This window comes from Sipha flava, unplaced genomic scaffold (assembly GCF_003268045.1).
Source record: "Sipha flava isolate LNK unplaced genomic scaffold, YSA_version1 248_pilon_pilon, whole genome shotgun sequence".
In the NCBI taxonomy this organism is placed as follows: Eukaryota; Metazoa; Arthropoda; class Insecta; order Hemiptera; family Aphididae; genus Sipha; species Sipha flava.
In genome coordinates, this window is record NW_020272897.1 from 172959 (window position 1) to 317137 (window position 144179).

Sequence of the window (144179 nt, forward strand, 5' to 3'; positions counted from 1 at the left end):
AACAATGGGCGGGTGCGATAAAGCAGACTAGCATAGAACGTTGATAAAAAATAATGCACTGCCGGTTTATCATTTTTACGAGGCCGCAAAAACTTCGATGGCAAACTTATCGTTTTCGTGGGTGGTATAATAATAGCCGCAAACTCACGTAACAAATCAGCTAAGCAAATGGTAGTATTTTGAATAATGCAATACAAGTCAAACTACCTACTAAAGTTCTCGAACAAGCAATGAATAAATTAAGTACAACGTGTGTTCAACTATACTTACTGCGTTTTAATATTCATATTTTAGATGCTGTATTAAGTTAAGAAAAACAAAGCTTTCATTCTTATACCGTATTTTAGGGATTACGATGCGTATCGCTAAAGGTGTTCTTGGAAAGTATGTTCGTAACGCTTCGTACACACCTAAAGGAACGTTAAACAACATACATAATAAATTAAATACAAGCAAAATTTTAGTTTTGCAATGTAACTATCTAAAACATTTTCATTGATTTTCGCTCAAGTTTAAACGAACCGTTTATTTTTTGTATTAAGGATCGAAAACAGTCGAATGATTAAAGCGAATAAACTAAAAAATATTATGATATCAACGAAAAATGTATTTATTATGTATTTATTTATTAATTTTCATATACATTATATTGTATACGCGTATACAGCTCTACGGTATTTATTTTCGTTTTACGGTTAATAAATATAGTAATAAAATTAAAAACAATACAAAGGTAACTTAGAATATTTTTTTAAATCAACGAGATCCTATATGTAAAGTAAAATTAATAATAATAATAATAATAATAATAATAATAATAATAATAATAAAAATAATAATAATAATAATAATAATAATAATAATAATACATACATACATACACTTACAAGTACTTAACACTAAACTAATATTTAAAAATGTAAGTAGGATTTGGTAAAAATGCTTTGTAAAAAAAAAACTGTCTAATGTTTAGACAAAAAGGAATTTTAAATTGTATATATACCTTTATACATATTTTTAAAAATTAGATCCAATATTGTAAATGTATAATAAGGCTAAAATTTTATTGGCATGGCTCGTTCGAAAACTCGCCGATGCGTGAGTATCGTTTAAAATGGCGTTGGTTTTATTTCTCACGTCTTAACTAATGAAAAAATAAATAAATAAACAAAAAAATGTTGCGTTTATAAAAAGTAATATTCTTAAAACGTAATGACTAGCTGAACAGCGCATCCTGTCAGTAACAAATGGGATTGATTGGAAATAGTGTTTAGCCACCGAGAATGTACTTCTGGATAACTAATAACAAATAATAATTCTAAAATCGAATTTAAAAAGAGCAATACTAAGAGAAATTGTAGGTGTTTTTGCGTCATCACTTTACGTCGTACAATTGAAGTTGAGGCTGATCGCCATTTGTGGTGGCGCCTGAACCACCGAACTGGTGCCCGTTACTGGTGGGTGCTCCGTGATGATGTCCATGATGATGATTTCCGTGGTGATGGGAGTCGGTTGGTGTGGTACGACGGTCACCGGTCCCATTACTTCCCGCTGTCATAGGTAAGTCCGCTCTGCCTCCTGCACCGATCTGTACAAAATGATAACCATTGTTGCAAAAATCATCCAAACGATATCGATAGAATATTAATTTGACATCGTGAACAATAATAAATGATTGTAAATAAATCACAAGCATTTAATTATCATAAAATATACATGGTACTATTAGGTGTTAGATATGAGAATGCACAGACAACATCGAATTTTAACAAAAATCTTAATTATTATAATTTTAAACAAATAACTCAAAAAGTCTTAGTAAACATAATGTACAGCCGACAATCGAATGTTGCACAGTCGATGCATACATATTAAAAACGTTTACGTGAGGTAAACCATTTATTGTTGTGAACTTGTTTATTTTTTACTTGATTTTAATTCCTTTATTTAAAAATTCGGAAATCAAATAATATTTCTAATAAATAAGTGTTTATGATAAATTATCGCATATACCCGACAAAAATGTTTAATTTTTAATCAGACCCAAATTTTCATATCCGTTTATAAAATACCTTTAATAAAATATTAGGAAATGTTACATGTAAAGGTAAATTTTTACTTTTAAAAATTAAAATATAGGCATTATTTTATAGTTAATGTAGTGGTGTAGTATACATACCGCTGGCGGTATATGTGTGGCATGCCGTTTTAACTGAGCCAAAGTTGCTGGATTGTAAGCCATGTTTGCGAATACCATTCTCTCTTCAAAATCATATTCACATAGTATTTTGTTTTCGCACAGATAAAAGCGGTCCCCGACACAAAATCTGAAAATCAAATTATATTGATGTAATAATAAACACTGCTGTATTATAGCAATTACATTCTATATGTAAAATTTGATTATTTATTTGAGTATTGTTAAATTGTGTCAATATAAGGATTCATAGGGTACACACGAAACCTTATAACCGTAATATAATAGGACTCAAAGGCACCATCGAGAAATTAATCTTGAAATGTAATATATATGTATATCAATAATCCGTTTATTTAATGTACACACAATATGTACTAATTAGTAAAGGAATACCGGGCTTCGAATTAATTTGAAATTTATTGGTCTAAAAGGATTATTACTAGACAATATGCTGAATTCGATTTGTGTACTATATATATTATGATTGCAGTTTGTGAAAATACCATCCACTATTATGTTATTATGTTCAGATAATAATATTATAAGTGTTTAAATCTAATTAAAACCATTTTAACACTTTTAAAACACTTAAATAATTGACAGAGGAAAAAAATTGATACGTTCTTAATAATAATGACAGTTAATAGTTCTACATAGAAATGTCCTATAGACGAATGTAGAGTATACACCCCAATAATAAAAGTTTCATTTTTAAATTAATGTGTTGCAAGTAAATAAAATCGAGTCTAATAGAAGGATTAAAAGAGGGTGAATAGGAAAAATAATATTTTTTTAATAAATCTTGTTTGGGGAGTTCGTCTTCGAACATCCTTTATATATATCATCACTATAAGGGTGTACATTTCCGGCGGATTGTTTATTTGAAGTTATTTGTTTTACTAGCTTTTGAAAATCTTTAAATCAAGTTTATGAGAAAACAGTTTATGAGTGCAGCTCGATCGGATTTATAAGTCATTTAAAGGTCGTAGCCCAGGGCTGTTATGTCACGGTCTGAGGGCGCTCCGGATTATGTCTTTATTGTGTCGATAAATTAGAAACTTTGGCTCCCACTTTTTGTGACTTAATGGCATTGTTTTCGATGGAAAAAGTGTCCCAAGATTAATAACTGATTTATAAAAGTTTTAAAAGATTATTATTACTAACGCCCAGACATTTGTCTCCCGTCGTTTTTGCTGAGTCAGCAAGGATAATATAGAATCTATTATATTTTAAAATTGTGATAAGACCGATACAGATGATAATACTCGCAGAAAATTGTTGTATATTGTATGATTATTTTTCAATTTCTCCGGAGGGTTGTGAAAATGGAAATAAATCCGAATAAGTACAGTTAACTGTTGATGAATACCATTTTCATTTTTTTATCATAAATTCTAATAAGTTCACTGTCCAATAAGAATATCAAAATCCCATTTAGAAATGTTTTTTTTTTTTTTTATGGAACGATATTAAAGACTTGTGATATTCAACAATCACATTTTAATGTTTACTAACATATCCATACTGTTTGAATTATAAACTCTAATCAATTAAAATTTAACCATTCTCTACTGTTCCCGCAGTCTCCTAGGTAGAAGCAAGCTTCCCCTCTTTGAATTCGACTTCTCTCACATGGAAATCCTTTCACATGGATGGCAACGATTTAAAAACAAAAACCTCTCTTCCAGTTTCTCGACTTGATACGTCTGTACTCGTCAAATAATTAATCAGTACGCATTTTCCCACTCTCCACAGTGTCTACTATTACAACCTCCCACCGTCGAAAATCAAGTTTCATTCGCATTTAAAGTTGCATGAATAACTTTTAACACATTCATCCCCCTCCCGATACCGCTTGCCGTCTACACAACTCTTCCCTCTTCATGCTTAATATTAGTGCCCGTGCACTGGAGCTGATGTTACTATATACGCGTCTCGGGCACTTTACGGTGAATAATCATTAGGTAACAACAGATGACGTTTCAGCTAAACGAAGAATACATTATCCCGAGATGTGTTTTAACGAATTCTCAATAACGTCGAAAGGGGTAACTCTTCAGCATCAAAATTCAACATGTGTTGATAGTGGGTTTCTGCTTAATTTCGCCTTTCAAGACACTTGGTGATTTCATTTAAATAAATTAGTTCACAAGTTATAGGCATTAAGCGTTTTAATGAACTTAGAAATTAATTTGTGTATTTATATAACCTAACCTAACATACACATTCACACTCTTTTGTATATATATAAAGCATAGTTTAAATGAAATAGTTTTGACAGTTAATTAGATGATTTTATGGTTTTAGTTACATTAGACAAAACATATAGCAACATAATATATCTCACAAATGTTCTAAAACCGATCAATTGTTGAGAGATTGATTAAAACAGATGTAAACATTATTTTAATATATTTATTTTTCTAATCGGACCTCTTAAACTATAATATTTTATAATAAAATCGTATAGTACAATATAAGGAATAGAGCTACGAATTAAATATTAAAATAAGTTATTTCCAAATATTTAAAATACAGGGAAAAAGTTAGACTCTGCAGAGTATATTAAATAATGCGTTGTTGTTTAAGTAACTTAAAATAGAATCACAAAGTATGTTCAAAAATAATTTGAGGTATATTTATGCTTTGGCAATAAATACAAACACGTCTACGTCCTTTAATTAACTCATTTTCAGGGTTTAATTATACTGGTAAGGTACAAACGGTTCACAGAAAAGATTGTATACATGGAAGTATAGAAAAAAGTTACTATAAGAATTGGTAAAATTCCCTTGTATCAGAGTGAGTTTGAGTAATGTTTCCTTGAAGGATTTGAGTAAAAATAACATAATATTCATGCTAGAGGTTAGACTTATAGTGTATCATTAGTTTTTAATAAATCACGAAATACAGAGCAATTACGATAAAAATTAATTATTTAAATTTTAGATTTTTTAATTTTTATTTTAATAAATTAACTATATCAAAGTATTATGATTTTCGCGAATAGTGCGCAATATATTAGATTAAAAAATAAATTACCCATCGATGAGAATAGTTCAAGAATCGAATATTATTGATTCAATCTCAGATAACTGAGAATATTTTAAATTCAATACTTTTTTACTGTACAATTTGAAATTCGAAGAAAAAAAGATAAAATAACATTCCCGGAGGAAATAATTTTCGGATTAATATCTTTTTTTATGTCAAAATAAAAAAACCACCATTAATCGATCATGATGAAGTAGTGTTTGTGGTTCATCAGCGTACTAAAGAAGTATATTATACGGGGAAGTGTCCGACCCCTACAGTGATAAAACCAAACGACGAACATCATAGAGGAGGGAAAATAAAAAGAGAAATGTTATCAGTTAAAGGCTATTTTTTTTCGAATACTTTTTATGGGTCTCTTGCGTGTTCCGTCTTCTCCATCATGCACAAGAATTATTACCCTTATCTGAACATGCTGTTGTCATTAGTGGGTGCCATTTCCGAATTTCATCTCGGTCATGTAGTTTTTTCGATTCTTTCACAAATCGAAAACAATTCTTAAACCACGCCTTTTCGATGTAGTAAAAAAATAAGAGTAAAAATGCACACGCAAGCGAAAAAAAAAATACATCGCCAATAACAATAATAACCTCCAATATGAGTAGTCATTCTATGATTGATTTGTATAATATTATTACATTGTAATATAATCTACAACAACGAGATACTTTTTGAAGTGTTCGTTGTTAATCCACGCGAAACGCGTATCTTCATAATTGTTCCCATATTATTGGATTTTTCTTTCCATGAAGCTTTTTTATGATACAAATAATACAAATTAAAAGAAATAAAATAAAATAGCCGCTATTTTGTTTTTCATAAAATATTTATCTTAAAGCCGTAGCGAATCAAATTAAAATCGTATCAGTTCTTATATCATCATTGTACCGACAATATTTCGAGGGAAAGATTCAAAATGGCACAACGCATTAGTATGCGCATATTTTTGTATTCTTAAGCCATAAAATGTTTTATCAATTGTTGAAGAGATCAACAGCCACCAACTGCGCGAAAAGCCGAATTATTCGAAGAAGGTAAAAATGGCATTAGCCACGTACACAAAGACTGCGCTTATCGAGTGTTGTTCAGTAATCGCTTTACACCGAATCCTCGTCGGTTGTCGTCTCCACCTGCGCCCGCTGCCATCGCCACCGTTTGGATTACGCGTCTCACCCATGGGCTGGTGGGAGGCGGGCGATAAGCCAAGTAGACATCGAATTAAGAAAACGACACGTGATAAAGTACACAGATTTAGAAGAGACGAAGAATTAGAACCTTTATTATATGCTGGCGGAGTTTGTAATTTAAGTCTTTAATCCTTCACGCATATATATGTATATATCTATTTATAGGACGTGTATATCGGCTGCGAAGGAAGAGGGAGAGGGTAGGAGAGACTATAAGACCCTTCCGGATTATGACGGCAGTTTTGTCGACGAATTTGCTCACTCTCTGTCCTTATGCCTTGTAAGGTCCCCGAGCGTTTATTTTAAGTTACTCAGATAAAAACTACTTAAATTATTCCCTCCTCTTTTTTATATTTTTTAACTCATTCGGCGACACGCATATTAATTAAATATTTTTGTGAAATTGAAAATTACATGCGTAGTATATTTCTTTGGAAAAATACATTTTCAGCGCAAAATAATAATGTTTCCTTTATGCGCATTTACTTGAATTACTCAAACTAAAATATTATAACTAAAATAAATATTTAAAACGTTTAATTTATTAAAATTCTTGACTGCTACGCTTCTTATGATCTCGAGCATTTACAATATTAATCGCAATAATTCAGACATTTATAGAGGTATTAAAAATCGGTTTTCTTTAATAAACCGTACTTCCAGGTGATGTTAATATAATTTTTTTTTTAACAAGTAATATTATTTATATTAATTTTAAAATGTCTGAAAATGTATGCATTTTAAAAAATTAATTATAGTGTTATTCAAAATAGTCATATTTTATTAATTTATTAGTAATTGTTTTTTGTAAGTTTTATATGTTTGTGTATTTATCATAAACTGACCGTAAATTTATTTATTACCTACGTTATTAGAATTTTTACTGCCTCATACTTTTAATAACTGAACACCCTTTTTCTAGTATATATATATTAATGTTTTTGTTATTATATTTCCATATATCGTTACCTTCAATTTTAAACGTCCATATAAAATGTCAACGTATACATTTTCAAATCCAACTGTTGGTATACTAGATTATTATTGTTGAAAAACGAATCGACTGCTATTGTATATTAATTTTACGTTACTTTTTTTCGCCAAAAAACGTTATTCTCGATAGAAAACATACGCGGTTACGGGTATACATACACCAACAATGACGTAGCAGCTTATTTTGGTCGAACGGTTTTAATGTACTACTTTTCAGAAATGAAGAATCTATACATGAATTTTCCCCTTTATGTGTGTTTATCTCATCCCTATTTAGTCGCCCGTTTGTAGAGCTACGTGCTTATACATATAGACAAGGTTATATCCTTCTTCCCCACCATTGATAGTATAGCTTTCCATGTAAGATATTCATGCGTCTCTTTTATTGTGAAAAGTAACAAAATATGGTTTTACATAAAGCTAATTTTTTTATTTTTTATTTTGGCTATGTGCCATTATCACGTATATACAAGATGTGCCTAGGGGATTCACCCCTCCCCCCGATATTTTAACGAATTACAATACTGTTATTGAAGTATGAAACAAAATTGGTATTATGACATTTTTCTGTTAATCGTTTTAAAGAAATTTATATTAAAATAATTTATGCATTTGAAGATCTCCAAAAATCAATTAATATTGAAACTTCCAATAAAGCTCATCAAGTCCTTTTAATAATATTAAATGGCAAATTTTTTATTACATTAAACATAATAAGAAGAGTATTTACTTATACATTATCATTAATGTAATCGCTTACAGACTGTAAATTCGGTTTTAATTGCTGTGTGTGATCACGTTCAAAATAATATTCTTAATGAAATATAGTGATTTCCTATATTTTGTGAAATTATATTCCTATTTCATACCAATGCGGGACATTTGAAAAAAAAAAAATGTGAAGCATTACTATTTAATAATTTATTATTGATTAAATAATCATAAATATAAATGAGCATAAAATTGCGATCCCATACATTAGTAATTTCGAATTTTATTGGAATTGTTGTAGTTGTTTACATTTTTTTTTTTTTTTAATTAATTACCGTTGTAGTAGTACACATGTTATGCAATGAATATAAACGTGCGCATAATACCTACCCCGGTGCAATGTATATACACATGTAATACTATACACAAAAAGCATGATTAAATTCGTTTCGTGAAAAACTGCATTATTACAATTTTTATCAAGTTATTTCGTTCCCAATTGTTTTCAAATCGTACGTAGAATATGTTATTATTATTTATGAGCGTTATTAATTTCGTTCGTGCACATATTGTTGTTTTTTACTACATCATGTTACAATGCGTACGCATTCAACGATTACCTGCTGTTATTCTCGTGGTGATTTTTTTCCAACACTGGTCGCGTATCGTTTTTAATCGAGATTGTCTGCGCGTATCGGTGGTGTACGCTAAAATGCACTCGAACGCTACTACCGCTGCATATCGAATCGAATGATAATTATTAAACTGTACGTTGTGTTCGTCATGAAAACAATCGTTTTCGGCTTGGCCGAAATGTCGCGTCGACGGCTGCTGTACGCGACGTACAAAGAATACCGTGAGAGAACGATGGTTTTCAAATGTTAAATGTGACGGACGGGGTGAGCAGGCTCATGTTCTATAGATTCGTGTTAGGGGTAGTGGTAGAGGGGAAAAAAGAAACAAAGTCGTGCAGAAAACGAGTAGACACATCGTTACATTTACATACTCGTCGGGTTGCTGCGTACGAAGTGCCCGGGGTGCAGGGTGTTTTATATAATAACATAATAATCGAAATAATAAACCGAGAGAGAGAGAAAGACAGACATACAGACAGACAGATAGACAGACGGAGACAAAGATAGAGAGTCTGCGGAGAACTGCGAAAACCCTGGGTCACGACAGTGGTACGAGGGGGTGGGTTTTGTACCCGTAGTTGCGGGAAACGGTTACTATTTGCGTTTTGCCCGATTTCACGATCGTCGTATATCGGCGACAGGAACGGTGGGGAGACGATGCGAAATTAGTCTCCCCGAGTTGCCGGTGACAATTCAATTACACCCTTCACCGCCGCCGCCGCCGCCGCCACTCGATTATCACTGTCGTCAGCCGACTTGTTTTTTATTATTTTTTTATTTTCCACCTGTCTGAACCGATTGCAGCACATGCACACGCCGCGTGCCATACGACTGCGATGACGGCGGCGACCGTTTGCCCACGCTTCGGCGGGTCCTTTCTGCCGGGACTCGGCCCCAACCGCACCAACCGTCGCCCACAGCTCATACCGTTATCCGACCGCAACATCTCTCTACGACCGTCGCGCTGTAGCAGATATGATATTATATCGCGTCACATCACGATTGTTATTACCAGCGTTCGGATTCTACAGCGTTTGCTAATTGTTATGCGAACATTGATGAAAATAGAAAAGTGACATATAAATTTGTTTCGCTCACCAGAGACTTAAAAAACGAACATTTTTTTTTTTGCGTATTTAAAAAATTTTAGATGTTTAGAAGTTTTTGTGCCATTTTTGCTAATACACATTGATAACATAAGTTTTTATTTTGTATTTTATCATAAATATTGTTTGTATCGAATGGAAAATAGTAATAATTAAGGTATGATAAGAAAAATTGACTGTTTTTTGTTTTAAGTATTTTTAATTGTTAACAGAAGAAGAGGTAATTTTTGCTTTTTTTTATGAACGTATTAATTCATAAGATTATATTATACAAATTAATTCAAAAGATAAAATAAACTGTCAGTAAAAAAGGATAAATTAAATTACATTTCGATTTAATTTTTTTTATGCTATTTTCGATGTCTTTATAACATATTATAGTGCATATTTCAGTAGTTTTCAATGATTTAAAATCTGAACATTGGTTCTTACTTTATAATATAATATATATTCAATTTTTTAATAAATCGGAATCCAACTTCGATGATTCATTGTTATGCACAAGTACAACAATATATATTATTATATGTAATTATTATTATATTTAAACGCTTCAACCAAGTTTCTATTTCAGAAGCAATAGCGCATAAAAATTAATAAATCTCGATGATTACACTTTTATTGTGATCGTCAATCACGATAATCGTTCACTATCGTTTCCACACATCTCCACCATTCTTCACGAGTTTCTATATCGATGTTCAAACCGATATTTCAGCATTCTGACGTCATGAACATCACACTCATACACATACACACACACAAACACACACACATGGAGTAGAAAAACAACCGTTCGTTCGCAATATAACCGGCTTCGTTTTATTGAATATTATGTTACGAGTAATTTGGATTTTACAGTTTTCACAGATTCAGTCGGGTCTTATAAACATTTTCATTTCCATCTCTTATTTTTATTTTCTTAGTTATTTTCTCGCTATACAGTTATAAAATATACATATGTATATGTATATAGTGAATGTTAATAGTAATTTAAAAGTGAATGAATATGAAAATAATATTCAGTTAAGTGTAATATTATAATAATTATATTCAAAATGTTAATTATATAAGGTTTTTATAGTTTTATCAAATAAAACGTAAAAAAAAATAAAAGAATGTGTAAGTATATTACATACTTTTTCTATTATTATTTAAACATTTTTTTTTTTTTTTTGCAAAAAAAATCCCATTTCCACAGAATGAATCATAATAATGACGTTATCGTCAAAATAGAAGGGAGAGTTGAAAACGGTAAAATGATAACTATGTGTGCTTAAGTATATAAGGGAAGAAAGAGATAAGTTCTTGATTAATGACTCCGCCATGAAACTGGAACTTATTTTTTTTTTTTGTTAAAATGAGCGTATTTTAGAATTAATTAATAGTATTTAAAAACATATATATATATATATATATATATATATATATATATATATAAAGGCCCTATAAAACAACTGCAAAGTAAGATGGATTTTAATCGACTATAATAATACGAGTAATATACGTAACAATTTAATATTTCTACACCGTTATAATTAAAAACTTTTGCTGAACTAATATTTATATATATATAACCAAAATATACTGATTTACGTTTTTTCTGAAAAATAATAACTTAAGGTTCGTTAAAAAAGAACCTTGAATTTTTCAAACATAGCCATCCTTATGAGTATCTGGTATTTAATCTGATATTTGTTGTATTTCGATAATTTTTAATTTATGATATAAAAAGTAAAAATATTTTGCCAAAAAAAAAAAAAAAGATAAATTAAGTAATGTAACATATTGGGCTGATTAAACGAACAGCAGTCCTATTTAGTATCTGAATTATACTAAAAATAATCGATTTTAAAAATATTTTTCATCATATCGTGTGAAATACTTAACCGAAATTAACTACGCAATATGTTTATTATATTTGTATAAGTAATCGTATTAAAATGTTCGTGCTAGATTATTTACTATGATTTACGATTACTATTGCTGCACTACGTTGGATGATTGACGGAGAGTATTTTGTGTGTGTTTGAATTGTTGATATTTAATATAAGAACAAAATGAAAGCCCTAGAGAAGTATTGTTCAATTTTTATATCGTTGCGTTTTAATATGATACTACAGCGTACACGGTTGCGATACTTTAGACTCCCTTAAGTATCTTCTTCGTATATTAAGGCAATAAAAAGTTGGGTAATTATAGAAGTTTCTAATTTTTGTTATGGTGTTTTGTACTATAGGTGTTATTTATGATAACAGTTGGGCTAAAGTTAGTAAACATTAGAAAATTGAATGCACCGTCCGCCGAACGGATTGGCGATCGAAAATTAAAATTGCTGACCGATTCGCGATATTGTCCAACGGCGCTGGTTTCAAAAACAATTTAGGTTCGAAAACCCCCAGAGATGGTATGTGCCTCAGCTGATTGCGCGATACGCGTATACACGATTACGGTGATTCATAGCGTTATTAATATATTTGACACGATTCAATGGTGGTCCCACGGCCAGTACTCACCGGACGGGGGTCGTCGTTTATTTCCCGTGTTTGTCGCAGTGGATTTTTACTGCTACCGGATGGGGCCGTTAGCTTGGGGGGTAGGTGTGCCGAACCGATGTCGATGACGCGGTAGACGAGGTGGGCAGCGCACTGTCGTTTTGAAATATAATATCCACCACGGTGACGAGTTTCGGACGGGAGACGAGGAGAACGCGTAACGCGGCGGCGACGGGGGTTTGGTCGCGTCAGACCGTACGGAGTGTCAGCCCGCGCATCGCCGCGGTAGTGGAATGCCCGTGCGGCGGCGGAATAAAAGGAATCGTTTGCACAGGGTTTACTGGATCTGGGGATGAAATTTAATTAATCCGCGGGCAGTAGCTGCAGTGGTAACCGAGAGCATCCCCGCGCATGCATCCGGCGCGTATGCGTGTGTATTAATTAATCGGAGTGAAAGGGAATAAAGAGCCGTGACAATGCTGGGCAACGCGAATTACAATATTACCCCTTCAGGCGTTGCGCGGGCCGGAATATTGTTGCGGGACAGATATGAGTTATTGTTTTCTCGTAATTGCCACCGCTGCCGCGCGTATACGTTCTGTACGTTATTACTACACGGCGTGTAAATATACAACACGCGGCGGGTACGCATGTGCGCGTGCGCGTATTGGACGTATTATAATGATAATACGTCACATGTCAATTAGCCGCGCACATGTTGTCACATATCGATAAGCGACGTACATATTGTACGTTGTACGCGCTCGTCCACGTGTATGAACGTACCCGGGAATAAAGTCGCTAATTCCGATAGCCGCGCACTTTCGGACACCGGTGGCGGACGGATGCTCACTTCTCGCGGTGCACGTACGTTCGGCGTGTCACGTCCTGGTTTAATATTTCGCATCGAGGCCATTGTACGATGCACTATATGCTCCGTAGTGTTTGCCGTATGCAAAACGGTGTTGAAATGATACCGATTTTTGGAACATGATTTCTTTCCCTCGCCCCCGTTTTCTTTTTTCCGCCCGTGAATCGTTCGTCATTCCGTGCAAACGGTCGGTGCCACCGGTCGAAATTAAATCGAAATTCGTTTTAAAAAAACGGTATCGCAGCGTTTCCCATCGATGCACGTTCCTTTTCGAACGCTCGCCAATGTCGGAACCAAACGATGTCGTCCAAAACGAGCGAATTTGAGAAACAATAATCGACTCTTTACACGCTCGGGCTTTTGTGTCGGACTCCGTCAAACGCACGTCGGCGATGCGATGCCGTCGATTATCCGCGTGCGACATCATTCAATACGAATTCGAAATTCTAATTCGGACACTCGAACGTGCGATTCACACGCTGATATCATCGTGCACGTAGTTATCCCGGCGACCCTTTGACCACGAAGTCGAGTTAGCGGGATCGCGAGCGTCCTTCTGCAGTAACCATCGGGGCACGCGAGTAATGGATATAACAAACGACAAGATACCTTACCTGTGGTTACATTGCTGGCACGCGAAGCACTCCAAGTGGTACACGTTGCTGCGGGCCCGCATGACCATCTCAAACGCGGGTATGTCTTTGAAGCACGCGGCGCACATGCCCTTGTTGCCGAACATCCTGTAAAACCTGTCATTCAGTAATAGCATCGTACGGTTTGCCGTGCCGCGCCGTGCCCGCGCCGTTAAATACCTGAAGTAGTCCTTTTTACACAGGATCATGTTCGCCTTGGTGTACAGTGTGGACCCAACCTCACCCAACCGACAGCCGCAGCATCCGCACATTAGACAGTCTTCGTGCCAGAACAGGTCGAGTGCCTTCAGCAAGAACCTGCAATGGAACAAACACATAATATAAATAAATAAATATATATATATAGATTTTAACTAGAATAAGTTGAATAGGTGTTCAATAGATTAGTTGTTATATAGTGAAAATTATTTAGGTTTTATACAAAATAATGTGATACTCTGATTATAATTTTATAACCCTAAATTTGGATTCTAAAGTCTAAATATAATTTGGATTTCAAAATTCTAAAATCCGAAAATCTGAAATCTGGAATTTCATGATTTTCGGATAATATGAATTAATTTCTAATACCTATACGTTTTTCGTGTTTACCTATCCGTTATGTGTTTGCCACATCCAGCGCATTCCTGGCCTCCCGTTGCAGCGGAAGCACCGACATTCCCACTCGATTTGGTAGCTGTGCTTGCCGCTACTTGACTAGCTTTGACGTCCATTGTCATAATTTCTAAAAATCAAAGAAAATTGTTACACTTTTTTTTTAAACTTTTTTATTTATAAACTAATTCTAAAAGTTCGGATATGTCTCATTTTTCAACGCAGTATTACGATATAATTTGGTATATTATATATAATTTGGTATATTATACTAATCTATTAAAATATATTAGGCAATGTGATCGGATTGATCATAATAAATTTCCAGAATTTTTTTTCTCACATCGGATTACGTTATATTCAACAACGTTAAGGGATCGCGTACGGATCACTTAGTTTATGAGTTTTCGGGGTTTAAAATGCAGTTACGAAATAATATTATAGCTGTGGTTGCCATAAAGTTTACCCAGACACGTCATAGCTTTTTCTTTTTTACCATAGACGCAAAGAGTTTTTTTTCCGCTTTTTATAGTCTTGTATATTGTCTGGCCCGGAGTTTTTTCTTCTTCTTTTACGATCGAATCAGAAAACTACGGCGTTCTTTTTTATTTTATTTATTTTTTTTTTTTTTTTTACTTAAAGACCAAAAGACATTTGGTATGCCGAGTTTGACGTGAAACATTAAGAACAATATCAAATAACGTTTTCTTTTCTATGGGGAAGGAAACAAAAATATGGAATTTCTTTCCAAAGACAACTTTAATGCGTTTAAGTGTCCTTATTTAGTATTCAGCCGGAAGACCTGTTGTTGCCGGGCAAGATAAAAGCCCTGTTCGGAATATCAAAACACAAATATAGTAAGGGGATGTAAAAAAAAAAAAAAACTTTGTCGTAATGGAGAAGGGAAATTATATTTTTCTTATTATGAAAAATACGATGTGCGATAACTGTGACAAATTAGGTGACTGTACTCTGGTGTATTTTTATTTTTTTAATAGATGCGATTTGCGCCAAGACATCTTTCAAATGTTAAATTTGCATTGACATTTACAAATGCAAAAGTTTTTCTCAAAATATTGTTTACACATGTAAAACAGATTTGAGTTTTGAGTTAAAAATCAAAAATCCCCTAAATGTGATTTATGAAATAATCGAATCACATTGGTAAACAAATTACAGCGCGAGTCTGCTTCGTTACATGTTGACAAAACCATTCTAAACGTTTATTTTAAAAATGAAAATAATTTTATTTGTCGACAAGTATTATTTAATCTAGCAAATAATAATTTCCGGTAGAGAACATATTTTTAATTTGCTTGGTCTCGCAGTAGTTAAATAAAAAATAATGCTGAAACTCGTAAGCGATTTATTGTGTTTACCGCACGTGGAAGAATAAAAACTATTATGCACACACTTACCATGAGTTGATTAAATTTTAAAACATCCCCGTTAAATGAATCCTGGATACACCACTACACAGTCATTAACCAAAACGATAGCTAATACGTAATCAGTTTGAAGCTTCCTAATCGTAGACTTGGTCATTTCGAAATCAAACGAATCGAATACACGATTCATCACGTTCGAAAACCATCAATAAATGAACCGAAAAAACGCGTGTGTGCAGCACGTCACTCATAATCATATTGTATTAAATTTATATCGGTTCCAATTCTATTGTTATTAAAAAAGATTTTCTCGTATACATATCAATCGCAAACGGTGTAGTGCATAATTTTACTCGTATTTTTTTTTTATTGCCTTCGATGTTTTCGTCGTACGTAATCGTTTCTCATCTAGTTTTTTTCGACCTTTACTGCAAGAATAACAAACGTGATGCACAGGTGTACCACGACTGTCCCTTCCCTCATCTCCATACCCGGTTTACAATGTGACTCGTCCACGTCGCATGTTGATGATTTATGCACAGCAGACGGTTGCCATGATGTGGTTAAATACGGTGGTCATTTTTCACTTGACCCGCAATGCGTGTTATTGAGTGAACTTTTTTTTTTTTCCATAAATCCACACACGGTCTGTCCGACATTTCCGGCAGAATCAATCAAAAGCCGACAGTGTTGTCTGCGCGTTATATCGCGTTGCATTATTATTATTATCGCACGTTTTGATAAATCATTTTATGTTAAACGATATGTGTGTGTGTGTATGCTTATATTATAATATATCGTGTAACGGAATGCGACGAAAACCGACAAGTACGGAACGAGCGAGCGAATAAATAGAATAGTCACGTAATAATAAATAATAATAATGTATTATTGTTATCGAATTCACGTTTTTTTTTTTTTTTTTGTTTTTCAGTCATGCGTTGACGGACCAATTTATCAAGTCGATAACTACAATATTATTATTATAGATGTGGTACGGATGAGAGGTGTTGGACGGGCGTGACTGCCCGTCACTGTCAACATATATCATATGAGAAGGAACGTTGTCAATCGACGGTCGTAAAGATGATGCCAGTCATTATGTTCGCTCCGCGAAGACATTTTTAATTTGCTTAAAATAATCATACGTACTCGTAATTTGTTTAATCAATCTATTTATTATTCACGAGTAGGTTTTACGCGTAATAATGCTTTGCTAGATTTATATATATATATATAGCGTATATTGCAGTAATTTAAGCTCGTAGTACGATTTGAAAAATCTATCGTAAAACTGGAAATAATGATTAACACAATTATTACAGCGAAACTACTCAACGATCAAAATTTTCAATCGTTGAAATTAAATGTATCTACGATCATTCATCTAAATTCTGTATAGATTGGAAGACTACGATTGGTTTTTTATGTAGGATACAAACTGAATTATAGTACAAACGAAATATTTTAAAAGCTTGTCAATAATTATATTCGGTAGAAAAACTTTTTTTTAAGTTCTTATTTAAAAATAAAAATTAATATTTTATTTTATGGCAATAATAATAATAATAATAATAATAAGATCGTTACAATTCATAAAAGCTATATTCGGTGTTCGCAGCAATGATCAAACGATGGAAGAAAACACTCTCACGGTATATTTACCGTTAAATCTATTATTTTTTGAAGTAACGATCGTTAAATTAGGGTGGTTTTAAGTTGACCTAACCACAGACCCAGTGAAAATAAATGATAAGTTATGGCGACTACAAAACATTCACCTAAGTACATAAATGCGGTGTATTTCAAGTGGTCGATAGAATATATAATATTAATCAGGTAGTCGAGTTATGGGAAATCGGGTATTGCCGTGCGTTATATTATAATATTTTGTGAAAATTTATATAAATGTAAAATATTATTTGTGTGTTCTAACTTTTACATCCTCATATTCCCGTGACGGTAATTTCGTATAACATGGCAGTACGATGATTTTCAAAAGATTGCGCGCGGTGAAGTGAACAAACATTTATAGATGAGTTGATCCGCCACTCATGGTTGATTGTCGCGAGAAGGACGGGCGTGTGAGTGTACATCTTATTGGTATGTACAAGAGCGAGCGAACGACACTTGAGCGGCGGCGTTCCGGTTCGTTCGTAATATATCGTTCATGATTTCACGACGAGGTCGAATTTCTCTCAGGTTCAACTACGAAAATTAAATCACGCCCACTGTTTTGGAACGATATCTAAACACCACTCACTGCACTCATATCTCTCTTATCCTCTCTTTTATATTAATATTATTATTATTATGTACAGTGATAATATACCGGCGAATTTGCACAGTTTATATGCACACACGCGTAAATCTACACGTACCGGCTCATCCGGTCGTTAGCGTGATTAATTAAAACTATATTATTATAATACGCTCGCGCATGAGTAGGTAGGTAGGTACCTATGTGTACATACACACGCGCGCACTCGCGCACACCGACCGTACGTTCGGATAAAATGTTTTCGAAAGTGATGGAACTTTACGACGACTTGGAGGGATTTGGCGCGACGAGGAGCCGGCGGTGGCGGGGTACCGTGGATTATTAGTTTATTAGATAAAGCCGAGTTAAGTTTTCGCCGCGGTGGAAAATAATAACAAAACGTGCGCGCGCTCGCGTGTGTGTATGTTTTACTTACCAGTCTCTCGCACACTGCAAGCACGGTGTGCTTGTATAGGTAAAGAGGATGAGGTAAGTGCGCCCAGTGTTTATACGTATAAAATATATATATATATATACATACGTATTACAGGTATATGTATGCGATTATAAGCACAAAGGAAATATATGCACCGCCGCCGGTGTGTTGTTAAAGGTTCAAAAATGTTTTAATTAGCGTTGTAAACGGAGACGACCCACCTCCGTTCTGTCGAGCGAACGGCGAGAGCGAGTGTAAAACAGAGAGAAATTTGTGTACATGTGTGTGTGTGTGTGTGTGTATGCAAGTTTATGTGTATGGTGTGTATGTATGGATGGATGTGTGTGTGTGTGTGGGCGCGCGTGCCCATTTAACTCTTCGAACAAATCTTGATGATTATCGTTTCTCCCTGACATCTTTTCGGCTATTGTCACGTTATTTTTCTTTTTCAACACGAATGTATCTCATATGTTGTAACTAAACAAAAAACCCATCACCAGTAGGAGAGTATTTTTCTGCTGATTATTAGTATATTATATGTTTCACGGCGAGCACACAAGGTACGCACTTTGCAGTTATACTCGCTTCACGTGTTGATAGGTTTTTCGAAAACCTTTCTCCGACCGACAATAAATGATTATAATATTGTACAACATACATTCTATATACACGACACAATCGTCACTTAACACTCACCCTTTCGTTCACCAGACACCAAGTGTCGTTTAATATTGATGGCGATTGATGAAATTATCAACGTTCAATCGACTGTCCTATGCTCTTTTTGTAAATCAATTTTAATGTCCCTCTTTCGCTTACAGGGAACACTCCCCCCTCTCTTCTTTATTCATTTTTTCTCCATTCAACTGTGTTTTAAGCTACCCGGTTTATCATCTTATGCGTCTTGTAAATGAAGATCCCACCGTTAACTATCCTTAAAAACTTTCATAAATGAGTTTTTTTTATTTTTTCTTATTATTATTGTTCGGTATCTCCCTCATAAATCTTTTATATTTTATTGTTATTTGTGTATGTATATGTAAATATCGGACCATTGTAGTATTTATGGAAAATAAACAAATAATATCGATGTTTTATTTATTTATTTCGTATGGCTGGTACACAAATCAACACAGTTAAGGCCACAATATAAATCACAAATCACAAATCATAACATGGATGTAAAATAAAATAAAATAACTACAATTAAAAATATATAAATATAAAATGTAAATAATTAAATAAATAATAAAGTAAAAAAATAAAAGTAAGGGTATATGGTTATTGTTAACAGATAAAATTCATAGTCATAAGGCAATGTCTAGTTCTTGAATCGAGATATATATCGAGATAGTAAACGATTACTGAAATGAGCGCCTATATACTTCACCTTAATATTATATAAGAATCGAAATTCTATACAAAATATTCCGTTTATTTTTCATAAGTGCTTAATAATATTCTGGTAACCTCTCTTCTTCCTTGACTGGACTAGTAAACACAATTCAAAAAAGTTTTCACTTTGAATTTTCAGACACTTAACGCAAGAGTATTAGTAACACATTATATATACTTATATAGTATATACTATATATACATATATAGTAACACATTCTTCATTCTTCTTATGTTCAAACTTTTATACGGAACTATATCGTGAGCTTCTCGGACTAGTTCAATTTCATGTATAATTATAATAGGTTAAATAAAATCCGTTTCGTGTGACGTTTACCGCCGATTCCGACACATACGCACTGTATGTGTGTGTGAGTGTGTGTATACGCGTACATAATAGTATATGGTCTGTTTTCCGAACGAAACGATAACGTTGTAACGCGAACGGAATAATATATGCAACGCCGAACATCACGTGTAGTGCAAAGAAAGTTGACCGATAACCGATAACGTTATACGGCCGTTGGTTTTTTTTTTTATCTTGTTCGGAGAGGGTTGCGCAGACGAGACGAAGACCCGTCGCACGAATATATCTATCCGTCGTTGTTCGCATTACATTATACATTTACACAATATTGCGGCCGATTCCGAGCGGCTCACCCCGCACGTTGGACAACGGTGCACTGCAATATTTACCATAACTTCGATCGTTCGGCACCGCTTTTCCGACCGTCTTGAGAGGGCCGTACAGGGCACACTCGGTAAGATGCGTTGGCACCGCTTGTTTGCATGCAGTAGATCTGAGGAAATCAATCTGACCGGTTGCGACGATGACACATGCCCCTAAATCCCTCGCAACCGGCCCCGGGCGGTTTGGTACGTACATCTGAAGACGCTTCTCTGTTGTCGTGGCTAATATTATAACAATCCTTGGCGGCATGTTTATGTCGGTTCAATTTTGCGTGTGCGTGCGCATGAAGTTTGCCGCTACTACCACCGTGTTCCCCGGGGTTTCTCCCGCGGAGAGATTGCTAAACAACAAAGTTATGTGTGCCCGGGATTTACTTGACCGTGTTCAAAAGCGTTATTAATGTCGGAGAGTAAATTCCGAAATTCATCGTTCACAATCCGGCAGCCCTTCACAGCGCTCCCGTCCTCTAATCGAGTGCCACTGCCGCGCCACGCACCCGTGTGTCTCCGTGGCATGAGGGCGCGGTGGCGAGCGAGTGACAGCCGACCTCGACTGCCGAGGAGGCGAAATCACGGTGTGGAGCAGTTTGTACACACTGAATTCTTGGCATTATACGGCGTAAAATGTCAATAATCCCTTTGCCCGTTACACTTGTACACTGTTCGCGTGTATCACATTAGAATACATAATATAGTACACTAAACAAATTTATACTCTACATGAAGTACGTGATCGTCAATTACTAAATGTTTGACGAACGAAAACAAAAATATTCTTAGATCTTAGTTCAAAAATATCTTCATAAATAGTTTCAAAAGGCACAAAAATAATTCAATTCATCAGAACTTTTTTAAACAGTAGAATATAAATGCAATTTACAAGAAAATGAAATGCGCGATACATACCATTCAGAAAGTTAAAAAAATATAACAAGTAAAAAGTGTGTCGAGAAAATATTCCTAATTTAACTTCAGTGTAGAGTGGTTATTATTAAGCCTGAAAAATTAATTAAAAAAAGTTGTTCGTTTAATTTTTACAATCTGTTGTTAAAACAATATAAAAAAAATTTCGTTTTATTCGTAAAATATACATGTATAAACGTACTTGTTTTTCAGTAATAATGCTCTTTTCCAAGTTATTACGTAATTATTTGGTAAAATAAATAAAAAATGAAAAAACGCCGTTGTTTACTCGTTAAAAAAAAAAAATACAAAATAATAATATAATCAACGAAACGACCAAAGGAGGGGAAAAACAACATAGACCGGAACTTTAACAGGTAATTAGATTTCTTTGGTGAATTAACTCGACGAGTCGAGATTGCGAGAAAACGACCAGAAAAAATAAAAAATAAAATAAAAAAAATAAAACAAGGAAGACTGTGGGTGGACGACGAGAGGGATGACGATGAGGGTGAAAAAACGGTCGTTTGTCTTGAACGACTGGTTACGTCGCTATATAAGTAAACACTTGGGGAAAAGTAAAAAAGCGCCGAAAGAAATAAGTAAAACGAAACCTTTTGTTGCGGTGATACTTGATTACTTACACACACACACATACACCCATAATATATTATATGATGTAAACAAAGTGTGCGCGGAGAAAATATTTTTCAATGTCGTTTTTTTCGGCCTGGCCGCTGTACCTACCCCGCGAACACACGTACGACTGATAACATCGCTAATCGAGCATAAGAGAACTATTATTTACCCGCGCAAAGTTTAACGGGCGATGGTATATGCGATTTGCACCAGCGAGTTGTAACGTTTATGCCCGGGCGTCACCAAAGGGACGCGGAACCCGATTGTTTCACGCGGAGGTAATAGTGAAATTTAATTTAAAATTTAAATTTTTAAACTTTTAAAAAACCGTGCGCCACGTCACTCAATACCTTCAGGGGCTGTTTGACGCCACGTATGCGCATCGTCACCGTCGTAATAGTATTGTACGCGGCTTCTTTCGTTATTAGCTGGGTGGAACGCGATGTTTTCACCACAAACACGACCGATGACGACGACGCCCGGTAAACGCGCCCCGGGGAACGATTGAGAACCACCACGACCATCATCCCTCCGACAGTCGTAAAATGATAAACTTCTGCGTCGTAACGATCGACAGACCGTCTTACTCTCCTATACTGTATATATACATTATTGTTACCTTAGGATACGTATCCAAACGAAATACGTCACTACGATGGCTCGCTACTGGTGTTTAAACAAAAATGCGAAAAAGTCTTCCGACGAAACGATGACTACCGATAACTCGATATTGGATTCCGGACAGTTTGAATGCTAAACGTCGCAGACTATATCACCGTCACGATATAAGTTCAGTTGGTGAAATCGAAAACGTAAAATTACGCTTGATTATTCTTATATTTTACGTTTCCGCACGAGTTTATTTTTATTTCCATACTTCCACCAAAACCAATATAAACCGATTTCGTGAACACTTCGATGGGATACTGTCGATTGATACGTTGATGCACATACTGTAGTCGTACGGAATAATATTTCATAATATTATAGAAAAGCGAGTTTACGGATCCACGAGTACTAGAAATCTTTTATAATAATGTTTGCTCTCGATAATTATTATTATTTTACGTAATATAGTAGTTTGACAAAACATGTATCAGACGAATCGTGTAAATGTTTCATTACATTAATGATTATATATTATATTATATGTTGTGTATAATAGTTGAAACTGCGTTAAGCACCACTGGCGCTCGGGGGCAACAGTAGATTTCACCCCGTACAAAAATAATTACGTATATATAATCATATATTTTACATTATTTTATTTTATTTTCAGATAATTTTTGCATTCTGCAAAGAATTCGAGGATTGTGTAATGGCCGATATCGGTGAGCTTTTTTATTTTTTAGTAAAAACTTTCCGAATTGTCATTTTATCGACGTCAAAACTCTCAACCCCGTATCTTATAAGATCGGAAATCGAATTCAGATGGTACTTGAGAAAATATTTAAAATTTCGATTTTTTTCGTCGTTATTCTCTGTAATAATGAAAACTGTTCAAAAATGTATACAATTTGTCCAGTTAAAGTTTACGTATTTTTTTTTGATGAAATAAGTCAATTTTTTTTTATTTATAATTTGAAAATTGTACGCGATGACATGGCTTAGCTAATGAGGAGTTTTTTTATTTCACTTTTAAGTATATGAGTTATGGTACAGTTGGATATAATTTCACTAATGTTGACGACTATGAACAATGAAATTTAATTTCTACCAATGTCGTAACTATAAGATAAATCCCAGGAGCACTAAAAATCTAGGTTCCCTATCTAATAGTATATTTAAATGAAAATATAAATTATACATGTAATATTATTCGGTCTAATTTGAATATTTACTATGAAATCATAAATAAATAACAATAAGATAGTTGTTGATAAATATAAAAAATTAAAAGAAAATCCTGTTTATTACTATAGAAACTATAATTATCAGATTTTATTATTAATGTTATTAATTATTCTATTTAAAATATTAGTTTTATTATAAATTACGTATCAAGTTTATAGTATTTTATGTGCTTTAAAATTATAATTAACAAATTGTATTATTTATAATATATATAAAATTATTTATTAAGTAGTTTCAGAATTGTTCAAGGATCCCAAGGCCTCGAGGTACTGTCTCACTTTGCATTACGATAGCTACACCATTGATTTCTGTAGTATTACAGTATAATGTAGTACATTAATATACTGTAATATGATTAATAAATAAATTCAAATTGAAATTTTAAAATTTTAATACTTATATATACCTCAAAATTGCATGTTTATATATTATTATCTTTGAAATAATAAAAATAAATGTAATGAATATCCACGTTGCTGTACGTTGAGTAACTTATGTTAAATTTTCTCCCTATTCATCACAAAATGTTAAGTAGATATTAACTTATTCGTAGAGCCGTTTATAGTTTTTTCAGTTTATTATTATTATTATTATTATTATTATTATTATTATTATTATTACTCTAAATATAATTAAAACATTTGGAGAGCTTTGGTAATCATTTATTAAACCGTATTATTATACTGTAGCGTCGATTTAATTTTTGTACAATACTAATAATTAATTTTTGAACTGTCGGTTGCATTGACATATCATACAATATTATTTTGTACATCAACGGTTGGTTATGACACATCCGATTAATTAAAGTCTATAACAACAATTATATTTTTTGTTTTATTCGGTCTATTCATTTGGAAAAAAAAGTATAATTAAATTATTTCAAAAAGGATTTAAAATTACATTTTATAAAAAACAAGAAATCAAAATATCAATTCTAAAATAGCTAGTTTTTTTTTTTACTTAAAAAAATAAATAAAAAAAAGGCAGTTGAAAACATAAATTAATAAAAATATACCTAGTACATGAAGTATTGTTAAATTGTATATTTTTCCACACACACGTACACGCGCGCCCACGCACACACATATCTTACATTGCGATGTACATATTTATTTTACTCATATATATTATTCTAATTAACGTAATTAACCATTTTTAATGTTTTGAAAAAAAAAAATGTGTATTCATTCGTTAACTAATGGAAAAATGAAAACACTTTTTTTTTAAATATAATAAGCCGAAAACTATTAAATCGCACATCGAACCACACAAATTCCGCATGGCACAAAGTATCTGCTCGGAAAGATAACAAAATATATACCAGCATTTCAGCGAACCCCACACTACGATATCCCAGTGCTGGACGCAAAATGTTAAACAACATTGTAACCGTAGGAAACGGTGTTGGTCGGACGGAACGATAATCACGGCTGAATGTACCTGATAATATATGCGCACGTACTTAGTTGTCGACTAGTACCGCCAACATCCCTCCACCGCCCACCGACGTTGATGCTACCTGCCGCCCCGGGTGGACGGACACGGGTCGGTCATGTCCGAAAGTCATCCGTGTCGGTGTGGCACACGCGGGGCGAAACAGTCAGCTGCGGTGCGCGGGCGATATAATTGAGTTAACGCGGCCGCGGGATGAGTTAGTGAACTGTCCGGCGCAAACGGCCATCGTCCGTTCTTGGAACGTACCACAACAACCGATTAAGCGAGAGCCCGCACGCGATTCATTACGTCGCCAACGTGAATAATTAAAACGTTACTTCGAATCTCGGAACCGAGGGACGAGACGACGACGTAGGGACAGGACGAAGGATCACCGTCCGACCGTGTGTAAATTCAAGCGCGACGGTGTACCGCGTGTTATCACCGCGGCTGTGCGTTGTAATACGTAAGTGATCGTGGAGTCGAAGATCGGAACCGGGTAATCACTTGAGTCCAACGTTCTCGTACGAGAATTCCGATTTTTTTCAACCAATACCTACAATTAGGGCGAAACTTCGCGCTGACACACTTAGTACGCGAGGGCAAAAAATATATAGTTCATACGAACAAACGTTATCACGTGTTATGTTTTTTGAGAGAAAGCAGCTCGCGAAATAAAATTTTACCTCAACACTTCAAGTTGATATTTTTTCTGATGATTTCGTTCATTCGAATTCGATAGAAAAACTACAGGCCAAATTTCATGAAACAAATTTCGTTTACATGGTCGTGATTGATAGTTGTACAGATAGTGCAGGTGGTGTCGTACTGCCCCTTCTAGTATTTGTTTTAGTAATTTATTGATGGACGAGGTACGAATATTGTGTCACTGCATATTGTTAAAAACAACGTAAAAAAAACCCACGATTTTTGTTATTATTATCAGTACGAAGAACTGGAACGGTTAATCTTAGCTATATAAAAATAACAATAAACTGAGCATATCTGTGAAACAGCAATAATAACTGTTTTAAAATAAGTTAGGTGATACCGACAATGACATGGCTAGAAGAATTCGTAACTCGGTTTTCTGTTGCAGATCTGACCGGAATATAAACGCGCAAGACTATTGTATTAAACAATATCAATAACAATAAACTAATGTCACTGAAAGCATAAAGCACATTAAAAAAAAAAAAAAAAAAAAAACTGTATACTAATGTCCCAATAGAAAATAGATTAATACAATATTTTAAAATTTAAGAAAAAAAATTATACAATAATTATATTAAAAATACTGTCAACTAGCACTTGAGCAATAAATATGTTTTATTAGATTATATTATTTTATTATTAGGTTATATGAAGCGAATTGATAAAATTCAGAAGACGCGTGATTAAAAGGTCTTCTGCGATGGTTGTGTGATTCGACCACTACGGAAAAAATATGCATTATTTCAAGTGTTACCTTAACTCAAGTTGTATGATAATGTAATACGATTTTATCGGTGTATGCGACATTCTATACTATCCGGTAAGATTGAATATCCTACGGCAAGAACTTACAAGTGAAAACAACGGAAATAATATAACTCGGTTGTAATAACGATCGTTCAATAACGGCTGACATATAGTTTAGCATACGTGAACAATTCTGCTGACCACCAACGAATCAAACCGAATCGTAAAATAAAATTATTACTATTAACAAGAAGTATTTAATATGGTAAAATATTGTACGAACTTTCTGATAGTATTTTTTTTCTGAATTCACTTCGGTCATCGAATCATTTTAATTGCAATGTATTTTTCGGCTAGGATTATTTTTAAAAATAAAAAATGTTTATTTAAAAACAATTTTTTCCGCGAATTTAATTTTTAATTTTCATACAGTAGAGACACTTCGCTTAAAGTAAACTGAAATATTATATTCAATCCCGAAAATATCTTAAATAGTTTCCAAACGAATATTTGATTTTATGTTTACTGCGAAGTTATCTCTTTTAAATCTGTAAGCAATGGGTTAAGGAAATTAACAACATTACAAAAGATATTCCATCAACAATTATTACGGTTATTATGCGCACGGCTTTCGTGTCTGTTGCAGATCGATTTAAACACAGACCGATAAGATATATGCATTCGACTAATGATTAAAACGAAGAACGTTTGATAATTGAAACGGAGCGATCCGAATCGACCCCACGTTGTCATAAAATAAACAATCAAAGTTTCTTTAGGTAATATATTGTTTGTATTTTGATATTTATATATTTATATACGTAACACGTTGACCACTTAATATGATATCGTATCAAACCACTACAGCCCGTTATCAAAACTCAAAATTGCAATCAATTGTCAAGTATAAAAATATGTATGATTATTTTTTATACCGAATCAAGTGATTATTTTACAATATCATCGCATACCTTAATTTAATAATCAAATTAATTTTAAACATACTTTAGCAAAGTCGGTTAGCACCTAAATGAACACCGGCTTTTTTCCGGTTACGGAAACTTTTTATTTGGATAGCAATATCAACAAGTGTACGCATCTTAAACTCTTTTGGCTTGCTAAGAATTCTTACACCCTTTTTCGTACTACGTAATGTTCATGGAAGATTAAGTTGAAATAAAGTCTATGTTGACAACTTTTTTTTGTTAGAAATAATAGTTAATTGATTGTCTAGTATAATATAGTAACCACGCTAAAAATAAGTTATATGAATGGAAAACAAAATTCGACTATCGTGTAATATGTTTTATGATTATCTCTAACGTATTCGTTTTGTTTTTTATTATGATTTTGTACTATACGTGAAAATTATACTCCACTTATAACTATTTTTAATTTCGTGCGTTTGTTATAAACATAAGGTAATCCGAAACATATAAAGTTATAAAAATTGCGAAAAACATTACGTGTTAACTATATTAAATCTACTTAACGAACGGGGGAAACAAAAATATTATACTTTTATTTTTGCATGCCATGCTGTTGTTTGGTGAGGTCATGAACATTTTTTTTTTTTTTATCAAATTATGAAATCCGATTCATTGGATGAATTTCATCCGGGAACCCCTCTATCCGTACATGGTGATATGATAATACGCACGCACATTGTTCCGTATCGGCGTACATAAAAGCTAATCTGATTGACTTAACGGATCGCGGTAACAATGTTATTGAATAAACCGCGGTTAAATTCAACTGTACATCATATATTATAATGATACGAATTTTACGCGCACGTGTATGTACATATAATGAAGGGTACATTATTATGGTACTACAACGATAATGATATTGTACAAACGGCGTACGACTACGGTCGTTATCTACAATGACGTCTTTTTGGACGTTAAGCGCTCGTGCCGCGGTTTCCCTCTCGTACAATCTCTCTCGTAAACAGAAACCAACAAAATACAAAATAAAAACAAAAATAATAACAAAAAAAAAAAAAAATGTGAAGCGAAATTATAATAATAATAACAACAGCGTTGTGTGTATAGACCACGAAAATCCGCCGAGCGATAATTATTGCGGAGGCTCCACCGTGGTAATTATTAAAATTTATTACGGCGTTTTTGTATAATATCTATTTATACACATAAACATGTATATATTATACGGGAGAGAGCGGCATGTTTAACTCGAGGGGCTTTTAATTAAATATCTTTTATGTGTGTGTTTGTGTGTGTGTGTGTGTGTATGGGTGTAGGTTTGTATGTGTGTGTTTGTGTGTGTAAAAGGGTAATCGAGTCGAATTTTTCATTTATGTCACTAGACCCGAGAAGGATAAAGACGACGGCGACGGCGTACCGCAACGAGGGGATGATTTGACGTATATACGCTCGCTCACGTTGTGCCCAATGTAGCGGAATGCGTTTAGATAAGCTAGCGAAAACGCACTTTGTCGTCATTGTACCGCCGGTATACGTATAAAACCGTTATTGTTCATACACGCGTCTTTCGTACATAATACGTATATAAACAGATATATTTTATATGCGTCGAAGAAGATGAGATGCGAGTTACTGTCGTTGTCGTCGTGTTTATCCTTAAATACTGTATGCGTATACTATGTGCACGATGTCGTGTCGGAGATATTAATCGTCTCACTTGACGGCTTATGATTATGCGGTTTTTCGCGACAGGGGACGGCATGGCACGACGGGAAGAGGAAGTCAACCGTCGTCGTTATTTGCCTCGAATCTCCGGTTACTTCCGATTCCGTTTGTTTTGCGGTGCACGTGTACGCTTACGCACGTCCGTCATAAAAGTGTCCCTGGGTCGGAGAGCGAAGAAGCACGCCGGACGTGTATTTTAATAGAAAATAACGGCTGTTCGACGACTAGCACGAATGGCGGGCGTCCGTTTGAAATTTGAAGCCTAGAAACGCATTTAATTGCGAAATGTGTGTTATGACACATTTTCAAAGTGTGTCGTGAAATGTCGTTCGCTGAGGTGTCTCGCAATCAATTATTCGCACGAACAACAATAATCGGTTTATACTAATCATAGAAAAAATTACATCAATTATATTATGGTATATGGAAATCGATTTTCAGATGATTAGACTTTAATTGCGGATTACATTGCTAATATTAATTCAAAATTTACCGCGTAGTACAAAAAATGCAAATTCTAAGTACTGCATTGAACATTATTTTAGTTACCGGTAGCAAGTATTATTCGTTTAACGCGTCGAAAAAGATAAAACGGGCGAGGAAAACGGAGAAGGCACTTATATTCATTATGACAAACCCTCCTGCCTCCCGGAACAAACATCCTTGTACACGTGTGCGATAATATCATTATGTTAAGAACATGCAAGAAGAAGCACATCATCGTCGTATATGTATTTTGGACGGAACGAAAACTAGATTTACGGACCGGTAAATAATTATTACGGTTCGTTTATAGGACGCATGTCAGCGCGATTCATTCAGAATGTTTAAAAATTGTATTTTATATTCCCTTTTTGTAAGTGACTGCTGAGCAATTAACTCTAGTTAATTAAAACGCACTACGGTCTGAATAACGTAGAATAAGCTAATTACGTTTTATTTGAAAACAATGTTTTCGACAAATGAAAATTATTTCGTTAAAAGTTATTTTATATTGCTTGTGGAGGGCAACCGCTATGGAATTAATAAAGAATCGGTTTTAAATATTTTCGCGTTAAGTGAGCAACTGTTCGAGTATTATGAACAAATATAATTTAATTATTTATTTTTTAAATACTAATAGGAATATAGTAATAATGATGATAATTTTTTTTTTTTTAACTGAGTGGGAATTTATTATCCTTACACTTATATATCATGTAAATAAGTGATAAATTGTCAGTTTAAGTTTTTCTGTTTGTAAAAACGTATAAATATCACTTCTGAGAAACGGAGCGGCGTGATACTATTACATCAAATGCATCCGTAATATTAAGTTAGACACATCATTATTCTTTCAGATCTATAGCACGACGGTCATCTATTATAATAATATTATATACATAGAACTACACATAGCTGATATTTTTTTTTAGGGTGGAGAGTGATCTAGATAATGTGGCAACAATATCAAATGACCGTTCCTGAAGCTTGGCAGTGGTGGGTTCATTCATATGGATCGACTGCACGCGGTCATAATATGGTGGGGCGCATTATTACGGTGGAAGATGGGCAGGGGTGGTTCCGGGAGTTTAACTCGATTATGATAATAGAAAAACCGATCGGTGCTACAGCGGCGTCGGCGGTCACGAACAAAACAAACTTCGAGTGATTTATTGACACTCCTCGCTCGCTCATCCCGCACATTTCAGTTCATCCCATATGTGACTATTTTTTTCTCATCTCTGCTCTTTACCTCCCGCCATCACCATCATCTACCCCTCCTCAGTTCACGATAGTTTTTCTATTTTTTTTTTCTCTTTCCTCCTTACCCCGGTAAAGACGTCCTCTTAACGTTTATCTCGTATACATGTAATAACCATTTAGAACACGAAAGAAAAACTCTTTTATGTTTTCGGCATTTCCATAATGCGTTTTCTTTCGAAAAGTCACGTTATATTCCCTATGCGTTCGATTTGGATCTAGGGGTGGAAAACGTGGTCGGTTACAATATTTCGTATACAGTACGCGCTGCAGTGTTTCATATGTATAGGGTATAATGGCAGAGCATGAATCACCGTGAGATAATATACATATAATATATATATATTTGTATCACGTATATATAACGTACAGTTATAAAATAAGAAAATGTAGAAAGTCATAAATTTTAAAGCGGAATACCGCCGTAGTAGTATAATATAAGTACAATAATTTGGTTACTTTTATCATTCTATCATGAAACGATCGCTACACGAAGACTAATCAAATATAATACGTGTTTCATGTAATATAATAAATAGTTTGTTGCGCATCTAATATGTTCCCATATTGATATCGATGTATGTGTTGAAAAATTTTTTCGCAAATATCATGTAATGTTGGGTGAGTAATTTATATTATATTGCATTGGTTGATGTATGGAAAAACGATTGGTAAAATTTAAAACTCATTTATCGCGTATAAACCGCGAAAAATCACAAAGTATTTAATATATGAATTGTGATCACTTTTACTATATATTTGAAAATCGATCACTATCACTGATACAACAGCGATTGAATAATAAATCATTTCTAACTAATTGTAATAATATATATAATACTTAAATCGTTATCATTGTATGTATGAGCGACTACTAAATCACTGCTCTTCAAACAGCGTTAGAATCAAATAAATCATTTTTGACTATCTATAATGTCACCTATATAAACATTTTTGATAATTATCATGTTTGCAATAATGAAATACTCGTATGCACTAATGTATAGTAAACTGTGAAATAATTTGATTTAGAATTTATTTATTTATTTGTTATTGACATGTTTGATTACGGCGAAACAAAATGAGTGAAATATATTCATGTTTCATATTTTTGTTTACAATTTGACAGTTTGGAGTAGATGCAATGAGAACATCAATGTATTGAATATCATTCAAATATGTTTTAGGTTTTCTATTTTTTTTTATTTTTTTTTTTTTTTTTTTACTCGCGCTTTGTACTGATCGATTAAATAGTACCGGTAAGTTTACGATGTGCTCTATTCTACCGTATACACGTCTATAAGACATAATGAATAATTTAAATCGGATTTCCAAAGTACCTAAATAAAATATAGCATAACAATATAGTTCTGTATTATGAAATGGTTTATGAGTATATGTAAAGTGTGTTTCACGTGAACGTTTTACCAATGTTTCAAAACGCCAAAAACAATATTTTCTTACACGACGTCTGTTGAATAGTTTACGAACCTCATAATACTCGGGGTGGGTTTACAATAGCCTATATGTTTGTCACATGTCGGTGTAGTGTCAACGTCACGTGAATAGACTCGTTTGTTGTGGTGTGGCTTCCGTTTTAATCGGGTCGTCATTCATGTTCCGAATTTATGTAAAGACGTAACGTATTTTTCGAAAAGTACACAATAAGATTACCTACGCGGAAACCACAGGTGCAAAGTACTCGCGGTATGTTCGCTTAACTTGGCACAATTAGTTTGGCTGGGTTGTGTACTACATTTATGAGAATATAAAAGTAACGGGGTACTTAACTCGTCGTCTTATAAACGCTTCCGAGCGAGATTCGGTGTACGCTGAAATCTAGTGTTTGTGTTGAAAGTTTTTCGTAATTATTCCAAAGTATGCCAAAAAGTTGTCAATATATTTTGAGCATCAAAATAGATAGAATAAATTACGTAGTTAATGTGGTTCTTAAACTCAAAGATTATTTGGTTTGTAAAATATATATTGCTAAAAAACGGTGTTTGAGATTTTAGTAAGAAAGTTACAACATGCTACTAGTAAATTTTTCTGGACTTTGAAAAATATTGAAAGAAATACAAAAAAAAAAATGTTTTTCGAAAGAAACATAAGTAACGGGTTTTCTATATTGTATAGAATGAGCAGCAAAAGAAGTTTAGAAGCAATGATTTTTTTTCGTATTCAATTTTGTTATCATTAAGGACCGGATTTATGTGCAAATGCATATATGTATTGGAATAAGCTTTTTGAAATCTGATGAGCATTGTCCCCGATTTAGATCTTTCTTATTAAAATAACACTAATTTTATTTTGCATGTTTTGCATATTTCAACGTTTTTACCTATTAAATGCATATTCAATACATATTTGTAGTTTTATAGTGCATATTATTATTAATAGCACATATATTCGTTTTCGTCGTATTTTCACGTTCAAAACCACATAATATCGATAAAATTGCGATCGGTCGTTATTTCCAAAGATAAGATTACATACTCATATCTCATATTATAGTCATATATATATATATAATATATATATATATAGATAATAATATAGAATTCAAGTGTCGACTTGACGATAAAATATTTTAAAAGCTTTTTTATACTTTTTTTAATACCGTATTAATTAATACTTATTTTTACATTTATAATACATTTTACATATTGGTACATAATTTAAAAAAAAAAAATTTAAGTGAATATTTAAAAATAAATACATATTTTATAGCATATTACAGTATTTTTAGAAGCATATTTTGAAGATTTTTTATGCATATAAATCCGGTCCCTAGTTATCACATGCCTATGATTTAAAATGTGTATCGTTTTCTTTGCAAGTTAATTTCTATTAAAAAAAAAAAAAAAAAAATACAATTAAAGCGTAATACCATACATTGTAGGTACTAATTATGGGCAAATGTTATTGTTTTCCATGTTATTATGCTCCATAATCATACGTGGTTAACATTGCTGTGCCATTGTTTGGAGTATTGTCGCTTTTAACGTAGCATTCAGTGTCCTATAATTTATGGTTTTATCCCGTGTAGTTGTGTCTCGTCAAATAAGCGTACACGCCGTTGAAAATATTAATCTCTAGATCGGTAATAATAATCGAAAACCGAATTGGACATATATTCAGTAGACGAAGTTGAATGATATTAAACGAAAAACATAATAATAATAATAGTTACGTACATGAATGAAACAACATGTTTTATTGTATCTGATATGCGAAAAAGTGAAAATCCATATTAGCTCCGATTTTAATGTTATTTTAATAGATTTTTATACTTTTTTTCCATTTAAAAGTATGTACAATATTGTTTATTTTTTAATTTAGGAACACACATATCTATTATAAACGTTCAGATTATTGGAAATAAATACATCTATTCAATTATTATCTCATATATGTCAATGTTCCTTGACATTATTAGTATGATTATGGATTCCTGAAATATAATTTATGTTGCAATATAATTTATAGTGTATTACTTGTTTTCTTACGGTCATTTTTTATAATGGATTTGTTTTCGACGGCGGAAAGAAACAAAATAAAAATGAATATAGACGCAATGACAATTTTATTTGTCTATGAATTCAATCCTCCCATTATTTACACACCCGATTTACTGTTGTTTTACAAGTTGCCATATTTTCTCTTGGAGACAATTTAACGCACGTACGGATAATGAAAAATAATAACATGGATTGTCCGATGGTCACCACACTGCTATCATTCTTGGTTAGAATCTTGATCCTTTGGACGTAAATCCGTTTCCCTAAATCCCTAAATGTATCCCGTACAGAAAATCCTACGTCGTTTGTCTGAACATTGCATTTTTTTCAAAATGTCAAAATTCAGAACTAATACACCAACTTTTCAGCTGTATATTGTAAGTACTTACGTATAATAATATTTTTAATACATATAAGATTACGCAACGGCCAATATAAAATACACGTTTTAAATGTCTGCAAGACAACAGGTGAAATAGTCTTTCATTTTCCACACGAAAACATATAAATTGCTACAACAATTTTCAAAAGCAACATTATAAAAGATAAATAAAATATTATTGTCTCGGAAATATAAAAAAAAAAAAATTAAAATTGATGTATAAAAAATTACTAATTTAAGTTTTTTATACTTTATTTATTTTATTCTGAATCAAAAAAATAATTCAGTTTATTATCCAAACAAATAATATAATATTGTTTGTTTTATACAAAAAATTAATTCATTATATTCTATAATAATCTTATTCAAAATAGAATATTTTCATTTTTTAACTCAGAAATATTATTATTATTACTCTTTTTTTTTTTTTTTTTTTTTTTTGTTAACCATTCAGTTAATTTTTTTTTCTTGTTTACTTTAACGTATATTTAAAATATTTTTATTTGTGAAGCTCTTATTATTATTTAATTAAATATTTCTTGACAAGAATCAATACATAACGGACAGATTGAACGAAACGCAAATTTGATTTACAAAATAGATGCTATACAAAGCTTAAAATGATGTATATATATTTTTCAGTTTGTAAGCACTTAATTAAGTAACGGATTAGTGAGTATTAGTAACTTTGAAGGAATTAAGGAAATAACGTATAAAGTTTTTACACAAAAATATTTAAATGTAATAAAGCTACTCGTTGTTTAACTTTAAACTCTACGGTCTTATACGAGCAGTAGTTATACATATACTCGTATAAATATATAGTTTAATAAATATAACAGTTAAAATTATTTCGTCGAAAATAAGACAAGAACTGTAGGATTAAAAAAAAAAAATAAAACTAAAGAAATATAATTTAATTTCACCGGAAATGAAATTCACAACGAAATGGATTGATTCTTTCGTAATTTTTAATCTACGTTGTTATTGTTATCAAAAGTGTTCTACTAGAAGTTGCCGTGTGCTGATCATCGTGTGCAGCAGTAATAATATTAATATTACGGTGCGTTGAAGGGAAGCGTACATGATTAATTAACTTCCAATGTAAACCGAGACCGGAATTTTGGACCAGCTTTACCCGTATCGGATATCACAGGCCTCACGCGAAATCGCCCCGACCTTTTCCCGTCGTTGGCGGTTATTTGGACCTCGTGTTCCTACAAAGTAATTAAACAAATCCTCGTAAGACCTCATACACTCGACAGGTTTCAAGCGCTGCATTGTTGCAAAAGGTATAGACGAATATTAGTTAGTTAATATTAATCAGGTGGCGAGATTCGTATAAAGGCTGCGGATGTTATATTATTATTATTATAATTATTATTATGACTTAAAAGTATAAGGTATACATACTATACACTGGATATAGAGATCTGTTTGGTTATAGTAATATTACACCACATGCATATAAATGAAAACAGAACGATAAGAAATTTTGAAAATCCATATGCTACAAAATACCAGTATCATAACAATATGTTTCGACCACAGCCACGGTATTCATATACATTTAGTTGGCCTGAGGAGAACTCCATAAATATCATTATCTCGGAGCAACTTAAATATCCATTATTGGTGACGGATTAAATATGTATAAACTGTTGGACTAAAAGTAGATTTTGATTAGTGCATATAATTCGGAAGCTTGCCACGGCGCGGAATATAATTCAAGTGCGATAAATTATTCAACGAGGCCGTTTCTTGTTCCAATTTAAAGTGCATTAGCAACGTAAACACAAATTAATTGTTTTATAATCGTTTCCTTTCCTTAATAAGATCGTCACCGAATTACTGGTAAAACATGAGTATAAAATAAAATACCATGATATTCTCACAGAATTATTCGAAAATAAGTTCAACTCGTACCAACTGCAGTGTGTTTTCATGTTATGTCCCAACAACGGACTATAATTCCGTTAAATGAGTCTCTGCTTTCCGGAGGGCGAATTTTATACTTGTAATTTAAACAAGCAATTAAACAGAGAGTAATTTGTGTCGATCAATCTTGGTGCGGTAAAACCACGCTGAATTATTAAAACGAACGTGTAACACGATTATAATATAATAATGTAATCCGCATGTACACGTGCGTGCACACGCGTTTTGTTTATTTACCTTTGTGAAATAACCGAATTAGCGATGTGCAAAAGAATACGTTTCAAAAACGTTATAACGCGTTATAAAATATAAATCGGGTTTTGACCGTTGAAAAAAATTAAAAATAAAAATATTTAGCAGCCCTAAAAACAAGAAAAAAAAAAATAAAATGCAGATCGGCATTAACCATGTGCCGAGGGTTAATGAAGGTTTAAGCTCTCGCGTAATTTATGTGCCCATCAAAAACTGTGGTTCGATTAAAACGTAAGTCCGAGCGTATATACACCATCACGAATTACTGCTTAGTTGTCTGTATAATTACTGTACGGTTAATCGATAACTTCCCGCACCGTTCTCGCAGTTCGCATTACACCAGACAGTTGAATCGTTGTTCATTTGTAGCACCAAATGTTAAACAGTAAATACCCATCTCCGAGGACTAACGAAATATTCGGGTGTTGGAATATATTGTATTACGATACTTTGCATTGTGTTCGAACAGCTTTGTAAAACACGAAAAGTAAAGACGTATTTGAATTATAGTATTAGAATGATCCACGACTCGAATAATAGTGCGTATGGGATTATGAGTTTTATTTAAGTTAAAAAAAAAAAAAAAAAAATGAAAAATATTTGCGTGGTCAAAGAAAAATATTATAATGGTTGATTTTTTTTTTTTAATGCTTTAAAGTAAATTTATTCTCTATATACATACACGTATTGTAAGCTTATAACTTGGTGTTGAAATAGTACGATATAATATATTACGTGTATGTGATTCGTATTTTTTCCCCAAAATATTTTATTCAATCTTTGGACGATATTTGCAAAGTTACTCTGGATGCTATCAATTTTATTATGTAATATGGTCAGTATAATAAAGGATTTCGTATTATTTTCAAACGCCATCGAAAAAAATATTGAAAATAGAAAAAAAAATGTATAACTTCACAACGAACAATGTTAGTCGTTACTTAGTGTATTTGACACCTTGATTGACAAAAATAAAATGATGAACTATATGTGCACTTCATTGCATATCCTTTAAACAAACTACTCACTTTCAGATACATTAATTCCGTATAACTTAGATGTGTTTGACATACCTTAACTATACATGAATAAGACACACACACACACACACACACACACACACACTCACACGTGCACATATACACGCGCTTGTAAATATGTATATTTGTTTAATGCATATGTTTTTATTTATCGTTATTAAATAATTTTATCCAAAACATAATATACCTATGGATTGTACGATTATAGTATAATAATTAAACTATATATATATCATAATTATTATTATTTTAGGTACGATTTCGTTTGATGCGGTTATGATGCAATGGTTTTATTAAAACTTTTTGTTTTACTCCTCGTAGTTAAATATTTAAAATATTTAATTATATAATGCATTCGGTTATTATTTGGGAATGTGATTAAATTGGTATCTTATTAATTAGCAATTTGTCAAAAGCCAATTCATCGAAATTAGCATAACGTATTTTTTTATTCAAACAAATTTGGTAGATTCGTGATTTTATAAAAATGTTTGTCATTTATGTTGATTATAACAAAATGTATTTTAACTTAAAATCGATAAACTTTTTATAGGACATTATCACGATTATATTAATAATGATAAACATACAATTATATGGTTTTTAAACTTTTTATTTTTAATAAATCATATAGTTAGTGAATTTCTAGATAAAAGTAACTTTTTTTAAATGATGAGACCAAAACATTGAAAACACACCATTAAGTGTATATGTTTAATATTATGATTTTAATGTGCATATTAATATATTTACATACAGAACTTGATAGATTATCTGTTGTGTAATTTCATTCTAAAACTGTCTATTAGCTAAAAACATATTTTTTTTTTTAATTATAGTTTTAATTTCGTTTTTTGTCTACGTTTAATCGTCAAAATTCTCATTAATGGCAATAGTAAAGACCACTTTAATAAAGGGATTTGCTTTCATAAACATAGAACATCAAACAATCTGTATATTAATTTCAAATACTTATTCTAGAGGAAATCTACAAATATTTACATATAAAGTTGAGCGTTTGAACAACATTTAAACTTCAATAAGACAAGTTAAACACGAATGTATAAAGTCAAGGATACTAGATTCGAAGCAATTGAAAATGAGAAATTAAATTAATTAATTATAAATTAGTGTACCTAATAGCTACTTTCATTGTACACGCTATTCCTCTCATTAATTAACAGCTATAATATTTCAACACTTGAAAAATCACGTGTTCACTTCAGGAATTCTGCGACTGTACAAGAATTATTGTGAATATTATTATCACCGTATTGTGCTATTGCATTTAATTTATTTGTTGATTAATTAATTTTTAAATCGTGTGTACACGAACAATGAATACGAGATTGATTCGAGCAATGACCGGTGAAACATAACTCCTCGAGGGAATGAATAAACTGAATACAAAAAAATAAAAAATAAATAAATAAAAAAAATGACGGTAATTCGAAGGGTTAGCGATAACAGACATACCAAAAGTGTCATGAGATAACGACCAAACACTGTACATAAAATATATATAGATACATTATCACGATTTTTTTTTTTTTTTTGTCGACGTATATAGAGGGGTTGTGCTAAAAGTGAAAAATTATAGTATTTTCCGGTTCACGTAGACCGGACGACAGTCGGACATGAACGGTGAACGCAAATGAACCGAACGCCTGGATAGAGACTTTCTGACTACAATCAATGTGCATCTTATCCCTTATCTTCAATGTTTGTATATACGTACATGTGAGATTGTATTTTTTTTCATTTCCCTACGCTCTTTAACCGCGCCGGAAACCTCTTGTTTACGGTGCATTTGTTCGAACCCTGTGAATAACGCGTATAAATGACACGGGATCTGCGTAGTATGTATGTCCGTTTACCGTGAATAACAGAATACTCCTCGGGGGACGAAACTATAACGACATCGATTTTTATCAACCGCAACCGAATGCCTTATCCCGTGCGATCACACATATACACATATATACACATATACACCACACGTACTAATGGTCTCATGAATTTACTCTAAAATCGTATCGTAATCGAATAAAATATAATTATAATATCATTCTTTTCCACAAAAGTGCACGTTAAAAATGTTATTGGTACGTTGAGATTTTCTTCGTTCATCTCGCGTCATTCTCGGGTAAACAGTAAAGATTTCTACGCACAACACTCCACGCGCGATTGTGCATCAAAAATGAAATATACTCAATACGATGCTGGTAATATACAACAAGGATGTATTTGAGTTGAGACCATGGAGGGGGGGCGAAATTAATTTTTCTTCAATACAAACTTAAAAATAATTTACAGTTCATTACCTACAGCTCATATTTCTGTTATAATGATTATATATTATAATGATAGACTAGTAATTTATATTCTTAATTATTTATACATTACATTTTTGAACATTTTTGAAGTAAATCAATGTATTTATTCAACAAAAATACGAGCCATGGGGGGCGAACGCCCCTTCGCTCCCCCCTCAAATACGCCCTTGGTATAAAATCAGTGCAGTGATTACATCCAGATTTCGTGGGGAAAGGGTTGGATTTAAATTCACAAGGGAGTCTTAGGGTATCCTTGTTGAAAATGCAATACCCTATGTAGTGCGATAACATAAAAGTACAGAAAATGAGTAATAATTACCGAGCATACGTACGTATGGTATATTCAATGTTATATAAAATATCGAAATTTTATTAACTAAAGTTTTTACTTATATCTACGTTTATAATTTCACTAGTTCTAGGTACTAATGCATAGCGAGGAAAACCTCTAGGATCCACCACAGAGTATAATTATACAGTAGAAAGTTACGATAATTTCGTAATTGCGTATCGGTACCGAGCACAATCTTAAACTTATTATTATTATACTCACTGTGCAGAAATCAACTCTTGTTCGTGTAAACTGACAGAACACTCACCTAGAATAAAAAAAGAAAAAAATTAATCAAAACCATGAATAAAATACGAATCGGTATAAATACTACAGTATGATCTTGACGTCTAGGTGCGTTCGAATCGCGATAACCGGTGACAAGGGTTTGGCGGGAAACCAGCTAATATACGATCTCTGGTCTCGGCGTACGATTAACATTTCGAATGTGAATCTGATATCGAAACCGGGATCTATACGTGTTTGCATATACGTACAATAGTGTTTATTTTTCACTTTTTCTCGCCTCGAATCGGGTCGTTTCGCTGCAGTTATCGTATCGTAACAATATATCGACGCGTATCAGCGGGTACTATCAAATCGTCGTTAGCCACGTGCGCGTCACATCCAAACGCCATTATTATCTCCAGTAAGTCTCTGTTATCCGTCGAATATAATATAATATATTATAACGGCTGTTGGGATGGAGAGACCATGGTGGTGGCGATCCCGGCGGATCTCTCGCGCGCGCTTTCCAACTTTGAATCTCCGACCGCGGTTAATCATTCTCCCTCGCGCTCGCCCGAAGTGTACGCGCTTACCCCCTCTTATTCCACACCGAAACCCTTACGTTATTAATTATACAGGCGATGGAAATAACGTACACGTACCGCACACGTGTTCCAGTGAGTACAATTTGTGTGTGTGTGTTTGTGTGTGTGTAAATTTTTGTGTCGGTTAAGTTTTGACTTGTGATGGTGGGTTGAGGAGGGATGTGATCGCAGAATGAGGGGAAGACGTGGCCTGTAGCGTATTCGTCGTCGTTATATTCGTATTCACTCCTATGTGTTTATTTATGTGTGTGTGTGTGTATATATAATACACTCGCGTGCATATAATATATCGAGTCCCCGGCACTATTAGTGAACTGTCAGTCGCACTTGAATTATTGCGTAAATTCGTTTAATTAATGTTATATTTAGAGCCCGGGACACGCCGCAACACCGCACTCTGCCACTGTTCAAATCTAAAATCTACAATAACACACGCGCTCGTAAATACGTGATTCGCCGTAACTTTACGGATGCGTTTACACAACACACACACGCACGCACACACACACTTATATAATGTATTATTATATTCGTATCGAAGTCACTAACTCGTGTATTTGGGTGCGTATGTGTGTATGAGTGTGTGTGTTTGAAGAAGACTAATGTACCGTATACATGGAGATTAAATTATTCTGCACGAGCATCCGATGAATCGGTTGGGATTGAGTCGGACACGTGTGGGCTGCAATCGCGTTCGTATATTGAGTTAGCGTCACCATATTTGTCGAGCGGTGACATTTTCGAAACGTTTTCCTCCGCATCTGGTGTCTCTATCGATTATGTTGTGTGTAAATAATAATATTATATTATAATATCACGTATACCGGACTGATTAATTCACAGTAGCCATTTCGTTTGTGAATTAAAATTGCGCAGTGCTCGAAGTTTGTGATTGGTTATGTTTTTTTTCTTAGAACATCTTTGGCATCATTGCATCCCTAGTTAATTTTTTTTTCAGAGCTTGAAACCGATTACCGATTTTTATCGAACATCAGTAATTTCCCGAAATTTTAGGAACCTGAAATCGGTTACCGTTATCTCAATGGGATGCAAATGGCATGGGTAATCAATAAGTTACCACTAACGATACGATTGAATTAAAAGCAGTAATCGGTAACACAAAAAAAAAAAATTCATATGTTAAATTTGATAATGGTTTAAAGCCCAAGTTTTTCTAAAAAAAGTATGCTTTTATGAGTTTCATTGACTTACATTTATTTGTAATCTTATTTTTTTTTTTTTTTAGAACATTTATAAAGTATTTATATTTTTCGGAGGCGGATTCTATTAGTTTAATTATGTCTAATCAGACAAAATTTAATAAGAATATATATTGTATTACGATTCGGAAAAAGTTTTATCGTGGTACATTTAAGGTATTTTGCATTGTCCGTATATAAAGTAAGTTTTTGGTATTTTTAAATAGATTTTATCATTACTTCACCATTTATACATTTTAGTAATGGGTTTTATTTTAATTAATTTTTTTATGTTATTAAGTTGTTATTTTAAAGTTTTTAAATATGATAAATTCGTTATGTATTGTATTTTAATATATCATAATAATACGTCGTAATTAACTATTTAGTTTCGTTTTAAATCAGTGTTGTAAAAAAAAAAATGTAATTAATATTAGTATAAAAAAAAAGTTTAGCCACTCCTCTAATTACTATCTATCGCAAGTGTAGCGGTTTATCATGTACCGTAGATGTACACCATAGATTCAGGCTTACGGTGCTGAATTAATAAATGTAGAATTGGAATTCTTCCAACATACACGGCAGACATATTTAAATCACAAAAGCTGTTGAAAAATTATTTTTGTATAATAAATAACTACTAACGTTTTCACGTAGTTCTTAAATTGAATGCTTCTAAATTCAATAATACATTGATGTGAATGCTGTGGTATCAAGGGCGTATTTAAGTTGAGGCCACGGGAGGGGGGTGAGACTAATTTTTCTTCAGTTCAAACATAAAAATAATTTACATTACTTACAGCTCATGTTCCTGTTATAATGATAACATATTATAATAATAGACTAGTAATTTATATTCTTAATTATTTATACATTATATTTTTTAAATAAATCAATGTATTATAATCAAAAAAAATACGAGTCATGGGAGGATGCCCCCTTTGCCCCCTCAAATACACCATTGTATTGTATACAGTGGTGTATCCAGGTTAGGTTAACGTTTACATTTAACGGGGGTGTTTTAAAATTTATTAGACTTATGTTAAGTAGAGCTTCTGCCCCTTCCCCCGTATTAAATAAATAAATTTCATATATTTATATAAATGAAAATGATTACATTAAGACAGTATATGTAAAACCTACAAGTTGTATACAACGTTTGTTCAAATAATTAAAGTAAGTTTACAATTTGGTGAAATACCATAAAATAAGGTCGATGGGGGGTGTTCTAAGACTCATATCACCCCCCTAAATACGCCCCTGGTTGAGTACGTGCAGAATATAAGTTTTTTCATTTAATTTTAAGTTTACATATTTATTTACGTATAAACTTCGTCACAGAGGGTTCTATCACTGGATAGCCTCCTTCCACGGCCATTGTTTTTTTTTTCATGTAAATGTTTGTAAATATTATCTCATTAGCTTATTGTGCATGTAGCATAGATTGTTAATTTTCTTAATAAAAAAAAAAAAGGTTTACATTGAGACCTACTTTGCAACTATAACGGGCACTGTATCCTGTATAATTGTTTGGTAACTATCAAGATTATGGACTACTTCTCTGAAATTGATTATATTACATGTAAATGTAAACCTATGACGTGTCAATGATTTTATCATAAACTTTTTTCATGAACATAAAACCGGTTGTAAGATTGAGGGTTTTCCCCCTGACACTGACTTTCAAACAAAATCAATTCTTTTCCCTTTGGTTTGCAAACGTTCTGTATAAACGTAAATATAAATCATAATAAGTAATTCGATTTTGCCGGACGTCTTTTTGTCAGACCCTAAGGAAATATACGACCAAGATAACTTGTTTAGATAGATGCGCGCCGAGATTTGCGGTCGTACGCAAACTGACCAAATGGGGGTATTTTTTTATTTTTTTTTATGGCCATTCATCCTACGGCACCCTTTGGGAAAGTTTAAATGTATTAATTTTCGCGGGTTTATGGGTGTCCGGGAATACGCGTGCGTTATCTGTACGCACGGAAGTGCTGTGTGTACAGTCGGTTGCTGTTGCCAAATTTGCATGACCCTTTCCCCCGTGCCGTCCGGGGATTTCTCCGGTGACAATAATCGAGCTTTGTTCCAACCGCTGATTTATGAGCTGTGATTCAGGTGGCGATACCCAGGAGCACACATAAAAGTCACGGGCTCACGCGTCCGGCCGTACCGGAAACCGGATACGATGTAAATCATTGCGTCTTCTTTCTTTTTTCCATTATAATCTCTCGAAACATTTATCGGCATAAAAGGTACTTCATATATGTACATATATTTATTTCTATATATTGTTATTATCTATTGTAGGTTTGGGTAGAATAATCAAATAAACGTTGTGATACACGTGTATAAGAAATAACATTTTTTTAGCGAAATCGTTGGCCAAGTCGAAGGCCAATAATATGCGTTTCGACCAAATTCAATTTATCATTCCGTTTTTGCCTAAATCAAAACCTATCGTACAGTGGTTTTTCTTTTCTTAAAATAAGTTTCTGACTAACGATAATTTGATATAACAGATATTTAATGAAAATTAAATTTCAAATAATCATGTACGTAATTTTATAAATATATTTAATTTTTAAATAATAAAAATAGGACAAAATTGTAATTAAAAATAACTCGGGTAGTATTTAACTACTAAACAAACATAAGACACGCGGTATTAAAATCGTAGAAATAATTAACATTAAAAAGGCCTTATAATAATGGATTAGAAAAAAAATAGTTTTAAATTCCGTTCACGGGTGAGATTTAAGTTTATTTAGACATAAGTTTGACAAAACGAAAATAAACGATTTATACAATATATATTTCAAGAGAAATATATATAAAACGTAGAAAAAAAAATTCCATAAAAAATGTTAAGAACTCACAGCCCCTTCCGGGTTAATCCCCATTTATATTCCTGTGATTTTTCTATATTACCCTGTTTATCACGTTTTTTTTTTCTCGTCTCTTTCTCGGCGTGCGTTGGGGTCCCGTAAATAATACGTTTATTTATATTATATCACTTCTGTACATGTACGGGGTCGAATGCATTTTTCATAAAATCCATCGGACGCGCGAAACCACACACACATATATTCATATATATATATAGATGTATAAGCGTAATCCGTGCATCTACGGTGTTGGTGTATGTAAGTGACTTATTCTCTACCGTTCCCCGCCTTGTCGCTGCCCATTAATAATACATGATCTTCGTCGCCACCGCGCGTAGTCGCAAACCGCGAGCACCGACAAGGGTCGTCTTACGGCCTTCGAACGTACATATCGTACGTATATATATATATATATATTTATATGAACGCGCGCGCAGGAAACGATTGGGTCGTACGCGCAGAACGTCTATCTCGGTTTACCCCGCGGAATCGCGCACCCGCGCACGTCTTTCCCCGGACACTTATTGTTACCGCGCGCGGACAATATAATACGCGGCCGGGACGTTTTAATTTATTCATAGGAACGATTATCGCGGTTACGGCGGCGGTGGCTCGTGATGAATGCTCAGGGACTTAACGCGCGCCCGAGAACAGCGAACGCGCGAAACGCTGCGAACCGACCGCGCGCGCACAATGGCAGTTACGACTCCTCGACGCGCCCGTAAATTAAGATTCTGGGATTGAGATTGATCCGTGTGTACGTATATATATATAAATGTGTGCGCGTGTATAAACGTGCGCGAATCGCAACGACGAGATTGTTCATTTCGGTCGAGGGGAAAAACGTTCGTCGTTAATGTTTGCACGGAACAATGACGAATATTAAACGCGACGTTGTCAGTATCGTTGTCGTAACCGTGTTAGTACAGAAGCGCACCGAGAAAATGTTTTTCGGGCGATAAGAATACGAGTCGCTGCAGCGAAACTGCGAGCAAAATTGCCGGTGAGGCCTCTATTATTTACTCGTATCTGTGAAAAAAAAACCCACGATTGGATTACAAATTAGAGAACGAAAACACCGTTTAAACCCTGAAGTATAAATAAAATTAGTCTTTTAATTTATTGCGTGTACACATTCTTTGTAACGTTTGTTTTTTAAACGCACGTATGGCGTATATTACAGGGAAAACATTTAAACATTTTATTACGTAGTTTAAAATAATATCATATCACCGACGTACGCGCGAGTTATGGTGTTTTGTAACTAACTTTTCGGGATAATAAAATAAAATATAAAAAATATTTATTATCCAATGGAAGAAATAACAAAGCGTACGAACAATAATAACATTTTTTTTTTTTTTGGCCCGCAAGAGTAACCTTCATATTTTTAAAGTAAAAAAAAAAATAAAAAAAATAATGTGTACTTTTTTTTATAATCCGCACGAGGTTTCGTTGATATTTAATCCCCAAAACTGAGAACGGCTAGTGGCACTCTAGAACTAAACCCTATATACTTTAAACAACAATCGGTAGTACAAAAAATTTAAACATAAATGTAACGGAGGGATAAAAACAGGGTAAACTACGTAGAGCGTATTATTTAGTTTTGGTATTATTTTAATTTTTTTCCCGTTTAACCAGGATTTACATAAAACTGTATCTTGAATGACATTACACCTAGCTGGAATAAATCAAGCACGGAAAGATTCATATTCAAGGCACGAGGTTTTCAACCCAAAAGGTTTTTTTCCCCACAATGCGTAATTGAAGCTTTTAATATTGTTATATGTTTTTTTTTTTCTCCGACACTCCTCCTCTTTTGTCCAAACCATAACCCTTTCTCTCGTATGGCAACCGAGTGTGCCTATCCTCTCGTTATGCCACCCCCGAGCGTACTGCTTAATTACTCATCCTTGGGCAAAACCCCCGGCGTCCCTTTAATACCCACATATCATGTGGATCCACGGCCTGGCAAACAACGAACGGTGGTGGGGAAAAACATTGGCATGTCCCGACGGTAAATGGTTTAAAATGAAAACATTTTCCGGATAGTTAGCTTAAATATTTTATATCTTTTTTTGATTTTTTTTTTTTTTTTGTTTACCTTCAGCAAAAAAAATTTCAGAAATAATAATCATTTAGCTTATAAGTTATACGGCAGGTTTTCGAGTGAACAATTATAATTAAAGTATTTTGCATACGTTTTCCTTACACCGGTAAAAGCATAGTTTTCATTTTTTTTTTTTTTTTTTTTTTAATCAGTCCGAATAATAATACATTATGATATTTATATACAATCACGTAAGTTAATAATGTTGAAGACACAGCGAATTTAAATTCAACAGATATATTCATCTTATACGATATAAAAAGTATTGTAGTTTATGAATTCATCATGATCACTCACATACTAATTAATCTATTGACGTCGATATATTTTAATAATTATAACTAGAAGTTCTGCAGATTTTATGTACCTTAAAAATATTTCGTTTCCTCACGTATGAATATATTATATATGTTTTAATAAATTAAAAAGTGGTTGGTGTGCATCAAGTGCGGGCCGAAACTATTATTATGTTGTTAATAATATAATAATTATACACCAGCTTTAACGTATTGTGTAACAATTTAAAGAGTAAAATAGCGGTTCTCAATCTGGGATTTGCTCCCCTAAGGAGACGTTATAAAATTTCAGGGGAGGCGTGAACAAGCAGCAAAACATAAAACCGTAACTTTGATTATTTTTATATTTAATCGAGACATTAATTAGTGATACACAATTAATTGGAACTAAGCAGTGCCAACTCTCTCATTAAGTATTTACTTAATAATTCATTTAAAATTTAATATTATTTGTTTTAACAATATTAAATCATAATGATATTTTTTTCCAACAGTTAAAACTCGTTAAAAATTTAAAAAACTTCATTTATTTTTATATTATCATATTTATCAAATAACTAACATAAAAGGAATGATACATATATTAAAATATATAAATGTATATATATTAAACATAGTTCAATCTTATTATGGTAAGGACAACATATAATGTAATAGTATAAAAGAGGACATGTACTTTAAAATGTTGAGAACCCTTGGAGTAAACGATGAAATACATTCAGAAACTAAAATATTAAACTATAACATGTGAAACAACGAACTGACAACGCCACGGAGTACACGGGATAAGTTTGGATTGCCCGCCGTGGTTAGAATTTGTGGGATTTGTGGCAACGCCAATTTATTTGCAAACCCACAAACACTTACGAGAGCAGTTGGATAATGTCACACGACTGGGAGACTTTAACCGGTTTGATAAAAGTATATTAGTTGAAAAAACCACACAAATTGTTTATTATTTCCTCCTTCCCCCTTCGATGATAAAAAATACGCTTTAATCAATTAGGTGTATGCAAATTGTATACAATTTGAAGATGCGCATTAATTTAAAAATAAACGTTTTGTGAAAACCACTAAATCTATATAATATTCATTTCGCTGATATTTTCAAACACATTTACGTGCAATACATTAGTTGTCCGACGAAAAACAATTGCTATTAGGCGTATAGAAGTTATATGAGCAGCTTATTATACTATACGGAGTTAAGGATATTATGATGACGGAGAGAACGGGATAAAACTTGCCAAGAAGTTGGATGGCCAGACACGACTCTGTACTTTGAATAATCCCTAGACTCGAAGAAAACTTCACACTATTCTCACGCTGAGCTTCCCAAGACAGTATTTAGTCAATGTATATTACTCTCCCTTCGCCATGAACCTCTAGCCCTAGGTAAGTTCAAGAGGGTGCGAGACGTCCTTAATTGAAGTGCCTCGTTCACTGTCCTCTATAATAATACCATAAGACTTTAAGATGTGGAGGGTCCTTCACTTTGTGGGAATTCGAACCTGACGGCCGCAAACTTGCCGATAAACTAAATTTTATAATTCCCTGGGCATGACCTGCACTTTCCCATAAGCAGCATCATTCGCGTTTAACATTTATATGTATATTCATTAGAGTCTTAAGTTTATTACGCCAACGCATTATGATATTTTGAAGACTAATATGAGACCTGCAGTAATTATAGAATTAGCAAACATATATTATTATCGGAATTGGTTAAAACTAGTAATACGAGTAATACAATTTTATAAAGTCTCCTATTTAAACTTGAAAGATTCGAAATAAACTTTAGCACAATATTCTAAATATACGTATATATACATATGCATATTAATTAACCTATGTACCATTTTATGAAATAATATAAAAACCAATATTAATAACATCTTATTACATTTATTTTTTTTCTCAAAAATGTTTTCTACATTATATTTATTAGATATATTAATATTAAAATTAATTTTTATTTATTATAACTATTGATTTTTTTCATATATTTTTGATTGGAGAATTTTACGAAATTATAAGGAATCTTTTAGTAAAAAAATTTAAGAAAATTAGTCATAATTATAAAATAATATAAGAATTATTTAGGATAACAAAAACAGCTGAGAAAATTATTCATATTTCATTGTAGTTATAACTGCGAAGAATTTTTATTTTTTTATAACAAACTTTTAAAATTGTCTTACTAAACTGATGACCAGAAATATTAGCAAGAAGCTTGTGGTAAAATAATACTAATTTAAGTTGTAGACGTTTTCCTTAAATTAAAATAAATCATATCCAAATAATGTGCAAAACCATTAGTTAGTGTTTAACTATTAGTGTAAAATAATAATCCCGGTCGTATTCCAAGACATATCATATAGTATTGTTAAATACGTATATAATGTACCGCGTGCACATTTGTTGTAAACGAAAGACGCTTGCGAACTATGAACTTATCTCGGCACACTCGGATTTTAATGTCATAAACGCGTTCTTACTCACAATCTCCGATCCAATCTAAACTTCTAAAGTTAGCGAAGCGATTTAATGATAGCCAGGAATGCGGTGTGGTCTCGATCGTAATAATATAGTTATACAATCGGATCCAAAGTAGCGGAGCATTGGCACAAGAAAGAGCAAAAGATAATAAGAGCTATAGAGCAGAGAGGATAGAGAAAGAGAAAAAGGATAGAATCGTCACCACCGCCATCCGCCACTAAACGGCCGAGGATATCGGGATACGGTCCGAAGCCGGGACCAAGCGACAGGGTAGCGGTGGTGTAATTAGCGCAGTCTGGCTTTTCCATTCCCTGCGTTATCTAACAGTTACAGCGCGAGAAGTCCGGGCCATTGTCAACAAAACGGGATGGAGTGGCGGTCCGGACGGAGAACACGGAAAGGAAAGAGCTAGAGAGAGGGATAGAAGGGGGAAAGGATCATACAACAGATAACGACCTCTCTATTAACACCCTCCATCGAGGGCCTAAATACAAATTAAACTCGCCCGTATCGGTCACCAAGGATTATGCGCTACGTTTTCATTTTCAAATTAGATACAACCCAGTTCCACGTATTCACCCCATTCCATCGAACTCTCTCTCACTGTCTCTCGCTCGTGCCCTGCGCTACGGTTTTATCGGGATAGAATTTGTATAGGTTGAATAAAAAGGTTTTTTTTTTTTGTATTCATTTTTAAATTAAAATATGTACACAGATAAGTTCAATTTCACCCTTTCTACAGTTATTTAGCTGGAAAATTGAAAATTATAAAAAAAATAACGATAGAGAGCACACTGTAAACAAAGAGATAAAGCCGTATAATTAGCGTCAGATGCATTATCGTTTATTTTTTAACGTTATAAAATCACTGGAAGTGTCACATTTATTTTGCTCTCGAAATAATATCCTAGTAATAATATCCACAATGCCGTATAGTGCTACAATACTGTCAACGCAAATTCCGAGAATTAAATATAAAAAAATCGAATCAAATCTTATAAATTCCACGTAATGTATGGGACATATGCAGTATGGCAACGCTCCCGTAGTTGTTTCACGCGTCACATAACTGCAACATAGTATAATAACGTTATGTTTATAAATATTTTATAGCTGCAGCAGCGCCGGATCCTCGTGTTGGCTTTACCGTGAATTGCGAGAAAAACTAAACGATTTAACTACGTTCCTTCTGTATAATGTTGTTTTTTATCGGTACCAATACCGGCTGGGCAGATTTTATACATGGTCGGTATACACTATAATACACATAATATTTACACTATAACACACTTGAGTGTGTATGTATTATGGCTATACACCAGGTGTATTATAATAATAGTAATAATAATAGTGGTACATCCGATGACATCACCGCAGACGTGTCAAGACGATATAATACTTCACCCGGCGCGTTGAATCGGTCGGAAAGGAGGCAAAGAAAGAGAGAGAGAGCGAGAGAGAGAGGGAGAGTTTCACACCCGTCGACTTATATATTTTATTTTTCATTCCACGTTTTCGGATAGTAAATGTGCGTTACATGACGTACCTATTATGTGTGCGTATATTATTACTATATGTGTACAGTCACATGCGTGTTCTACAAATGTCACCCCCGGGTCGAGCCAACGGTCCAAACAAGATAGCATGGCGTATTTATACGATATCCTCCACGCAACATCGGGCTCAAAGTATATATAGAACACATACACCGTTATATTAATATTGAGTGAGGACTAGCTTGTGTGCGTGCGTGGCTGGTGTACGAGATTTGAATTACAATCCAGCTATATAATGTATCGGGAAACAATATAATGAATAGTGCGCGAAGGGTCGTCGTCGGGGGTGGATGGGTTACGTCGCGATGGTAATAATGTACGTCCCCGTAGTTTACAGCACCTGTGACTGCGCGCGACTCAGTCACCCTAGTTCATACGCGCGCAGAGGTGGGGTCACATGTATACCCGATCACTATGTTCTAACAATTTATACACACACACACATATATATATATATATATAATAAACGGTGTGGTGCGGGATATGAGTGTTCGATAAATTGTAGCGTCTCCGTAATGCGAACTATACATATGTGCACGCGGGTGTTTACGATTTGAACGGGATGGACTTGACAAGAAATCCGGCGGAACCAAATGCAATTTAACTATTACTTATTGTCGTATGTACTTTCATTTGGGAGTGGTGTCGAACACACAGTTTGACCAGCCGCGTACTCTTCGATCTTCACAAACCGTCACGCCCGCCGCCTGAAGTACTATTCCACAGTGTTTTTCCCGCAGATGGCTGGTGTATGGTCGATTCGGGAAAAAAAATCGATTCTTTTCGATTTCGAATCGTACGGGTGGACACGGACCTTCAGTCAAAGCGTATACAGCGAATTATTTCCAAATAGCATAACTGTACCTTCTATTCTCACGTTCCTTACTCGATCTCGAATATCGAAATTGTTTTCTTCGTATGAAGTAGACAACAAACGTCTCGCTGGATGAGATTTGCAAAACTATTTATTTTTTCTCCCACTGTTAAAATATATTACATATCCTTTGAAAATACTATTAATCGTACCGGTGTACTAATGCCCTAAATAGTACAAATTGAAGGTCAAAACGTAGGATAGTCTGCGATAAAACTGTTTTGTGATCGATTTAGTGTCTCCACTACGGGTACGATTTATTATAAAAATTATACTGAATACTAGTAAAAACTGCTAAGACATCGCGAGACGTAAGGATTGTGTTTCGAAAGTAAAAACAACACCGATATTTAAAATCACGGCTCACATCGTCGTCCGAACCCGATTCATCACGACAACGTCTCGGCCGGTATCCGATAGTACCTATTATCTAGCACGCGTCTCATAAAATATCCCGCGGTTTCGCGCGACTACACACGGGATTTTTGTACGTGTATGGGGAAATCGGACCATCGTGTCACATCATCAAAACGTCTCCGTTCGAGTAATGGTCACATGACTTCTCTGGGGTGCCGCCCTTCGCGCATGCATTTATAACTGTCCGAATTGCAAACATACCGCGGCTGCTCTTGAACGCGATGTGTTCAATCGCTGTGTGCACGCACACAATGCCTTCTGCCGCCGGTTCGCACCCGCTGAATCGGCTCGAACGAGTATTGCGTTCCCGCCGCATTATCCCGTGTTTCCGATGTGTGCACACGTGTGTAAATTATTATTAAATTAAGCGTACGTGTAACACAGCGCGTGCGTATATGCGTGTGATGTGCATAGGTGTGCGCGCGGTGTAGCAACGGGGCCAATTGACTGCGGTGAAGTCGAACGAAAGGGATGACGACGAGAAAAACGTGTATACAATAACCCAAGGTTGCATCAGTCGTTGTATGTTTAACACAGGGGGAAAAGTATATACGTTTGTGTTACACCCGTTGTCAGTACCATTTTTTATGTATAACGTGTTTTTAAGACAAGACGTTGTAATCATGATTTTCGTATCCGAACACGTTTACGAGCATACAAAATATATTACAGCATTCAACTCCCATTGAAGGGAATCGCTCATACACTTCGTGCCGACATGACTGCAACTGTGGTTCATTATAAGTGCTATTCCCAAGTTACAGACGGATATTTACCTTTTTTTCTATCAAATAACAATATCACTGTCGTACCGGGTAAAATAGTATGCTTGGCGGTTGCAGATCTTATAACGTACATTACCCCCCCCCCCCCCCCAATTTTTAATTTAGCAATTTTTTTTGCACCAATAATTAGTGCTCAATTCCTGCCAATTCCTGCCATATTTTCAGAATTCCTGCTGTACTAGTTTTTCCAGAACGTCGAATTTTCTACGGGTGGAGCTGGGGTAACGTACGTGATCTTATATCAGTGATGCGAACTATACGAACATATTATTCCAATACGGGACTATAATATTTAAAAAGTCCGATTAGCCGACTGGGGTAAGTTTAGGGGGCAAGCTACCCCCTGTCTCATCTATATTTATATCGATTATTCAAGCTTGTCGTATTGCTACAACCGAAATGTTTACGATCAAAAAATACTATTGCCGTCGGTATCGAAATAATTTGCGAATTAAAAATCCGTTTACAGGTGTCGAAATATCATGCACCGACCGCGGCTAATGTAAAATTACAACCTTTGTCGAAACGAATTGAACTATCGTCGGTGCGTCGATGTGCTTACTGTCACGCATATACATATGCGTATACACACGAAAACATGGGCCATAAGTACACTGTACACCGTCGCATCAACAGCAGCTGCCGGCCGTGAGCACCACGTCGAGATCGCGCACACGTGTGTACGTTACATGGCGACTGTTCGTTTTCATGGTTTATCACCGAGCGGGGACCGGAGCGGGTCATTTATATCGGATACACGGGTTTATCGTGAAATAATGTACACCGTCGAACAATAATAATTCTAGTTTTTATACCGCGTGTGTGTAAACAATAATATTAAATGTACGTGCGCACGCGTACGCGGACGGCGCTACAATACGGGAACGCAGCAGCTGTTGCCGGTCGAATGGGATGGAAATAATCCTACAGATATTCGTTTTGCTGTTAAATCTCTCCCTGGTACCTGAAATATTGTTAATATTATTATTATTATTACTGTGATGTGTTCGAGTGGCGTCGAGGGGATGCGTTTTCAACTCATTATCGGTACTCTGGACTTTTAATCTGTAATCCTCATGCGCGTTCGTGGATTTGCGCTGAAATATTCGATACTCGGAAGCTCTGTACACTCGATAATAATAGTTCATCTGTCTATATATATATATATATATTAGGTTATATGCGATATTATATTATATTGTTTTCACGTTAATTCGACGCCAGGGCCAACGATTAAATCTACATGATCAACCTTAAAAACGTACACATATCCACATATCGGCATCAACGCACCGCCGGCTTTTATATACGAGTGTAAAGGTTAATTTATTTCTATTTTGTTCGTGCACAACAATAGAGTTGATTTTTTACGCTTTCACATAATATTATATTTGATGTCGAAATTGAACGTAGTGTTATGAAATATTATATATGTTTAATATCGATTTAATAAGTCAACGATTTTTAATTCTTTTTTTTTTTCCTCTATGATTAACATACTCATAATGCACTTTGGAATTTCCACGGTGCGTGTATACGTAATACAAAAAATACACACAAGTTTTGTGGTTTGGATTAAAAAAACCAATATGATTATTATAAATACATTTCAAAACGTAAAAGACTTTCAGAAAATCATAATATAAATTATATTAAACTAAATATTATTTTATGTTGCTCTTGGTTTGTTACCCATACTGTTAAAATAAAACCGTCCCAAATGTATATAATTTAATTTTATACATTTGGGTTTGTAGGTCTTTAGATTTAACGGGCTTCCGTAAAATTGTACGAAAATTATAACCGATTCTTCTTTTTAACCTTTTTAACAGCCAAAATTCTAAGTACCACGAAACGATATTTTTTGTTCACCAATATACGCGTATGCGTAACAGAAAATTTGGAATATTCTGGGACGAGGTTCAATCGGCGAGTATACTATATGATAAAATGAGTTTGGTACACGCATTTATTGTACAAAAAAAACGAAAAACGGTCACGAACTTAAATTAATTGTAATCGGTAGTATTCAGCGTTGAATAATGCTCAACTTTGAATTATCGCATGTTGCCCCGCGGAATACGCGTTGTGCGTTATATATACGCGTTGTATTTGGGCCGTTGCAGTATCTCGAGATAGTCGTCGATGCCGTTAGCGATGCGAGCGCATATAATTGTGAAACGATCGCGAGAAACGGTCTCCCGCGCTCCTTTGGGGACGCTAAAACTTCAATCTCGCGGTTTCGTCTAAACAGAACACCAAGGTTTTGGTCGCAACGGATCGGAACTTTAATGCATTGTTTACACACACGTACCCTGCTCTTTTGGGTACACTTTCGGGAACGATGCAATGGCTGTGGCATCGTTGTGCCTACGAAAACTCCGTGCGGCCTTTTGCCAGCTGCTCAATTTTTACCCGGTGTCGCATCGCACCGGTGTAACCACATAACGGGTATCGTGTGAAAATTAGAATATCACGCGCGTGAGTTAAATGGCCTGGAAACGTTTGTGTTATACGTAGCTTCGGCACTGTTGTATCAAATAATATGGACAGCTGTGTGTGTATGTGTGTTGTGTTTTATAACGTCCGTGTATTAATAGTGTGTGTGTGTGTAACCACGACCGAAATAGTTGCACATTTAAAAGGGTTGACTTTATTTTATTTTTCCCCGTCTCCCCCTCTGCCCGATGCGTTTTATTAAACGCGAAAGGGTTTGGATTCACCCGTTTATGCGATTGTCCTGCCGATAAAAATCAGCAATTAAAGCGCCTTCATTAATACTCCGGAACACGCTATATACGTACGGGTGTATAGATATATGTGTTATATTTATTTATACTACTAGACGTATATATTGGACTTACGCGTCTTCGTTATCATTGACTAATCCCGGGAGACATGCGATCGGGCTATTTAAATAGAGGGTGAAAAAATAATATTGCACTGACGAATCCCGCCCGTTACCCTTTTTTGATGCATTTCAAACCATCTACAAGATGTACAACAATACGGTTACAATAATTGTATTCGTCAATCACAGTTATTGAACAGATAATGTTTAATGCTACGATTGTTTGCATACGAAAAATTCAGATACTTCAGACGGATTGTTTATTATGGTGGAGGTACGTTTGATCTTATATGGGAACGTTTATAAATTTTGTATCGTTCAGTTTGTAAAATTTAAAAGAAATACATTACGTAAAGTGTTTGAAGTGCAGGGTATATAAAATGATCTATACGCTTAAATTTACTATTATTATTATTTTTTTTGAAAATCATCCTTTCACTAATTTATTCTATGTCTCTTAATAATAATTAAATGACAACGGTTGGTTACACAAATACTATTATGTGTAACGTTAGTAAAACGGTTAACTTAATGTGAAACGATTTCGATGCTCAAAATAATTTCAAATTTTGAATTGCTTTTTTTATACGGCCCTAACGTATTTCAACGACTATGTATTAATTTGATAAATGCATATAACACGTATAGTAATCAGCGAAAATGTCATAAAATTTAATTTCGAAAGAAACCGTCAAAAGATTAACTTTATAAAATTGTTAGCGTCCAACTAAAAGTCATTCGACCAACTGCCATTACATTTTAATGTAATTTTCCAATTGAAAACGCGAACATTATCACATCGTAAACGAACAGTACAGTGACACTTTTACATCAAAATATACATTATATGGTAAATATTTTTGGAGCTAAGCTATAAATAAGCCGTTTGGTGCGATTAATGTTGATTTATGACGTATTCTTAAAAATGTCATGACTAATATTCGTCGTGTAATAGTCGTGTAATCGTGTACAATTCTAATCACAAGTAAACGACATAAGACGACTTCAATTTTCTCATTTCCCGGCGTTCATATGGTTTATTAAGTTTTAAGCACAAAAGAGAATTCGTATTGCTGAAAAATATTTTACATCCAGGAGCAATAACAATCGACCTGCGACTGAGATCGGTCAGTTAGTTCCTTTCAACCGCCGGAAGACCTTGTGAATTTTTTTTCCTCCCGAGGAAGGGTTGTTGTTGTCGAAAGCGAAAATGGAATAAAAAAATATAAAAAATATAAAATATCGCAGACGGAAATTCTTACCCCTCGCCACTGCAGCAGCCACGGCCGTATCTGTATGTACCATGCTACACTGGGACGTCGTCGGTGTACGACTTTTTTCTTCCTGACCGATTTAACGCGACGGTAATTTGTTGACACGGATTGCCTTTTATTTTTTTTCCCCGTCATCAGGCAAAAACCTACCCCCCTCCCTACTCATACGCGCACACCGCTATTTCCAGATGTAGATTAAATCGTATCCGGGGAAAAGAGCAATGTCTTGGACGAGTAAAAAACGCAACATAATCCAAATAGACGGGCACGGTTCCTGTTGTCGGAAACGTTAAAATTGAAAACCCTCCCGGGGATAGGAATGCATTTGACGAGCAAGCTTTTATAGACGGTAGAACGATATTTCTTCATTTTAAAATTAATTACCATGCACCTAGAATGATTAATAGTAACGTATGACGCGTTTAAATAACCTAATATTAATATGTTTTAAGATTCGTAAGAAATCATACGATTATAATTACATCTTGGTAAAAATATAAATAACAGAAATACTCGTTTAAATATAGGCACCGAAAATTACTGTTAGTTATTATAAGTTTGAAAATTTTTGTTTTTATCCAATAAGTGAATAAGTTAACTTAGTCGGAACTAAACAATTTTTAGATTTATATCGGCAAATATTACCTGTTAAATATCTAGGATTTGATTTGGATATGACGTTATCTGTGATAACATTATTTCAATAACAAAACAAAATTATCATACCTTACGGAACAAGAAAAATTCTTCAATCAAATATTTCAATAGAAAACAAATCAATTTTAATCTTCGTTTCTAACAATAATTTACAACTTATTTTTAGTTGTATTACAAATTACAAAATTAATTATTATTTTATAGTCCAAACTATTATAGTCTATAAACTTATTCAGTTACTATTCCTAATACTCCCTAAATCGTTAAAAAAAATATGCTTGTTATTCATTGTTGTCCTTTACACGATTTACAGCTTAAACCTGTGCTTCTTATTTTATTATTTTATGCCTATTATTTATATTCACATCTAAAGAACTATATCATATAGTTAAATTACATTAGCTGTTCAGCATAATATATTTTTATGAATTTATATTTGAGCTATTCACTTTTTTGTTGAGTAATACGATATGCTTCAGTCTAAAAAAATTGTCATAGAAAATATACTAAAGTAACTGATATTTGATTAAAAAAGTACTCTTTCACACGAATAATTGATTCACATAAAAAAAAAATTCTCGGCACTTGCTATTTTTAATTATAATATCTCTATACATTTTTGTGTTAGTATAAAACAAATGATAATTTTAAACAACAAATGTTTATATTTTTTTAAACAATAAAATATTTCTTAAGTTTTATAAATATATATGTAATAAAACCATTAATTTGAAATAGTTTATTTGACTTTGTTAGTATTCACTGTCTATTGCTATAAGTCCGCTTTCCATAAAATAATTTAAAATGTTTTCAAGTAAGTATCTATATAAAAAAAAAAAAAACCTCTTTAAATATTATATTCAATAATTAGTCTCTTTATACTCGTGATGTTAAATTTTTTAAATACTCTTGATACTACTAAAATTAATTCGATAGCAAGAAACCACAGTCATAAGTTCAATTTATTTCAAAACAATGAACATAATACGTTACAAGATATACAAACATAAACTAATAATCTGAAACGAATTTAAAAAAATGTTTTGTATCATTATAATATCTGTAATAGTATCATGTGTATTATTTTACTATCGAATTTTCCTCTGTATAGTTTTATATCTTGCGGGCGAATGGATTTTACCTATATAAATAATAAAATCATTACTCATAATTCAAAATAATCATAAAATTAATCATTACTATAATAATTTCATATTCAGCATGTTAGTAGAGTACAAAATACGATTATTCACCATTTGATTTGACTTAATTGCGGAAGCTTATAAGAAATAATTATATTTTACTGTAGTAGAATAATATGTATATTTTTTACATTTTATCTCTGAACATAAATTTTATAAAAAGAAAATATAATTTACTAATGACAAATAATCGTATTAAATATTTGTTAATGCTTGGATGGTCTTGCTTTTTTTAAGATAACGTTCAGATTAAAATTGAAATATCTTCAGTTTTAATTAATGGAAGTCTAAAAACGTATCAATTCTCAAAAGAGCGAATTCATTATTATTTTTCAAACAGAAAAAATTGAATGATTAATATACATTTTATATTGAATTTCAATGTTTTTATATTAATGCTGTTTGACAAATGAACCATAAATTAAGTTGTGTCAATTCATAGGTGATTAAATCATGTATTTCGTTTAAATCTTATATTTCACAACGAAAAAAAATACATAGTCATGTAATACTAATAGTTCTACGTTTGGTATAATATAATAAAACATAATTATATGTTGGTTTTTGGATTATTCCTAATTATAAATTTCTCTATGTATAATTCTTATTAGAATGATATTATAAAAGCTTTATTGTACATGCTATTACATGCAATTGTATTTTCATTTTTTGGGTAGACAAACATTTGATTTGAAATTTAGTTTTTCAAACACGATGAATACTAATCTTTCGAATCTGATAATTAATTAAATGAAATCCTGTTATAATTGTATTTTTATGCTCAATTATCGCCAGTATATTGGTCTCATAAAATTCCAAAGTAACTATATTAATTGAAAAGAAAGGCGGTCCGTAATACGCCCTTGGGCGGTAACGGATCGTATCATATTTTCGCAAGCATATGAACTCGTATTTGAATATTATTTTGTCATTTCTTATTTTTGTCTTTCTTACATGAACAAACGAAAATATCACTATTCGGATGATTATACGTATTATTTTAATTGCAATTACAAGTATTAATTTACTTATTAAACATTGTAGAGGTTAAAATATTTTACATTCCAATCTAATAATAGGAATGTATGATCCCATGATCAAAATTTAATATTTATCCGAATGGGTGTTCGGCACCCCACGAATAATTAATCTAATCATTATACGAATTATTATTTCATTCTAGTTACATGCAATATTCGGGAAATCCGTTTAATATTTTTGATTTCCACACACGCCCTCGCGTATTGGTACTGTTTTAATTTCAGTTTGTTTGGAAACCATTACTTTAGTACGCGTAAATTTAAAAATTACATCAACCAAGTCACGTAAAAGCAATTTAAAACAATAAACAATGATGTAGTGCCATCGGCAAGACCTGCGGTAACGCGCGCGTAACATATTTATACGGGTATTCGATATTCGCGCACAGTTAATGTTTCGAACTAGTTTTCTCATATGATATATTATTATCCTGTATCCTGTGGAATAAAATACATAACATATATACATTGAATCTGGAATAAATGTTATTTTTCTTGTTTCCAAACGGTTCTATGTAAATCACTAAATATAATGTTGAAGTTATGAATGACCATTGTAATATTATTATCGTCGATAAAAAAAGTTATCTTATTTGGAATGAACGAATTGGTCTTATTGTTAGTAAATGAGCTAATAAAAACAATGAACACACACTTAGTCTCTTTCCTATTGACTAGTGTTAGCTGTATAACCGTATGAAACCAATTATTCGATTTTCAAATTCAATCCTTTGAAATGTACACAGGTAACAAATTGTAGCATAGAACGACCCTTTTTTTAATCGTATATAAATACTTCAAAAGTAATTTGCTTCAACCGGATTATAATTGAAAGTAAATATTTTAATATATTAATAGTGTTGACCCCTTTCTGTTCTAAACTGAAAAAAAAACAAATATCTACGGAGATATTTCCATTGAGATAGCACCACATGCTACATATACGAGTACAAGTAGGATCTCGCCTAAAAGCACAAGCGCGCATGTTTCGACTGCAAACGGAGGCGCATTGGCACCGGAAAATACTAACAAACATAAATAAAAATAATGGTACTCAAACTAAGACTAACTAACGCGTCGCTTATGATATCATATAACAACATAACAATGAGTTTATCTCACCTGGTTTTAGGTTTAAACTGTCGATGATTTCGTCACTTCTTCGAGTCACGTGCGCGTTCGTGGATCAGCTCGAGTATGCGTGTAGGACCTATTCATACGTCTAAGTACGTGAGTGAGCTTACTCGGGCACGTGTGTACAAATGGTTTGCGTTCGTCTACTCGAGCTGTGTCACGCGGGTGTGTTCGTGTCTACGGGTGACCACGTGCCGTTTGAACAGCGCGTCGGCAGCCACTGTCGCCGGCCGCCTCGGATCGCCGACTTTTCGTCACATCCCGCGGTGGGCGTGATCCTACGGCGAGGCTACCGTGGGCGCCGTCGCACACGTGCACGCTCCGCCCGCCGGGCCCACGTACGGGCACCGACGCCACGGACCGTCTTCCGGCGGGTGACCCACATTCACCGGGTACCCAAGGGGCGAGTTTTCACCTACTACCCGAGTTTCGGGGCGCCTCCTTTTCACCCGCCCAAATACCCCCTTCGTACCCGAAAACACCCCCCACGCGCTGTGCCCGCGCCCGCGCACACCCTTGGAAGCTCGTCACTCGTCCGTTTTCCATTGTCGCACAACGTACGTATTCGCGATAGTTCACGATGATCAATTTATTTACTATTCATCATTAATTCGGCTCCAAAACGATCGCAATAGGACAATCGTGACAATAATTATTTCTTTCCCGAAACGACATCGGTCTTTCCGCACACACGGTATTTACCGAACAATATAAGAATAAGATTATCATGTATTATATGGTAAATAATGATTTTGTGATTTTATAATATTATGGAAACCACTAAAAGTTGTATATTATATAAATAATTAGACTATAAGTGTACTATGGAGTTATAAACGGGGACCGATTTAGACATTTTAAGACCCTTAGGTAAAATACAAAACGTGGCATTTTACACTGATTTTTTTTGTGTATATATTTATTTTAAATTATGAAAGTTGTACACTAATAAAAAAAAGAAAAAGGGTCATAAAAATTTGAGACCGCATAAAACATAAGTCATAGGAAATTTCCAATCCTGTCATAGGAATTTAAGGGTGAATGACTTGAAGCGGTAAGTTTGGACGATATAGTCTATTGATTTCAAAACGCGGTCAAATAACTATAGAACGTTTCATATTGCTGTGCTATGTGACTGCTGCGGTATAACAGTACGGGATCACTACATTTGCCCAAAATTTAATTGCCCGACACTACACTTGCCCGACATTACATTTGCCCGACACTACGTTTGTCCGATACCAGATTTGCTCGACACTATGTTTGCCCGACAACCTCAAATTATATTATAAATAAATATGTGTCAAAAATTATTAAAAATTTCAATAAAATATTATATTATACCTATTATGTTATTTACAAATTAATGTTAAATCTTAAAAATAATGCAATTAATAATTGTGTCAAAAATTAATAATAACACAAACATTATACTACTTACAATTTAATGTTATGAGCGATTCTTATGAATCTATCGCGAATAGCGGTAAAATACGACTGAGAACGTTAATTTTGGTATCACGATTGAGAACTTAATAATATAATATACTATAACTGAGGTCGGCAACCTTTTGAACCACGTGGGCCATATTTTTTTTTCAAATGTTTGTCAAGGGCCACATTAAAAAAAAATTTTTACATATGATATATACTAATAATTGTATTGCTATTATATTAGATTATTTTACATAAAAATATGAGTGTAAAAAATACGAATATTACAGGAAAAAATGGCTTTTAAGAAAAAATTTAATTTTTTGACAAATTAAACAGAATGGTTTACCTTTGTTTTTGACAAAAAAGTATAAATCAACACAAGAATTATTAAAAAACGATGTTTATCACAATTTTTTTTTTTTTTTTTAGTCACCATAATGTTTGGATTTACTTGTAAAATGAAACTATTGCAAACGCAAACAGTTACACGTACGGGCGTAATACTAATTGCTCAAACGCAAAGTAACTATGACCATAGATTAAATATATTAGATACATATGTATTAAATACATAGATTAAATATATTTAAAATTTTAATTTTTAAATATATATAAGCATATTTAATTTATCCTATGACTGAGTAGTGCAGCCATCATTATCTTCGAGTCCGATCAGATAATAATAACAATTTTATTTATAAATAAAAAAGAATTCAATAGTTTGAAAATTGTTTGAAAAATTTATTGAACAAAAATAAAACACAAAAATTAACCACCTTTGTGCGAGCCATAAAAATTTGCTTCGTGGATCACATGCGGCCCGTGGGCCGCGGGTTGCCGACCCCTATACTATACTATACTACTATACTATACTTAATACTTAGTACCTTTTCACATAGAACGATAATATCCATGATAAAATATTCGTCTGATTTAGTATTTTTTTTTTTTTAATTATTGTATATTAATAAATAATAATAATAATAATAATTATAAAATATTTAAATTGTAATAAAATATTGTATATCAGTATTACGTACAGTAAAAATATGTAAAATATATGGTCAGGCCTCGGGCAAACGTAGTGTCGGTAAATTGAAGTGTCGGACATTCGATTGTCGGGCAGACATATCAGACCCGTAACAGTACAATGTGAATGATCTTATTTTTTTTATAAAATACGTTTGAAAATACGAAAATCTACGTATGTGCCTGTTGTCATCCAAACATAATGGACATGTAGCTCACCGATTTCGTGGTTTTTTTCTACAAAAAAAAATATTCATAGTTAAATAAAAACAAATCGACATGTTTTAAAAATAAATATTATTTTTTCAAATCGAAGGTCAATATTTCGTATTGGATGGATGTAATCTATATATTTGTATGATTAGTCAGGTTATCCTAAATAATATGATCTATAATTCTATGATTACTCACGTTTAATTATAGTGTATAGTTTAAAGTTAAGATTTAAATATTGTATTTAAAACTATACTTTAACTTTGGCTTTATTTCATTAACTATAAACTGAACCAAAACTGTGGAATACGATTCAGTGAAAAATGATTTTTTATTTCAAATATGTTATTCGATTTTTTTTAAATAATTATTTAAAACTATTGATAAATATTGATAACTGTTAACCGACGAATATTTCATGAAAATTTAGTTTCATATATTATCTTTACCAATTTTTAAGTAATTATTGTTCCACCTTATTATTTAAAATCTTATACGCTAAAGAATATTAGTTCCTAACTTTTTCGATTCTAAAATCTAGACTAGCGTTCAATATGAACATTTTGTATTTTTAATCGCGTTCTTTTTAATTATTTACAGAAAGCGAAAATATTTTTCAACCTTTCCATTATACCATCTACTATGTAATATTGTTCGTCATATTGTTTACGTTATAATCATATAAGACATCACTCATTGTTTATGTACGCACTAGAGTTAAATACTTGGTATATTTACAATACTTGTTTTCTGTACATAATTAATTTAACTCAAAAGAACTACATTTCTGTGTTTTCATTTCAAATATTAAAATGTTGAAAAAAATTATTATCTTTTATATATCCATGCATATTGACATGGATATTATTACAAGAATTGTTTTGATTTAAATTCCAAGACATTCTAATACTTTACCAACTACCAACATTTATAAACGAAATGCATCTGCGGTGAATTGTACACTTCAGCATGTAAAAGACAGGTCAGGTTTAACAAAGAATATCGATTGTATGTATACAAAGTTGCTTGGGGTACATTTGATAAATCATTGTTGTACGTATTATAATAACGTTTCTAGATGAATAAACAGCTTTTTCGTGTAATGTAACGAGATACATTCAAGCGATTTGTACTGGTACATAAAATATGTAAAAATAATTTAGATAATAAAATATATTTATTAAACATAATGTTGATATGAGTTATATTTATTATGATGTTTGTCATCGGTTAACCTACTAATTGGTGTTTACGAACAAATACAATGTCAGTGATCTTGATTTTATTAATTCTATGCATATCTGAACCAATAAGTACAATTCAAATCTTAGAGTTCAGGCAGAGCCGTGCCTAGCATAATTAGCGCCCGGTGCCTAGAATCATTTTGTAGAGCCTTCCCTTTACCAAATATTGTTATACTTATAGGCTATGAGGAGATGACATAAAAATAGGGAGTCATATAAAACTACTTATTTGTATTTATTAAATTAATAAAATAAATAATCAACAATTAAAAAACAAAATAATTATTATAACTCGAACTGTATAGATAAAACAAAACATATAAGAAGAATAATAACCTATCATCATAAATCGGTATATTTATTTATAAATCAAATTTAATCAATTGCACAAAAAATAACTTATCTTTAAATTATTGCCGATGAAAAATAATTAGGTAGGATATAGTTGTTACAAAATATAAATATTTATTTGTAACTAGTTCATTTTCTACAAACAATTTCTGAAAATTTAATAACATATAAATAACATAACAAGTAATATTTTTATATAAAAATGAATTTTTAAAAACAAATAGTTTTGCCAAAAATTTAAGTCAAACTCACTAACTCATTTTGTAACTAATTGCCCCCGAATGGGGTAAGATGATACAAACGGAGGGTTATTTGTTACATTATTTAAAAATTGTTAAATTGTATTGTAAAACATAATAATATAATAAAATTAATGGTAGATTATATTTTAGACGACTTAAATACTTTTATATATAATTAATAGTAAAAAATTAAATAAAATAAACTTAAAAACTTTTAAAATGTTGACTTATCGTCTGACAAAAATACTTTTATAAATTATAAAAAAATAAATTAACAATATAAGATCATATTTGTAAATTTCAGTCTTTGAATACGTCGTCACTGAGCTTATCATCGAATATATCTGAATTGTAAATATGGCAAACTTAATGTGCATCATTATTCACACATTTTATGTGTGCTCATTCCTTACACTCTATACCAGTGTTTCCCAAAGGGTGTGCCGCGGCACACTAGTGTGCCGTAAAATTTGAAAGGTGTGCCGCGACAACTTAAACTTTTTTTTATAAAAAAACATAAAATGATTTTTTTCAAAATATTAAAATATATAATACAAATAAAAATAATTAACACAAAAATTAATTTTAAAATTATAAAAAAAAATATATAATTATAAATTTTAGTGTGAAACGTGTGCTTGATTTTGTTTAAACACCAACAATCAACATAAACACACTCGCATTTCTTGTTCAACTGATAAAAGTCGTTCACGTTTCTTATTTTTAATATTTGTCAGTGCGAAAAATCCAAGTTCACAGAGATATGTTGTAGAAAATGGTAATAATATATTTATTGCAATTTCTGTAATTATCGGATACTCAATTTTAATAAAACTCCGAAATTGAAACAGTTTAAGTTCATTAAATTTTAATTTCAATGAACGATCAGATTGAAGTTCCAAAAGTTGTTCTTGTTCAACTAGATGTGATATTACATCTGATGTTATAGCAAAAGGATTGCACACCCAATCATATTCGTTAAAAACCAAAGATGGGAAATATTTTGTCATTTTTTCTTTTAAAATTTTAAGATGATTTATTATTAAATCAGATGTTACTTCTTCATCTGGATCAACATCTGCTGTTAATGAAAACATTTGCAGTTGTTTTTTTCTACGTGTGATATCCAAAGATTAATTTTCTGTAAAAACCCATTTAATTTATCAGACGATGTTAATATGTTTTCATCTTTACCTTGCATATTGGAATTAAGGATATTTAAATGGTTAGAAATATCAGCTAGATAAGCAAGTTTTGCAGACTATAATGGATTATTTAATTGAGTTATGAAATCGCTGTTTGGGTCTTCATTATTGAACAATTGCAACAATTCATTTTTCATTTCATAAAATCTGTTTAAAACATTACCTTTTGATAACCATCGAATTTCAGTATGTAAAACCTAAAACTTCATAACGAGAACCAGCTTCTTCACACATTTTTTTGAGAATTCGTGTTTTAAGAGCTCTTGATTTAATATAATTTACCATTTTAATTACTAAATCAAGAACATTTTTAAGCTCATCTTTTAAGCTCATAATAGTGAATATATGAAATACATTACAATTTTTCTTATGTTTTAATAATTTTCATGTAAGGTATATACGTATTCGGTTTATTTATGATTATTTAACTCGAAGCATGTATATGACAAAGTGGCACTCGTCATGGAGTTGACAAACCTGTACGCCCGATACGTGCCTTTATAGGTTTCAAGCGATTTAAATCGTTACGATTACGACTGGAAATATATTATTTCGTCGCAAATTCTACCACGACTGCTATTAGTGTAAAGTTTTGGTCAACTACACGTTTTAATAAATGTTTTCCGTGTCGCAGAAATGTTTTACTATCAATGTACATTTCACTTGGAAATAATTGGCAATCGAAACTAATCAAGCTGTTGAAATATGTTTCCGGACTCCATACTCGGTAGTGACACGTAGCACGGGGGAAGAATAATGGTTTTTTTTTTTTTTTTTTTTTTTAAAACAAAATATTAATTTTCTTGGATAATTTAAAAGTGTTTTTAAACAGTTAAATGAAAGTATACTCATAGCTATTTTTACGTAATTTTCAGATTCCGAAACAAAACATTAGTCTTTAAAACTGCAACTCCTTACACGATCGAATACCGTCATCTAATTTCTTAAAACTGCTGTTCAAAGATTAGAAAACCCGAGTGAACATGATAACAATATTTAAATATTAAAACAAGTAGCTAGCCAATACTTGATGAAAAACTCTGCTTATCTTAATCTCAAATTTTATGAAATGAGTATTTAATGCTAAAAATCATATTGCATATTTGATTTTTTCTTAGACATGACAATTGTTTTATTTGTGATTTGTAATATGTTAATTTTTGTTTCTTCTAACATAAAACGTACGAAACGTTAATTTAATAAAACCAAAACTTCGTAGAACATGGAAAATATTACTCCGATATTTTGTGTCTAAGTTAAATGAACTACCAATTTAGAAATTCGTATCATCATAAATACGAGTAGTATTGCCACATGATCAAGAATCTACTTGGAATTTTTGCAAAAAAATATTGGAATTTTTTTTTTCTCTAACTCTCAAATGTATCATCTAAAGTCCACTTAGTGTAATCGTAGTTTTCACAAAATATATATTTATTTCATGAACTAAGATCATATCGCGTAAGTCGTTTTTAGGTTCATCTAATGGACATTTATTTTTTCCATTTCACGAAATGGAAACCTATATTTTACACTCAACGCAATTTTTAAATTTTTATATTGAGTGGATAACTTTTTTTGTGAAATCGAAATATAATGCAAAAACAATATCGTATACTTGTGTTTCTATGTTTATAAAACTAATGTGTACTACAAATATTCCAAAAATTTAACTATTATGATAAGCTATAATTTAAATAATTTATTATTCGTTTAAATGCACAACTGTGTTAGTATTTTGATAAATCGTGTAAGTTTTTTCTTATGGATTTTCGAAAATTATTTTCTTTGCAAATTAATTTTCGGTGGATTATTTCTTTTGCCTATCTGAAGATTATTTCTATCTTTTGACTTTGTTGAAAGTCTAATTTCCTCAAAAACTTGTTTACAATAGTGCTCGTACACTTCTTTTTCGTTGGTCTGATCACTATCACCGCATAACCATAATTCTGATCCATAAATTATTGAACGCAACAATAACACAATTCTTGATATGTGCTTAAAGTATGCAGTTGGTTTTATGGGACCACTCTGAATGGCAAAGTTCCTATAAGTTCTCCTTACGTAGTTTTTTATTGTTAAAAATCCTTTTTCTAGTGAACTGTAATATGCTGACTGACTAGTGAATAAACAGTGTATATTTTCTTTCTTTATAAAATAAGAGGTAACGTCACCAGGCTTCAATGCTTTAGTTTTAATGTCCTTCATTAATCTATGGTCGGACAAAATAAAATGAGGATTTAAAACGTACGAATTACATTTAGATCATTGTTAAGAGTGCTCAGCACTGATGATCACGTTTTATTTTTGTTTTAATTATTTATAATATATTTAGCTAACAACAATTAAAATAATGTAATACAGTTGTAAAATAATTACTTTTCTTTGAAAGAAGGATATTCTAAGTTTACAGCATCTACCAAGCCATTTTTCAAATGATTTGATTTTATTTGTTCAATATCAATCAGTAATAATAAGTCACTTAGCTTGTTATTAATTTCCAATAGTTTCCTAGGTGTTATATACACTTTCATTTGAGGTGGTGATGGACGATAGAATATCTTAAAATAGGTTTATGATTATGAAAACAATAAAATATTCTGTTATTTCCAACACTTACTTTTGTTGGTACACAAACAGTTATTTCAATTCCGGATCCGGCAAAAATATCTTCAATAAGTGGTTTAACTTTTGACCACTCCAATCCATCTGTTCCACAGCCAATTTGAGGAATGCCTAGTTTGATTATTTTCCTTTCTTGCATTTTTTCTACAAGCGACTTTAATGCATGTGACAATGATAACATTGTCGACGTGCCGTTACAATAATTTTTTGTCACCAGATAAAAAGCATATTCTGTTTCGTTTTTAACCACCACTCCAACATCGCCTACGGTAAGTTTTTGGTCCATAAGTTGACCAATGCCTCCAAAATAACGTCTAGATAGCGAGAAAAATAATTATTGTTTTAATCAATGTAAATTTAAAATAGTTTTACTTGAATTGAACCGCGACTCCTCTTTCCATACGTAAATCTTCTGCAATACAATGGGCTAGAGCAATGTTTCTAGGTAAATTGAACAGATTTTCGTCAACTTCTTTGATTACACTGGAAAACATAAACAATTATTTGTTAACAAATAAAAATTCGGTGGCACTAATAGAATAAATCATAAATGCATTTGTTATAAATAATAATATACCAATTTCCATTTTCTTTGGTTTGGATATTTGGCACGTTTAAATCTTCCAAAACCTTTTCATTTTTATCTGTACTTATAATCACGTTAGTTTTTATTTCAACATTTTTGGTTCCATTATGATCTGAAGACTTGTAATTATTCGATGTTGTTTGACCACTAGATTTAAGTTAAGTTTAAAATATAATGGATATAGATTTATACAATTTGGTTTAGTAAAACAAAATAGTAATCATAAGAAGCTTTGTGTTAGCGAAAAAAATATTTTTTGTACACTAAATTATTATTTTATAATAAATACTTATTATGAGGTCCATCAGTAGAATTGATAATTTCATTTGGTACCACTTTTGAATTAGTATTTTTCGGTAGACTTTCATACTGAGTCACCGTTCTGTAGAATAACAATGAATTTAGGTAAACGAATTTTAAAAAAATTAAATTAACTCTACTCAATGACGCTTGTGGTTGATTCCATTTGCTGAGCGCGTTTACGTTTTTTTGCCGTATTTTTGCTCAACTTCTTCTGTTGAGTTCCGTTATTTCTAAACATTAAGGCATACATTACTATTATAGTCAGATATAAAGGTAATAATTAGTAACCATTTAGTTAAATATTTAAAAATTTAAATCTATAAAATATTTAAGTATTTGATCATACCCATCTTTAGGTAAAGCTTTGCAAATCCTTTTTTTTTCTCTTTTTCCATTTGGACATTCAGGCACATAACTTTCCACAATCATGGGATATTCCTCAGTCCTATATTGATTTGATAAGTTAATCACAATAATTTAGAATTTCTTAAAAAGAATAATTTAAAAATGAATTTATGATTATTAAGATTCATTCAAAATAATAATAAATTATTTTTCAATGTTAAAATATAAAACATGTTTGGAATGAATTCGAATGTGTTACCTCTTGATTTGTTTGTCTGTTTTGATTTCACTCATCATGTTGGAAGCACTCATTTATTGTATTCTATTATCAAATAGTCTAAATAGATTATGAGAATCTGAAAAAGTTATAATTTACACTTTAATATAAGGTCTTTGTGTTACTTTGGTAAATTACAATTACATTTAGTAATGAAGTTTTTACATGATTTGCGCCAGATTAAGAAGTTTAAATAGGTTTTAAGATCAATGTAATGTCTTTTTTCATAACTCCTAATGTAAGTCAACTAGCATATAATTAGTATTCTGTTACTTTATTAAGGTCCATTAATTTTCTTAATTTATCCTGCTTTTCATTTATTAGAACAATGGTTTAAACAAAAAAAAATTTTATGTTACTATGGTTGAATTCAAACATGTTTTGGACAATGGCACGAAAAAATGATAAAATAGTTAATATTTATATAAGTTGTCATTAGCTGTTGATAGTTTGGAACTTATATATCAATATTTCTTGTTATCGTATTCATAAATCCGAAATATTTTATGTACCTTCCGGGTATACGATGTAAAATGATAAAAGGAAACGTTTTTTATGAAAATTATATTGTAAAATTTCGTTGTAATCCTTGAAGATCCTTGATGATATGTACATTTAACGATAAATGATTTTGGGTTTGCCAATACGATTCCGATGAAGACAACTTATACTTCGTGTTGTTCTCGCTAGTAAAAGACTCGACACGTGTGCCCCACATCTCTCTCCTATGATAGGATGATTTGTTTGACGTTGCTCGCCGTGGGCCGGTAGTTGAAGTGAGAAAAAAGTTAGAAAAAGACTACTTCCGTGTGTTCATAACTTCTGTAGATCGAATCTAATTTTAATTCAAAATATTATTATAAATATACTTACTTATAACAGTAGCTGCTAATTCTGTTTTCTATTTAAGTTGTCGGTTACAATACTTGGATACTGCTGAACGACGAATGACAAAATGCAATGTTGAGATTCAACAATAAACAAATATAATTGAAATCCATAGCATGTTATGTATGTAATGTTATTTATAAATTGTAAATACGATTAATATAATATAATAACACTTTTTAGCCAACAGTTTTTGATTTTATAATAAAAGTAAATGACTATGTTTTTTGTTTTAAACGGTACAGAAAATATTAACTTTTTTAATCATCACTGTCGTATTGTAATAAAAATGTATATAAGTAATATAATTTTTATTTATCATAATTTATATTTAAAGTCTTGTAGAACTTTGTGTTATTCTGTTAATAAAACTAACAATTGATATTGTTTCAAACAGAAAATGACGCGTTTTAACCAAAGACGGAATAATTTAAATGTTAACATTTGTATATCTGTGTTGGGTACTCATTATTTAAGTCGTGTTGTCTCTGCCCGTGCATGTCATTCATTAAATTTTAAAACGTGATATTCATGAACAATCCACATTATATGTTGCTATTTTATATTATTATTTTTAATATTTTCATATTCTTAGATTTATACTGTCAAGAAAATATAATTTTCAATTATATTTTAATATTATTGTTGGTGAAATATTAATCTCGATTAAGCCAAATATTAAAATATAAATGCAAAACATTTATCTAATCAACATTAGTAGTATTTTATGTCTTTAATTGTGATATTAATAATTCAGTGATCCTATTTTTTCAACAATTACCAAGATTCTAAAAATATGAATATAAGGGCAAGTTGATTGAAATATAAATTAAGATCCATAAAATATTATTATTCGTTCAATGGCTGGAAGAAAACCATCTTCTTTTAGAATGAGAAAGCCGATCTTCGTACTGAATGCTAGTACAAAAATTAATTTAATTTTTCGACGCGAAATAAATATATATATGAAAGTTAAAAAAATACGATTAATTTTACATTATAATTCGAAGAAAAAAAATATATTATGTACAAACTGTAAATATGAATGTATGCATAAATGACATAAGCACATACTTTAAAATACATGATATTTATAAAATAAATTACTAAATAATATTTTTAAAATCTATGATTCTAATGCTTAGCCTTTTTTTTTTTTTTTATTTGCTATTTGATTACTTTAACCATTGATTAAATATTATATTTAAGTTAAGTATATTTAATCAATGCTTCAAAGTTGCTTAATTTAGATATTATTTTAAATTTAATTTATGGGGAACATAATAATAATAATTGGTATTTTTTGTGATGAATGTTTTGGCAAATATATTTGAAAAAACTGTTGAAAAATTATAAATTGCAAAAAAATTAAGTAATTTAAATACATCACTTCTTCCGCTGCAGCATCCATATCTATTTTTGAAACCATCCCCCTATTGGTTTTCTTAATAGAGTTCTGCATTATTGATTGCTAAAAATAAAATAATTATTTGAACTATCTGCAAATATATTATTTATTTATTTATTTATTTATTTGCCAATAAATATTATTTGGTTCAGTAATATGCAAATTGGGGCAAGATGTTACACTGTAACAATGTGTACCGATTTAAATGTAATAACTAGCCCCAGTAAACACATTTTAGTATAACCTATCTTATCACTTAACCAACTAATCTTACGTTACTCATTAGAAGTTTAATTGTACGCTATGAGCGGAACAATTAATTGAATGTATCTAAAATAATTTACCATTAAAAATATCTATTTAAGTCAATCAGATGTAAATCATAAAATATAATTTTGAAGTACAACATTCACTAAAAACATGATAACTGGAATACAGTATAGATTATGATAACGGAAACAGAAAATATTTAACTAGTAGATGTGCATTTTATCTCCGTATTGATTATGCAGTGGTACCATCAATACTTTTTTATTAAATTAAACTGTAACTAACCCTTGTAACAACTATACCCACCCTCCCCTATCTATTCAAATTGTTCGTTCGAAATAAAATCGTACAACTCGTTCAAGTCGATATTCTTTTATGATATTAATGTTATTCAATTAATTAATGATGAAGTATTGTTAATTTGTTATCGACGACATCGTAATTTCGATAAAAAAATAAATATCAATACCAAAAATAAACTGAAATACCGCCAATCAGGATGATGTTAATGATGTCGACTACGTGTCGACACCATGACATTGAACATGTTAAATATTATGAATTAAATAATATGGTTGAATTTCAGTATAATTACTTAGATTATGAAAAGTCTCTTAGCGCCCGAGTGGTCATGGCACCCGGTGCATACACTTCTTCACAACTCCCTAGGCATGGCTCTGGATATAGGCGAGTTTGACGATAGCTATTTTTATGAACTCATGTTCAAGCCGTTTCAGGAATATGGTAGTGAATAGGAAAGAGCTTTGGATATCATATTTTGTCTTAACTGTTAAGAATCCACGAAATCTATAAATTAATTCTATGTATGATCGAGGAAACCAAGAGGTTTCCTGCCGAGATTGAAAATACGCAACCTTGTGACGCGTACACATGCGACCGTTCGCCCGATGATCCATCGTTTGCATATCAGCATACCATGTATTGCAAAAGATCCATAGGAAATCGATGGTTCTCATTAGTTATTTTATGTTTGTGATGACATTATAAAATTAACAATACTCAATGTTTTCAATTCCTTTTTTTTACTAATTAAAATTATTACTTAAATTAATTTGATTATTATAATTTTACATACACTTTAAAAAATTATTTGTCCAGCCTCGTTTAAAAACGAAATAATCAAAGATGACGATGTTTATTCAATAAATATTTTTTGAACATATCAAACATTACATTTCTGCCATTCCAACCTAATCCTAAAAAAAAAAAAAAAAAATGTTAATACATTGTAATAAAATAATTACAAATAACTTACAAAAGGTGTTCTTGTGATCTTTTCAAATCTGTACATTGGAACGTTTTTTTGAGTGTTCCAAATAGGCAATAGGAATCACGTGTTCGTAAGTATCTCATACCGTGTCATCAAATCGATTTAAAAAGTTTGGAAAAAAAAGTAGAAAACGTCGTAAATCGATAATGATTTCATAATATCATCGCAAACGCGATGCGACCAACGAGCGCCATCGATTTCTTTACACGGGTCTCCAGCAATGTACTCATAAATGCCGATTTGTTCCATCGTCCGGGTTCGGGACCGCGGCGATGACGAACTCCGTGCACCGGGTGTGTGTGCGTGTGCACCGGATGGCGGTCGCTCGGCGGAACCATAACGGCAATAACTATCGCGCCGAAAGGTCCTCGGGACGTGCGCGCACACGGCCGAACGGTCGTTATTCATCGAATTAATTGCCGTCCGGACACTTTGGCGGCGGCGGCGATGCGCCAGCCGGTCAAAACTTGGGCCATAAACTCCGGGCGGCGGTCGTGAGGGATGCCAGCGCGAAACTCTCGCCGAGAAATTACGACGACGAATCACAAATTATATATCGTTGTTGCATTATTAATATACACGGACACACGTGTGTGTTTGTGTTCGCGCGTGTACACGTGGGTGTGTTCGAGTAGTATCACGGTGGAGATACGAGGGGTGGGCGAAAAGGGCGAGAGAGGGAACGCTCACACCTTCCAGCAATAATTATCGTACGGTGCTTCTTCCCCATCTAAACGTTCACGTTCGCGCGCACTACGTATTTGAGCGACGCTGTTGTGTTTCGACCGTGCATGTACAGGGTGAACGAGATATGCGCAGGGCTGTCGCTAGCAAATATTGATGAGGCCGGAGAGGGTTATGTGTGCACAGATTTGCTAACAATTTTCGAAAACAAAATTCCTTATTACTGATATTAATTGATTTGTTCACAATTGCCGACTAGATAAATAGGTAGTTCTTAATGGGAGGAGTGAACTACATCCCCCCCCCCTAATTAATACGTGAAATTTCGGTTGGTCGTGGCACTATATCGTGTATAGATATCGTTTACGATAGCGTTAATTACTTGCGGTTTTAAACTAAAAATTATTATACATATTATTATTATATTCCTATACGTTATTTGTGTACTATATCTAACAATACACAAACATTTTTCGAGAATACTACCGGTTAGTAATTCTCTATTGTCCTCGACGAAAACAGTTTAGAACTTTGTCCAATGTTGGGAGCAATCAACATAACAATTACTCATTGAAATAATATTAAATCGACGCTTGGACGTTAAACACACTCAATTAGAAATTCCAGACCAAGGTGCTTTTGGGAAATCGTGCAGGAAACGAAATAAATTATTAATAACCTATGGGTACATCGATACAGAATACGAAAAACCCATTACGGTGAGCTAGTCTGGAGTCGTATTCTAGGATGAGCTCTTATTCTCTTTTACGCGTTTTCAGAGTGACTCGTAGCGGAACTATCACGCTTCCGAGCTTCTGACAAACGTTTCAATTTCTAATCACGTTGTATTATTATTCCCTATCCCCGAAAAAGGGTACACCGGTGCGTGACTTATTCAGTTAAGTTTCGCATTATGATGGATATTCTCCGAATCCTCCGGACGGTTGAACGTGTAAAAATTGCGTTAGATTTTTAGAAAACGTAATGAACACGCTTTCCTTGACTCGTCTGTAATCACTGCGGACCGTTGTCTCTATACTGCACACCCTGCATAACATAATACGTAATTTGCAACACCACCTCCACCAGCATTTACACAGGGTGCATTTTGCGTTACTACTGTTATTACGCGTGCGTGTATAATTACGAGACACGCGTGCCCATTAATCAAGTCGTGCGCGACAATATTACACGGCTCGGGTGCTAATCTTTCAACTACTAATTATTATTATTACTATTGCGTTTTGCCGACGAAAACTTTCTTATCCTCCCTCCAACGACAACGACGCCACGTGTTGTGTTCTTCGTTTTCTCTCGCATATACGTATTTCATAATTTTACTACGATCAGATCTTGTGCGTGTATTTTGTAAGTTCCCAAGTGCAGAAACTAACGTTGCAGTTAGTTTGTTCAACAGATTGGAAATCATTTAGGAGCACCCAATTTAATAGTTTTTGTTATTTCGTTGTTTTGTATGTTACATGAAATGGGAAATGACAATGGTCAGATATTAGCTGTATACAAGACACGCTTATTTTGGTGTAAACAGTTTTTTTCAAATCTACATTATTCGTTAGTCATCTGGCAATAAAATAGTATAAGGATTCTGATAAGGCAATAAACATTTGCGTGGATACAAAAAGTGATATTCTCTACCTTTAGATGATTTAAAAAATATTAAATTTATTTCAATTATTTACTATCGTAACGTGCAAAAACGTATAATGCATTCTACTGTACATACAATAAAGAGTATATTTTATAAAAAAATTAATTAAACTTATGGTATTGGGTTGACATGTAATAAAATAACAATCAACAGTTTTTATTTTTAAATTTATAACACTATAATTGTTATTTTTAAATATAAAAAAGCTATTGTACATAAAAAAATAATTGAACTCGTATATATTTTTATTAAGTCTGCGTTTTATATATTTCTTTCTTTAAATTTTATAAAAAAAATGTTGGAATCAAAGCTCCCACTCTTTCTATCGATATTATCAAATCCCAATCTTACTTATAGCGATTAATTTAAATGATGATACCCTACCATCGGCCATAATTAGAAGTGATCAAAACCAACGAAAAATTAACCCATCGAATTTAAGAATATACGGATTGTATCAGTATAGAGTACAAAATTTCTATACAGACGGTTGGTAAACGATTCGAAATGATATCATTTGGCAAGGAATACTACAATGTGTATTACGACGGTGTACTGTACTTATGTTTTATTTTAACTAAAAAAATTATCTCGCGAACAATGTGTTATCGTACATAGAGGTCTATAAAAACAAACCGGTGTTTTCAGACCTTTGCGATACCTTATGTGATGGATTTATCTTTCAAAACAATTTTATCTCGGAGCGCCCATTTTTTCTACTTTTAACTTTCACGATCGGGTTATTTAGGATCGTTTCGTTCTAATGCATCTCAACTGCGGACATTATGTTCATACAGATTTCTATAATGTTTTCCGATTCAGATGTTAGTCTATTCAAGTTGGATTGAATCTACAGCATGCACATTAGAGTAACGAAGTTATGTCGTCACAGGAACACGTAAAAAATCGCCGGCAGTGTTCGTGTATTCGTGTAATATATATTTTTAAGATTACGAAACGGTTTTCTAATTGGAAAACACATTACCGATTTTGAGATCATCATCATTGTTAATAACTATCCATATATGAACGCGAATAACAGAAAAACAAAGATATTCACACTCTTTCGCTCACCATCACATTGATTATATATGACCTAAATATACCAAACGCTCCTCCCTGTATCAATATACATTTTTAAACATTTTTCTAACCCTAACGATGATGTAAATCATATGATTATTTTTTTTTTTTTATTTATTCTTACTTTACTAGACGCACGGGTAAACATTTCTATTAATATATGTATTTTCCGATTAACCTTTACCGTGCATTACCCATAATAAATGCTATTAGCTGAAATCATACTAGTGTAACATTTGTAAAAGCTTGTTTACTATTCATCGTCAATAGTGATCAAGCTACAAAATTACAAGATTCAATAAATATAACAATCCGGAACAATGAATGTAAAAATGTAAACTTATTTCGTTTTATTCATCTTATTTGCTATTTATGTAAAATATATGTACACAATATAAATCTGTATTTATTACATTTTTTATTTTAAATAAAAAATTGTATCGACTTAATAATGTAATATCGGATAAAATTAAGCATAGAAATAAAAAAGCATTTTTAAATTACGGCGTTCTATATATGCAATTTTGATACATTCATGTGACTATCCCTAGTGGTTTGAAATAATTTGCACTGAATTATTTTATCCGTATATTTTACTGTAATACACCATGTTAATGATGTTTTTTGTAAACAATTTGAACAAGATTGCAACATAAAAATTATCATTTGAATTAAAATTCAAAAAGTTTTATATTATAAAGGATAGTTTTCATGATTATGAATAACATAAACCAAAATATATTATACTTATTAACTATAACATAAATATATGAAAAATAAATCGAACGTTATACAATAGAATTATGAATTCGCAACGCCTTATATGGGTTGTCGGATGTTTCGTACGCTCGATATAATCATACATGACAATCGTTTTAATATTATAACATAGCGCAGAACATTATGAATATTTTTTATCTCTGACAACTATATTATTCAACACTTTTTTTTTTCATTCCGTAACCTCTTGACTTTTAAATTTCAACCCTAAAATTATCGAAGAAAACACTGTTCTGAGAAATACGTCCACTGCACTGCATTCATCATGCAATCATGCATCCCAAACATGCATCAGTTGAACAACGTGAAAACGATCAAATTTTCCAAACGCAAATCCCCAGATTGCCCCCGAAGAACATGTACATCAGCGTGCTGGACTGGTGCGTCATCTGTATTCCAAACGCCTCTCCGACCACGGCATTCCATGGCGATCCGTATTTCTTGTCCAGCATCTGCTTTATCGCCTTGGCCGACGACTGTGGGAAATAATTTGGTGTGAATTGTAAAACCTATGCATAGTTATGAGTATATAGTTTTCGTAACTACACCGCAGTTGCAATAACGCACTTTGATTATAAAAATAACCATGTATGATAATAGCGGGATGTACATTTTTACGCAGTCCATGTGGTATAAAATACGAACATTTATGCGGGCGTGATGAAAACAAAAGTCCTACCACAATTGTTGTATATTATACATTGCACGTTCACAAAACGGTTGGGAATGCTATGAGTCGCGTCGGATGATTAGTTTTTTTTTATGAGTGTCAATGCGGCCATTTTTTTTTAAATGTAACTAGTTAACTAGTGTCGACATTTTTAACTTTAATCTGTTAAACATTTTGTATTTTACTAACGTAGATACTACCAACGTATTCAAAGGATAATATTATTGAAAATAATATTTTTTTGTACAAATCAAGAATAATTAATGTAATTTCAATAAAGAAATTAATATATGTTGTATATTGTTATAGGTTCATTTATTTATTCAAATTAAATTCTAATTTAAATAAAATTAAATTTATAATCACATTATAGATTAGTAATATAAGTACTTAAAGCACAATAGAAACATCAGCATTTATTGTTATTTAATTGTATCAATCGAAATTACCATAAGTAAACATTTATCGTATTTTAGAAGAAAATTATATTATTTTAAATTTATCAATTAATAATTAGATCACATAGAGTAATAAGTATAACGCATAGATGATTTAAAAATAATAGAGTTTTGTTATGAAACTTACAATATTCTGGTTTCGCTCAGAGCGTAAAAAACATTATTGAAAATTTCAAAAAATTAAACAATAAAAAATCTTTGGAATCTTACATAGTAATCGGTTCCGAATTTGTCGCAGGCCGTTATTATAACTTCAATTGTTTCGGTTTTCATCTCTTCCGACATATCGCACACCTAAAGTATAAACAAGCACATCGATAAAAAAATACAAACATAATAAATATTACCAACTTAGTGCCTCTTGCGCACGTCCTATACATAAAAAATTATTGTCGGGAAACGTTCACACGCGAGTCTATAGAAACGACGGATTGTACTTGCACAGTTGTGACACCCATTAAGTTGATACAAATAATCGTATTGATGTATAGTAAACTCAATAACCCATGAACAAAAACATTATACAAGGATTATTTTATCCTTGGACTTACTCGTACTAGCGGATAGGTGTGTAGGATTTTCTTGTTCTCGTCTTCTTTAATGTCCGCGAATTCTTCCATAGCGCATAACCATCCGCCCGTTCCAAATCCGACCGATATACAAATGAGACGTTCGCTAAATGAAAACTACTCGACGTGTAAAAAATGATAATATATTATTGTTTCGTCTTGACGGTATGGGTAGGAGTTTTTTTTTTTTTTTTAATGAGTGAGCTGCTTACTGGTTAGGAGTTTTTTCTCAAAATTATCGATTCACGGATTGTGAGTTGCTACGGAACAGCTGCGTTTTTCAACTACAGGATTATAATGGATTATGTTTGCGTGCAGTGTGTATCCAGGCGACAGGTTCGTTCCGTCGGTAAACAACGAAAAGAAAAAAAATTAAATTAAAATAATTGCTAGCGTAGTACTTCCAACGGGTGTGGTTTGACAATCGAGAAGACGCAGTGTACAGTTCGTATCATGTTGTACCGCGTACACAAATACTGCTGTCATATAATAGGTATCATGTCTGGATTTATATTTTTAGGTGGATTCAACAAGCCACTGTAAATCTATCTGTTTTTAAACATCCTCAACCATAAGGACTATTATTTTACTTCACTTTTACGTAGATTATTGTCTATAGTACGAGTCATATATTTAAATATCATTATATTACAAGCACTCGGTTAAATAAAATTTATATAGCTAAATTAGCATATATTCGTACATAATATCATAATCGCAATCAATATAATAATGCACAAACTCTATTTATATATAATTTTATGAGTTGTGTTTTTATGAGTTAAACCCGTTTCACACACATGAAGTTTTCGTTCGTTCTGTTAAAATCCGTACGAATTTTTTCCGAACGGACGTTGTTTCATACACTGCATTTTTTTTTATCGATTCGTTTATGTTTAGTTATATTTTATTTTTAAACTTTTTATTCAGTTGACTTTCAACTTGAATTTAAAATGCATCATTGCCATATGATTTTTGTAACGATTGCGAAAACGACGTAACAATCGTACGAGTATTTACCGGGTACACTCAATTAATAAAACAATGAACATAAATTTCATCTCAAGCATTTTTGGTTCCATTTCTATCTTTGTAAAGGTCTTGAGATTTATTCTGTAAGGTAGGTCTGCTTTCCACAGCAGAGATCAAAATTCCTATGTCAACATGCAGTGGTGTATACATAATTTTTGTATGAGGGAGGGGGGATAAGTTGCAAACAAATCATTATGGAAGGAAAATTCCTAAACCTAAGTACCTGCACATTTAAATAATAAATAATAAAAGAAATATTATTTATTATAAAAATGTATTAATACTATTTAGATGGAATATAGACAATAGTTAAATTCACAGTCAAACGGTACCTAACATTATTTTCCCGGTATATGTAAGGGAGTGTGGGAATCTTCACCCCCCACGGATCAACTTAGTATAAATAGTTTTACCACTCACAAGTTTTAGAATGAATGTGCATTTATGTACACTACACAGAACCGTCGGACGGGCAGAGAAGTGTCATTATACTCGCGCGTTGGTCGGTGGTGACGGTTGACTTTTGTTAAACAACATTGATAATAATAAAAAACGCATGGTAGACGTTTATTCCCCGCTACAACCCTTGCCATACCAGCCGTACATTTTGGTACGTATATTTCACGTGATGTTTACTCGCGCAGCTATCGTTCTTTCGGATTACGCGCCGATACCCGAATATGCAGCTGCGGAGCACTGCCGCCGGTTCAGCGATATTTTCGAACAGTGGTTTATCCCTTCGACGATGCGGTGCTGGCGGCAAGCGGTGTGAATTACGATTTGTTTAAACTTTTTGCGGGTAACGACGAGCCGATTTTTCTTCTTCTCCACCCCCTACCCTCGTCTTCAAGCACCACCGACCGGCGCGGTTTTTTTTCTACCGCCGCGAAAACTCCCGGTAATCAGACAGCCGGGGAGATGGATTTAAAGAGTGACGTATGAACGTGGGTGGCGCCGAAAAGTACAACCTTACACCACGTCAGGTCTCGCAACCGTTTAGTTTTTTTTCTCTTAAAAAAGAAAAAACGAAATTCACTACGTCAAATTCTAAGTATTTTGGCTACAAAATCTCATTCACAGTCAGCTACAATCATCGTTCAATTCGGGATACCATTTATTCTAAATTACCGCTGTTTTTCGTGCTCCAGAAACAAGAAGATCTGTTTTTCAAATGTGAAGAATAAAAATTTGATATGAACACGAATATATGTATTTGACTCTCTCTTATATACGCATGCAATTTTGTCTTTCCCGCCGAACGTTGCGTTAAAAAAACGGAGACTATTTTATTTTGCGTGTTCCGCTTAAGTCATCGTATTTCCAATTCGGACATTTTCGTGCTTTGTAGTAGATTGTCTTACTTACATGTTATCGCAATGCACAGTTTCGTTTAAACCATTGCGTTGTATAGTTCATAATGTATATGTTTATGAATATTATGTTTATATGAAAATACTTTGTATAAAAGCCGACTAGCGTTAATCATTATGAATAAATAATAAATAAAATAAATGTTCACGTATGCACAACAATCACATTTTTTTACACAACGTTTAAAATATATGTATGGATTACTAATGATAATTATACGAGAAAATGTTGATGGAAAAACTATAAGTGCTTTAAAATCATAGCACTGTAATGCATATTCGGTTGGAAACAAAACGGTGAAATATTGACGTGTGGAATTATTTCATTTTTATCTATATGAATAATGGTTTTCTTATTCCTATCTATTATTTTCTCAGTGAAAATTCACAAACCAAAGCTTTGCATCCTGTCAAAGAAAGATTAAAATAATTAATTATTCTTCATCTTCTGAAGGATAAATGAAATAATATATTTGTTTATTTTAAATATTTTGTTTTGAAATCAGTTTTCATAGCGACCGAAATTAACATGAAATGTAATTAATATTAATTGGAATATGCTAAATGAGCGTGCTACTCAAATATTTATCTTACCTATATAACTGTTGGAGGTACAAATATAAATATTTTAAATCGTTTCGTGTTGAAATTATTAAAAATACCTAACATATTTTACAAGTACGAATTGATCATATAAATATGACTGTAAATAAAGATTACAAGAATTCAGTTGTATGAATGAATAAAGCATTTATTTTTTACATTTTTTTGATTCTATTCGACAATCGAATTACTTGAATTGAATTTATGATAGTTAATTTACTATAAAATAAAAACAATTATAATTCAACAATTAATAAATAAAACTTTTATTTGTTTACAAATGTATATATAGTTGAGTACATGAATAATATAAAACATTATAATTCATTTATTTTTCGTATCGTTTTTTAAACGGGTATTTTTATTACACGGACCCTCAACCCCGTCATAGGTAAAAAAATGGGTATCCGTGTAGTTAAATACACGTGTAATCACGACCTCTATTACAAACATATACTGAACCCGATCGTCTAATGCTTATTTTTCAATATTATTACACCACCACTGTAAATGTTTACTTTTTGTTTAAATATTATTTTCTGGGCTGTAAAAGTGTAAAACGTTAAAAAAAAAACTCAAACAAGTTTTGTATGTTAATCAAGGTGGGTGTAGTATACCGGGTTGCTTTGAGGGCTTGTTCATTAGACGTTAACCGAAAGGTTCGAACAAAAGGATAGACGTAAAGGATTTATACGGAATAACCGTGTGCACCCGCATTGATTCATGGGCAAATACATATTTTACCTATACATAACACAAAATCGCTAGTATGCGGACTAGTCTAACTTTGGCAAAAGCCTTTTAAACGGCCTTCGGGTATTTAATTTTGCTTTCCTCACAACCCTCTTCGCATCCTTTGTCGTGTCAAATTTTTGGTCTGACCTAGGCGGGTTAATTATAAACCGTGAGACATACACACTCACACGCGCACACGCGCGCGAGATGTTTCAGTTTATACGCTCGGTGTGCATAATTACTTCTTGTCAACAAAATTACAAGTTATTCAGACCAATACCCCCTCCGGTTCACGAGGTATAGGACCTTTCATACGTTATTATACGCTAGCTATTACGGGGTCACATGCATTGTTGGGGTCCAAATCCTTTCACGAGCACAACGGTCTGCCACCGCCGTAGTGCTTCTGTTTTCGGTCCTTTGAATCCATCATGAAACTGTTGCGGCTCGCGTGTACCGGACAAGATTAAATCTCGAGTAAACAATATTCCGTTCCTGTAAATTTTCAAGAGGCGCATAATAATTAATGCGAATAGGATTGCCATGGTTTTCGAAAAAAAATTCTTCGACTGTACTAAAACTTGATCTTTTAATTAATTTGCAGACATTAGCAGCCATTAAATAATACACGCATAATATACATGATGGGTATTAAATGTGTCAAAAAATAACGATTTATCGTTTGGTACTCGGCTATTTCGTATTGGTATGTAGGCAACTGGCATAATATTTTTGAAATATTTTCACAAGTTTTCGTTGTTTTTGAGATTATAGACATTGTTGACTTATTCTTCTTTTTCAGAATAAAATACCGCCATCTCGTTATTATAAAATAACATTTAAAATATCGTACAACCATATTCAAGAGGTATAAAATTATAAGCAAAGATACATTTTTGACATTTTATTAAATAAATATTTCATTTTTTTTTTAAAATCAAATACTAAAATTATTCGATTTAGACCAACATTAAATTTTATATTTCACCACGATAATTTTACTTTACATAATTCTTATACAAGTGATGATTTGTACTAATTTGAACACCAATGATGTGTATTAACTTTAAAGAGAAATTTTACAAATCATCGTATGTCTTAATGACTTCTGAATTATGTTATATAGGTTTTCACTGAACTGCCGAAATATAATTACGTTCAATTGTTGGACCGTCGATTCTTTCAAAATTTTTTCCATCGACTAACATATAATTTATTCATAATCATTTTTTGAACATTCGATTTCTTTTTCGAAGGTCAATCTTTTTTATATGTATTCTCTTTCAAAATGGACCAACTGGGCATTTGTTTGAACCATAACTAGAATTTCTACTCATTTGGTTTATCAATATTGATATCGTTGTACATTCAGCTGATTTTATTTCGGTTTTCAATTTGTAACATTGTTTTGGTATTGTTAACATTGAGAAATTAAATAAAACCCTTTGAGGTCATAATTATTAATGATTATACAGTGTCTGATTGTAATGACGTTTGGGATTCACCAACCTTGGTCATTTAACGTAAGAGAATAATATAAATTACTCATTGTAAACATTCTTAATAAATTTTGAATAACGGTGGATCTGAAACGTCTTATCAGTGTATCGGACAAAATTTTATCCACGCCAATGCATTTCGTCTTGTGAAAATTAATCACAAAATAAAGTTTTGACGTTAAACATTTATAATTGCGTTTTATCTCCTTCTTTAGACGCGGTCAAACGCGCATAATTCTCCGGATACGTTTCTCGAGAGTTTATACACAATTATATACAATGGTATTTTTGTTTCGTACTTCACAAAAAATTATGTCGTTAACAGATTAGCGGGCGTACCAAAGCCGCTGGCGGGGGTTAAGAAATTGATCACTTACCCCTTTACCACCACCAACCGTCTACAGCTGTTGCTAATGCCATCACCGCTGCCGCTGCGACTTGCGCCGGGTTAAAAACAACGCAATTTAAACGGTCGTTAGGCGGTGGGGATAAATATGTATTGTAATTAATCGGCAATAATTAGAGAAACGGACCCGCCGCACAAAGAGAGATGGCGGACGGGTAGGTTTTAGCCACTAATTATAAGCCGACATTCGCCACCGCCGCCGCCGCCGCCGACGGAATTAGACGGTAGAGTAGTTTGTCGATGGTCGCGGGACCGGGGGTTGATAGAGGGAGAGAGCCGTCACCGTAGATTTATCGGAATCCACCCCCTTCTGGCCTCAACCACCGTCGCCGTCCGTGCTTAAACGCATCCCTTGCGATACGGTCATTAAGCGGACGCGGCTAACGTTTCCGAGATTACCACTGTACATATACGCATATACCGGCAGCCTTTACGAATTTATACATGTACACTGTGCACGTCGTTTCCACCACACCCACGCGCGAGAGGTCGAAAAAACTTTCGCTTAATCGTCGGACGTTTATTTCGCGACTAATTGCAATGTTATATTACCCGAGAGGGTTTCCTGCATCTACCACAGTGCAAAGCCTTGTTTCGTTTTGTTTTTTATTTTTATTTATTTTTTGTTTGTTTTCTAAATATTTTCTACCTAATGCAAAATTTTTTTCACCTTTATTATTGCTAGAAAACAATGCGTTTAAAACTCACCTCGTTACGATTTACATTTATTGAATGATTGATTTTGCTATAGGATTATTTTTCTGCGCCATGATCAAAATTTTATGGTTTTTTTATACTTTGTTAGATGTTAGAATCACGATGTACATTTTGATAATACATTATATTACGTAGTACAAATCATCACTGTGTTATAATAAAATAATTCTTTAACTAAATAGGTACTTATAAATGATAATTTACAGTTACAGACTTTATAATTATAGAATTGTTATCATTTTTTACATCAGTTTTAAAACAAATTTTCAAAATACAGTTACAAACGGAGCTGTGATTCATATAAATCTAAACAAAAGTTTATTTACTCTTATTATACAAATGACACATTACATACACATTAATTGTGAGCTTTTAGATTATATTTTATAAAAATATCTTGAAAACATTTTTCATCAGTAATACAAAATATATAGAATTTTATGTATTTTATAAATAATTAGACACTGTAAGAAATGAATCAATTATTCGCTGGAAAAAAAAATAGTAAAAAAAAAAAAATAATCATTAATTATTTAGATTATTATTTAGTTAGATTCATTTATACATGTTTTAGCTACGACTTCAAAAATTTGGTGAGATCGTGTTGAAAAATAAAGATAATATAAAAGTTGTCATTTAAGATTTCGGAATATTAATAATGTTTCTACACTTCCAATGTTCTTACGGGGCAATTTGCATTTATTTTAATACATTTACAAAACCCGCCAATCCATAAACTTTCAATCCTTTAATCTTATGCTACGTAATTAAGCGAACTAATATTAATGTGATAAAGTCTCATCGACGTCGTAAACTCCATAAGACAAAAAAAAGTTTTTAGATGCCGTTAAAAACGTATATAACATTCCAATTTATACTTTTCAAGCCGTCCGTGGACTTTTAATATTCAAACCAAAAACTTCATTAACGATAATGGCATATCGAGGTAATTATGTATACTGGTGGGGTCGGTTAGATGGGCTTTTCGAACTTGGCCAAAGTCGTTAGCTTGAGTTTTATTGTCGATTGGAAAATTCGAAAGAGGGAAAAATACTAAACGCGATCAATACGTTGGACAAATTTTTATTATATTATATAATGCTATTTTAAGGAACGTTACAAGATTTACTGATTCACATATTATACACTCTTAGTATGTTAAGTTTGTTAGTATGTTATTTTAGTATGTTAGTATGTTATTATAATGTTTATATTATGGATAGTATAATTTTCGTAACAACTTTCGGATTTCAGATTTATATTAAAGTTTCTATTGAATTTGTTTAATTTTTGGATTTGGAACTATACCTCTCAACATTTAACATGGAAATGGAACTTGATAAAATGGTAAATGAAGTATCTAGAAATAAGTATTGTAGTGTATTAATGTATCGATATCAAAATAATACTATTCAAAAAATCAAAAATTCAAGATTTTCACGAGTGTAAGAATATAAGAAAAATATACACATCTGGATTTATTAAACATTCATTGAACCTTCGGAGAGCATTTTTCGAAACGAATATTGCGAAAATGTACGTAAAAAGATTAATAGATTAACGACTTTCAGTATCAAAAACATTCATAATATACCAGTGTTTTAATTTTTTAACTGTTATTAGTCATTACTGCATGTCTTTATCAGCCACGGACGGAATTTACCAACATCGAACGTATTTGTGTATTATTATAGTATTTGTTATTATCTAGATATATATGTCACATTGTACTGTCGGTATAAAACCAAGCTCGACGATGCTATACGGACTATACGGATGCAGAACAGTGAGACTCCATTGAATGTGATAGTAGCTATTGGTATGACGTAGATCGTGTGCGTATGCGGGATGTGCTGCTATAATCATTATTATTATTAAACCTGCACATTATCGACATGCAATAACGTCTCTCTTCACTGGATCGATCGAAAAAAACACAGTTTCACGCGCGTGACCCACGACATTATTTTATATCGCACAACAGGGCGACACCTCTAAGCGTCCAATGTCTCGGATTGTTGTCCGTCTCGAAATCGATCGAGCCCACGTACTTCAGATCCGTCCTCTGCGGTTTCCTGTATATGGGACATTCGTAGAGTTTCGGATCCTTGCCTGCGGTAGTGTTGATGGCGAACACGTAGATGACCGGCATCTGCTCGTATAGTACCTTTGGCTTGCTCTCCACGAGCTTGCCTGTTTTCCGGTCCAAGCTTGCGCCCTCCAGGAACATGCCACACACGTACACACCCTCCGGCGGTGAGTCACTCAACTCTTCTTTGTTATGGCGCGTGATCAAGTTCTGAAGCACCACTGAGTCCAAAGCCCAGCCTCGATGTGCTCGAGTTACCTCCTGGAAAATCATCCGCAGTCATATTATTATTATTATTATTATTATTACTATCGTGTACAGTACACACGTTTAGAAAATATGTTTACCTGTCTCATGGCGGTCAGAAATCCTTGGGGATTGAAGAAACCTGTCATCCAAAACACGTTCGGCCGACCGTTGTTTATCCATTTTCTAAATTGATTGTCTCGTTCCAACAACTCGGTGAACCAAAACCCAAGTGTGGCTGACTCCCAAGACACCTATGACACACACATACAAGTGATTATTAGTATTTTAAAACTTGTTCTCTATAGACTATACAGTACAGTTAGACCAATAAGAATATAAAATAATTATAATCGAACGCGTCTCATTGTATATTTACTTTCTGCCATTTCTGCGGTATCCTCGCATCGTACATTGCGTCCAGACTCTCCCTTAAACCTTGGCTCATCACGATCGTACCGTCGATGGCCAACTTCAGATCACACAGCGTCTTCTGGACAATTCCGATCACTTTTTTTATCCGGTCGATTTCTTGCCGTAAGAATATGTTCATGGGCAACAGGGCGCCCATTCTTTGCAGTGATTCTTTCACCTACGTACACAAAACCATACCGATGGTAAAGATTTTTCGGACGTGGTGCACCGGTAAACCGCGAAGGTCACTCACCTCGAAGTCTTTGTACTGCTTTGGTAACTTTTTTAACATGTCATCGGCTAAATGATAAACGACACTTTCTCTAGTCTCGCCTCCTTGACTTCCACCCTGTTTGGGTTGAACGCTCAAAATAGTGTCCAGTATTCCCTTTGCGGTGTTTATTTGATGTCTGTTCAACGATAATAGTTTTATTGTTAAATCGATGATTTCCCTTAGTTATAAGGCCAAAAATATAAATAATTAATAATATTTTACGTGATATCTGCATTCGAATGAAGCCCAAACACTTCTGGTGAGTCAGTTACTGGCAAACTGTTTATATAATCGATACACCCCTTTTATATTTATATATAAATAAGTATAGAAAAACAATTTAATTAATTAAATAATGGTTGCAATAACTTAAAAAAACACGAAAAATCGATGATGGACGTACTTGTATATTTCGATGTACAGGTACCTTATAATTTCTGTAAAACTCAAACCCTGGCCTCAGTAATACATCACAAAACCAAACCTGTAATAAAAATTTAATATTATATTATTTTTGAATATACACATTCGTAATATCATTGCTCTTCAGCTAGTTATAATTACAGTACGCCACACGATTTGTTAAACACTCAATAATTTATTTATTTTATAAAAGTGTACATTTGAATTGAAGACAAAATTTTTTCATTATGTACATTATAAATTATTCATGATATTTCTATATTAAGTAAATTTGTTTAAATGTGTTTACTTGAGTAAATGTGATCAAAAGTCTTTTGTCGAAATCATCAGTCACCCTTCCGCCGTACTGCACTTCGCCCAACATGTAACATATAGTCGGCCAAGAAACACCCTGTATATGTTAAAAAAAACCATAAGTTTTCGACTATCATATTCATGTTTTAATAATTCCACTTTTTTGGGGTCCATATCGTCCAAGTGATTTTGTATGAACTGCACGCTAGCAGCAAAATCGGCTTGATTGAACTCGTACGGTATGTTCCATCCCAACGGTCCGAATTTCCGTCTTTCCTGTACGATTGTGTGAAGAAATCCTACGGCATATAGTAAAATGGGCCATTGTGGTTGAGCTGAATAATCGAGCATATCCTAGGACATTATAATATTATTTTCAATAATCGCGCATTGTGTTTAGTAAAAAAAAAAAAAAGAAGAAAAGTAAAAGTAAGGTATATTGGAAGTATTGTATTACCTGACTAATGTTTTGATACGTCCTCTTCATGCTGGCCCTAATCCCTTGGGGAGGTTCATTTGTAAATTTAATCGCCATCTAATGAAACATTGTTAAATTGTATAGTAATTTGTATCGTAAGTAATATGGAGGTTTGTCGAAGGAAAATGATTGTATGCACCTGAAGTAAAGCTATTGGAAATTGAGGATGCACTTCAGTGGTTATCCACATTCTAAAAGTGTTGTGTATTTCTTCTGAATCTGACAGGGCATCCATGGCTTCTGTACAAAACGGTAAAGATAAATGCATGTTTTGTAAAAGTACCCAACCGCCATTGGCTATGCAATCGGATATCATGTTTCTTGCATGTATTTCTTGACCTTGGCCCATGGATACGGAGCGTATTTCTAAAACGAAAACACACACACACTCAATTAAGAATTTGTAATATAATACAATATGATATGATATTATGCATTACGGATGTCTTTAGATTTAGCTAGAGCTGTAATCTGTGGAGATGGATCAGAGCCTATGGATAGAATACACACAAGTGGAGTTTGAGGTTCTGATTCTTCCCAGGTTTTTTCCAAATCTAAAATACACGCTTCTCCATACTCTGGCCCTAATGAATCTGTAAAATGCGAAGGTATATATAAATATATATTTTATTTATTTTACTAATTCTTTCTTATTCTCTTTCTATTACCCATTATGTATTTTCGTGACTGTGATAACGTGCGATCAGGACTCCAAGACCTAACAAGTAAAAGTTTACGAAAAACGTCAAGAGATTTATTATATCCACAAGGTATATCTTCTTCCTCTGGCTTTTCTTTTTCATACCAATTACGCCAATCTTTCTCATTTTGTTTAATCTGAAAATTAATTTAGAATGTATCAAAAAAATAAAATAAAAAAAATATAAATTGAAGTTTACATACAAAATTAATCTTTTACTAAAATTAGTTTTTTTAATTTTTACTATGAGTAAATATGTATAAGAAAAATTAAATAGAATTATGAATGTTTAATTTAAATTTAGAAAATTAAAATCAAATACAAATTAAATTATAATTATCTCATTATTAACTTTACTGTAATAAAATTAAAATAATATTTATTAGTAGGCAGTAAAAAAAAAACAGATTTACCTTGTTTAAAAGATTTGAAAAGACTGATAACTTGTTAAGTTCAACCAAATTCAACCAAGTTATATCTAATACCCATCGGAATGGTTTTGGAGCCACTGCATTCAAATCTAATGATGCTCCACCTACAAATATTATTTTTAACTTTATATTATGAATTATAAATCATACAAAACGTATGTAACTAAATGTGTTTATGCAGACATTATGACTGATTATAAAGTTCAATACAGAAATACCTTTGATAAATGTCATAAACTCCTCGTGGGTAATACGTTTTTTATGGCAATCAATTTTCATAGCCAACATCAACGTAAACAATGGCTTGTGGCGTTCGTATAAACTTCTCATTGTAAACATCCACACCTCATAAGTCAGATATTGTAATATATTTATAATACGTTCTTCGGTTATCGCACTTTTTATTGATTTGTTAATCGAGTTGTCGAATATCATTAAAAATTGTTTCAGTGAGTTTTGGTACATAACATTAACATTACTCATTTCAACGATTAAAAAATAGAGTATGGATCCACGAGCTGCAACAGCACGGAACTCTTCTCTAGCCTTCATAATTTTTATTTCGGTCTGTTCAGAAACTTGAAGTTTGGCATTCACAGCCTCTGCAGTAGCCTTAGTCTCTTGGAGCACACTAATTAAATCCTCATCGTCTACCAATGAACCCTGAATAACAAAAAAATAAATAAAAGCATAAATATAATAACATATCATGTACTAAATGCGTTTAGATATGTGTTACTTGAATAGACGATAACTTGTGCAACAGATTGCTTTCAAATTCTTTCATTGAACGTTGGTTTTGTATAACAGATTCGAATAAGGCTACACGTTCAGCTTCTAAATCGGATTTTTCCATCAGTATAACTCGACCTTGAAATAGTATAAAATGTTTACTAAATTTGTAATTTTAAATTTTTTTTTTAAATTTTTATTTACCTAAAAGTTGGTCTTCAAGACCTTGCATTGTGACTGTAAAATCTATAATGGACGTTTTAGCACTAATCTCCGGTGAATAGGCGGGGTTGGGCAGTTTGGTTGTTATATATAAGACAAAACCTGGCATTACGTCCGTTTCTTTATCACCAACAACTACCTGTGATATTTATTATACTTATGAAACATTTTTATAAAAAAACATTTTTGAACACATGCTAGAATATTTGTAAGTTTATAAGAATTGAAATTCTAAATTGCCATTATAATATAATAGATTCGTATTTTTCGAAAATGTTCTGTGCATATATAGGACCTAACGTATAGTACGTGTGTTTTAATTTCTTATACCTTTTCAATTGAACCAGATTTAATGAAATTCTTTTCCAACACGTTATCAATTACTGGGTCAAGTTCTTCACAAACATCTTCAATTAATAATGGTCTTCCCAAAGATAAGCAATCTTCTAAATGAGTTCTGAAATATTTATGGTTTAGAGAAGTTATCTGTAGTTCATTAGAAGATTCCTTGTTTTTAATCCACATCTTTCCTTGGTTTTGAGGATCGATTAACAATGGATATGAACTAGATTTCGTCACTATTAATGCATTTTGCACTGAAAGTTCGTCATTAGGAAGACCTTGCAATGTCCACTCGGAAACCTTAACCATTTAAAAGCATATTTTTATATGGATAATTATAATAACAGTTAGATATTTTCAAAGGTTTGTACCATGGAATTTTCAACCAACATGTTTATTATGTTCAACTTTGCTGTAAATGGTACTTTTTGAGTTGTTAAAATATTCATCCAACTCTGAACTAAATTTGAACGAAATTCTTGATTATAAGGTCCACAATAAGACAAAAATCCTGTGGCCAACAAAACGTCACCAACAAGTCTATAATAAAATAGAATTATAATAATTATGTTATTTTGTTTTTAACATTATTTCATTAAAAAGATATAAATATTATAGTTTCATATTCTGAACATCCATACATCTCTTTATCACGTCCAACTGTGAAGTATCACCCGACCTTGATGTCTCGCACTTTTTTTATAAATAATTAATATTACTTATAAATTATAAACAGTACCGTCCAAGTTGTTTTTTGAATTCTTTACTTTGTTGAGTCCATCTTATTTTTTCACCACCAAGACCATTAATTAATGCGGTTGCCGAAGTCATTTTCCTTAGACATACATTTGCTGCATCGGTCAACCTCTGTTTTTCTTGGACAGCAGCATCATATTGGCTTTTAACTTCATTTAATGCTACTTCTCTTTCGTGAAGTTGAAGTTCAGCTTTTGACAAATCGTCCATTGCAATACTAAGTCTGGCTTCTTGTAAGGTTAAATTGGCCTAGACACACGGTTTACCTTGTGCTTAATGTTCCTGTCTAACACAAATAATTAATACATACTTTGAGTGGCAACACTTCTTTATTTATACTATGAAAGAATGCCATAGCTTTTGTCCATGACAATAAACCAGCGACATCACCACAAACTCTTTTTGCTGTGTCCATATTATAATCCTCCATGTTGAAGTAAAGTTGCAATAGTTCTACCATCTCACTAGTGATTGTATCTTTTGGATAGTTTTGTAGCTGAAGTAAAAACGTTGTACTTGCCATCATCTAAAAAGGACAATTATAATTTTAATTGTAATATGTAAAAGCAATTAATAAGTCAAGATTTTAATTTTATTAAAATACTAGTAGTTATATCTTGCGATTTTTAGGAACATTTTAAACCAGTTAATATTTAAAAAAAAAAAAAAAAATACTTTTCATTTTAAATCATCAATCATATCTTTCTACTTTATCCAAATCAACAAAACTAATATAACAATAAACCAAATACTTTGCAACATTTCATCACAATTATTGACATGTAATTAGTACATTATAATTATTCATTGTTTATTGTGACGAAAGTAACTGTATTTTATCTTACTATTTAAATACATTTCAGAATCACCTTTAAGGATTCTGGCCAAGATGGCTTAGGACATCTCACGGTTGTATCACTTATGACCGGATGCAACTTTCGTTTAAATAATATCAACACACAATCCATAATACGCATAATAAGATGCGGAGGTCTTCCAAGTTTACGAACAGTCGCTATGTGTGCAGGTTTTATGGTGTTCAATGCTGATTCAGCTTCTTCTAGTGCTGGCCGAGCTGCTTCCAGTTTTTCTTCAGCGATTGCTTTTTCTTTTGCTATTGACTCAACTAAAGCTTCTGCTTTTACTTTTACTTTCATCACTTGATTTTTCACAATTTCTGCTTGCCTTGCACGGTCAGTTACTTCGACCAACACCTATAAGTTTGTTTTTATATATGATTATTTTAACATTTTTTAAATTTTTGGAAATACATTTTTTTGTACTTACGGTTTCTGCTTTTTGTGAAGCATATGCTAAATCTTGTTCCATGACATCCAAGTCTTTCTTAAGTAGCTCTACGGAAATAGAAGCTTCTTCCAGTTTTGCCAGACCAGTGTCCATTCGGTGAGCTCCTTCGCCCAATTCTTTTTGTTTTTGATGATATATACTTTTGTATCCACCGATAAAATTCAAATACGATTTTGGTGTGACATGTGTAGCCCGACGGAACCTTTGATAATAATCACTGGACGTATGATCTACGATATCTTGAATCGTACCCATCGCACCAACTAGTTCTTGTTTCACTTCAACCGTGCACTCAATATCGAAATCAACCAGAAAATGTTCAGCTACTTGAATAAGAGCATCTTTGGGCCATGGTTGGAACCAGTCTATAGTACACCCAGATACTAATGCTGGGAACCTAAGTGCACGATTTCGGAACTTTTCTCCAACCTAGAATTCATTATTTGTTATAATTGATACATATTTTATAGGGATAAATAATAAAAAAAAAAAATAATTACTGGTGAAAAACAAAACACAACGTGAAGATTTTGACATGTTCTCGTTAAAAAGTAATCCATTATAATTTCATGGTTTAATGTTCTCTTTGAATTTTCCCGTTTCATTATAGGTGTTAATTCCGATATTATTTCAGATTGTTCATCTTTTGTAAACAGATTGGTTATCCCACCTTGAAATATATACAATACGTTGTTAACAAATGTGGACTGAAATGATAATTCACATATTTTACCAGACGATAGAATATTATTCAAATACTCCAGAAAACCTTCTTCTTTAATATCTAAATCAGTAAAAATGAATGTGGTGCCTTTTGCTTGAACACCACATGTTCTATATAATAGTTTAAGATCTTCCAAGAAGTTTGTTATATTATAGGACCTATAAGAAATTAAAAGTACATATTAGATTACAATTTGATTTAATTTTAATTGTTACAAACCTAGTTAATGCTATTTGAAACGTCTTATAGCCAGCTATAAAAGAAGCCAGTCTAGTCAATGACTGTTTTCCAGAACCTCCGACGCCTACTAGCATCACGTTTCCACGAGGATGTCGTATAACTCTTGATATCTAGGGAATTTTTTTTTTTTTCATATCATTTGAAACTTATTAATTATTACTTACTTTAACCAGATGCAGAATAGCATCTGGAAAAAATACGAGGTCCATTCCAACACCTCGAACCATTTCATTAAATTGAGACAAAAACATTTCCAATCTTTCCCTGAGTTGAGATTCTTCCAAGACAGGTTCATAAACTTTGGGAAGTTCCATGTCAGCTTCTTCACCTTCTTCTCCGGTTGGCTCTGGTGCATCTCTTAAATGTATTTTTCACAATATGTACAGTGTACATTGTACACGAACTATTATCGAATATAACAAAAATAACGAGACTATTCACCTCATGAAATCGACAAACGGAGGATCTACATCCAACATGCTTATATACTGAGTGCCCAATCTTGTCTCCACAACGTTTCTAAGTTCTTTATCAAACCAACTCTTATCATTTAATGATGTAAATCTTTAAACGAAACATTTTATTATTACACAGTTCAAATAAATAAATAAACTTAAAAGAATTGTTCAAATTTTAATTTCATTTCCATTTTACATTGTTGATCTGCAATAAAAATTACCTATCCGAAAATACCCTGGTAGTCTCATGTCTCCATAGCATCACTAATGTTTTTGAAGAATCAATAACAGTACTCAACGTTCCAACCATGCCTTGCCAAATACGAGATAAATCTCTTAAGCTGAATACATAGTGGAATTTGGCTGGAGTGGGTAATAAATTCATCTATATAAACAAGATCATAATTATTTTTTTCTCAATATAACGTATTGTAAATATTCTCAGCAATAGACAGATATTTAGTAATAATGTTGATGATGATTTCGATGTATACATTGTCATGTTCTGAACAAAACATTTATATACATGAATAAATAATAGTATATCTAAATATAACACCAGAGTTTTCTAAGTGATCCGTATACAATTATTGTGATGACTTTAGAGGCATATTGTTATGAACTAAACGATTACCCTTGTCAGATGCCAAAGTTCTCTGGTTATTGGTGTTAATTTCTTCACCAAATTTCGTATTTCCACTGAAAACCCTCGTTTAGCATTATAGTGCGTTTCACCAACTACTCGAAAGATTTTATCAATAGAGGCATCTGATGGCATTGTACAGTTGAATATACAGAACTGTCGTTTTAACCTTGATGGTATATCATTTCGTCCGCCGCCTAAAATATTTTTCCGATGTTGGTGTTTATATTTTTTTATTTAAATTAAAATCATTCTAAAAAAAATTGCAAATTTAATAAAATACCTGGATGTACCATAGCGCCAACAAAAAGTATATCACTCAAAGTAGAAAATTCACCAGGTTTTTCTAAACTATAAAATCCTTTCATATCCATTGTTTGGCGAACGATTTCATTTGTAATTTGATCACCCCATTCATTAACTTCTGGTAAATTAATGTCATCAATAAAAACGGTCATCTTAAGACCTCCCGGTGGTCCAAATGTGTTTCCTAATCTTTTTTCTACGTAACTTTCAATAGTTTTCTAAAATAAATATTATAAAATTTTCAATTTGAATGTTATGAAATTTTAAGCGATTTACTTGAAATTGAAACGGGCTCGTTGCAGAAGAAAAATTGAATGATCTGCTTAAATAAAGTTCTGGTTTAGCGGATCGCATATAAGATTTCATCATAACGGTTTTGCCCGATCCCTGTTCTCCAATCAACAAAACCGGATGTTCTTGTGTAGCTATGATGTTTATTAAATACGTGATACGAACGCTTTCTAAAATAGGCACCAGAACTTGACTGTAATCAGAGCTAGACGATTCTGTTTGAGTGGCAGATGCCATCGCAACGTTCCAATGTTCCCATTTTCCTATGTAATCACGATTAAATTGGATTTAAATTTTATCTAAAACTCAATGCAGCACACACCTTCATCAGTAACGAAGAAATCAAATACTGTGGCATCGGGTTGGTCATTTAATTTGGGTAAATCAATAATTGAAGCAAAATTATCGTTTATATAGCTGTGAAATTTATGTCTATCCATTGTTTCCAATAAAGCTCCTAATCCCCACACCAATGAAAACATATACAAGCGTTGTAAATGTATTTTACTTGGTCTGAAAATATATTGTTTGTATAATATTCAAATGTTAAATGAATTGTTTTTTTTTACTTACAGCAAATTGTCTGGTTGGAGATAGTAGTTTTCTGTTCCATCCCCTTCTTCGGAGGAATGTGTATCATCGTCTTCAATTTCTTCTTCTTCTCTGCCGTCTTCTTCGTCTGGTTTCTTTGGAATCAATCCTTGTAACAAGACTAACATCTAAATTCATATTGAGTTCTCATATGAGATAAAAACCATCACGTGCTCCATAAACATTGATCAAATAGATTTTTAAGTACTTACCTGTTGAATAGTATTGCATTGTAAGACTTTCATTGTCATATTTAAATTTTGTGATGCCCAAGTATAAATTGTTGAAAACGTCATCTCAAATAACCGTTTAAATAATTTCGATTCTCGCTTATTTCTTTTTTTCAACCAAGCTGCCAAGACAGGACACCAATCCAACCCAGACGAACTCATATACACCATTCCGTTACGCGATACAGTAGCCGGAGAAGCGTTATCGATGTTATGCGGTTCAAATATGATTTTACAACACGGCGCCATTGGAAGACGGTCACCATTAGCTAATGTTAATGTTTTGTTATCGTCCAGCACGGAGTTTAAATTTTCTATCCAAATGCTGTCCACCGGTCCGTCGAGAACCAGCCACACATTTTCTCCTTTTTTTAATTTGAGTGTTTTTCTCCACAAGGCTGAAAATATTCCATCTGTCCAGTCATTAGTAGCCACATCAAGACGACCGAACATCTGTGCTGCAGTAATCGCTTTAGGATTCATTCTCATTTCCCTATAACATTTAGCCAATAAAAATACACTAATCAGATAAATTAAATTTACATTTTCACCTATGGCTTTCACCACAAATAGTTAAAGCTTTCATTAGAATTTGGATGCAACAGGTTTTTCCAGATCCAGTTGGTCCAAGCGTCATTATACCATGTCTAACGCGTTGTGTTTCATACAACTATAAACAGTTTATATCATTGGTCACTTATAAGATCATTAATTGTTATCGTTTACATGCAAATGAAATAATTTATTTTTCGTAATTTAACATTATTTTAATAATTTACTTGTATTAATTTCAGAACCCATGGTGAGTGATATATTAAACCTTCTTCCTCCACTTGACTTGCGATTGCCTCTTCCAACTCAGGGTATGCTGTTTTCTCTAATACTTGATTAGGAAATAAATCAGTGACTAGCGAAAGAAATAGTGGTTCATCCTCATCTGTTTATTTAACGAAAAAATATTATGATGTTAAACAAATAATATTTAAAGCTTAAATAGAAATATTATAAAAACATATTTAGTCATGACTTACCAATTAATTTTGATAAATTCATATCTCGCAATACTCTCATAACGATTGTGCTTTCCGAATCTTTACTATTAACACGTTTAGCGGCACCTAAAGTTCTTAATACTGACAAAATGTTTCGCAGACCAAAGTCGTAATGGACTTGTTTTGTCAATTGTTCTTCGCATAGTTTGTATAAAGTATAGAACTTTCGAGCTAGTGTTATGTTTTCTAAAAATCCACAACTAGCTAATTTGACCCTAATAATAATTTGTCTATCTGGAACCATCATTGCTACTGTGCGGAATTGAATTTTTAAATTTTCTGGTAATTCTTTACGGCCAGCGTAACCTGGGTTCTACAAAATCAAACAAATTTAAGTTGAAGTTCGGTTCCCATCACTTATCATATGTACCATTGTAATAAAAATGCCAAATTCAGGACAGAGATCTATTATATCACCATCCGTAAACGTAAACTGTTTTTTCTTCTCTTTTTTTGCTGACAATACAACCGCTATTTGTTGTGCTGCTACTGATAATACAGGAAGTTCAATACGATTGAACTCGTCAAAACAGCCCCATGTTCCTGATTGAGCTAGGCCTTTGTAAATTCTTCCCAATCCTCTATAATCCATTTGATCGGAACAATTGAAAACGACCACATACTTGGCCAAGGTTTTCGCCATATCTTTTACCGTTTCAGTTTTTCCCGTGCCAGCGGGTCCACATGGTGAGCTACCCATACTCATTGCCAATGCTTGAGCGAGTGTTATATAACACCTAGAAAGAAATAATTAAATAAACTCTAAATAAATAAACGCATCCAAAATGACAGAAATCCGTTTAACCTGTCTGTAAGTGGTGTAATAACTAGACGTTCTGTACACCCTAGATACTCATTTTGATAATTAAAATTAACGTCTGTAATAGAAATCCAAGTTTTATCCAAATCCTCTTTAAAATAAAATCTACATTGTTTTAGCCATTCAAAATCATTGACAGAACGCACATTGAGTCGACACTAGATAATATGTAACAAAATTTAATTTTTAAACAATTTTTTTCGTTCTAATATTAATAATAATGTTAAACATAATTGTCAGACAAATTATAGCTAATTTTAAGTATAAGATATTTCAAAAATTACCAAAATATCAAAAATATCTCTTTGATGAACATGTATTGTAATCAACGTTTCAAACTTTATTCTTTCGATGCGCGTCAAATCTCTAGTTGTTTGGTCGATCAATGTGTTTAAAAGTTCTAAAAATCGATTGTTGGTATCATGCATCTGTTTTCTGTCCGTTCTAGCATGAATTAATGCTACTTCGGAATCTCTGGTCCAAATCATTTGAATTCCTAGTATTCCAATCTATTGACATCAATAATTTTTATCGTAATATTAATATCGTCTGTGGTTAGTCAAAAATATACCTGAGCGGCCATCTTTTCCAAAAACGGCAATAGAGTAAAATTATTATCGTTTATTTGGTGATTCGCTGATCGAATAATTGAATGAATAGTTTGCTGAGATGTCTGCAATAAACTAGTTAACCAAGTTTCCACGCTGCCTTCAGCTCTTACGGCTCTCTCGAGTGGTATGAATTCACCTTCCGTAGAAATAATGGCAGTCATTTTATTATACTCAATTTCATGGAATTTCACTGCCTTTGTATTATCAAATATTGAAAGTAAATGATTTTGAATCGTGTGTGAATCTGAAGCTTGCCCTAAAATCTCCAATAGAGCAGGATCCGAAACAAAAAAAAATCTAGGAAACATAGTTCTTTTTCTTTCCAAGTAACTAAAATATTATACGGTATTATTATAATAGAACAATATAAAATTGGAATTAGTAATCATTTACCCGCTTAATGATTTTTGACACAACTCCAATTGTTCTTGTAGATGTGGTAAAAGCTGTTTGAGCATATCATCTCCAACACAACAAATTACCACACTTGGAGTTTCATGTGCTCGTTGCATTATTTTTTGCCACGATTTGTCAATTTTACTAAACCTTTAACAATACAATTTATTCAATCAATAGTTACATTAAATGCAACTTAAATCCATCGAAACAATGTAAATCCTTAACCTTTTTGCTTCTTTGGGTAATTGTTTTGCTATATCACCTCCAACAAATACCGCTTCTAAATACACCCACATATTTTGAACTAATAACCAACGCTCCAAAATTTCATTGGTATTAGATAAATCGTAAACCCATTGTTGTATTTGTTTTCGAAAAGGTGCATTATACCTATATTTTCATAAGTTTTATAAGAATCATTTTTATAAATTTCATAAATATAATTCTACCTATTAGACATCAATGATCCCAAAATCATTAAACTGTCTTCCAATTGACCGATAGTCTCTGCTGTTGTATCACCTCGAAGTAATAACTCTCCCCGGTTATTGAACGTTAAAAATGTTAATTCCTGTACAGACCATTCATTGGTGACTTGCCTTAGTTTAGCTTCAATATCTTTTTCTTTCATAGCAGATATGCAAATATCTTCAATGTCTTCTTTGTGTTTCAGTAGAGGTGCTTCTAAAATATTTTTCAAGCAAAATCCTTCGCTTTCTAATTCAAAGTTGTAACTAGTGATCTGCATAATTCTTTGCCAATGTCTTTGTTTCATTGCTTTATTTGCCATAAGTTCTAACAATGGACACATATCGTTAAAATCATCAATAGTTCGCTTTAATGCATGGAAAGCTGGCCATTCTTTCAATCCTTTAGGTAGTTTCCGACATCTGTTTTGGAACTCCATCAATTCATTGTTTATCTGCTCTATGTTGACGTCTCCCCATGGAATATCGTAATAACTGCTAACTCGGTCGATCACATCGTTATAAAGTTTATATAACTTTTGAAGAAGGTTCAATTCTTTACGTATTTGAACGAGCTCTGGGTATTCGGTAGTTTCTAAACCAAACAATTCTTCTCCGCTTTGATATGATTGTAGACGACGCCACATGCCATCGAATCGATTCTGTAAAAATAATTAACAATTTTTTTGGAAAATTATTTAAATATATACACATTATTAAGCTAATATCTTTATAGTTTACTTGAAACATAATTAACCGATCTGATGCTTCTCTGGGTGTAAGACCAGGCATCATTGGTCCCAAAGTTCTATACTCGTGGCAATACTGTACACAGTCCAGTTTAAAATGTTTTAAATTGTCAGCTAATTCTTTTTGCAGTTGGGGTTGGGATTCCAACAAATAAATATTCATATCCATGGCTCGGCTCAACACTCTTTGCCAACAATACCTTACATTATCAACTAACTCTAAATCTTCTCTATCTACAGGTAGATCATAACGTGTAAGAACGTTAAAGGCTTCCTCAATAGGTTCTATTTTAAGTTCCATATCAACTTCGTTTTCTCTAATTTTTTTTAATGTTTCTATAACCATTCTAATGTCATCTAGATCTCTAATAGAGCGCTCCAATTTTCTTTCCATTTCATTCATTACAGCGTACACGTAATCCATTTCACGGTGGTATTTTTTCCGTAACAATTGACCAATTCGACGATTGCATGACTTCACCTCAATGGTTAGACCGTATTTTAATTTCTCTAATAAATATATATATATATGAAATAATAAATTTTTTTACAATAGATAAATTTACAATATAACTTACCAACAGATACTATAACACAAGATCCAAATTCATATATATCCGGTTTCATTTTCAAACTTTCCAAAAGTTCATGATGCTTTTGAAGATATGCTTCCGAATCTAACAGTGAAACTGTTGACAAATCTCGTCTTTCTGATAGATCATTGTTCCACAATATTTTGTATGGCGTCCAAAGACTTAAAAACTCAAACAGCATCTATAAAATGTTTATTTGGTTAATACAATTTATTCAAAGCGTATACTAATGGCGTTTACTGGCTTCAATGGTTGGACACAAGTAGAGAGTAACGAAAGTGCTTTAATGATTTCTTTATTTTCGGTAACGTGAGAATAAAAATTTCTATGCATAACAGGAAACGGAGGTTTCTTCTCGCTTGTCAATTTGTATAACCTGCGACGCTTCGCTCTTGCATCATCTATGGTGGGCACAGTGGCTGGTACGCTCTGTTCCATATCAGAAATAACAACTTTAGAAAAAAATTTTTCTCTACGCTCGCTGCAATCTTTCTTTAGCTGTTTCCAATGTTTTTCTGCTAACACCTGTCGGCAGAGAAACAAACGAGACGCGCACACGAAGACAAATACGTGGACAACACAAGACAAAACCAAATAAGTAATACCCAAATTAAATTTCATGTCTTTGGTTGTAGTTTTCGTATTTCACTATTTATTGCACAGATATTACAAAATATTACCTTTGTTTTCTTATTACCAGACCATTGTCCGACCCCTCTTGAAACCCCTACCATCAATTTTCCAGCTTGAACCATTATATCTTGTAATTCATTTATGTCCGGTCTTATAACTATTGACGGGACCATAAGAATTGCTTGCACTTCGAAAATTGGATTTTCCCCTAAAAAAAATATATTGTAACAATAAGAAAAAAAATGTATTTATTTATGTATTAATGATTTACGAACAACACGATGGTTATTCACTGTCAATTTACCTTGTTCTTGAGAGAATTTTTTCCTTAAAGCATCAATCGACAGTCTTGTTATTTTAATAAGTACATCGATTACTTTTCGACTGTAATAACGCCTCATTTCCTTAACAGCACTATTAGCAAGAGTATACACTGTTGGTGGTAACTCATATGCTGCTAAAACAAACGGGTTGTCGAAAAACTCGCACACAGTACTCCAGTCAGGTTGAGCTTCACTTGGTTTTCCTTCTTGTTTGGTAATATCTCCATCATTTTTATCTATAAAACCGTTTAAACATATATTTATGCATATATACCAACAATGTACACTAGTTTTACCTTTATCACTAATTTCGTGTTCTAGTTTTGGTATTGTAACACTTTCATTTGCTTTTTGAACCAGAGTTAAAACTTCTTCGACTGCCTCTTCTACTAAAGTGCTCTTTTGATTTAATTCCTATACGGTTAAAAAATAATCGATCATAATATTATTATTATAATAAATACAGTATTTTTTATTTAACGTATACCAATCACAAACCATTGAAGCCTGTCGACACGTTTCGTCAATTTTATCCAAAAATTCTTCAGCAGTCCAAGTCGATCCATCTTCAGGAAAAGTATGAAGGGTAATTAGTTGCATTGAAGAGAGCACCTGAAGTATTCTATTATTATAAACGTCGTGTATTCTAAAATCAAAAAAAAAAAATCAAATACTGCACTGTAGTAAAATACGTACAAACGAAATCAGTATTATTACCTGACAACTAAAACTTGAAATTTGTCTATCGCACAATTTGTTTTTTCAACAAAACTCTTCCACTCTGAATCCGTCCAATCAATTTTTTGTAATCCAGGAGTTAAAAGATCCAAGAGCCATACTAATTGAGTGACGAATAGTGGTCTGACATCTAAATTGATGCTGCTTGCCACTTTTCTCATTTTGTTTAGCATACACTGCATTCGCATTAAAAATTATATAAATCGGTACAAGAATAACATAAGTAAATAATATTGTTGTCGCTTTATAAATACATATATAATATTTTTTACTTACTTGCAGTGTATCACACACAAGTGTAAAATGATCTTTTTTAAAAAATAATGCTTTTGTAACAATTGGTACTTGTAGTTCCATTTTTAGCATACAACTAGACTCTAAAATAAGTAAGCTCAATCTAGGATCGAAGTTCACATAAACCATATTAGTTGTATTTTTAAATTTTAATATCGGTTGAACCAAACAATATTCTATCACTTTAACCTGTAAATACATTTGAAATAGTTATAAGATCAATAATAAAGACTGATTCAACGACTAATTACATTGTGATTCATCCAAATACTTTTAATCTCTTCCTCGTAGTTAAGCAAAGCTACAGACATAGCAGAAAATTTTTTTTGTACATCTGTCATTTCCGGCATAACTTTTAATACTGGATGATCGGTTGCTTCTTCCATTAAATAACTTAATCGCTGTCGTAATGATCTCACCCAGACAATACGACCTAATATAAAATTGTTTCTATCTATACTTGTTTTTTTAATTTAATAACCAAAATAATATATCTAATACTACCAGATAGTGGTGGGAAATTTCTAGGAACTGGAGGATTTCCCTTTCGTTTTTTAAATAATTTTAATGTTCTATCTATTTGACCTTCACAATATTTCAATACTCTACTATATTTTAAATCCATTCGGGTAACTGGTATTTTTGTAGCAATCTATTTTAAACAATTAATTTAATATGCATAAATTTACAGCTGAAAATATACAATACTTTTTCAAATTTATCCAAGAATTTTATTCCTTGACCTGTTTCCCAAACAGAACTAAAATTGGTCTCTATTGTATGCGCTAAATCATCTTTTAACGTTTGGACCATAACGAAAAACGTTACATAATCATGATCAAATTCTCTGTTTTTCTGGTCTAAATAATCATATCCTTTGTTCATCACCACTAACTTAGCTTCATCAAATGTTCGCACAGCATTGTCTAATGCTAAAATAAATTTAATTTGTCAAAGTTATCCAGCTGACATTTTCGAAATATATAATTTTTAGATAAAATTATTTTTTAAAAAAAAGATCCCATACCTTCTCCAAATAGTAAACCTTCCATTCTCCGTTCAAATAATCCGTTATAATCATCGACTGTATCAAAAACTGTTAAGACTTTGATTAGTCTATCACAAAATGCATCAAATTTACCGAACACGTAGTTTTCAGAAAAACTGAACTGCCTGCCAGCACCATGGTGATATTTCACCCTTTCGTAAGTATTATGGTATAATTTGTTTAATGTAATACATTCGTTCAGTTTTGTTGTAAGGACTGATCTATCTTGAGACCATATTGTGTCTTTGTTTCGATTTGTAATGTGAAGCTTACAGCTTTCGATCATTTGATTAGTGATCTACACAAATTTAATGTATTTCAATTTAAATTTCAAATATATACTTACAATTTTAATACCATTCAATGTCATAATATTTACTTTGACCATAAGTGATGATATTTTTTCAGTTGTGTTGTAAAACATCGACACGTCGTGAATAAGACGAACAGTTTGAAGCATTCGAACTAACGAGTTTCTCATCTTAACTGGATTATCAAGGTATAGCGAATGACAACATTTTTCCAGCGCCTGAATATATTTAGAGTTGTCTTTTGCTTCATTATAGCATAATGTCAGGTGGTTGTCTGTTCGTCTCCACCGGTCAACCATTCGAGAACGGGAGAGTTGTAAACAACAAATAGTCATTATTACCTGAAAAAATCACAAACCCTAAAATATCAAATGGATATTAAATTTAATAAAAAAAAATTATTAATTATAATATTGTACTTCGTCCCAACTGAGATTAGCAGCGATTTGTGAAAATTGGGCTCCACGTTTTTTCCAATACTCCAACTCGTCTTGAGGTCCACTAGTATCACTTTCGTACTGCAATTTTTCGTCTTCTAGTAAAATCTAGGAACACATTTCTATAATAACCGAAAATATAACCATTTTTTAATTAATTGATTTAAAGTTTACTTCTCGTATCTTTCTTATCCAGTTTGTTACTCTTTTCTCTAAAATCAATATTTCATCTCTGTTTGTAGCAAGTTGTTTGGCTTCCTTATATGAAGGTACTTTTGATAGCAAACTCATTTCATCAGCAAAAATATTTGGTTGGTCACATACTTCTTCACATACTACATACATGTAAAAACTCTTTAGGATAACATGGGCTTTATGTAATATAAAGATAAAACTATTCGTTTTCCTTGTAAGAAAAATATTGTTTTGAAAAAACTCCAACAGATTATAGAATAGCTATTATAGGACTTTGGGAGAATACTATAAAATTACTTTACTATTCGAGGATTTTATGGATTTATTTTCCCGTTCGCTTGTGTATAACATTAAAGTATAAACAATGTTAAATCGTATATGTTCAACATATTGTTGCAAACTCGTATTGGAAAAACAGTTAATTATGTACACATTACCTTTCAAACAACTGCAAAAGGATCTCAGTTCCGGCAGCAGTTGACTCTTTATCAATGGACAGTCCGGTTGATCTTCTGACGGCTCGTCACCCGTCTGCGGAATAGCTAACGCCGGTATGAACACGTATTCAATCGTTCTGGCTATGCTCTTGACCAAGCCTTTCTTCTCTGCGTCTAAAGTGCCGCAGATAAGATCTTTGTGAAATCCTTCCTCTGGTAACTGCTTGGCGGTGCTCAGGCGGATAATGTAAATACAGATGCCGGTCAGTCCCACCTCCCATCCGTCCGTGAGAAACAATTTCTTTTTCTTCGGCTTCGACACCAGGCTGGGCCGCCGTTGAATACTTCTGTTGCTATTCGATGGCTTCACTTGAATCTGAAACCATGACCGCCGGCGTAGAATTTATTCGTGTTACGATTAGTCTAAAACGCGCGTTTTAGTCAATCTATATATTAGATTAGGTTATAACCGATTTGGGATTTATGATTTTGACGGTCGAGGCCAATAAAATTTTGCTGTTCTCCTCCTCAGCAGTGCTCAACCACTTGGTTCGATCATGATTAGCTTTTCCCATTTCAATACACATTTAACACAATATTTATTATTTGTACAAGTTCACAAATAACGTCATTATATTAATTTTAACAAGGTTAAACATATATATATATATTTTAAACAAGAAGGCGTTTAATAATCGTACCATTTTACTCGTAATTAACCGGACTTCCTCAATGAAGATATTTTACTACTTTAGATTAGTTAGATTAGAGCAATTACTAATCTCGAGCTTAAAAATGTTTGCTTGAAAAAATTGCACTATCATCGTATGTTCTAATAACATTTATTTGAATTAATTTACCTATACCTCGATCGGTAGTTATTAAAATCGATCAATACAATTTTCTTCGATAGCAAAAAAGGATATATATATATGTATATACGAGTATATCTAGTAAGAAATTAGTTTCGACTTTTAAGAATTCGATTTTCAAAAAATCTAGAGTATTAAAGGAACCGCTATGTCAAATTTTATGTAGCAAATCAGTAAATGAGTGAATGAATTTGAACTGTTTATTTATTTACAAGGGTATGTATAAACAGGTAATATAATTCAAACTTTTATAAGTAAAAACTTTTATAATAGTTTGAATTTTATACACAAATATACAGAATTATTATTGTTCCGGAACCGATAGGACAGTGCCTGTTTCAATCAAATATTCGTATAATGCGGTAGCAGAGTAATTTCGCCCAATTACATAATAGGTCAGGATGGGCTATTGTTTCCTCGAATCACCCCTAAAAACATAGCCCTGAATCTAACATAACTTAACTGTACAGGCGCGCTGCGTTATTGTTAATAATCGATTATTTATAATCGACTGTTGTTGTAGTATACCATTTCGAACGAGTCCGAATCCTCGACTTCTACGTCTTGATAGAACCACATGAGTTTGGACCTGCCGTGGGGCAAGAACAGCTCGTTGATTTGATCCAACTATAATGGTATACAAAACAATCGAATGAAAAACGAAATTTTAATTCCAACAATAATATCATCATGATAATAATTAAGCATAAAATCAGCGGTACGCTTTGAGTCAGATTTGTCTAGTAAATATGTCTCGTAACAATACCATGTTGGATTCGAACACGTAGTCCATGACGGAGTTCCTTGAAAGACCCGTATGATCGATTAGTAATTGGAAAGTGAACTCCAGTCTGGAGTCCATTTCCCCTCTTCTGGCTTTTCGTTCGCATTCTTCCCGGCGTCTCTGAAATAATTTTAGAAAAAAAAATATTATACTCAATAAAAACGTAAATAATGACATTATATTCATAGGTCAGAACGAGGGGCGTATTTAGACTTGCTTCTAAAGAGGGGGGGAGTGACTCAAATTTTTTCTTTAATTTAGGCTTAAAATTATCGGTAATATTTAAATCAGGTGAATCTTTAATATTTGTGATTTCTTTTTAACCTAATGCCGGATCCACTTAAAATCGGCTTTTGTGTAGTTCTTTTTTAACATCTGTTTGTGTATTTTAAAGTTACGCTTGTATTTTATTTGATTTATTCACTAAGTATTGACCCGAAAAAAAGTCCAATTCAGTATTCACAGCCACGCGTAATTTGATTTCGTTATAAAATTATCCACATTAAAAAAATTTGAAATGTATAGATATCTCACATATAATCAATTTTTTTCTTAAATACGGATTCAGGGAGGTGATACTTTTCGCCCCCCCTTAAAATACACCACTGGTCAGAACTGCGGTTTGCTTGTAAACACAACGAATAATAGCCACCATCAAAAAACGGTCAAAGCTCATGGATTTATGTGCTCCATATGAATAAATTACGGTTCCTGCTGTTAAAATTGACGATTATGTAAATGTGTACGATTTGATGATAAATATTGACAAACCCTTTAGAACACAGTTTCGTAGTAATTACGACGAGGATTAGGGAAATAAATTCATCCTCGAGCTTATTTTTTTTTTTTTTTATAAGTATTTTTCAACTATATATCAATATTCTTGTCAGTTTTGCGAATGTTTAAGGTAAATTTTTAAAATATTCGATAGAAGTGAAATAAAATATTTCATCTTAAGATTAAACTGCGATGTTCTAACGAAAAAAATATGTAAATACCGTTACTATAAAGGTGATAACAATAAGCAGTGTTATGCATTATCTAGATCAAGGGTCTGCAACCTTTTGAACCACGCAGGCCATATTTTTTTTCAAATGTTTATCAAGGGTCACATTAAAAAAAAATGTTTACATATGATATATACTAATAATTATAATGCTATTATATTTGATTATTTTACATAGAAATATGAGTGTAAAAAATACGAATGTTACTGGAAAAAATTGCTTTAAAGAAAAAATTTAATTTTTTGACAAATTAAACGTAATGGCTTACCTTTGTTTTTGACGAAAAAGTATAAATCAACCGAAGAATTATTAAAGACGATGTTCATCACAAATTTTTCTTTTTTTAGTCGTCATAATGTTTGGATTTACTTGTAAAATTAAACTATTACATACGCAAAGTAACTATGACTATTAAAATTTTAACTTTTAAATATATATATATATATTAAATATATAAGTATATTTAATTTATCCTATGATTGAGTAGTGTAGCCATCATTATCTTCGACTCCGATTAGATAATAATAACAATTTCATTTATAAAGAAAAATAATTCAATAGTATTAAAAATTGTATGAAAAATAAACAAAAATATAACACAAAAATTAACCACCTTTGTGTGGGCCATAAGAAATTGCTTCGCAGGCTACGGGTTGCCGACCCCTGACCTAGATAATTTTACTTAGATGATTTATCTAGATAAAAACATTAATATTTTTATCTTATCTGAATAATAATAATTTGAAGTATCTTTTTATCCATCTTTTTAAATAAAATGGTTATCTCAGATAAATTATCTAGATAATTTTGAAAAAGATAATTTTTTTTATGTGGGAAGTGAAACGAGGAATAATAAACACTTAGTATTACCGTATGTACGTTTTAAATATTAAATATACATATTCTATAAACGAAGAAAAGGTATTGTAAAATTATTTACACATAAAATATAAAAATGAACGTATTTCAAATAATATCATTCAATTTTATAATGATTAACTTTTTTTTTTTATAAAATCGACGACTGGGCGATACTAGCGATCAGTGACGTACATTCAATCTTGCTCTGGGGGAGGTTTAACAAAAATAATCGTTATCTTTTTTTTTTCGTTGCACAGATAAATAACTGCTATAAATAGATATTATATTATACAACTTTTTTACCAATCTATAATTTACTTTTATATTACAGTAAATTAATAGGTATTGGAATATAAAAACAGCATAGTGTTGTATGTACCATCGAAAGATAGGTATACTACAATAGTTAACAAAACTTTTCAAACACCTATCAATATAATTATTTAATCATCATAATATTTGTATAGTTGTATATTTTAAGTTCAAAGCGTAATAATGAAATTACGAATATATTACACGTCATCAATAATAAAACAATTTTCTTTTTTTTTTTTGGCCCTGGGAGGGGTTTTGAACCCGGATACCCCCCCCTCCGTATGTACGCCACTGGCAACGATACTAGGTGATACGCTGCCCAATGCTTACGTCCGGAATTTAATATACCTATACCTAATAGCTAATATACTCATATAATAATAATATAGACAATAATTGTGTGAACACATGGATATAAAACGTCAATCTTTGGTTGGAACGTTCCATAAATAACATATTAACGTATAAACCTAGATTAAAGCAATAAATAATAATAAAGCCAACCAGTACCCACTGAATAATGGCCACGGCTACGTAGTATTAGTGTATATAGATCTTAATCGAGTTAGTGAATACTGAGAATAGCAGCAAGGTAACAGTAATCTCTTATTAGTTATTGGTAAATACATACGGTTAAATAAAATAAATATACCTATTTATATGAAATATTTTAAAATGATGATATATAATTATATAATTTATAATTAAGCATGAGTTTCATAAATATAATATACATACATACAGATATGCATTAAAAATTATAAATTGTCCATCAGAGACCAGTATTAATAACATTAATAATACTATTTTTAGTATCCTACATTCATACTTTGTTACGTTAACGTTCCATTGACCATCATTGTTATTAGTTATTTTTGGCTGTTCGGCGTTGGTAACTAGTTGTCCATATTTATCAATTTAACATGGATAAATTTATTTCTCGAGAGAGGAAACGGATTCATGAAAATGATTCTGACATTATGGGTATATGTTTAAATCTCAAAAATCATAAGACTAGGTACATTTTTAATTATACATTATTTAAATTATAATAAATTAATTTGATATGTTAACTGATTAATAACATAAAATAAAAAGAAATAAAAATAGTTGATTTATAATATCTTAAAATATTTATGTTTAAAAAATTTGGGTAATGAAAAATAAAAATAGGTTTATGTACTGTTTTCTGTCTAAATTAGCAAAATTAATGAAGATTATTTTATCCCAATTAAATTATAATTAATAATTAATTTTTTTATTCGTAGAAAAATAACCATTTTACAAAGTTTTGAATGATGAAACTGTTTAAAATTATGATTTTATCTAGTTTTATCTGTTTTTTATCTAGATAAATGTAGTTATCATTTATCTATTCAGATAAATGTTTAAATAGTTATCTATTATCTTATCTAGATAATATTTTGGTTATCTATGTACAACACTGACAATAAGTATATAGATATATCATCCTCTGTGGAAACGCGCGAAGATAGCAAGTATACTCACTTGCAAGGCTTCGTTTAACGGCAAAGACGTAAAATCAATGTCTTGTTCATTGGACTCTTGTAGATTGTCCGCAGGGTTCGATAAATGCATATTTTTTCCACTCTCCCAAATCGGTAACGCGCGTAAGTATGCGATTAATAAGTATAATTATATATAATAAAGCGATTAGTGCAGTGAATGTATGTCCATGTTTCTCAGGAAAGATGCAATGCAAACGTCACCCATAATAACGTATGATAAAAAGAAAAATATTATTTGCAACGCACGATATGGTGTCGCTTATGAGGACAAAACACGAACAACGATTACCGCCGTGATGTCGTATCGATACCCGTCAGACAACTGAACCCCACTCGTTTCGTTCCCAGGTATTTAAATGATACTAATACGTCGTACGAACCGATACATATAAGTATTGATGTACTAACATCTATGTACATGTGTGTATATATACCTATATTTAAACGTTAGCGCGGTTAACTAAATTTGCAGTTATTCAAACAGTAAACGTTCGAAGACCGGTGGACGATGGCGGGGGAGAGGTTAAGGATGAGGGTGTGGACGAATATAATAAATACCGATAAAAGCGGATATGAGAAATAAAAGTAAAAAAAATTCCCATAATTTATTTCCCGAACCAGCACGCGAATTTCCGTGTGTATGTACATCGTAAACGCGCGCGGTGTTTTACGGCGGCAGCATGTACAGGTATGGATGACGACGATTCGTTTATTCGTCGCGTCTACACCTGGCGCACGGTTAACATACGCGTAACGCGTTGAACTTTGCCGACAAAACCATAACCCTTGGTAATAACCGCATACGCGCGCGTTCCTTTTGGCATTAGGTTATTGAACCGTTTACCGGACATTTGGACATTTATCTACCGCCTGTGTCGCAGTGACACCGAACCCTATGTGAAGGTCGACGTCGTTCGAAGACGTTTATTGGAAGGCCGTTTCACGTTGAACCGAAATCGTACAAAATAATCGTCACAAAATCGAATCCATTACAGTAAAAACTCGATCATTCGGGGTAATGGTGGAGAAAGATAACACGGATAAATGAAAAACGCGGTTAATCGAGACTTTTTATCAAACGAATTATAAAAAATAAATTATAATGTTGTATGCATATTAAGAGCGTCTAAAGTATTTTTTCAATGACTATTTTCGAAACGATTATAGGAAATATTAAAAAAACACTGAATAGTATGGATCAAATTCGACAGAATTGAAAATTTGCCATACGTATGAGTTATAACGTTATTAAGATAAATGTGATTTTTGAAGAACCTCTATTAGTCGTCTGACCTAATAAAATATTTTCCTAACGAACATCATTTTGAAAGAGTGAGCACGGTTAACCACAAACACGGTTAATTGAGGTTCCACTGTATTTTTTCGGGTTAAAACCACTGTCTCCTCTCTCCTGTCCATCCACCGCACGGTATGTCATCGGGGTCGATATTCGGATGCACCGTTGTGACCTTTCCAAACACTTTTCGGCCGACCAAATGTATCAGGACCGGGATGCCGCTGTCTCCGACACGTACTCAACACGTGTACACGTGTCGTCGTACGTGACACGAGTGAACGAAGTTTCGACACGGACAGACGGTAACGCGTCGACGTGTTACGCTACGGGACGGTCGATGGTCCCGCGGCTAAAACACTGACCTGAGCATCGGAATTCAACTTCTTCACTTTCGTCCGGCGCCTTTTGCGCGCGAACGCCGCCGTCGCCGTTGTCGATGTCATGCCGCCGCGCGATCCGTGTGTGCACCGCCTGTATTAATAATTCATCATGCGTGCAACGAAAACACAATGGGAAAAATTAACTTTGCGCGTGTTTCAATACCACTCGGAAGTTAAAAAAAAAAACCACAAGAACACCGCTGTTTCAATACGATTCAAACTAATTATGCAAATGATTAATGATGGCTTCGAACCGTTGTACGGGTACAATACAATCCTCGGGGTGCCTTCAAATGTCTCGGCCGAAGGTGTTTTACCGATCACTCGAATTACCAGGTTCCCATGGCGACTGGCCGTTTCAACTACACGAGTGCATGACGTATATCATACCAAATTGCTACTACCAATAATGAATACATACAATTTAATTTATATATTATGTAATATTAGGTAACGCGAATTAAAATGGATCGATTTAATTATTTTAATATTTAAAATAACATTTTGCAGCTGGATGGATAGTGGGGATGAATATGTAATTATGGTTTTAAGAACGGTGTATATTCAAAAATAAAAGAAATATACTTCACAATAAATGTTGATATTCTTAAGTTGAAATTAATTTCTGATCGGGAATCAAGCTGCGATTATTTAAACAATTAATAAAAGCAAAATGTTTATTGATATCATGTAAACGTAAGTGCGTAACATGTTAATGATAAAAAATGTTGAAGGAAAAAAAGGAATACGAAGAATACAAGTATTGGAGCACAATGCGCGCATGGTGTTAAATTGCCCACACTTGCGCCGTCACACGATATCATTGTTAAATACAACCGTGTCGTTTAATGGTTATAACGTTGTGTAATACAATAATTATTTACGTTTCATTTGACGGTCACATGAACGGAACATAATATTATGTCAACCGCTATTCCAATTATACTATTTTTATATTCATATCAACCGTTTGACTTGGTTTCTTTTATCGACTTCCATTTACGGATGGATATATAGTAATAATTTAAGTATTAATATTTTTTATATGGTTATATGATAACGTTTTAAGTTCTGCATGAATGAACACAATGAATAAGGAATTAAATCGAGTTTAAGACTGTGCAATTATTAGAACTAATAATTGTTCATATTTTAGCACATTTGCATAGCAAATAATGTATGGATAATATGCAAGACAATAGGTAAGCACAAATAATATTATACGAAACGTAATTTATTAACATATAACATGTAACAGATTAACCAGCAACTGCGTACCGAAAATAAATAGAAAATCGAATGTAAAATATGCACATATTATCCACACGTCAGCCTATAAAAACAATCCAACTCACATAATTTTCCAATAAAATCACAATATTATAACTGCGAGTACATATAAAAAATCATATATGCGTGGAAACGATTTTAAAACCATGATCCTAGAAGGAATAAAGAAAAGCTATCACAGCATATTATAAAAATGTGGTTTTCGTTAATGTCTAGCTATCATATTATACGGATCGAATTTCATAATAAAATAGTATTTATGATTACCAAAACATCTCCAGAGTTTAAGAATATTTTTTTTACCGTGTGAATATGCAATATCATAGACCGAGAAAAACGTCAAATGGCAGTAATATTATAATTCAATGTAGCTCGGGATCGTGCAAATCATTTTAATATCAATAAACATAGCGATTTAAATTTGTAAATTTTTTGACAGCGCGAAGTACGAACCATATAATCCATCAACTCATTGTACTGAAATTTTGAACGCAAATATTCGAAACTAAAATAAACATAAATGATAAAATATTATTAAAATTTCACGGTAGCAATAAAATAAAAAGAAACAGTATAAAGTTAACACTGGGGCTTGGATTTATATATATTAAAAAAACTAAAATTATTAAAAAAATATAAAAATAAAAATAAAAAAATAAAAAAATGAAATACAAAAAAATGAAGAAAAAAAACATTACTGACAAAAAAAATTAAAAAATGCTTTATATAAGACAAAAAATTAAAATAAAAAAATTTAAATTATTTGAATTGAAATTATTATGAAATTGAACCTTATTCATCTTGACCTTAATAGCAATAAGATATCATATACTAGCTCAAATTGTCAAAGTTAAATGATCTACATATGGTCTACGTTTGGTCGTAATATAGTGAAATGGTAAAAATAATTGATTTACTGGGCATTTTATATCCGCTGAATCGGTGGTAACAATCGGCGATCTATGACGGAAAACAGAAAACATCAAAAATACAATTCCGATAAATGCATATTTATAAAGAAATATAAGTAATATTAAGGTGTAAAATAATAATAATAGTTAGAATATGTTAATTATATTCTTATCATATCGATTTTAACTATACGCGTTAATTGAAAATTTTAATAAGAATAATACGAGTTTACTGCATACAGCATAAACAAATATTATGAACTTATTATTCAATAAAATGTCTACTTTACAATGGTACTTTTTGAGTTATTGTATCGATAGTTTTATCGGGTTATGTTGTGTAATAGTAAAATGTATATATATATGTGCTATATACATATTTTATTTGTATGCTAAAATCTTAATACGTGTTTTATTTTATTTTTTGTAAAAAAGAGCTAATTAAAGTCAGTCCCATGTTAAAAAAAAATAAAAAAAATTCGATCTCTCTAGTTTAGAAACTTAAATGGAAGCGATCCCTAACTCTCGAATACGAAATCGTTCTACGAACTCTGACAGACATCCATATCCACGATATACGTTGCAATAGTGGCGCGCTGTAGCGGATACTAAGCAACAACTGCGGCTACCGAAGCGTCAACAAGTCGATAGAAATCTACTACAATAATCGTGACATTGAAACTACTTATATTGTAATGTATACAAAGACCAGAAGAACAAGGAGACCCGTCATCATAAGTGAAAACCTGGTCAAACAATTACGAATATGCATGGACTAGTGTTCTGCACGGTCCGTTATTCTAAGGACCAGACTGGAATTCAAATTTTAACAGGGGATTGAAGTCGGACAGGATCACACTTAAACGTTAATCAAAGACTAAAATTGGACCGAACTGACGGCTTCATATAATTTTTAGACAGGACCGGACCAGTTATTAAATAAAATTTAATAAAGTAGACTGTAGACCTGACTGTCGGTCTGATCTTAAAACATTTTGGACCGTTTTATGAACCAGTCCATAAAGTCCAGTCTGTATTAACCCAGACCGTACTATATGATGCGTTTTGTATTAAACTGGACTGGACTTTTATAAATAAATATATACCTAAAGTTGTTGGTTTTTTTGTTTTATTTATTTACATAGTAATATCTGTATTTAGATTTTAAGTACCATGATTGGCACCGAACCGAGACCGGACCGGACTGATATTCATTTTTTTTTTTTTTTTTTTTAAACCGGTAAACAAGTATTAGCGGTATACGAGTATAGTTTTACGATAAAGGTATAACATTATTATAACGAGGAAGCATATTACTTAAAATTATTTTATATTCTGGTCGAATTTGTGATATGATAATATTGACGTGAGTGTTATAAATATTATGTGTTTTTGACTAAAAAAATGTAACGGTTTTTCGTGATTTTTATCGTTTTGCTAAAACGTAATATTTAAACGTCCATAAATTTTATATTTATTTTTAAGTTCGTCACACGTTTGCACGTGTACCTGAAAGTTATGTTGACTTTTCTATGTAATTTACCATTTGACCCAGCTATTGCACTTGCGCACGCATTGCAAAATGTCGGCTAAATATAAATGCACTTAAAATGGAAAATTATATTAATAAATTATTATATTATACTACACCGTGATAAAAAATATTTTCACAACGTCACACACATATCGATGTTTATAGGCTTGGCCTATTCATATTTATTATGAAAATAATAAACAATAATTTAATCTGAGCTATTTGATTTTAAATTAATTATTAAAAATTAATAAAATATTTTACTACTAAATACCAATTAGGTTGCACAAGTTTAAGTAGCTCATCAACTTGATCCGATCGATTCCAAACCAATGTCAAAAATAGTAAACAATTAGCAAATATATTTCTGAAAATTATTGTATTTTTAGCGAATTGTTGCCAGCCTTCCATTTTCTTGGTGTGGTTGATATCATTAACGTTAACCAATTGATACACAGACAAAATACATATATACTGGGGCATTATTTCAGTTTTTTGTAAAGGAGTACACGTATTTTATGAAATAGATTCCCCTTCTCCACACCATATTCATTTTTAATCGATATATTTTACAAAGAACTTTACTTAAAATTAAATTTTAATTATATCATCAAATTACTCTCATAAACGCACGCTCATACGCACATATTTAAAAAATTAAAACTAAATAATATTAAAAATGTATATACACATAAAGCATACGAATTTTGGATTTTGAGTTAAACGAAGAAACTGTTTGTTTTACCATGATGTGCGTTCCTTGATATTTTTATTTATTTATTTATTTTTTTTTTTTTTTTTGTTCACGTACACACGATTTCGCCAGAACCATTTCATTGCAATCGTAAGTATACTACGCCTATCGCATTCTATCGTCTCGTCGTTCTACCGGACTACCCTTTCGGAAAATAAATATAAAGCAACTTATGGGGCGGTCTTATTCGTCGTCTCTACGCGTGTGCATGTATTATATACCTGTAACGCCTTCACCGTGACACTATACATTGTACCGTACAGTGCGATGCGTTACGTGTCCGAGATCCGGAACCGTGGAGCGGCGTGGTCGGAAACGAGAACCGCTGCCTACGAACACCACTGTCCATAGCACTGTGTCGCGCGAAATCTACACGATTATAATTACGTATTCGTTGTGGTGACGAAACGTATTATTTTATTTTATTTTTTTTTTTTAAACAAAACGCGACGAGGCACGTGGTTGACGAACGGTTGATTTTTCTAACGAAAAATACTGACAATGTACAGACACGACGGTGTGTTCATCACGCGGTTTACTGCGAACGTTCGTACGCGTGACGTGACGTTCCACGGCGTTATCTTTACGACGACCAAGTGGGTGAAACGAAACACGATGGAATCGTGAACGACATGTGTTGTACATGGATATAAAATATATATATATATATATAAATAATAATAATGTGCATGTGTACACAATATAATGTAACAATACTAACGTAATAACGCATTTCGTACGCACGACGACGAGCGAGCACCCATACCCGGCGCGTGTGATTCGTGTGTACGACCAGTACGCCGTGCACGAGTGTACACATAATATATGTATTATTTTTATATAAATGTATAAAAAATAATAATAAACCTGTCGTACGAATACAAAAAAAAACATCGGTACACGTCATTGTGTTGTTATCCCACGCCGGTATATATTACGGTTGTCGTAATAAAACTACCTTTAGGGGTATAACATTTTTTTTTATGTTGAAAAAATAAACGAAAATATTCGCGCAGACACTATGTGAACTCCGTACTCACCTGATCTTGTTCGGTCATAACCACGCGCGTTTTCTCGATCAGATATAAGTGTGGTATTACGAACTGTACGCGCGTATAACGACTGTGGCAACAACCGCGTTCTTATCGTGTCACTCAGGGCTGCATCGAAGTCGCTCGCGGGCCGATGAATTGTCGTCGTCGACGTTAGACAACGCGCATCGCACTATTACGTCATGTGTACGTGCCTACTCACCGTCAACACCGCCGCCGTCCGTTAATTCGTCCATATCTGCGCGGTGTTTACGGAAACAAAACAAAACAACAACCGGGGAGGGGGGGGGACGAAAAACAAAAAAGAAGGGAAGGATTGACACGGGAAACTCAGAAGGCTCGTGGAAATATTCATGTCTCCTTGTATTTTTATTATTGTTATTCGTACCAATTTGTGAATCGCGTGTAAACGGTGCGATGACGTGAAAATACCTTAGCCATCCCGTGTTCTTCGGTAACCGTTTTCCGAGTAAAATAGTCGTAAAACAGTTTTTTCTTTCGCCTACTCTACCCGCGACCCCCCTACCTTCACCTCTCTCAGCATAAAGCAACTACGGAGACTCTACATAACAATCGTACTTACGCACGTCATACGTAACTCGCATATCTAGGACAATTATTTACGATTTGTGTAGGTACCTAGCGCGGCCTCGATGCGAAACCTATTCGATCACCCCCGGTGCAGTCGATAAACGTACGTTTTGATCAACGGTAACACGTCTCGTCATCGCCAAAAGACGTTCGACTATTTCATTCCGATAAAACCATTCCGTGATGCAAGTTTCCGATACTGTTGCACGGAACGCCCGCTGCCCGCTGCATTGAAAAATAACAATACCAATCGGACAACTTATGTATGCATAACAAAAAAAAAACAACCGAGAAGACCTACCCTATGACTGAAACAATGAACATCTGCAAAGACGTTTACACGGCGGAAAAAGTGCAAAGGTAGTTAAAAAAATCAATAACAATATCATTTTTCATTTCTTGTACACGTTATATAGGTCTAAAACTCACAAATTAAGCCCTCCAATATCTTCTCTAGCGGCGATCGTAATCGGGAATATTATGCCTATACATTCGTTTATGCAATATTCATTGTATTATAAACTTTTTGGTATACGCATACATACGCCTAAAGGTCAACTATCTAGCAACTAAAACAGTAATAACATTCGTGCAGTCATTGTATTCTGATAAGTTTATCACGTCCCGAGCGACGTCTGTATCATAATACGTTTCCGTAGATTTGCGACAGTCGCAACTCTCGTCCCAAACGTCTTCCTCTCCACCAACTACTTTGGGCATAGGCCGAAAAATATAATACCATCCGCATAGGCACACGGGTGAAGTTGGCCTCTCGGCTTTTCCCGAACGAATCCAAACCTGTGTCTTTCGAATTTCGCCACTTATTTGTAACAAAAATTTTAGACTTTGCCACTGTCTACGCTTTGACCACTGTCAAATGTATTTCCGTGTATGATTAATAGCCAGGTTCTCTACGACTGTGTCTTTTCTTGCGAGCAAAAAAACAATATGATTTGGTGAACGTGTACGACTGCGACAACGTAACGATTAAACATTGGAATAATCATTGTCCTATCATAATAGGTCGTGCAGATGTTGTGGCTAACGGGACCTCGTCACGACAACCGTCGCAGCGTTTTGCGTTTATCCGATTACCGCCGACCGGGTTCGCCGAGCACGCGCCAAACGTTTTCCAAAACTATATTAATGTAAACGCGCAGACAGTACCTGCCGTGATGACAACGGTAATGTAATAGAAAATGTTATTAATAGACGGCAACAATAGGTCGAAGGATAACGCGAACAAATTGAATTCGGCAACCCCATAGCCACGCGAAAGTACATGCCGAAGCAGCAACCGCACTACGTGCAATACACGTGGGGCCTCCAAGTCGCTCGTAGAACCATAAAATACAATAAAACATAGTGCCTACTCCAGTGGCGTGTTTAACAAATACGCTCTCCGAGACAAAATAATTTGTCCGCAACCCCCTAAAAAGAAAAAAATTAGTTGCACTGTTTCACAATATTGTTTTAAATATATATAAAATATAAATCTATATAACCCAAAAAAACTATATTTTTTTCCTTCTTCTTTCAAATAGAATTTTCCTTTCTTATTAAAAAAACATGTTAAGAGTAATAATGTATTAAGAAAAATACAATCAACGCTTTAGACAATATTTTATTCTTATTATATTCACAATTATTTACGTAATTACATCAAAAATAAATAGTTTTTATTAGATCAAATACGTACTAGTGTATTAACTATTTAATTATAAATATATAATAAAATAATCGTTGACTTATAATTTTTTTCTTGACTTTTTAAAAGCAAAAAATTCAATAATGTCATTAAAATTAATGGTTTTTGTTAAATCACCTTCGATCTTGAGGAGTGCCAATAACTTTCAATGATCTTAAAATCTTAAATAAGTTTTGACGCATTATAGAGTAGAAAATAATCTTTCTGTTGAACAGTTACTTGTTGAAGTATATAGAAGCATTCTCAGGAAAACAACGATTATTTCATAATTTATATAATTTGTATATAAATTGGTTGAATTGTTATTTCCGAATACCAACATTTTCCTAGTGGGTATTCTTCCCAGAGAATTAAATAAAATATAACTTAAATAGCGATTTACAATGTATTTTTAAATTGGTTTATTCAGTTCAATTTCTCAATTTTGAAACTACTGTTAAAATATCTTTTACAAATAAATTTGATTAATGCGTAAAAGAAAAACGCAGTTGACACTAAAATAACAATGATCGAAACTATAACGTCGAGTAGAAAATATTGATACCAATTTAAACGGTGAGACTGTAATGATAATTTGAAATCAGGGCCGTTTCGAATTACATATTCAACCCAATAAACTGCGGTGTCTAGTGCGGAAGAGGGCAAATCCAAAAAGATCTCCGAAGCTCTCCGGGCGTGTTCCTTGTAACTAAAAACGAATAGAACACGTGTTACGAAATAATTTCGATTCGATTTTCGGATTGTTAGGCTTACCTTGAATCGAACATAATGCTTCCAATCGCATCGTCAAGTACGTTTTCCCGTAGATCATTCAGCATGATCTCGATCCCGAAACCGTTTTCCACCACAAATCTCATATTGTAATACTGATCGGTAAAGAACGGAAATCCGATTAACGGCACACCGGCGTGTAATGCTTCCACAAGACTGTGATAGCCACCATGTGTGATGAATAGTTTACAATTCTCGTGACCTACAAGTGAAAATTACAATATCAACATGTAGTAAAATTTTGGTTTTTCATTATTTATACTTAGGATGTACTGTTGCGGGAACCAACTTGCTACGTACACGTTATCAGGCGCATTGTCGATAGAACCGTTTTCCCATTTCCACAACACTTTTTGCGGAAGTTTTCTAAACGATTCGACAAACATTCTAACGTAGTGCTCCGGTAGATCCGACATTTTGATGTTCGACCCGAAGCTAAAATAAATAATTCCATCGATGGCGCTGTCAAGAAGCATTTTGAATTCCTAAAAGACAAAAATACAATAAAATCGTTTGGTGGGGTAAAAAAAATACAAAAAGGCAAGCCTTTGTTAGAAAAATTTTTTTTAGGGTTCTTCCCGTACTGACGATAGTAAATTTCCAATAATTTGTTATTTACTTATGATATTTGTACTCGAGAGCCATAAATATATACCACCGCCGGACTACGTATAAATATAATTAACTTTCGTTCCAAATAAAACGTATTAGATTTTTCAGATAATTTCGTATTTAAAACATTATTTTAAAAAGTAATGCGCTACACACACGGAAGGGATTTTTCAGTATTTTAAAAATGTATTATCAGATTTGCCGTAAACGAAGTAAAAATGAAGCTATTTGTAGAGCAACATTTTCGCTTGAACGTCGAGTGGGGACTGGGTGTAAACCGAAAGACCTATTGGCACAAGGGTTAGCGCTGCGGTTAAAAAAGTTAACTTTTCGAGATTTTCTCACCGTGATATCATAGACACAGTGTTAGCATTCACACCAAGATTGGCTGGCCACAGCAGAGGGGAAGGGATTCCTGTCTGGACCCTAGTTGGATTATATTTTTCGTGGTCCCTGTTCAGTAATGAAAAAAAGTAAAATATAAATTCATATCACTATATCACCATAGAGGACTGCTTAAATTTTAATTTAGAATTGCCAGATTCTGAAATAACCGGTATATCGTATTGTATAACCTATTATTTTTAGGTAACGCTCATATGATAATAAAAATTAGTATATCCTTTTACATATGCCAATATTATTTTACTTTTTATTGTTACAATATTATATATGTTATCACACTATCGTCATCAATCCAAGAATTTTGTGAGAGAGTTAAGAAATTACAATAATAAAAAGAAATTACTATAAATTGACCCAGATTAAGTATCTCTCGAAATATTCTCGTACCTTTCATGTCGATTTCAATAGAAACAGATATAGCCAACAAGGGTAATAACTATATAACTATATAATAACTATATAATTGGCGATATTTAAAATTAATCTACCCAACTAACATGGTCACCACAGTAATATGCATAAACGTTGTTACTTGTTACCGTTAACATAACTTGATATTATAAGAAAAATAACGTAAATTCTCAATGCATGTACACAATGATTAATGTAAATACGTATTTCGTGTACGTTTCTACAGATATCAAATAAACACGTTTTTATGTCGTATATTGTCTTCGTTTTGTTTTTTTCGAAATGTCGCTTGGTCCCATGTAAAAATTCTCACCTGGGCCCTTGGGCGCCCAGATCGACCCTGGCGATGAATAGCGCACGAAACGTTTCATGGCCGGGCACGCAACGTTGACGTACGGACACGGTCACCTGTTATCACTCACCGGTTCAACTTTGACAGCCGATTCCTTTTTCGGCCGCATGTGCATACCGGCCACGGACACGAACCCCGGTGGATACGGTCTGGGGTACGACACGGAGTGATGGCTGTTGATCAGCGTGACGGCCACAGCTCCACGCAGTTCGTCCATCGGCGGCCGGTGCTCGTGGCCGGGATACGTGAATAAGGCGTCCGCCATCTCCTGATCCACGTCTCGGTATACGACGCCGGACAGCAGCATCTCTGCGGCCGTGATGACCGCGTTGAACAGCCGTTCTGAGAAACGCATCGCGTCCGAGTAGTGCAGCCAGAATGACGGCACGAACGACGGGTTGTTCGGCGAGCCCAGGGCCGCGCATAAGGTGGCCGATGGCATCATCGGACTCAGGCACATGACCGGTGCGGAATACCTGCAGCCATGAGAAAACGATGTAATGTTTTTGTTTGTTTGTCAGTTTTGATTTTTTTTAATTATTATTTAAAACTTCGTTTCCACTGGAATCTCGAATCTGATGGGAATACCGACAGGTCGGAGCCTTATAGAATCGTGCGTAGCATCACCCACTATGGGCGGGCAGCCTGTAGCCTGTTGTCATTACCTGTGACCGACCGCGAGAAATGCGTCGCTGTACCAGCATTCGCTCAACACCAGATCAAAAGCGTTACGCGTATCATTCAGGAATGCTTGCGTATCTTTCAGTACCAATGTCCGCCTGACCATCTCCATCATAGTCTTTCTGACGTTGATCATGTTCGTTATTCGATACGATTTTGGAATGTCTAACAGATTGGTACGCCTAGGAATTCTCACTATACCGAAAAACGAGAATTACAATATAAATATTATGACGGAAACATATTTTAAGCGAAGCAATACATTTTTGTATAAAACAAACATTTTCAACACACAACATGTGTTCCGTGGGCCGATTTTAGCTCTTTCAGCGCCTAGTGCAAGAATTATTTTGTTACCCCTCCCTCTTAAACGACCTGAACATTTAACTTGAACAGACAAAATTCACGGAGCTAGAAAAATCTATTCGTAATCAAAAATACTAAAATAATTTTTGAAATTACCATACTTGTTCATATTTGTAGATTGTAAAGAGAATATTAACCACTACTTACATGTTGATGTAATAATATATAAAATATAAATTAATAATAATGATAAAATGAATTTATATTAAGTCACGTTGATAAAATTATTATTATTTCTATCTATAGTAGATAATTTGCGTCACTAACGTTTCATCAAATTAATTTCTAATCTTAACGCCTCTCATGCGCCTTTTTAATTTTAGCGCTCTGTGCCGTCGCACACGTTGATCGTATCTAAAGCCGGCCCTGAGTGATCTTAGAGTATGTCAACGGTTTTATACGCTAAAATTATTTATTTTTTCAAATTTTGATTTTCGGAAAATGTTATGTTGCAAAAATCAATATTTTTCAGTTCATAGTTTTTTTTTGTATCTCTTAAGTACTTAAAGTATTCTTTGGTAAATGCATAAACTCTTGTTTTTCAAACATATATACCAGTTATTTTTTATTTATTTTCGCAAATGATTAATCGGTTAACTTTTTATGAATTTATGGTGTGACATATCCAACATTTGGATCAATACTTTCAATGTTGTACAAATTTAAAATTACACAAAGATATAATCAATATGAGAATACGTAAAAATTCACCTTTGACCGGCATTGAACGTAATTAATTTAATCTATATATAATATTTATCTAAATATTCACTGAACATTCGCAACAAGTTACGCCTTATTTTTTTTTATATATATCTATTAAACAAATTACATAATCTTGAATCTATAATGAAAAAAAAAATTTCAATACCTCAAAATTATTTTACACCCTTTATACGCAATTTAAAATTTGAATAGTTTCGAAAATACGGGTCTAGATGTTGATAGGCACGGATCCAGAGTAAAGATCTGGGGGGGGGGCCTCTACAATTTTTTTATTGGTATTTTATTCATAATTTAAAAATTTTGTCATAATAGTAGGTATAGGACATAGGTAATCAATGTAATAAATAAATTAATGATTATTTAATTTATAAATGTTATATATTAAATTATAAAATCTAAACGTCTTTTTACATTGTCGTTTTTTCCAAATCTATCAATTATTTCGTCAATGTTTATTTTAACTTTCCTATGAACAAAATATGGTTATCGCTATAACGCAGTTCTAATCATACTATCAATAACATATTAATATTGTTGGAATTATTTTATTATGTCTATGTTCTAATTATAGAACCAAAACAGTTCAACCACAATATTATATTTTAATTGTCTGGGACTAACTTTGGTGGTAACGTGGCGCACTCTTGTGATATTATCAATTAACACGTAATATATATATAATATTGGAATCACTTATCAGTTTCCACCATGTGTTAGTGCCATATAGAATGATACTATTCTGTGATACTTACAAATCAAAGTATGTAATTCTGTAATACTGTTATGTGTAACACGAATTAAAATATTTTAATTCGCGGTGTGTATTGTATATTCATCCACCTTGTTTGATATATTATATATTAGTTATATTCTTTTATTATCAGATATATATTATATGTGATTTGAAAAATAGTAATATCACGATGTGTAGAATTATAAAAAAATTTGAGAAATAATATGTCGGGGGGCTGTGCCCCCACCCCCCCCCCCTTAGATCCGTTCCTGAATGTTGACATGGTGTTCCTGTTGGTAAATCAAAAGTTAATACAATTGTCACAGGATCACTCTAAGGGGTAAAATGAAACTAAGTATCGAAAAGCGTAGTGTGTTAGTACACACATATTTTTCAAAAATCAGAATTTGAAAAAACGCATAATTCATCACCAATAACAACTATGTTCTATAATAGACATTAAATGTAATAATCGATATTGAAACGTACCGTTCGTAATAGATACGTGTTTGTAAGTCGACGGTACGGTCCCTTTCGGTTGAAAAGGGCTGACGACGGTTACACGGTGTCCCCGGTCCGCCAATTCTAAAAACAATGGATTGAATCCGGAAAAATGGCTGTAGATCGGCAACGGGAAAAAAGCCAAAATGTTAGCACCGTCGGTAGGTTGTACATGATTGCCGAGTGCTAACAGCATTACGGTTAAGATCTGTAATTGAAAATATGAAACGTGTATTGAACGCCGTACAGTAATTTTTAAAACGTGATATTCGACGGTGTAATGCAGTCTTAATATACCTGATAGTACATGTTATTGTGTTAACGGAGAAATTGTATTGATCGAACGCGATGTTTCGATTGAACACACTAGTATTGTGTTGTAATAATATTCGGTCTAAACGATAATGTCACAGCACAGAATGATGAAACCGCCAAAGCTCGTAGCATTTTACTGCACTAGTAAATACTGGTACCTAGTTATCTGTGTATGAACGCAATCGTCGCATTTATATAATATAATTATGTAACGTTTAAGGGCCTCCGCGCACAATGCGATTGACAAGCGTTTTCATTGCTTCGCGGTTTCCTAAAAAAATGGACAGGGGAGGGCGTGTCTACTAACGACGCGATTCGATAACCAACGCGATCCAAACGACGGACGGTACATGCGACTGGCAGTCAAACGGATCGCAACAGATCAGGTAGCGCTTGAAAATACGTGGACAATAATATTAATTATTATAATTCACGTTTATTTTACTATAAAATATAATAACTTAAATATACAATAGATAGTTAATATAAAAATGTTATAATACAATTAATATTTATTAGTTTGTACAAAAACCTACGTATTTTTCGTCATTTTTTCAAACGTTCAGTTAGTCATTCCTACGTGATAAAACAAAATAAAAACCAACGATTAAGTGATTTTTAATCGTTAGCCAACCGTTCACACGTCTATTATATTTGATGTTATGTTTTCGTTGGCTATACACAACACACAGCGGTCGCAAAATACGAAATGGCAGATGGTATTAACCGCTGAATGACGACGAAACGTTTTTCGAATAGCGATGCACGCACCGGACTAATTTACGTTTTCTTGACAACGAGTACACATCTGACCTGTTCGTCTGTCAAAGAATTAATTGTTTAACATCCATAGTGATGATAGTAGTTGTTAAACTATTGAGACTCCGATTCGTATTACTTTTATCGATGATTAAGTTTTAAATGATCGCAAACAATGTTTGTACAATTATCATTTAAATAGCACCACGATAAGAGGCGCACGTGTTTCGGCGGTAACACGATTACGCTTGATTTATCCCTTATTACATGTAAAAAAAAAAAAAAACAGAGAAGGATGCACAAGCTTGTTTGTGAGACGATATGGTTTTAGAAGCCCGATAAATTTCCTCCAGCCTCCCCTAAACAAAAACCATAACACGATCGCGCTCGTTTCAAATCGTAAAATCGCAACACAGTTGCGCTGGAGCAGTCGTTAGTGTCCTTCCGACAATTTTCAAATTCACAGTTTAAAAATATCAATACAATACGTGTAACAAACGTTTTTCATATTTTATACATATATATATATATTATTAATAAATGTGTTTTCTCAATACGTGAACAAACGGGAACGTACATGATTTTAATGTCCTATAAGCCACGATGTAATAACCGAGATTTTAACAGAACTACTCGTGTACCTACTCGAATAATCGTGATATTTTATTGTTCGATTTATCGATATCAAAATTATGTTTTAACGAGACGTGTCCCTTCGTTTGTTAACATCACATCAACTAGTTCTATTTTCCGTTGCGCTTTTAAAACCAGTGCCCATAACGGGTGTTACAAAAGTTTTTTTCCGAAGAGCAGAACCATAGCGCAGCCATAGCAACTTATTAAAAGAATACGATTTGAAGTCGGATATAGGTGGGCTCCCGTTTAAAATATTTTTTCGCCCTCGGTTTTTTACCAAAAAATGTATTCGGCGATGCCCGTTCGCGCTTAGCTCAGACACTTCCGATGACTTCGTTATTCCGACTGTGTATATACTAACAGAAATACGGTTTCCTCGCCGATTTTATGTGTCTTCTTCGACGACCGACGGACCAGAATCGTTCCACCGACACAATAACTCGGTCCTATACGCTGTATTTCCACTCCTATAATTCTACTCGTGAAATTCTTATCGTATTTCTATACATCAAAAGTAAAACTTATTTAAAAATTAAATACTTTTTTTTTTTTAATCAAAACATACGAACAAAACTCGAAAAGAAAAAAAAGAGACAAATCAAAATTTATTATATTGTAAACGTGGACCGAATTGGAACAAAACGAAACATCAATAAAAAAATATTTTAAAGTAATGGGATTCATCGATTTCATGTCACAAAGTTATAGTTCTTAGTTTTTATTTGCAAATATTAGAATTATAACTGAGTTATTTTATAATAGGAAAAATAAAAATAAATATGGCAAAAATGTGAATCGTAGTTTTTAATTCGAAACATAATCAATATAATCAAATTATTTGAAAATTGTTCAAAGAACAACACCTATAATTCATAGAGCGCAATCATTTTGCATTTCATTTAAAAAAAGGCGTAATCGTACTATTATTAAAACGCTATTGTGTTGCAGTTTTTTTTTTCGTGTAAAAAGAATAGAAATGGCATATGTGTGGCAGCGGGTTCAAAACATATTAATGTTAATATTTTAATAACAATTTATTCTTATCTCTGAAAACATAACATTTTAGTATAATGGGCATTAATTTTTTAGTGCTCAAAGCCTATAAAATGTAAAAAATCCAATTTAAATTAACTAATAAAACATTCCATTGTCTTACTACGGACCATGTAGTATGGTATATATAACATTTGCCCAGTTTTATATAAATATTTCATTAATAGTGTTAACTTATTAATTTTATTAAATTGTAATGTTGGTAATACTGGTCGATTAGCATTGACTGGACGACTAGCATAAACCAACAAGAGTCACTTAAGTGATAGTCACCGAACCACCGAACGGCGAACTGGCAAAACTCGTAATCGATCGTGTTAATTTGTGTTATTTGATTTAAAACATAAGGTATTGCAATAAAGTGTTAACTAATTTACTTTTCTCAAAACCTCAGAGTTGTTCTTTCTATTCTAGTAAGTCTCTTTCTTGTTGATCTTATTATTGTTTTAACAATAGTTTCAAATCAAAAAGTGTTTCTCGTATATTCTAAAATTATCATAACATACATAACATCCTACATGAATTTTAAAGCAAGATTATCCAAATCTTTTGTTAGTATCATTAAAATTAAAAAATTTCAGAATATAATTTTGGCATCTCATCGTTCTCAACTAATTGTACACACACGTTACACATGACATTACTTGGACAGATGCATAATACAATAATTAAGCACAAACAAAATAAATTCATCAAACTAAATTTCTTTTTTATATTTTCAAGAAGTTATGTACAAAATTCTTACGTGTTATAAAAATTCTGAAATTTTGAAATAAAATAGAATCTTGATATCAGTAAAACATATATTTGTTGAATAGATAATTTCCAAAATCTGAACTACTAAAAGCAATACAAAAGGAATAACTGAAAACTGGACATAAGATTTAATTCATGTCTAATAGATGGAGACCACAAATAGGTCTGCTTTTAGAGCACATATGTGATGCTAATGTTATGCAAACATAACATTTTTGATTTTGTAAGTTTTGTTCAGATATAAACTTGTTGATCAACGAACTGTATATTTTATGTCAGTGATGTCCAACCTTTTTTCCTCAGTAGGCCACTTTGGTAAACAATTATCTTAGAGTGGGCCACAAAATATAACAGTACGAATATCAATATTAATCTAATAATATAATTTTATTTTGTTACACGTAGTACATATACAATTTACATGTAGGTAAATATTGAATTTGTTTTCAAATATTTTATTGAATACTGAAAAGATTACAGATTGAGGTACATGTTGTAGATACCCATTAATTCAATCAGTAAGCTCTTTTAAGTGAATGGGTTATATCGTGAAATTTCTAATGTCTAATCTAAAATGTAAATCTAAAATGTTGGAAAATCAAATAAATACATTTTTAAAAAATTGTAAAGGGCCACATTGAATATGGGCCATGGGTTGGCCACCACTGTTTTATGTGATACTATTTCATAGGGTAATAACATTACAATATTTATAATGTAATAAATAATGATTGGTAACAAAAAAAAAAAAAAAAAAGATTTAAAAAAACAACAATTTTCTTTTATTATTGTTATTCAATGTTATGTACAAACGTAATGTCATTAGAACTTACAATCAACAGTTTGTGCATTAAATTTTGGCAATTAAAATAATAATTATAATATATATATTTATATAATCATATATATATATATATATAAATGAAATAATAATAAAAAAGTTATTCACAAAAATAAACATACACAACCTTAGTTTTTATTTGAGTTAGATGACATTGAAGCCACCAAATACTCATTCACTCTCTTGTTCATATTTATCATATATATATATATATATATATACATAATATTAACGGCTTGATATCCGTCTACTGACAAAAACAATACAAGTCATATTCAATTTTGATACAATTACAATAGACTCTCAATATAAGGCATCATTGATAATAATAAATATTGGACCATCGCTATTGGATATTATAAATTCACTAGTTAATTTCTAACTAACATAATTAGACGATGGATAATTTTGTTTTGTACAATATTACTGTCTAAATTATTAAATACATAATTATGTTACGATTAATAATCTTATGAAACTGCATAGGATTTATAAATAATAATTAATAATTACAGTAAAATAAAAGTTATATAATAGAAATTAGCCTACATAAAAATTTGACTAGACCCATAAAAAAAAAAAAAAAAAAAAAACTGAAGATGTTTGATACACATGCACATAAATATTGTCAACAGTTTTTTTTTTTTTTTAATGGACGTTTTCACCAAAATAAAAAATAAAAATATATAAATATATTTTCTAGAAAACTCTAAAGTTAAAAGTCAATCTTATATAATAATAATTATATTTATTCGATGTTGTCTTAAACGAAAAAATAAAGTGATATATTTCTTCGATTATGTTAAAACTACTTAGATAAATTTAAAAGATAATGTAAAATAGGAATGTCATCTTGATAATAATAATAATAATAATAATAATAATAATAATAATATTCAATCTGCTTGAGAGAGTGTTCAGACTTAATAAATTGTTATGTGCCGATTTCATGACACAATCATACTAAACTATTACCACAGCAATTTAAAGAATGGTAATTTTATAATGCACTTATAACTAACTAGCCTCCTTAGTCAACTCTTTTTGATATACTATGGGCGACTGTATAGCTTTTAGAAAGTCTCGCTGAGTCTGGAGGATTTGTCGGAGGTTTTGCAGCCATTCAGTTCGTGATTCAGCACTGTGCGCATGGCACACAAACCATAATGGAGGTCTTTTGGGGTCAGTAGATTTGATAATAAATGATCCATCGGACGAGTCATCAGAAGAGTTGCTGCTTGATGAGCCATGCCTCTCTTCCAAAGTCATTTTATTCACCTATCATATTTAATGTGAAAAGGGCAATTAATCACCATCATATAAGACTGTACAAAGCTAAAGTACTATATATAAAGTTGTATGAATACTCAAACGCCTGAAAACAATTGCATACCTGGATGTGTGCTTTGTAAACATAAACTGGACTAGTAAACTGCGTTTTCTTGCCTACTTCTTCACTGAATATTATACTTTGTTCAAACAGAAAAACATGCAGGTCTCTGTGGGGCATCCGATTAGGATTGCTACAAGGCCTCTCAGCACATGTTAACATACCATGCAATAATAGTTTGCCCTGAGCAGTTATTTTGCCCTAAAACGACATAAAAATATGGTCAATTATATATAGGACATAAGATTTCATAGTTTTATAATTAATAGTATAACAATAGTAATACTCACATCAAAACCTTGCAAACGACCAACGTCCATCATATCATTGGCTGCTTTAGGCACCACATGCATAACATGCATGGCCTGTTGCAGCGCTTCCATTTCGTCAACTAACTTTGCTCGCTCTGTGTAGTTAAATATATCCTGTAATAGTAGCTTATATTTCATAATCCTTTGTACGGGCTTGATTAATATATCGCATAGTTGCAGCTTATGATCTAGGAACTGTCGCATTTCCTAAATACAATGAGAACAAAAACATTTATTAATATGTACATCAAATATAATAATTATTAAAATTATACACTGTACAGGATAATAATAACAATACTGTACAATAAAGTTTTTTACTAAGCAAAGATAAAATATACAAAAACTAAAAAAAACAGAAAAAAAAATTTAAAATTAAAATAACATTTCACTTGAGATAAGTCAATTGATGATCCAACAAAAATGATATGAATATAATAGATTTAATGATTAAATATTATTTAATTGAACTATTATAAATTGTATTCAGTGGGAAAAATGAATACATTTTTCTTTTTTTAATTATCTACAAAAATAACATTCAAATTATTTTTAATTAAATTGTTCATTTAGAAAAAATGATATTCAATGTTTTACTAGAAAATTTGTTTTTTACGATAATATTTATTCCTTTGGAAAAATTTTACCTCAAAATAGTAATCGTATTCAGACACAAGATATTCGGAAATGGGCTTGTTCTGACAATAAACGACGTACATCAAAAGTTTTCGCTCGTATTTTTTGAATAACTTGCCGAGCTCGTGTGGCTGGGTGAGGCATCGTTCAACAGCTGACAAGAACACACTACGAAAAAAAAAATTATAATCGATTAAAATTTAAATTCGTCAAAACTTTTTTAATCGTTTTTAACATATCATAAAATAGGTACATTAATATGATGTTAAGCATATTTGTACTGCAATATAACACTTACTCTCTATGCCATACGTAAATAAGTTCGATATTGCCAAAGATAATTTTGTCCTTTCCGGATTTTAAGTCCTCGGGGACAGGGATGTCACAGCCTGCAGCCTCAGGATCTTTCATCACCGTCATGTACCCTTCAACTACTAAAGATAAGTCCCGAACGTAATCCCTTTCGGTCTCGACTAGCTCACGCATCACGTACTCCCGTTTATGAAGCGCTTTTTTGCATTCGTTTTCATCATTCTTCAGTCTCGATTCATCGCTCGTTTTGTCGGTGGATGAAATAGAAGCTGTGGTGGTGTGCTGTTCCTATAAACAATTAAACAGATTAAAAATTCAACATCAAATATGGTAAAAAAGAAAAAACATGCACATCCTATACTACTGCGAATATTAAAAAGCTGAGCGATGTACACATATATTTTTTAATAAGTTATTGGGTAATAATACATCCAACGTTGGACATTAATGAATTTCATTTAAATCATTTTTTAATTCGTTATAATAAAATACGAATAATTATATGAAACATCTGAATATAATGCATCATAATAAACATTCTAAAAAACAAAGTCTTAAAGAAATAACATATTAATACATTAATGTTAAATTAAAATAAGGAAAACAGATGATTAATGATCTTCATTTAGTTGAAATAGTGAAAAATAAAAATATATTTTCTCAATTATTTTACCAGAGTTCATAATTAATTAGTAAGATTAATTAATAAAAAAATAAGTTTTTAATATCTGTAACGCTCAGTTTTAGCTGTTATGCACACGTTAAAAACTACGTAAGTACGAAATACATCTGTTTTTCGACTATATATCTAGAATCTACAACACTTTTTTCACTCTCAAAATTCACCATTCTTTCTTTGACGATCTGTTCAATCTCAGCCAAATCGGCCGAAGACGAGGCGGTTACTTCCGCCGACAGTCCCGACGTCTGGACAATACAACAATAATAAACATATGTAATTTTGATTTAGTTAAATAATATACAATGATTCACAAATTAATTGTAATATTTTCCAATTGCATAAAATACGCTTTTTTTACATTAATATCATTAACACTTATTACTATATACTACTTTATATATATCCGTTAAACTGTATACTCACTCTTTGCGAGGCAACGCTCGTCGCATCCGAGGCGTTCACCAGAATTGACTCGGATATAGGTTTCATGGGTGGTGGCAATTCGAGTTCATCATCCGGTTCTTCGCCATTCTGTTCGTCTTCATTCGGTATCGGTTTGGTGACTTCACTGACAGGCGACTATTGAAAAAAAAAATAGACACACGCCCAGATAAATATACACTTCAATACGTTAATGGAAAGTATAGTAAATAAAGTGTCATAATTACTTTACCTTGTATTTTTTATCCGACTTTTTGGTAGACTGCACGTGGTTCTTGTCGACTTTGTTACCGGTGCTGAATTTTCTTAACGGCGGCGGAATCCACATTCTTCTACAAATAAAATGGCGCATGTAATGAATATTATCATATGGATATAGACAACAACGATAAAAATGCGGTATTCGACCAAAACAGAGATCACGGCAAGATACTACATTATATCACCACATTTGGTCACACACGGTAAACGTATGTTGTGGCAATCGCCCGGAGGTTAGAAAATCTCCACTCGCCCAATAAGGAAACCGAACAGACAAATAGCGTAGCGCCGCAGCGACAAATCATCACGTAATCAAAATATCGCATTACTACGTGCGCGTATGTACATCATACAAATGTAGGTATAACACACGCAAGTACGCAACATATTATTATATTAATCAACAACGCTAAATGTTCATGTAGAAAGAGAAAGTCACATGACATTTTTACATTTTTAGGGGGATGAAATGTGTGTTGATTTTAAAATGCATAATACTATTATTATTATTTATATAAGTACGATCTATACCATATTGAACGAATAATGAACATAAAAGTGATTTAAATTATACGTAAGCAATAAAACAATGAGAAAATCGTCCTTCACTTACTTTTTTTTAATGAAAAACATTGAACATCGATTATATCGTGTTAACAAAAATAATCCAAAGATGGACTGTATATATAAATGTTTACTAATGTAATAACGAATTTATAAAACTAAATTACAAATTTATAATAATACAATAAATTAATAATCAGCTATATGTAAACTTCAACTAGATGAGTTAGAATGCAATATATTAACTGTCTGATTCGATAAATAAGTTAATGAAAAGTAATGAATAAAAAAAAATTTATATGAAACATCTATAAACTTATTAGGTATTCCCTACTAAAAATTAACTATTGATTCCACTGTTTACCTAAAAAATATAAATAAAATAAAAGTTTATAATAAGATATAAACATTCAATATTTTGAAATATTGTAGGGCATTCCAATATGTTGAATAAAAATAACATTTATTAAATTTTAATATTAACTAGTAATTTTAGTGAAAATCAACAAATTAAAACACAATCATCACAAAATGTTCTAGGAAAAAAAAATCATAGAAAATATACACGTATAAATCGATAGAAAACGTTAAACAAATTAAATATGTATAACAAGTATTTAAAAATACTTGAATTGAACTATATAATTGAAAATAATTGTTTTTAGTTAATATTTTATCATACAGACGGATAAATTGTAATAACTTATAATCAGAAGAGCGGACCAAGTAGAAAATGAATTTCATCAGTTCAAATAATTTGTACGCGAGACTATATACACCACGTCAACTAATGTACTTAGTCATCGATACCATGTGCGATGGTCAACGCGTTTTATTGAGGAATAATATAAAAGATAAATAACGGATAAGAAAATTATGTACAATACGTATATGCAAAATATAAACGGTGAAAAATCGTACGTACCCACTGAAAACGCGTCTTTTGGTCACTGGTGAATTGTTACAAATCGCAGAAGTAGTGGCGTTCTCGGTACATTCTCCTCCGGCGGTGACGACTTCTGTAAATAAAAGTAAAATAAATAACTACAAGTCGCGTACACTATTAAAATATATTAAAAAACAAAATGAATAAACACGATTAAATGCTTTGGTCGAGTTGATCGCTTGCTAGAAAAAAAAAAAACACTCACTGCGTAACATCATACATATCTCAAACTTCCCTAACACGTAAAAACGTCTTGTCTGAATCAACAGATTTTCTTATTTTCATTATGCATATATTATACAAAACGCGGCGGTGGAAACTTTACTGGACTCGTGACAATGATAAATATTTCTGGGCGGCTATAGTTTTACGCGTGTTATCTAAACAGGATATTGCAGTGTTTGGCGTATGTTTGATTACGATTACGTGAATGGTCGGTCGGTGGAGGTGGTGATGATGGAATAATAATAAGCTCAGTGGCAAGACGTCCGGAAGAAGATACAGTAGCAGTTGCAACCGAAATTTTCCTTGTTTCCAGTTCTACCCCTGTGACCTCGTGAAAACTTTTCCAACCCCGTTTACGAAAGCCAAATAATCTAACGTAATAATGTAAAATCGAAGAAACTCATTACACACATAAAGCGTACGAACACTTGACCAATCCACACACACACTTATTATATTTCCAAGACCTAACAGGATTATTTTAGATTTTCTCTTATATTATTTATATAACGACCGCGATCAACGGGTTAGCGAGTGGTCGCCATCGCTTGTGCAAGTTTTGAGCTTAATCGGTAAATTGTTTTTTCCCTGCGGGAAATTTTCGGTCGCACAACAAATCATGTTCTAACTAACGCGGCGAGTCGGGTCGTAGAATCTGTCAACTATCTCCTCTCGTATACATTAGACAGGAGGGGAAATATATAATATATATAACCTCGTATGATTACTAATCATGTTTTCTTTGCGGCAGTGCGTTATAAAATTATGTATGGCGCCTATATATTTATTGCCCTGGATGTACGACAATAAACTTTGGACGTAGAATGTTTCTGAAATTAAACGGATCGGAACAATATTTTATTATTACACTTTCACGTTACGTCAGTCTACATAACGTATTTACGTGAAAAATTTGTTGTTTTTTATTTTATTTTTGAATGTACGAGGGTATATTCGACAATGAGCGAGCAATAAATTATTGGTACGTTATTATTATATTGGTAGTTAATGGAAAATATTACTACGATAAGATGTACGTATATATTTATATATTATTTAACACGTACGTGTGATATGATAAACAAAAATGATATCTTGGTGACTTTGTCATCAACATATTCAAATTATTTATAAATAATCACTGACGCTGATTAATATCCAAAATTTAAGGTACTCGACAACGCAGTGGCATAGTGATTGGGGGGGGAGGAGGCGGGCCGCCCCGAGCGACACTTTTTAGGGGGCGGCAAAATTTCACAGTAAATAATAAAATATATTTTGTAAATATTTGAACCATTTCATATTTTTAACGCAACTATAAATTCGGACCGAATGAAAAGAGCACTAAATTTTTCATCACTTATTCTGTGACGAATTAGGGAATTCCTTTTCTTTAAATGATATTTTGTACTTGGATTGTTTATGACTTGTAATCAGCGAGAATGACTTCTATTACATATATATTAAATTCAATATTGTCTATTACGTCCCGTTAAGAAAGTACGTGATGCTTTGACAATTCAAAGAAAGTGTTATTCATAGATCTTCAGTTGTTTAGTTCACATTATTTGGTAACTGTGATTTTTGTGCAAATAAGTATGTGTAGTGGTTATGAAAATTTTGGATAACTTTGTGAAAGTTTGAATGTAGAACAATAATACAATAAAAATAAATAAAACAGATAAGAGGGCATAAATGTATAAATATATTTGATATCGCCAGGCTACTTAAAAATAGATTCTAGCAGGGCTTCAAATCGGTTAAAACCGTTTTTTTTATTAACCGGTTTTATTGAAAAATGTGTATAAACGAAAACAAAAATGGAACCACAATTACTAATTTTATAGAACGAAAACGAAATAGTTAACCAGAAAAATATTTTTCGTTCTCGAACAAAAATACATTTTTAATTACGAAAAATAATTAATATTTAATTTTAGTTTTTACACATTTTGTTAAGTTGGTCAGCCTGATTTGTTTGACAAAAGATAGGTAAAAATTATTAGATAAATATAAAATAATTCACAAGATAAAAATTGAACAGTCGTAAGCGGGACTACTGGTTGTAACCCCACTTTACTGTAGATAATACGTGAACACGATTAAAGACAACCAGAAACCACATTGTTTATTGTTACAATAACGCTTTTAATAGAGGATAGTGTTTTCTTAAATTGTATCAAATATTTGTAAATTTGTTCAACATTTTGAATAACTATGGTTTTTATTTTTTGTCTTACTCGATAATAAATATTGCAGTTATGTTATTCATTGTGTGTGTTTGTATATTCAATATTGTAATAAAAACTTAAAAACGAGTATCATATTATTTATTGTATATTAATATATCATAAATATATAAATTATGAACTTTTTTTAAGAATATCTTACGATAGTTGAATTTTTTAATTCATTTTAATTTTAATTTTTTAATTCATTATTTCATAATTATGACAACGAATTATCTGAGGTATAAAATTGTTATAAAAAAATATATTTTTTTAAAAAAACAAAATTAACCGGTTTTAAAAAACTAAAATATAAGATCAATATTAATCAATTTTTTAAACCGAATAAAATAGTAAATCAACTAAAACCATTAACCACAAAAAATCATTATGGTTTGAAGCCCTGGATTCTAGTAACATGTTAAATAGTAAATACCATATTATTTATCAATTATTAATATGAAAAAAAATGTGGGAATTTTTGGATTCACACAAATGAATACTATTTTTCATTTAATATAAACGAGATTTATGAAAATTATAAAATAAAGCATAAAATCATTTATATTAGCAAAAAATATCACTAAAACTTCAAAAATAGTACTGAAAATCTAAAATACTTCAAATATGTAAAAAATAGCAGAATAAAATTTTTAATTTGAAGTCCCTGGTTAATAACACAAATTAATAGCTCACTCTGCTATCTTTATTTATATCATATTATAAGAGTAAATGCTATAAAATCCGAACCCTGATAATAAAGGTTTTAATGCTAAAATAATTCAAAATTAATTTGTTATTTAAAGAAATGTATGGAAAAAGATATAGTTTATTGGGAAGAATTTTACTTAGGAAATTGGAAAATTGGTGTGTTGGAAATTATAAGTTGAGAATATGCCTTTGCACCACCAGAAATTGGATCCAATTTACGCCACTGAGTATAACTATCTAACCTACTTAAAATTAGGGTTCACCTCGACGATCGCATGATTAAATAATCTTTGTACATAGGCGCAATGGCGTAGCCAGGATTTTTAAATGGGAGGGGCTAATCACTTTTTTGGATAAGTAAGGTAAGAGAAGATATGAGAATTCCCCCTTTATCCCCCCCACCATCTACCATCAAGTTTTTAAATGTAATTCAAGCATTTTAGTATAGTTTTAAAAATATTTATTAATATATAATTTATAATAATAATAATAATTTTGGTTTCAGTGTTCAGTCACTTGCTCCACTCTGACAGCTGCCTCCGCATAGGCGAATTTCTGGAAAATTCCGTTATTATTT

General features: G+C 32.5%; 7 protein-coding genes across 13 annotated transcripts in view; all 7 read right to left on the minus strand.

Moving 5' to 3' along the window:
• Positions 1-977: 977 nt before the first annotated feature.
• On the minus strand, positions 978-63060 carry LOC112684313 (LIM domain transcription factor LMO4.1-like). 4 transcript variants are annotated; one of them, XM_025555760.1, is made up of 7 exons: positions 62793-63060; positions 41403-41448; positions 14497-14629; positions 14065-14202; positions 13867-14001; positions 2180-2327; positions 1376-1588 (listed from the first exon to the last, which is right to left on the minus strand). In XM_025555760.1, the coding sequence occupies exons 3-7, from the start codon at positions 14622-14624 to the stop codon at positions 1376-1378; spliced, it is 762 nt and encodes a 253-aa protein (XP_025411545.1). In that variant the 5' UTR covers positions 14625-14629; positions 41403-41448; positions 62793-63060. The 4 variants fall into 4 exon arrangements, with proteins under 4 accessions (XP_025411547.1, XP_025411546.1, XP_025411545.1 ...); XM_025555762.1 differs by lacking the exon at positions 41403-41448 and having other exon boundaries at positions 978-1588; positions 13867-13992; positions 62793-63053; XM_025555759.1 differs by lacking the exon at positions 41403-41448 and having other exon boundaries at positions 62793-63057.
• A 4922-nt stretch (positions 63061-67982) lies between these two features.
• Positions 67983-68330, minus strand: LOC112684305 (protein FAM200A-like). Its single transcript, XM_025555750.1, has one exon. The coding sequence runs from the start codon at positions 68328-68330 to the stop codon at positions 67983-67985; it is 348 nt and encodes a 115-aa protein (XP_025411535.1).
• Positions 68331-70304: 1974 nt separating this feature from the next.
• LOC112684306 lies at positions 70305-72104 on the minus strand. The gene is made up of 6 exons (XM_025555751.1): positions 72070-72104; positions 71728-71883; positions 71523-71633; positions 71146-71464; positions 70905-71086; positions 70305-70737 (listed from the first exon to the last, which is right to left on the minus strand). Exons 1-6 carry the CDS (start codon positions 72102-72104, stop codon positions 70305-70307), a joined length of 1236 nt encoding a protein of 411 aa, XP_025411536.1.
• Positions 72105-80401: 8297 nt separating this feature from the next.
• On the minus strand, positions 80402-82713 carry LOC112684314 (dynein light chain 4, axonemal-like). Of its 2 annotated transcripts, XM_025555763.1 has the most exons (4): positions 82644-82713; positions 82414-82548; positions 82073-82156; positions 80402-81243 (listed from the first exon to the last, which is right to left on the minus strand). In XM_025555763.1, the coding sequence occupies exons 2-4, from the start codon at positions 82480-82482 to the stop codon at positions 81049-81051; spliced, it is 348 nt and encodes a 115-aa protein (XP_025411548.1). In that variant the 5' UTR covers positions 82483-82548; positions 82644-82713; the 3' UTR covers positions 80402-81048. The 2 variants fall into 2 exon arrangements, with proteins under 2 accessions (XP_025411548.1, XP_025411549.1); XM_025555764.1 differs by having other exon boundaries at positions 80402-81210; positions 82414-82703.
• Positions 82714-89347: 6634 nt separating this feature from the next.
• LOC112684315 (dynein heavy chain 5, axonemal) lies at positions 89348-115647 on the minus strand. Its single transcript, XM_025555765.1, has 64 exons — positions 115441-115647; positions 111731-111868; positions 111493-111591; positions 110093-110468; positions 109635-109795; positions 109443-109568; positions 109092-109364; positions 108692-109010; positions 108373-108596; positions 108169-108316; positions 107916-108097; positions 107647-107853; positions 107350-107546; positions 107131-107278; positions 106929-107046; positions 106614-106868; positions 106357-106517; positions 105917-106201; positions 105662-105857; positions 105076-105593; positions 104317-104996; positions 104093-104257; positions 103862-104014; positions 103429-103798; positions 103142-103366; positions 102843-103015; positions 102408-102774; positions 102017-102350; positions 101765-101922; positions 101537-101655; positions 100968-101478; positions 100738-100883; positions 100487-100677; positions 100150-100427; positions 99851-100091; positions 99559-99764; positions 99146-99309; positions 98908-99030; positions 98631-98823; positions 98446-98576; positions 98236-98384; positions 98003-98172; positions 97482-97931; positions 97064-97408; positions 96505-96720; positions 96178-96443; positions 95810-95978; positions 95427-95738; positions 95079-95235; positions 94882-95012; positions 94361-94805; positions 94125-94246; positions 93680-93848; positions 93452-93604; positions 93151-93377; positions 92991-93068; positions 92693-92887; positions 92529-92630; positions 92220-92300; positions 92039-92118; positions 91796-91952; positions 91508-91720; positions 91230-91382; positions 89348-91143 (listed from the first exon to the last, which is right to left on the minus strand). The coding sequence occupies exons 1-64, from the start codon at positions 115528-115530 to the stop codon at positions 90757-90759; spliced, it is 14076 nt and encodes a 4691-aa protein (XP_025411550.1). The 5' UTR covers positions 115531-115647; the 3' UTR covers positions 89348-90756.
• Positions 115648-125015: 9368 nt separating this feature from the next.
• Positions 125016-131047, minus strand: LOC112684296 (UDP-glucuronosyltransferase-like). The gene is made up of 7 exons (XM_025555728.1): positions 130833-131047; positions 130524-130743; positions 128194-128404; positions 127599-128004; positions 126011-126233; positions 125731-125950; positions 125016-125665 (listed from the first exon to the last, which is right to left on the minus strand). Exons 1-7 carry the CDS (start codon positions 130842-130844, stop codon positions 125383-125385), a joined length of 1575 nt encoding a protein of 524 aa, XP_025411513.1. The 5' UTR covers positions 130845-131047; the 3' UTR covers positions 125016-125382.
• A 4049-nt stretch (positions 131048-135096) lies between these two features.
• LOC112684291 (triple functional domain protein) overlaps positions 135097-144179 on the minus strand; it is a 91261-nt gene continuing 82178 nt past the window's right edge. Inside the window, exons 27-35 of one of the 3 annotated variants that reach the window (XM_025555722.1) lie at positions 140418-140511; positions 138900-138999; positions 138650-138805; positions 138391-138471; positions 137531-137832; positions 137244-137400; positions 136576-136803; positions 136289-136486; positions 135097-136173 (exon numbers count right to left, since the gene is read on the minus strand). In XM_025555722.1, the coding sequence (XP_025411507.1) occupies positions 135913-136173; positions 136289-136486; positions 136576-136803; positions 137244-137400; positions 137531-137832; positions 138391-138471; positions 138650-138805; positions 138900-138999; positions 140418-140511 (1577 nt within the window). In that variant the 3' untranslated portion in view covers positions 135097-135912. The remainder of the gene's footprint in view (positions 136174-136288; positions 136487-136575; positions 136804-137243; positions 137401-137530; positions 137833-138390; positions 138472-138649; positions 138806-138899; positions 139000-140417; positions 140512-144179) is intronic. The other 2 variants (XM_025555723.1, XM_025555724.1) reach the window with 2 other exon arrangements.

Bases quoted from the DNA above. Each gene is read 5' to 3' on its own strand.
- LOC112684313 (XM_025555761.1), bottom strand. From the start codon at position 14,624: ATGACAATGGACGTCAAAGCTAGTCAAGTAGCGGCAAGCACAGCTACC. The intron at 14,203-14,496 runs GTAAACACGAAA...GTTCCATTGCAG, and splicing joins GGCAAACACATAACGGATAG to GTTCTTGCTGAAGGCACTCG. The intron at 14,002-14,064 runs GTATTTAACGGC...ACTGAATGACAG, and splicing joins TGTAAAAAGGACTACTTCAG to GTTTTACAGGATGTTCGGCA.
- LOC112684305 (XM_025555750.1), bottom strand. From the start codon at position 68,330: ATGACAAAATATTTCCCATCTTTGGTTTTTAACGAATATGATTGGGTG.
- LOC112684306 (XM_025555751.1), bottom strand. From the start codon at position 72,104: ATGAAAGTCTACCGAAAAATACTAATTCAAAAGTG. The intron at 71,465-71,522 runs GTAAAACTATTT...CTCGCTATCTAG, and splicing joins GGAGTCGCGGTTCAATTCAA to ACGTTATTTTGGAGGCATTG. The intron at 70,738-70,904 runs GTAATTATTTTA...GTCCGACCATAG, and splicing joins TATCCTTCTTTCAAAGAAAA to ATTAATGAAGGACATTAAAA.
- LOC112684314 (XM_025555763.1), bottom strand. From the start codon at position 82,482: ATGGAAGAATTCGCGGACATTAAAGAAGACGAGAACAAGAAAATCCTA. The intron at 82,157-82,413 runs GTAAGTCCAAGG...TTTATACTTTAG, and splicing joins ACACCTATCCGCTAGTACGA to GTGTGCGATATGTCGGAAGA. The intron at 81,244-82,072 runs GTAAGATTCCAA...AACTATGCATAG, and splicing joins AATTCGGAACCGATTACTAT to GTTTTACAATTCACACCAAA.
- LOC112684315 (XM_025555765.1), bottom strand. From the start codon at position 115,530: ATGCATTTATCGAACCCTGCGGACAATCTACAAGAGTCCAATGAACAA. The intron at 108,597-108,691 runs GTATGGGATCTT...AATTTATTTTAG, and splicing joins AGGTTTACTATTTGGAGAAG to CATTAGACAATGCTGTGCGA. The intron at 93,605-93,679 runs GTAATAGAAAGA...CGCATTTTACAG, and splicing joins GTCACGAAAATACATAATGG to ATTCATTAGGGCCAGAGTAT.
- LOC112684296 (XM_025555728.1), bottom strand. The intron at 125,951-126,010 runs GTATAAATAATG...TTTCACTTGTAG, and splicing joins CCCGCAACAGTACATCCTAA to GTCACGAGAATTGTAAACTA. The intron at 125,666-125,730 runs GTAAGCCTAACA...ATTCGTTTTTAG, and splicing joins AGCATTATGTTCGATTCAAG to TTACAAGGAACACGCCCGGA.